The sequence below is a fragment of the Phyllobates terribilis genome, unplaced genomic scaffold (assembly GCF_046119375.1).
Source record: "Phyllobates terribilis strain yellow unplaced genomic scaffold, ASM4611937v1 Scaffold_5__5_contigs__length_657084704, whole genome shotgun sequence".
NCBI lineage: Eukaryota > Metazoa > Chordata > Amphibia > Anura > Dendrobatidae > Phyllobates > Phyllobates terribilis.
The window spans coordinates 162,154,422-162,291,544 of record NW_027362765.1 but is presented as its reverse complement, the minus strand read 5'-3'; the positions used below and the strand labels follow the sequence as shown (position 1 = coordinate 162,291,544).

General features: G+C 44.5%; 1 protein-coding gene and 1 long non-coding RNA gene across 4 annotated transcripts; one reads left to right on the top strand and one right to left on the bottom strand.

Annotated features, from left to right (window-relative positions):
• The first annotated feature begins 24,120 nt into the window (after positions 1 to 24,120).
• On the top strand, positions 24,121 to 26,488 carry LOC141272507 (uncharacterized). The gene is made up of 3 exons (XR_012322018.1): positions 24,121 to 24,208; positions 24,784 to 24,873; positions 25,865 to 26,488. It is a non-coding gene; the product is annotated as an uncharacterized lncRNA (long non-coding RNA).
• A 3,114-nt stretch (positions 26,489 to 29,602) lies between these two features.
• On the bottom strand, positions 29,603 to 115,974 carry HAP1 (huntingtin associated protein 1). Of its 3 annotated transcripts, XM_073683311.1 has the most exons (18): positions 115,852 to 115,972; positions 106,311 to 106,588; positions 97,449 to 97,643; positions 40,336 to 40,412; positions 38,147 to 38,263; positions 37,933 to 38,030; positions 37,736 to 37,844; positions 37,432 to 37,510; positions 36,905 to 37,035; positions 36,480 to 36,554; positions 35,784 to 35,921; positions 35,635 to 35,699; positions 35,216 to 35,425; positions 34,831 to 35,129; positions 34,531 to 34,746; positions 33,486 to 33,588; positions 32,741 to 32,832; positions 30,722 to 30,858 (listed from the first exon to the last, which is right to left on the bottom strand). In XM_073683311.1, the coding sequence occupies exons 1-17, from the start codon at positions 115,869 to 115,871 to the stop codon at positions 32,784 to 32,786; spliced, it is 2,259 nt and encodes a 752-aa protein (XP_073539412.1). In that variant the 5' UTR covers positions 115,872 to 115,972; the 3' UTR covers positions 30,722 to 30,858; positions 32,741 to 32,783. The 3 variants fall into 3 exon arrangements, with proteins under 3 accessions (XP_073539409.1, XP_073539410.1, XP_073539412.1); XM_073683308.1 differs by lacking the exon at positions 32,741 to 32,832 and having other exon boundaries at positions 29,603 to 30,858; positions 115,852 to 115,974; XM_073683309.1 differs by lacking the exons at positions 32,741 to 32,832; positions 97,449 to 97,643; positions 106,311 to 106,588; positions 115,852 to 115,972 and adding an exon at positions 42,490 to 42,866 and having other exon boundaries at positions 29,603 to 30,858.
• Positions 115,975 to 137,123: the final 21,149 nt, after the last annotated feature.

Here is a 137,123-nt window from a genome sequence, read left to right as displayed (position 1 = left end):
ATGGCTGCTTTTTTTTTTTACTGTGGACTGGCTCCAGCAATCTATAAGATAGCAATCTATAAGATTCCTTCACTGGCTCCCTATTGCCCAGCGTATTCAGTTCAAACTACTAACACTGACGTACACAGCCATTCATAACCTTTCTTCTCCGTACATCTCTGAACTGATCTTCCGATATATTCCCTTACGTAATCTCCGGTCCTCCCAAGACCTCCTTCTCTCTTCCACACTTATTTGTTCCTCACCCAATCGCCTCCAAGACTTCTACCAAATGTCCCCAATCATCTGGAATTCTGTGCCTCAACAAGTCCGATTAGCCACCACATTCGGATCCTTCAGACAGAACCTGAAAACCCATCTCTTCAAGACAGCCTACAGCCTGCCATTGCCTCGCTGCCACCTCAACACCACCGGAGCTAATGCAACTCCACAATCTACTGTCTCCTTCCCCACCATCCTGTAGAATGTAAGGCCGCAAGTGCAGGGTCTATAAGACTTAAGATGCAATATGGCACCTATGGCACATAACTGGAACAACCCAGTTATGTTCTCCCTCTGATATCTAACAATAACAAACAGGTCATGCTGGAGAAACTTGCACCTACTGCCACTCAGTGTCTTCAGCTCCTTTGTGGGAAACTAATGTTTGGGTAGCCAGTCTACCAAATAAAATTCCTGAGGTACGGAAATTGTGAATGGCTTAATTTCTGGTACTGGGTGCTAATATCAAACCGTGGCGTGCCATTCACTGGATATTCCTGACTGGTTGGAGACAAGCTCATTCCCACAGAAAAGTACCAGCAAGCTAAGGAGATGGTGGCCTCTATCATCATGAAGGAGTTTTCTCGTTATATAGTAGTCTGGTTTTTATACTAATGATCCCGCTCATTTTTATAGTTTTAAGTGAGCACACAGAGACCATGGTTTCTGCAGCAGCGCATCCAGGCCGGGATAGTGGCAGAGAAATTGCTGTACCATCAGGTTGAGGATGTGAGCCATGCAAGGCACATGTCTGAGGTTGCGCCGGCGTAGAGCCGCCACCAAGTTTGCACTGTTATTGCACACGGCCTTCCCTTGCTCCAGGTTCAGTGGAGACAGCCATTGCTCAAACTTGGCCAGGAGAGCTGTCCACAACTCTTCAGCTGTATAACTGCAATCTCCAAGGCATATTAATACAAGGCATATTAATTTTAACACTGCCTGATTGCGGTGAGCCTTGGCTGTGCAGTACGGAGGTGGGAGGGATTCTCTCTGTACTGTTGGAATGTGTGTCTCATTAAGGCAGAGGTTGAGGGTACTGGTGGAGGCCCTAGAGCAGGGGTGGCGAACCTATGGCAACACGTGCCACAAACTGCAAATGATATTAAAGGTTTAAAATCCTGCAGTGCCCGCAAGGTCCCTCTGCTCAAGAAGACACATGTGCAGGCCCGTCTGAAATTTGCCAACGAACACCTGGATGATTCTGTGAGTTATTGGGAGAAGGTGCTGTGGTCAGATGAGACAAAAATTGAGCTCTTTGGCACTAACTCAACTCGCCATGTTTGAAGGAAGAGAAGTGCTGCCTATGACCCAAAGAACACCATCCCCACTGTCAAGCATGTGTGTCACCCCAGGCCTGGATGCCACAAATATTAAAGGCTGTGTCTGAGAGCAGGAGGGAGGTTCCCTGGTCAGGGACAATTAGCATACAGCACCTCCTGTCCCAGGCCAGTAGGGGGAGCAGGCTGCCCCTATAAAAGCTGAAACTGAGGGCAGGGTTAGTGAGAACTGGACGACCTAGCTCAGGACTGAGACTAGTCCCAGAGGAGGAGGGACAGTTCAGCTGTAGCCAAGGAGTCCGTGAGGCAGAGGAGAAGCTGCGAGCCAGGGACAGAGGCGACGAGAGCCGGTCCTGGCTGAGAGAATCACCACCGGACATTGGGGTCCGAGGCTGGCAGGGTTGCAAGCCCTGCAGCAGATAACCAACCCGCAAGGGATTTCAGGTTCCTTGGCCTAGGAAGCCTGGAGGCTCCGCCACACAGAGGGACCGGTACAGCACGGAAAAGCGAAAGGTACCTAAGGCCCGAGTCGCAAGCCATACAGGCAAAGTACACGGCCAGCTCAGGGACGTGGGCTATTACACCACGAAAAGGGGGATAGTCAGCAAGTGCAGAGAGCAGAGAGAGAACGGTAGGCCTTCACACTCACCCTGACCAGTGGGGCTTGCCCGAATGCCCTCAGACACCCAGGCCCATTCCTGCCCGGTACTCCTGTTGGGTCATTAGTAATACCAACAATAAAGACCCTGGACTGTTTGAAGAGGACTCTGCACTCTTATTACTGCGGCCTGCACTATCACCCCCAGCATTCACATACGCTGCCCTGAGGCTACACTCTTCCCGTGGGGAGTTATCCTACCCCTGTGCTGCACACCAACATCAGCCCCAGCGGGAAGTGAAATCATGGTCAGATGAGGAGAAAAGGACTGTAAAGGACATTCTGAGCCGGCTGCGGAGTACCTTTGATACCCGTACCTCAGCAGAAATCAAAATGCGGTTCTATGGCTGTAAGCAGCGAGCCCAAGATAGTATCAGAGACTATGCCTTGAACCTGCAAGAAGCTCTGGGAGCAATTAAACAAGCTGACCCTGGCAGCGTGCAGGACACCGATAAACTGTTGACTGACCAGTTCATAGAAGGTCTGCTGTCCAGCGCCCACAGAACCCAGCTGCGCCTCATGGCCCTACAGAACCCCGATTTGACTTTTGCGCAGTTCAAGGATAGGGCCATCCGGGTGCTCCGAGAACCCGCACCAGGTGGCGCTGTAGCTTCCCGGTGCCCTGCCATCACTTACCACCAGGGGGCGGCGCCCTACCCTGCAGACCTTATGGGGGCTGATGCACAGGCCCTAAATCCATCCCAGCCTGCAAACCTGCACCATCAGGTCCAAGAACTAACAAAGAGTGTGGCTGCACTGACCAGGACCGTACAGTCGTTGCAGATGGGACCGTCAAGACCAATCAAGCTGGCTTCCAGTCCGGAGGATGTCCCGTGGCATCGACAGAGGAGGATCCCGTCGTTCAGAGGGAGGCCCGCCGACCGTTACATGGAGGATGGACAGCCGATTTGCCGCCGTTGCAGCCAGCCAGGACACATAGCCAGGTACTGTACTTTAAATGGGTCTGACCTGGGGCAGAGGGCCAACCCCCAGGCATAAGGTCATCAAGCCTGTCTAATTGGCGCGATAAGTACGTGGGGGGACGCCCGGTCTTACCCGTAGTGCTGGACGGTATCCCCATGAGTGCACTGCTGGACACCGGGTCTCAAGTGACTACCATCCCCTACATACTTTTCAAGCGGTACTGGAGTGACGCTGACATAACCCGCTATCCAGACGATGACTTAAGCATCATCGCCAGCAATGGCCAACCCGTGCCGCAGGTGGGGTTCAGAGAGATGACCATCAAGATTGGTAAGGTTGAACTGCCAGAACAGGGAGTGACCATTGTGGACATTGACCGTCGTGAAAGTCACCCTAAAATAACCTTGGGTACTAATGTGATTGAAAACTGTCTTTCAGAAGTAATTGTGATTTTGCAGCAGGTGGCGATGAATGCGAGCTCCAGCCAACAGAGGGTCCTCCAGAAAGAGATAAGAGCCCTGATGAGACGGCAACAGGTAGAACTGTCTGGTGGTGAGATCGGTAGCGTAAGGATGAGCGACCCGTTCCCCATTGCCATGCCTCCCAAAAGCGAAATGATGATCTGATGTCGGACTGCAATCGGGTTAAGAGGGAGAGACTACCAAGCCATGGTAGAACCCGTGTACTCAGACAGCAGGCCCACCATTTTGACAGCCCGGGAGGTGGTTGATGTCCGCCATGGAAGGGTGCCCGTCCGGATCTTAAACATCGGGGAAAGGGAAGTACACTTGCCCCGGTACGCTACACTAGCCAAATTGTTTGCCGTCGAACACAATGCTCTCAGGGTCGTGGAACCCTTGCCTCCATCTCCCCCGGTGGAGGATAATGGCTCCCAGAAAAATAAGGAGGACTGGTGCCAGAAACTCCACGTGGGTGCTGACTCCACTCCCTCGCACCAAAAACAAGGAGTCTACCGGGTGGTTCAGGAGTACGAGAGAATCTTTAGTAAGCACCCACTAGACTTCGGCAGGGTGAAAGGGGTAGAACACCACATCCCCATGGGAAGCCACCCACCAATAAAAGAGAGATACAGACCTGTACCCCTGCACATTATCAGAACCCAAAGGGCATACTGAGAGAAATGAAAGAAGCCGGGGTCATTAGAGACAGCTGTAGCCCCTGGGCAGCTCCCTTAGTTTTGGTAAAAAAGAAAGACGGTACCATGAGAATGTGCGTGGACTATAGAGAAATCAATCGTATCACCCATAAAGACGCGTACCCGTTACCTAGGATAGAGGAGTCTTTATCAGCTCTAAAATCAGCTAATTTCTTCTCTACTTTTGACCTTACTAGCGGGTACTGGCAGGTTCCTGTGGCAGAGGCTGACAAGGAGAAGACCGCCTTCACCACCCTGATGGGATTGAGTGAATTCAACTGTATGCCATTCGGGCTCTGCAATGCACCCGGGACCTTCCAGAGGCTGATGGAATGCTGTCTAGGGCACCGAAACTTCGAGACGGTCCTACTTTACCTGGACGACGTGATCGTCTATTCGAAGACCTGCGAGGACCATCTAAAACACCTGGCAGAGGTGTTCGAAGCCCTGGCAGGCTATGGCATGAAAGTGAAACCCTCCAAGTGCCATCTGTTAAAGCCGAAGGTACAGTACCTGGGGCACGTGGTGAGTGCAGAAGGAGTAGCCCCCGACCCGACAAGGTCACAGTAATCAACAGCTGGCCAAGCCCCTCAAACATCAAAGAAGTGAGGCAGTTCCTCGGGTTGGTAGGCTACTACCGAAGGTTCATCCCCGGGTTCACAAAGATGGCAGCTCCAATGCAGGACCTCCTGATAGGTCAGTCTAAGACCAGAAGCCAAAAGCCACCCTTCAAGTGGGACAAGCCGGAAGAGGAGTCCTTCCGCCAGTTGAAGATGGCACTCACGGGGGATGAGATCCTGGCCTACCCCGATTATGGCCAGCCTTTCATCCTCCACACAGACGCCAGCAATGTGGGGCTGGGAGCCGTACTGTCACAGAACCAACAGGGCCGAGAAAGGGTGATCGCGTACGCCAGCCGGAAGCTGAGGCCCACTGAAAGAAACCCGGAGAATTACAGCTCCTTCAAGCTAGAATTCTTGGCAGTGGTGTGGGCCGTCACAAAACGGTTTAAGCATTACCTGGCCTCCGCAAAGTTCACTGTGTACACGGACAGCAACCCGCTGACACACCTGGACAATGCAAGACTAGGTGCCCTAGAACAGCGGTGGATAGCCCGGCTATCAAATTATGACTTCACAATCAAATACCGGGCAGGCAGGACCAACGCCAACGCAGACGCCCTATCAAGAATGCCTCACCTACCCGAGGGAGAAGAAGACTCGGAAGAGCTGGAGGAAGTAGAGCTCCCTGCGTTCCACCGGTATGGGGCCACTCAGTATTCTCACCGGGTAAGAGACAAAGACCTAACCACCGTCATGTTCAACCCCTTACCCCACCACGGCTGGGCTGAAACGCAAGATAGTGACCCTGCAGTTCGCCTGGTAAAAGACCTGTTAACCCATGAAGACGCTAGCCCTGGCCCGGACGCTCCAGAGGAAGCCAAGCAGTTATGGAAGGAGAAAAGCAGGCTATTCCTCTACGAGGGTAAGCTGTGCAGAAGGCTTGTCAACCACCGGACGCACGAGCTGACCTGGCAGGTAGTGGTCCCAAGGCGAGATGCAGCAATGGTCCTGGATGCCTACCATGACAGAGCGGGACACTTCAGGTGGAAGAAACTGGAGTTCCTACTGAGAGAACGGTTCTACTGGATCGGTATGAGAGGGGCCATAGAGAAGTGGAGCAGGGACTGCGGCCCATGCCACCTCAGAAGGAAGGACCGTACCAGCCAGAAGACACCCTTGAGGCCCATCGTCACCAGGCAGCCTCTTGAGCTATGAGAACTGGTGTTAATCTCTCTGAAGTTGACTAAAAGCTAAGCTACCTTCCCTTGTTTGTTCCTCCTTGTTGTCTTTAGTGGTCAGTGGGGATCGACTAGCGCTCATCCCCCATCCTCCCTTCCCTAGCCGGGGCCCAACGCCAAGGAAAGACAGGGCGAGGTTCGCGTGCGGCGATTGGTGAAGAGACAATACAGGGACGTTAGTCGAGACAGAATCATATTAGATCAGCCTAGGTCTCCACTCCCCCCTTTCCGTCTTCCCTTTGTGTTGCACGAAGTCTTTCCCACACCTTGCGTGACAGGTATCATTGGTGTTGGTATAGTTGATTGTGTTGTGTATGGCGGTCATTTGTTCTCGCTGATATTAACTAGGAGAAGATTTTTTCCATTAGGCCACAGCCCCACTATCAGTATTTGGTCAGTATTTTTTCTTAGGAGTGGGAGCAAAAACCAGGAGTGGGTGATAAATGCAGAATTGGTGACTTGTTTCTATTGTACCTTTTCTCTGATTGTTCCTCACCTGGTTTTGGCTCCCACTACTGAGAAAAAATACTGACCAAATACTGATAGTGCGGCCGTGGCCTCAGAGATTAAATACTTGGAACACAGCAGCAGAGGTGCACTTACAGGGGTTCTCCGGTGAAAACAAGTAATCACCTCTCCACAGGATCAGTGATAAGTTATTGATTAGTGGGGGTCTGCTGGGACCCCATCGGCAGAATGTGTGGAGCTTTTATCCCCATTAGACTGGAGCTCATGTGCAACTCGACCACTGATCCATTCACTCCCTCAGTGGCTGCTCTTTTTTTTTTTGGAAGCTCCCAAGAGAATGAATGAGGCTGTGGTCAGATGTCCCACCTGCAGCTCCATTTTAAAATGGGGAAAAAAGTGCATTTTCCAATGGTCGGACCCAAACAATCAATAAGTTACCACTGATCCTGTAGAGCCCATGGATCGGTGATAACTTGTTTTAACCAAAGAACCCTTTAATGCAAATTAGCATAATTGTGCACAGTAGATGTGCAGGAGTCGCCTGTGTTTTACAGTCAACGCTCCATTATAACAGGGATAACGGCTAATGGGTATTTGGATATCGCTGTAGGGTGGGCCCCTAGGGTCAATTCCCCCTGTGTGCCCCAGACATCCCAGTCCGACCCTGAGTGTGACTCCTAGTCTGGTAAAGCCTATGCACTAAGTGCAAGGACTGAAAAACATTTACCCCTGGGAGATACATATATATATGTAAGAGAATTGTGGCGGTAGGCCTCATACACATCCTGTAAAAATGATGAACGAGGGCATCATACAAACTCTGGAAAAATTAAGAGCGAGGGTCGTATGATGACCCTCCAAAAATTTTGAGTGAGGGCCGAATGATGACCCTACATTTGAATTATCTTTATGTTCCGCTGCTGTCATCCGGTGGGGTTGAGAAGTCTGGGCCAATGCAGGCCTTGTTAATTTTGAGCGAGGGCAGCCTGATGACCCTATAAAGATTTTGAGTGAGGACCACCTGATGACCTGATAAAGATTTTGAGTGAGGGCTGCCTGATGACCCTGTTGATATGGTAGAGGAGGAGGACAAGAGAAAGAAGAAACCATGAACGGTATACCCTTTTTTGGATGGGAAGAGGTGCATGAGAATACACCAGAAAAAAAAGGAACACTTGAATTGGCTTTATGTTCCGCTGCTCTCATCCGGTAGGGTTGAGAATTCTGGGCTAATCCAGGCCTTGTTCATTTTGATAAGAGTCAGCCTGTCAGTATTTTCAGTTGACAGGCAGATGCGCCTATCAGTTATTATGCCCCCGGCGGCACTAACATCCCGCTGTGACAAAACGCTAGCGGCAGGGCAGGCCAGCACCTCTAAAGTGTAGAGGGAAAGTTCATGCCACATGTCCAGCTTGCATACTCAATAGTTGTATGGCACAAAGACTCACAGAGGACGCTGGTATGGTCGGCTAGGTACTCCTTCACATCTTCAAAACTTTTCCCTCCTTGTCAGACTACCCCACGCATCAGGGCTTGGGCGCTGGGAGGGTCTAATAAAACTGTCCCAGACCTTTGATAGTGTTGCTCTGCCTCTATTGGACCTGGTGTGTGTCTCCTTCATCTCGCCTTCTTGGTTGCCCAAGTATCTATGACCTCTGCCGCCAGTGGTTTCAGATGGGAATTTTTTTACTAATTGTTCGACGAGGGCCTTTTGGTATTGCACCATTTTACTAGTGCTCTCTGCCGCAGGAAGGAGAGATGGAAAGTTCTTCTTGTAGCATGAGTCGAGAAGGGTGAATAGCCAGTAATCAGTGTTGGCCAAAATGCGTATAACGCGAGGGTCACGGGAAAGTCAGCCATGTGTGTCAGACTCCCAACAGGCAAGACCTCCTTCTCCTCTTTTCTCTCCTTCTTCAACCCCTCCTCTTCAGTCTATCCACGATGAACAGACGGGAAGAAGCTCATGTGGGTACTATCCTCTGAAGCGCATGCAACCATCTCCTATTCCTCCTTCTCCCCATTATCACCCAATCCGTGCTGAGAAGATAAGTTGAGGCTGGGCTAGGTAGTATCACATTGTGTACTTTTTTTCTCCATCTTCACCTGATCCACATGCAAAGCTTCCTCTTTAGTTGTGAGCAGCGAGCAATTGAGTAGACACAGAAGCGGAATGGTTACTCTGATTATGGCGTCACTCACCTTCTTGGTTAATTCCTCAAAGTTTTGGAGAACCTAACAGATGTTAGACATCAATGCCCACTTGTCAGTTGTTATGTGCGTAGGGTGACCGAAATACAGATGGGCACGTTGTAGCTGGTAATCAACTAATGTGCTCTGCTGCTCACAAAGCCTTGCCAACATACTGTATGTAATGTGGAGTTCCAGCGTGTGGTCATTGTGCACACCAGTTGGTGAGCTGGCACTTACAAGCGCTGCTGCAGCACTGCCAGACCGGTGGCAGCTGTAGCTGACTTGCGGAAATGGGCACACACACGGTGTACCTTCACAAGTAGTTCAGGCAAATCTGGGTTAATTTTCAGAAACCGCAAAACCACTAAGTTGAGCACATGGGCTAGGCCTGGTACATGTGCGAGCTTGCCAAGCTACAGCGGCCCCACCAGATTACTGTCAATATCACACACGACCATGCCTGGTTGTAGGTTCAGCAGCAAAAGCCACAGATCTGTCTGGTCTGTTATACCTTTCAACAACTCTGCGTCAGTGTGCTGTTTGTCACCTAAACAAATTAGTTTCAGAAGATCCTGTTGCTGCTTCACCAAGGCAGTGCTGCAATGTTTCCAGCTTGCGACTGATATGGACGATGTGCTCAGCGTTGGCAGCATGTGTGCCGTCCCAGGTTGTGACTCAGATCTGGCCTCCACTAGGTTCACCCAGTGTGCCGTCAGGGAAATGTAGCGTCCCTGGACACAAGCACTTGTCCTCATGCCGGTCGTTAAGTGGACCATCCCAGTAACTGCATTGGTCAGGCATGGGTGATGTTTTAGGACAAGTGCTGGTGTAAAGCGGGGACAGCACACCAGGAAAAATAGTGGCTGCCATGAAGTGGCGGAAAGCCTCTGTGTCCACAAGACTAAACGGCAACATTTCCAGGGCAGGCAGTCTGGAAATGTGCCCGTTTAGTGTTTGGACTTGTGGATGGTGGCTGGGTATTTACGCTTGCATTCCAAGGCCTGTGGTAGGGACAACTGAAAGATGCACTGGAACAAGGAATTGGATGTGGTTGCTGATGGTGCTTGTGATTGTGCAACAACATGTGCAGGGCGGGGGGCATCTGCACCTGCATCATGAATAGGGGATTTGTAAGAATGCAGCACAGCGGAAGAGGCAGTGGTGTCACCTGCAGATACTGATTGTGGACCCAGGCGTTTGGCCCACCTTGTCGGGTGCTTTGATGACACGTGCCTGAGCATGCTGGTAGTGGTCAAGCTGGTACTGGTCAGGCCTCTGTTGATCTTGGTAAGGCACAGTATGCAAATGACCATTCTTTTATCATCCGCACTTTCTTTAAAAAAGCGCCAGACTAGGGAACACCTAACACTTGGTCTGGGAACTTTGTTAGAACCCTCCTATTTGTTTTTTCCATCTTGTGTTTTGCGGTCACATGACCATCTGCCTTTATATTCCAGCTCCGCCCTTTTGGCTGTGCTGGACTTCAGTGTTTGACTGTTTCTCTAGCTAGGTGCTTCGGTGCCTTTCTCTGTCAGTTCGCTTAGTCCTTCTGGGACCTCTAGTACCTTTTTGTCAGTTTATCTTTTGTGTTCTGCAACAACTTCTCTGTTTAGGAGGTGTCCCATTTTTGTCCCAGTCCTTAGTTCTTTTAGGGACCCCTCCCTTTATGCTATAGGTCTTCGTTCAGACTAGCCGAGGACTAAGGCGGGTCTGTTCGCTAGGAACAGTCAGCCCGCTACATCGTAGGGATTCAGCTTAGCCTTACTGTAGGTACAGCTTTCCCCTATCTTTCCTTAGTACTTGTTGCAGATCATAACAGTAAGTCCAGCCCAAAAAACTAAAAGGAAAGAAATTCGGGGATCAGTATGGTTTCCGTTCAGGATTTGGCTCAACGGTTGCAGGGATTGTCTCTGGAGGTGGCCAAGCTACAGCAAGACGTGAGTAGCTGTTCTGGAGCGCATTTTGTGGAACCCAAGGTAGGACTGCCTGATGGTTTTTATGGTAAACAGCAAGATTTTTTTTCCTTTAAAAATGCTTGTTTGTTATATTTTCGTTTGAGACCAAGATCCTCTGGGAATGAATCACAGCGCATTGGTTTTATTATGTTACTTTTGCGCAATGAACCACAGGGGTAGGCCTTTTCTCTCCAACCTAATGATCTGTGTTTAAGGTCTGTAAAATAATTTTTTTCTGCTATGGGGCTAATATTTGACGATCCTGATAGAATCTCATCTGCTGAGGCAGAACTCAGGCGTTTGAATCAGGGGTCAGGTGATGTTGAAAATTATTGCACACACTTCAGGAGATGGGTTTCAGAAGTCAAATGGAACGATCCTGCGCTGAAATGTTTATTTCTTGCTGGTCTGAGTGAAAGGGTTAAGGATCTGCTAATTGCATTTCCCGCACCTGAGACTCTGCAGGATGCCATGCAATTAGCTGTTCATGTGGACAGGATACTGAGGTCCAGGGTGAATGAGGTAGACTCCTGTAATGTCAGGTCCTAGTCCCCAGAAAATCTGCTCTGACGGCGGTGAACCGATGGAGGTTGGGGCGATGTCACTCCGCTCTCAGGAAAGAGACCAGAGGTTTGCCGAGGGATTGTGTCTTTATTGTGGTAAAGCTGACCATTTGATTAAGTATTGTGAGCTTCATTTAAGTAAAGGACAAAAAAAAAAGTCAGTTACGCCCGTATAGCTTGTTTACACTCTGCAGGAGTATTTATTTCTGGGAGTACTATTTTGCAGGAAAATTTGATTGAATTTCAGGTATTTGTGGATTGATAAAAGGTTTTTGGAAAACTTTAAATTGAAATCCAAACCTTTGTCATCACCTATTTCTGTGATTGCAATTGATAACACTCCCTTGAAATGTATTACTCAAAAAGTTGCTGCATTTCCCCTCACTATCAATGGAGTTCACCAAGAAATTTTGGACTTGGTTGTATTAGATAATTTACCCTCTCCGGTCGTTTCAGGTTTGCCTTGGTTAAAACTGCACAATCCTTTGCTGGACTGGTATACTAATGTGATTAAGTCCTGGAGTCCGAAGTGCTATGATAAATGTTGTAATGGTCGCATTGCGGCTGTGGAAAAAAGGGAATTACCTGTACCTATTCAAGATTTTTGGAGGGTTTTTTCAGAGGAGGAGTCGCAAGTTTTACCTCCTCATAGGGATTATGATTGCGCCATTGAGTTTGTTCCTGGAGCTACTCTTCCCAAGAGTCGCTTGTTTAATCTGACTATTCCTGAAAGAAAGGCCTTGGAGGAGTACATACAGACTAGCCTGGCTGCTGGTCACATTAGACCTTCTAAGTCGCCTGTGGCAGTTGGATTTTTCTTTGTTAAAAAAAAGGACGGGTGTTTACGTCCATGTCTGGATTTTCGTGAAATTAATAAGATTACCGTACGCAATTCCTACCCATTGCCGTTAATTCCTGACTTGTTTAACCAGTTGGTGGGGACCAAGTGGTTCTCTAAAATTGATCTCCGGGGGGCATACAATTTGTTACGAGTGAAGGAGGGTGATGAATGGAAAACTGCTTTTAACACTCAGGTAGGTCATTTTGAGAATCTGGTGATGCCTTTTGGTCTTACCAATGCACCTGCAATTTTTCAAAACCTTATTAATGACATTCTGAGACCTTTGATTGGTAAGAATGTGGTTGTGTATTTGGATGACATTTTGATTTATTCACCAGATTTAGAGTCCCATTGGCAGAGTGTACGTGAAGTTTTGCAGTTATTGAGTGATAATTCACTCTTTGCTAAGCTGGAGAAATGTGAGTTCACTGTGCAAAAAATTAGTTTTTTGGGCTACATTGTCTCCAGCGAGGGCTTTGAGATGGACCCGGTGAAGGTTCAGGCTGTGCAGGAATGGCCTAGGCCTATTGGTTTGAAATCTATACAGAGATTTTTGGCTTTTGCCAATTATTACAGGAAATTCATTAAGAATTTTTCTATAATTGTTAAGCCTCTGACCGATCTCACCAGGAATGGTGCAAATACGGTCCAGTGAACCACTGAGGCCATTGAAGCGTTTGAGTATCTCAAAGAGAGGTTCAGTTCTGCCCCTATCCTTATGCAGCCTGATGAGACCAAGCCTTTTTTGGTCGAGATCGATGCTTCATCGGTGGGGGTCGGAGCAGTTTTGTCTCAGGAGAACAAGGATGGAGTACATCCTTGTGCCTTCTTTTCGAAAAAATTTTCGGAAACCGAACTGAATTATGATGTTGGAAATCGGGAGTTGCTGGCTATTAAACTCGCATTTGAACATTGGTGTCATTTTTTGTAAGGCGCTAGATTTCCTATTCAGGTTTTCACAGATCATAAGAATTTGATCTATCTGGATGCTGCCAAGCGCTTGAATGCCCGTCAAGCTAGGTGGGCACTTTTTTTTTCTCGGTTTCATTTTTCTGTTACCTATATCCCTGGTACTAAGAATGTTAAAGCCGATGCTTTATCTCGCAGCTTCTCTCCTACGGTCGGTGCCGAGGAGGAGGAGAGCATTTTACAGAAAGGAGTTGTGGTGGCGGCTTTGGACTCCGTTTTGGAGAATGGGATTCTGAAAGCTCAAGATGATGCTCCATCTAACACTCCCCATGGGAGGTTGTTCGTGCCTAGAACCTTTAGGAGAGATTTGTTTGTGGAGTGTCATGAGTCTCGGTTGGCAGGTCATCCAGGAATTTCGGAGACTAAGAGACTTATCAGTCGCAGTTTTGGTGGCCTGGATGGCAGAAGGAAGTCATCAAGTGGGTGCGTCAATGTACTGTGTGTGCTAGGTCAAAGGCTTCACATACTCCTGCTGCGGGGTTGCTTTGCCCTCTGGAGGTTCCTAGTGCGCCTTGGACGCATCTCACAATAGATTTTATTACTGATCTTTCTGTGTCCGAGGGTTTTACTGTCATCTGGGTGGTCGTGGACCGTTTTAGTAAGATGTGTCATTTGGTTCCATTCATTAAGTTGCCCTGCGCCAAGACACTCGCTAAGGCGTTTGTTAAGGAGATTGTCAAGCTCCATGGCGTTCCCACGGATATTGTTTCTGATAGAGTACCTCAGTTTGTGGCTCGCTTTTGGCGTGCTTTTTGTGACAGGTTGGGAGTCCATTTGTCATTTTCGTCTGGTTATCATCCTGAGTCTAATGGACAGACTGAAAGAAAGAACCAGGATGTTGAACAGTTTTTGCGTTGTTTTGTGGCAGACAATCAAGAGGTGTGGTCTGAGTTTCTGCCTCTCGCAGAATTTGCTCTTAACAATCATGCATCCTCCTCTGCTGGGTGTTCTCCTTTTTTTTGTTGTACTGGGAGACATACGTATTTTGGTTTGTTCTCCAAATTGGGGTCGGCGGGCCGGAGGAGGAGAATTTTTCCGGTGATTTGGAGAGAGTTTGGACTAATGTACGTTGCAACCTTCAAGAGGCTAACAAGAAGGCCAAGAAGTATTTTGACAGGAAACGTAAGCAGGTTTTGTTTACTGTGGGTGACATGGTTTGGTTGTCCTCAAAGAACCTACGGTTGAGGATTCCCTTTAAAAAACTGGGTCCTAAGTTTGTGGGTCCATTTAAAGTGCATCAGGTTGTTAACCCGTCTGCTGTTAGGTTGGATGTCCCTACTTCCTGGAAGATTAATCCTGTGTTTCATGTTTCCTTGTTGAAAAAGGCTGATGTATAAATAGGGACACCACTGTCACAGTTCCGCCTGTGGTGGAAGACGGCGAATATGAAATTTCTCGTATCTTGAATTCTAGATGGCATAGAGGGAGATTACAGTATCTTGTCTCCTGGAAGGGTTTCGGTCCCGAAGACAACTCCTGGGTAAGGACGGATGATGTCTCTGCTCCTAGGCTTGTTAAAGCTTTCCACAAGAGGTTTCCGGATAGGCCTAGACCTGGAGGATCCTCATAAAAGAGGGGGTACTATTAGAACCCTCCTGTTTGTTTTTTCCATCTTGTGTTTTGCTGTCACGTGACCATCTGCCTTTATATTCCAGCTCCGCCCTTTTGGCTGTGCTGGACTTCAGTGTTTGACTGTTTCTCTAGCTTGGTGCTTCGGTGCCTTTCTCTGTCAGTTCGCTTAGTCCTTCTGGGACCTCTAGTACCTTTTTGTCAGTTTGTCTTTTTGTGTTCTGCAACAACTTCTCTGTTTAGGAGGTGTCCCATTTTTGTCCCAGTCCTTGGTTCTTTTAGGGACCCCTCCTTTTATGCTATAGGTCTTCGTTCAGACTAGCCGAGGACTAAGGTGGGTCTGTTCGCTAGGAACAGTCAGCCCGCTACATCATAGGGATTCAGCTTAGTCTTACTGTAGGGACAGCTTTCCCCTATCTTTCCTTAGTACTTGTTGCAGATCATAACAAACTTGACGCGTGTGAGTGTTCTGGGGAACAGTTGCCCGCCTTCTCCCTTTGGCCAGACCACTGCTTCTTCCAGCGCTGCAAATCCCTCCCCCTCTACATTGCTGTCCTCGCTCTGAATAGCACCTTCTCAGGTTGGGTTAGTGACTTCATTATCCACCACCTTGTCTTCCACTTCCGCACTCTGGTCCTCTTGATTTGCTGATTTAGCATTACTTGTTGGCAACTGTGTGTTATCATCTCTTGAGACACTAATTGCCGTTCCCCACCATCGTCTTCTTCTGACCGTGACTGCTCAAATATTTGGGCATCATTACACACAAGCTCCTCATGTCTCTCTTGAAACGTGCAGGGTGAGAGACCAGAATCAATAAATGGAAGTGTAAAGAGCTCCTCAAAGTGTCCGAGTGTGGGAACATTTGTCTCCTGGGACTCGCCATGGTGGCAGGAAGGAGGATCAGGGTGAGGATTATGTAGTCCAGCCTCTTGGCTAGTGAGACTGAACTGTGTGGAAGACAGGGTGGTGCTGGTAAAAATGCTAGAAGCATTATCTGCCATCTAACTGACCACCTTTTCGCGCTGTTCTGGATTCAACAGTGGTGTTTTGCGCCCCCCTGCAAAGTGGGACAGGAAGCTAGGTCTCGTGGGCGAGCTTGTTTGTTGTGCTCCCGCAGCAGGCACAGTTTCACCTGGCCCATGGCCTCAGCCTCAGCGTGCACCATCAGCAGCACGTCCACTTCCCCGTACCTTACCGCACACCTTGCTCATTTTAAATTAGGTATATATGCCTGAAAACTTTCCAGTAATAATAGGGAAAAAAATATTTAGTCCTGAGAAGGACTGTTGTTTTAATGGTGCAGGACCAGTATACAAGTACTGAAATAGTAATATTAAACCCTGCCTAGGTGCCTCTAATCCTAAACTTTCCCTCCATTGAATGCAGGTAACAGTGGTTTTACTACAGAAAGGAAAATGTTTAGCCCTGAAAAGGACTATTGTTTTAATGGTGCAGGAGCAGTATATAAGTACTGCATTAGTGGTATTATGACACCCTGACTATATCCCTGCTCTAAACTACACTCTCCCTCCTAATACAACTCTCCTTGGACTGCTTCCAGAGCACAGTGTCCCGAGCATCGCGTTATCTCGTCTTATACAAGACCCCATGACGCGATGTGGCCGGCCAATCACAGTAATGGCAGTATCCAACATGACTACGACATTCCCGTGTATGGCGGGCAATTCCCCCATGTTCATTGGCTAACAGGCGCCAAACATGCGGGGTGGGGATTTGAGCATGGCGCACGAACATCCACGATACTCGATCAACTATCGAGCAGTGGCGAGTCCAGTTTCACACTTCTGACATTCACTGTCCATGTACAGACTACAGTGTTTGGACCGGTCGTGGGTCTTCTGATCCAAACTCAACAGCTTCAAATTTGCCTACAAGTTCCATGCTCAAGTTCCATGGTTCCAAGGTCAGAAGTTCCATGGCTGGTGCGTAGATTGCAGTCTGTACTTAAACTGTAAACGTTGAAAGTGTGACATACAACCTTAGATGGAAACCATGAGTCTTCATCTTCCTACCCCATACACTACAATTTTAATAATGTAGGCAAATTGTCTTCATTTTAGATTACTAACAACCCTCTTTCGGTGCCAAACTGTAGAATGAGGTTTGTATTGTGCTTTGCTTATATAGCGCCATCATATTCCGCAGCTCTTTATGGACATTATCATCACAATCTAAATTCCCTATCAGTATGTGTTTGGCGTGCGGGAGGAAATCGGAGAACCTGGAGGAAATCCACACAAACACAGGGAGAACATACAAATTCCTTGAAGATGTTGTCCCTGGTGGGATTAGAAGCCAGGACCCCAGTGCTGCAAAGCAACAGTGCTAACCACTGAGCCACCTTGCTGCCCATATATAATAATAATAATAATAGTTTATTTTTTTTATAGCGCCAACATATTCCGCAGCACTTTACAAATTTTAGGGGGGACTTATACAGACAATACAGAATAAGCATATCTCATATCGAACGGAGTGAGGGCCCTGCTCGCGAGCTTACAGTCTATGAGGAAGTGGGGGAGACACAAAAGGTAAAAAGTACATATATTGTATAATGCAGCCTTGATATACTGAATAGGATAAATAATAATACATGGACTGGTCGCCAGCCAGTATGTGTGCAGTCCTGACAGAGGCTTTTATGTGCATGGTTGGTTTGAACCCGAAGTTGAAGAAGATTTTAATATGGGGGAAAGCTGGGATGGACAGAGTGTGTTTAGGTGATACGCCAGTCTAAAGAAATGTGTTTTTAGGGTTCGCTTGAAACTGTGGGTATTGGGAATTAATTGAACTGTCCTGGGTAGTGCATTCCAGAGAATTGGCGCAGCACGCGAGAAATCTTGGAGACGGGAGTGGGAAGTTCGGATTATGGAGGATTTTAGTTTCAAGTCATTTGCAGAACGGAGGGCACGTGTAGGGTGGTAGACTGAGACAAGGGAGGAGATGTAGGGGGGTACTGAAGCATGGAGCGCTTTGTGGGTAAGCGTGATAAGTTTAAAACGAACTCTATATTGGATGGGCAACCAATGCAATGACTGGCACAGGGAAGAGGCATCTGAGTAGCGGTTGGCGAGGAATATGATCCTGGCTGCTGCGTTCAGGACGGATTGGAGAGGGGAGAGTTTAGTAAGAGGGAGACCGATTAGTAGAGCGTTGCAATAGTCAAGACGAGAATGAATAAGAGCGACAGTAAGAGTTTTTGCCGAGTCAAAGGTGAGAAAAGTCCTGATTCTTGAGATGTTTTTGAGGTGTAGATGACATGAACGAGCGAGTGATTTGATGTGAGGAGTGAAAGAAAGATCTGAATCAAGGCTGGGGAGTAATGGTTGAGCCACAAACGGAGATGGCAATATCGGGCACAGGTAGATTAATGGAGGGAGGAAAGACGAGTAGTTCAGTTTTTGACAGATTCAGTTTTAGGTAGAGGGAGGACATAATGTTAGACACAGCAGAAAGACAATCACTGGTCTTTTGTAGTAATGCAGGGGTGATGTCCGGAGCAGAGGTGTATAATTGGGTGTCATCAGCATAGAGATGGTACTGAAAACCGAATCTACTGATTGTTTGTCCAATAGGAGCGGTGTATAAGGAGAAAAGAAGGGGGCCTAGGACTGATCCTTGAGGAACCCCGACAGTAAGAGGAAGTAGGGAGGAGGAGGAGCCGGCAAAAGACACAGAGAAGGAGCGGTCAGAGAGATAAGAGGAGAACCAGGAGAGAACCGTGTCCTTGAGGCCAATAGTGCGGAGCATAGTGAGGAGGAGCTGATGATCCACAGTGTCGAATGCTGCAGAGAGATCCAGGAGAATCAGCAGGGAGTAGTGACCATTAGATTTAGCTGTTAGTAGATCATTAGAGACTTTAGTGAGGGCAGTTTCAGTAGAATGTAAAGAGCGGAAACCAGATTGTAAAGGGTCAAGAAGAGAGTTGTCTGAGAGATAGCGGATTAGACGGGAGTGGACCAGGCGTTCCAGGAGTTTAGAGATAAAGGGAAGATTGGAAACAGGTCTGTAGTTGGCCGTGCAGTTCTGGTCGAGGGATGGTTTTTTAAGTAATGGATGTATGCTGGCGTGTTTAAAAGAAGAGGGAAAGATACCAGATGAGAGGGAAAGGTTGAAAATTTTAGTTAGGTGAGAGGTGACAGCTGGAGCAAGGGACTGAAGGAGATGTGAGGGAATAGGGTCGCTGGTGCAGGTGGTAGGGCGAGAAGATGCAAGGAGCCTGATCACTTCATCTTCCGTGACTGGTTCGAAGTCAGAAAATGAGCAAGATACAATGTGGCGGGGGGGAGCATGCATAACATTTGGGGATTGGGAGAAAATTTCCTGTCGGATATGGTCAATTTTTTCTTTGAAATAGTTAGCCAGATCGTCAGCGCTGAGGTCGGTGGTCGGGGCCTGCGCTGTTTGATTGAGGAGAGAATGAAACGTGTCAAAGAGTCGTTTAGGATTATTGGAAAGTGAGATGATGAGGTTGTTAAAGTAGGTTTGTTTGGAGAGGTGAAGGGCAGAGTTATATGTTTTCAGCATAAATTTATAGTGGAGGAAATCTTCGGGCAGATTTGATTTTCTCCACAGCCGTTCAGCGCACCTGGAGTACCTCTGGAGAAGACGTGTTTGAGGCGTGTGCCAGGGTTGTCGCCGTCTATGCCGAATTGTTCTTTGTGTAGGAGGTGCGGCTTCATCCAGGGCGCATAGCATTATTTTGTTATAATGCTTCAATGCAGAGTCGGGACATGAGAGGGAGGAGATTGGGGCCAATGATGATTGCAACCTTTTTATAAATTTCTGGGTGTTAATGGCGCGTAAATTTCTATAAGTGTGGACGGTGGGAGTGTCTTGAGTAGAGTCACAGTTCTTGACAGAGAATGAAAGAAGATTATGGTCAGAGAGTGGAAGGGGAGAGTTAGTAAAGTCATGTACTGAGCAAAGCCGGGAGAAGATCAGGTCCAATGTGTTCCCGTCCTCATGTGTAGGAGAATTAGCAAGCTGTGAAAGGCCGAAGGAGGAGGTTAATGATAAAAGATGCGTGGCAGATGGGGAAAGAGGATCGCCAATTGGGATGTTAAAGTCTCCCATGATTATCGTGGGGATGTCGCAGGATAGAAAATTTGTAAGCCAGGCAGCAAAGTGATCCAGGAATTGACGGGGGGGACCTGGGGGGCGATAGACAACCGCCACTCGCAGGGAGAAGGGCCGGTAGAGTCTGACTGTGTGGGCCTCAAAGGACGGGAAGATAAGGGAGGGTACAGGGGGGATAACCTGAAAAGTACATTTTGTTGAAAGAAGCAGACCAACACCTCCACCTGATCTGTTGTCATATATAAGATATGTATGCCGTTGTGGTACAGAGCTAAATGGTAACCCTGGTGGAATCCACTTGAGCATCATAGTTTTTTGTCTAAGTGTTAATTATCTATATGGAAGTACCTGCTAATAAAGCGGACAATCACAGAGAGATAAGAGCCCTCCATCAAGGGGTATACATTCTATTTCCAAGAACAGTAAGGCTTTAATCTTAGACAAAACAACATGTTTTAACTATAACCTTAATGTGCAGCCAGTAAAAACACTTGTGAGAATGCTCATGAGGGACATGTTGGCTGCAGGTAGCAAAGCAATTTTGTAAATTAGGGCTCGTGATATACTGAGTGAATGAGCAATCTGCTCGCTCTGGGCTTACTGTTCTCATTGATGGTCGCTATGCAGAGACAACTTGACACAGAACGTAATCATTTAGGATAGTAGACAGTGCAGCCCTGGAAAACAGGGAGCCTTGAATGCAAACAGACATAAAAGGGCAAAACTGGGCAAGTTATGATCTATTCATATAATAGGTAATAAATCGATCGCTGGGGATCCAACCATTGGGACCCCAGCTGATCCCAATTGGGCTCTGTCTACTGGACTGCTGGAGATGGTTGAGTATAGAGCTTGTCATTAGACGGTGATGGATTAGTGGCATGTATGCACGCCTTCCACAACATTGTAATGGAGAATTTTACAGTCCCATTCTCAGGATCAATAGGGGTCCCAGCTATTCGACTCCCAATGATCAGTATGTTCTAATATCTACCATGTGAATTAAATGTGAATATTATACACTGCTCAACATTGAAATTGAAACATCAAGGAGACAAAGTCATAGAATTATAAAAATCACACAAGATGGATAGACATAGGTAAATGATGAAAAATGGAAACAAAAATGTTAAAACATCTTGATTTATTCAGTATTTGGAATGTTATCAGTGAGGTTATTAATAGTTGTCTGAGAAATGTTCTGCCATGCATTATGCACTTCGGCACATAAACCATCAAGATCAGCTGCTGGCAGCTTCTATTGCAATTGTCAACCAATGATGTTCCAGATGTGCGCGATGGGAGACAAGTCTGGAGACACTGCAGGCCATGGTAGTACATTTAAGCCACACAGGCTGCTCACATTAGTGCGAGTAACATGCGACCTGGTGTGTTCTAAACAGTCTCCTACAAAACTTTGGGGAAATTGCCATACCAATGGGAACATTACTGTTCTAGCCAGCCAGTCACTGAGCTCAGCATTAAGTCCTCTCAAAAGCTGCACCATCACTTATCTCAGTAAGTGTTTAGAATGGTGACACACCCTTTGACATGACGTCACTGCCCTAGTCACAACCACAGCAGCAAAAAGCCATCACTGAATCCAAGGAGGTAAAGTACCTGATGAATTTGTTTTTTTATGTACTTTACACACTTTGGGAACCCCTTTACTAAGAGTAGACAATCATCTTACTATGATAAACAGTGGGTGAAATAAGTATTGAACACATCACCAATTTTCAAAGTAAATATATTTCTAAAGATGCTATTGACATGAAATTCTCACCAGATGTCGGTAACAACCCATCCAATCCACCCAGGCAAAGAAATCAAACTGTAGATGTCCATAAATTAAGTTGTGTGTAATAATGAGAAATGACACAGGAAAAAGTATAGAACACGCTTACTGAAATGTATTTAATACTTCATACAAAAGCCTTTGTTGGTGATGACAGCTTCCTCCTGTATGGAGAAACTAGTCGCATGCATTGCTGATGTGTGATTTTGGCCCATTCTTTCACGCAAACACCCTTCAACTCCTGAAGGCTCTGTGGGCTCCTTCTATGAACTCTGAGCTTTAGCTCCTTCCATAAATTTTCTATTGGATTCAGGTCAGGTGATTGGCTGGACCATTCTAGCAGCTTTGTTTTCTTTCTCTGAAGCCAACCAAGAGTTTCCTTGGTTGTGTGTTTGGCATCACTGTATTGCTGAAATGTCCATCCTCATCTCATCTTCATCATCCTCTGTAGTTGTTCAATAATAAAATTAATCTTCAAAAGTACAAGTTGCCTAATAATTCTGCACAGTGTATATAGAATCAGACGGTGAATACTTGGGCCCACAAGAAGAAACTATTCTTAGGGTCCTGGACCCAGTGACAAGTGTGATACACTGAATCTTTGGGGTCATTTCGAGGATCCTCTAATATTATGGTGGGACAGTCAAACCATACCTATATGAACCTCTAAGTACACAAGTATCTTGATGATGCCCACTGCCTGGTGGCCATGTTATTAAGGTTAAGGCTGTGAAGATACCAAAAGTCCTTGTAAATATTTCAAGTCAGACCTGAACTATATACCAACGATATATACAATTACATACAACATTAACCACCAAAAAGCTTTGGCAGGAATTAGATTTTTTTTCTAAAAATCTCTGATGACATTACAGTGCACCATTATTGGCACCCCTTCATTTTTTTCATAAACTGGTACATTTCCATTTATTTCTGAAGATATTGTACAAAGTTATATCCTCAGGATTTTTTTAATTAGTAGCCCAAAGTAATACAACAATAAAACATTGTTTTTAAACTTCCATGTTGCAATTTCAAAGAAGAAACAGAATAAACAGCATGTACAGCAAAAAAGGCACCCCTAATTAATACTTGGCTGCACACCCTCTGACGTTGCTGACAGCCTCGAAACGTTTCTTGTAGCCATCTAAAAGCTTTTTCTCAGCTGGAATTTTCTCCCACTCTTCCTTTGCAGTTTGTTCAAACTTGAACGTTTGCAGGGTTCTTTTTCCCAATTGCAGATTTCAGCTCATCCCAAAGATTTTAAATGGGATTGAGGTCAGGACTCATTTCTGGGCATTTTAAAACAGTCCATTTTTTCTTTCTTAACCATTCCTGTGTATTTTTGGATGTGTGCTTTGGGTCATTATCTTGCTGTAGGACCCATGATCTTCCACTAAAACAAAGTTTCCTCCACCATGCTTAACTGTTGGTAAGGTGTTCTTTTCCTTATTCGCTTTATTGCGCCATCAGTAAACAAACTGTTGCTTTTCATTGCCAAAAGCTCTATTTTTGTTTCATCTGTCCATAGAACATTTTCCCAGAAGAATTGTGGTTTGTCAAGGTACTCTTTGGCAAAGATCAGTTGTTCCTTTTTATGTCTTTTCTTCAGCAATGGTTTCTTCCTTGGCCTTCATCCATAAAGCTCTGCTTGGTTTAGTGTGCAGTGTCAGGTACTTGTTGAAACCATGACCCCAGACTGTTCCAGGTTGGCCTTCAGGTCTTTGGATGTTTGACGTGTTTTTTCAACCATTTGCACCAACCTTCGAAGACATCTGTAGTCAGTTTTCCTCTTCCCTCCACATCCAGGGAGGTTCTTGACGATTCCATTCTTGGCACACTTCTTCATAACTTTGCTCACTGTTGAAACTGGATACTGAGGTCTTTGGAGATGGACATATACCTTTTGGAAGTCTTGTGTTTGCTAATAACAGTTCTGATGTCCTCAGACAGCTCCTTTGTCTTCACCATTGTGACAAAGGAACAGGGCCTATTATGTATTTTTTTAAATACTGAAGTCATCATTCATTGGCTAATTTATGTCACATGGGCACCGACAATTAATCAGGTGAATCTCTTTTGTGATTTACCACATGCGAGTCAAAATGTGTTTCCATACTAAATTAATATAAAGGGTGCCGATACTAGTGACACAGCAAGCTTAGGTTTTTCTATTTTTCTCTCCCATTGTTTTTGGTTTTAAATTATTGTTTATCATTTGCTCTTTTGTATTGAACACAAAAAAATGTTTCACTTGATTCATTTTTTTCAAGCGATATTCCACATCATGTACTTAAACTTCATGGGTGCCAATAACGAAGAGCAGGACTCTATAGAATTTTGTAGAAGGTCCATTTCCAGATAGATGAACATTTTCCATGAATTTGAACCTCTGCTCTGCTGTGTGTCAGGCAGCGTCATTACGATGATTTCTTTGGCTATATTTGCCCATCTTTCATTATGTTGAATGATCCTCTTGACAAATAGTTGATCTTCATCAATCCTAGGGCAGTGTGTACATTGACATCAGGAGCAGAAGTGTGAGATAATAAGGAGGGTTGAAAAGTGACTGACTGATACAATAGGAGGGGACAGCCTACAATGCCCTCAATAAAAACCTGCAGAAAGCCAGAGACATCTCCTGCACTACCGTCCAGGCTCCGATACAAGATCAGGTGAGTTACATATGATCAGCAGGGGGCAATAGACGAAGGGACAGGCTAGGTTACGCTACTTATTTTAATAATTTCAAGTAGCTTCAATATTCTCAGGATGGAGCAATATTTTCTGTTTGTGGTTATATTACTGAGAACAAGTCTCACGTCAAGAGTCAAAGCCACCTGAATTGGGTCTCTAAAAAGTTAGTAAAGCTCAGTTAGCTAACCATAATTGACTATTGGGGTCTCTGAATGGGGGATCCTTTGTCATCAAGTATTTAGAAGAAGGTATCCTATAGGGCTGCTCACTTTAATGTCAATTAATTAATTACTGCATAACTGAAAACTGGGAATCCCTTAAATAATCCTAGAACCAACGAACTGGTAATGGCACTAGATCTATAGAATAAGTAGGAATAGACTGGTCATGAAGGTAAATCTGATACGTATATAGGGTCACTCACACTTCTGAGACAAATTTTATACAAAGAGGTATTAATTTTATTTGTAATTATTCTGCTTGATCCATGCACTTTTATGTACACTAGGTGGCAGCAGAAACCACATACTGATCTGATGTTTTTGTATTGCAGAAATGGACAGGAGAGTTTGTGTTACTATTCTGTTAGCCGTACTGGCAACGGTTGCCCTCTGTAGGCCAATGACAGAACAGCAAACAGCAGGTAAATGATTGACAGACGGGGACAAAATACCATTCCCATACCCAATATTCGCAGCGACACTTCTAATCCTTCTGCATTGCAGCACACTAAGGCCTCGATCCATCAAGACTAATGTTTTGTACACCCTTCTTTATTAAGGGTGCACTGGAGTAAAATGTGCTAAATTAAAAGTTGTGCTCCTTTTAATGAATTTGGCGCATCTTTCAGCTGATGTGCGTCACAGCAAGAAATATGCTCCAATCAGGGTCAGTAGGGCATTTGTGGCATAAATGATGAGGAGTTTGTTGGCTGCACATGACCACACCCACTACTTCCCAGTCAGTGACTCATCGCTGGAATCAGGGTCTCTGCCCCCACATTATGCAGCTCTCAGATGGGGTAACAAAAATCAGGTGGAAGGCTCCCTTTCATGATTTAGGGCCAAAGTCTCTACGGAACAGATCTGTCAAATCACCTGAATTTACACATTTAGGGGTCATCTGGTTTTACCGCCAGGAGTCTTAGTGACAGGAGGAGCAACATAAGAAAGTTGCATGTGACAGCAGGAAAGCTAATGACAGGAGTCACTTGATATGTGACTACATACCCAGATAAGGAACACATCTGTAAATTTTAGATCTAGAAGTAACACCCCCCTCGAAAACCCCACTTTCATTTTTGTAGACACCCTGCTCAATTGTAACCCTTTAAAAGGCTCTCCCAGATTGACATCTCTGAGGGTGCACAGAGGGTGAGTGGGCTAGTGCACCTGACACCAGGTGAAGGGAAGCCTAAAACTATATGCTTAGGTGCATTTACGAAACTCATTTTCAATCACATGGTCAAAAACTATCTATCTATGTTTGTGATGCATTTTTTTTTAAATATTGTTATACAGGTGAAACATTAATTTTATGTTTGACATGTAAAAACTGCATGGCCAAAAGCCACTGCAAAACCCTCGCTGCTGGCTTTTGATGCAGTTCCTAACTCTATTGACTTTACTCCCTAGACACCTCTAGTGCTGAAGATGAGCCCAGAAGTGCAGAAGAAGATCAAGATGCTGAAGACAACTCTCACTCCATACAAGAGAGGCAATATGGCTGGATGGACTCCGGGAGCAGAAGTGCAGAAGATCAGGATGCTGAAGACGACTCTCACTCCATACAAGAGAGGCAATATGGCTGGATGGACTCCGGGAGCAGAAGTGCAGAAGATCAGGATGCTGAAGACGACTCTCACTCCATACAAGAGAGGCAATATGGCTGGATGGACTTCGGGCGCAGAAGATCAGGATGCTGAAGACGACTCTCACTCCATACAAGAGAGGCAATATGGCTGGATGGACTCCGGGAGCAGAAGTGCAGAAGGTCAGGATGCTGAAGACGACTCTCATGTCATACAAGAGAGGCAATATGGCTGGATGGACTTCGGGCACAGAAGATCAGGATGCTGAAGACGACTCTCACTCCATACAAGAGAGGCAATATGGCTGGACGGACTACGGGAGCAGAAGTGCAGATTAGGATCTATAGTCATAAACCCACAGTGTTGTGAACGTCTCCGTAGGGATAGCTATATTATCATTTAAGTATTGATATACTGTCCTGGTTTCTGACGAGAAGTGTATGGTAATGTGGGCGACGCATAAAAAAACTGAAAATAAACAAGGAATTTATCCCAACCTCTGTTTATGTCCATTTCTCAACCAGACGTTCTTGTGCCACAGCATTTTATACTCTGCAATGGATGCGGTGTGTATGATCTAGAAAGTCTCTCTTATTGCTGGAAAATGCCCCACAGTAGGTCACGATTAATCTGACACCACAATAGGTCCATCATGTAAAGTGTGGATGTAATAGTTTCTTGTATGCTCCTCTGCACCCTCCTGCAAAAAAATGATCATGGCAAAACTACCAATAACTGTTTCAGAGTACAAACTTCACATTTTTAAGTAGAATTCTTAGTCCTGATGGATATGGTGCACTTACTTTGAAAATCCATATCAGAATTGTTTTATAATCCTGATATTAAGAAGTGAGTGATGTAGTTGACATAACTTCTACAGACCTCGGTCAATTCACATGCGCGAATGGCAGGTATCTCACACCTGTCTGTAGAATTTAGTAGAATTGTACAAGTGCATGATACCTGCTGCTCTCGCACGCTAGGTGGAGGATATCTGTATACGTGATGTCACCAGCCTTCTTTCCATGCATCAGTGGAGCCGGAGTAACCCTTTTTTAACCCCTTTACCTCCCAAGCCTGTTTTCACCTTCATGACCAGGCCAAATTTTACAATTCTGACCAGTGTCCCTTTATGAGGTAATAACTCTTGAACGTTTCAACGAATCCCAGTGATTCTGAGAATCTTTTTTTCGTGACACATTGTACTTCATGTTAGTGATAAATTTAGGCCAATATTTTTTTGCGTTTATTTCTGAAAATATCGGAATTTTGAAAAAATTTAGAAAATTTTGCAATTTGCAGGCTTTTAATTTTTATGCCCTTAAATCAGAGAGATATGTCACACAAAATAGTTAATAAATAACATTTCCCACATGTCTACTTTACATCAGCATAATTTTGGAAACATTTTTTTTGTTTTTTGTTAGGAAGTTAGAAGGGTTTAGCAATCACATCACATTTGAAGTGACTTTGAGTGGCCTATATGACAGAGAATACCCGAAAGGGACTCCATTCTAAAAACTGCACCCCTCAAAGTGGTCAAAACCATATTCAAGAAGTTTATTAACCCTTCAGGTGCTTCACAGGAATTAAAGCAATGTGGAAGGAAAAAAGGAAAATTTTACTTTTTCCCACAAAAATGTTGATTTAGCCCTAAAGTTTGCATTTTCACAAGGGTAACAGGAGAAAATGGACAATAGAATTTGTTGTGCAATTTCTCCTGAGTAAACAGATACCCCATATGTGGGAGAAAACTATTGTTTGGGGGGCACAGCAGGGCTCAGAAGGGAAGGGAATTTGAAGTTTGGAAAGCAAAATTGTCTGGAATCAATAGTGGATGCCATGTCGCGTTTGGAGAGCCCCTGATGTGCCTAAACAGTGACCCTAATTTGGAAACTACACCCCTCAACTTATCTAGATGTGTGGTGAGCACCTTGATCCCACAGGTGCTTCATAAAATTTTATAACATTGAGCCGTAAAAATTAAAAATATATTTTTCCGGCAAAACTGTTGGGTTTTGTCCCAAATTTTTCATTTACAGGAGGGTAACGGGTGAAAATTGACTGTACAATTTGTTTTGCAATTTCTCCTGAGTACACCAATCCCCCATATGTGTTGGAAAATTACTGTTTGGGCGCACAGCAGGGCTCGGTAAGAGAAGGAGCGTCAACTGAATTTAGAGCTCAATTTTAACTGGAATATATTGCGGATGTCATGACACATTTGAAGGGTCTCATTTGTTGTGTAATTTCTCCTGATTGCGCAAATACCCTTCATGTAATCGAGAAATACTTTTCAGGCACAGTGGAAAGCTCAGAAGGGAAAGAGCACCATATTATAGTGTACATTTTACTGTTAAGGTTTGTGGGTGCTATGACCGACTGGAAGAGCTCGTGAGGTCCAAGAACAACAGAACCCCCCATAAGAGACTCCATTTTACAAACTACACATGTCAGTGAATTCATCTAGGGGTGTAATGATCATATAGATAACAAGGGTGTCACAGAATTTTATACCATTAGGCAGTGAAGAAAAAAAGGACATTTTTACCACAAAAATGTAGTTTTAACCTCAAATTTTACATTTGAGCAATGTGAATGAGCAAAAGTGGCACCAACATTTGTCACACAATTTCTTCTGAACATGGCAATACCCCATATGTGGCTGTACAGGACTGCTTAGCCACAAGGCGATACTCAGGAGGGAAGGAGAGCCATTTAGAAGGTTAAATGGCCCGGGGCGGTGCGGGCCATTGCAGTCATAGCCGATGCTTGGCTGTAACTTACGCAGAGCTCCCGGTGTTGATGGTGTGGGCACAACTTCCTGACCATGATGTAAACTTACATCAAATATCGTGAAGGGATTAAAAAGGTAAACAAAATATGTAGTCGTCTGCATATAATTTGTGGACTGAGTGGTCTGCGCAAAATTGTGGAAACATGTCTGATATTGATTCGAACAAATTCGGCAATGTAAGACTATAGATTTGTGAAAAAAATGGATGACCTATCTCACTGATAAAACCAGGTGTTTTTTTTTTTGCACATCTAAAAATTGACGTATGAATGAGGCCTTAGGCATCATTTAAACCTCAATATTTTCCACGTATGGACTGATTTTTTTTTTTACCAGACTATGATTAGCGTTTGATCTGAGTGTCATCAATTTTTGTTGTATGTGGGAAAAAAAAAAATTCTCTACCTTCTCCAATCTGACAAATCGTGAAAATCAGACCACACTCTGATGTAATCCCAACGCGGATAGACTTGCTTTGCCGATTCTGATCAGATACTCGGATCAAAATGGAACACGTCTCAGTCAGCAAAAAATCATGGACATGTAAATGGTCCCATAGACTGTCATAGGTACGAGGGCTAACCATGAAAACCATGGACAGCACTCGTACGAGAACAACAGATGTCTAAATGAGGCCTTATATAGTGTATCTGACGCACATGGAGGTGTAGGATGCATCTTTTATGCTCGCCAAGAATTAGGGGTGCAGAACCTTCTTCTTTTGCCTTCCAGATAGACACCATCACTGTATATCATAACAACCAATGATATATTTACTTTGTCAATTTATTATAGTCACATAGAATCAGTGCAGAGGAGTATTCCATCATCAGAACGTTAAAGTCTCGGCCTGTTCAGCACATTTCACCAGCCCTGGGCAGACCGGGCACAGACCTGGTGTATGGTACTACAACCATTTATCAGGAGTCTTATAACATTAAATGAATCCCAGACCCAGCTCCAGTCTTCTAGCATTTGCAGTACCTAGGCTCACTGGTAGGTGGAGGTAGAGAGCAATGTGGTTGGCATTTGCCACTGGTAATAATACATTTCTTTATGTATATAAAAATATAAGCTTTGTCCTGTGCAACCAGGATATAGCAAAACATGAAAAAACATGGAATTGGACCCGTTACTTGTACCATTAAAAGTAAATAGCCCATATATAAGCAATGCACTGACATTTAAAAGACTTAAGCTGAGCCTCATTCATTTCGCAGCTTACACTAAAAGGACATTAAAAGTTCTTCTGCAATTGCATATTGGCCAGGAGCATTGCATTACTAGATTGGTAGCTACATGCCCCCTGTTTCCTTTTGTGATGGATACAAGCTGTCTCTTGTAATATGGTGGAGGTTGCACAGCCATGATGTGGCCATTTCTAAAATCCCGGCTTCCACCACCATATCCTACTAGCAGAACATGCAAGCTAACAAGGTATGAAGAAGGCTGTGTAGTCTCCTCATGCCCCCATCATTAGTGAAGTCAGTGCAAAGTGAAGTCTTCAGTGTTTCACTGCCTTTCTGGTCAGTCACATGATACAGATTCAGCTTGAAGGCTTCTTGGCTTCAGTTGTCCTTTGGAAAGAAACAATACTCCTCTCCACCACCCGGTTTAAGCCAAGTCTCCGTAACTGTTCTACTAGGTTTATACTAAAGATGCTTTTTTGTGCAGTGCCAGAATTTGGTGTCACGTTCGCTGTAGCGCTGTCCATAATGGATCTTCCAAAGCCTAGACCTCTTAAAGTCCTACCCCAACCTAACTGGAAGATAGGTGGGTATGCAAGGGGGGCAGGTGGCTGAACTCCAGCTTCTGCTGAGGTTTTGCTGCTGGGGTCTGTAGAGGCAGATATACCATGCTCTTTAAGTAGGGTAACTAATCCCAAGGGTGTATTACGTCCAGAGTCAGGCTGGTCATTCCTTAGGGGGACATAGGTTGCTACTGGATCTTCTTTGTGAGGTTCAAGGTTTAAGGAACTCAAGCTCTCAAAGCTTCCACATGAGGAACGCACTGTACGAAGACTGGAGGAAGACAAGAGGAAACCATGATGAGGAACATAGGAAGTCTACATTGATTGATTATATTACAAGTGCCTTCACATGGTGACACCTATATGGTCTTCTCTAACCATTAACAATTAAGACAGAACTTCTAATGCAATACTATAAAAGTGCTGGCCATTTTGGCCCCAGAAATAAATGAAAACATGAACGTGCTTACAGTAAGAGGCATAAGCCACCATGGTGGACTATCACGTGACATTATCACACCGGGACAAGCCCTTGTCTTTGATTCACTGGTTTTCGATTTCCATCTGCCGTTCTGGCACAATGTTGCAGGTAATGTATGTGGCCTACAATGAGCCTTCACCATTCAAGTAATGTAAAAAAGTGCCCTTTTCCCCCAGCTAACAGCTAAAGATTAAAAGAACCCAGACCAGTGAATAAACACAAGGCTTTTCTCTTCCTCCAAAAGGAGAAAAAGTGGTTAATGAAGACAGGTGCAAGGGTTAGCGCATGCAAAAACAACAAGGAAACAGTTAAGGGTTAAAGAGAGAAAACCTTTTCTGACACTCCGACTCAGGGTTCTACTATTAAAGGAGCAGCCCAGGAAAAAACGATACCTGGTATTACAGCTAGTGCAGGGACTGAGGGGGCAGAGTATGACGCAAGGATCTGAAGAACACAGGACGACCTCGATCATGCTTAGCCCTCCAAACCTAGCACTCGGAATCCCACAGGTTATCTGTTTTACCCCGAATGTTCCTTTTCCTACCACAGACTAGTGATCCTCTCACTATTAACGAAAAAAAAAAAAAATCACCAGTAAATGTGTCTGAGCTTTCAGCGAGTTTCTTCATTTTATCAGTTTTTGGTGTGAAATGCATTGTGGAGGAGAAATGGCTACTCTGCAGTAAATATAGGATTTTAATGCCATTGGATGTACTGATACACCTATGGGTCAGAAAGCACATACTACCCAACAGTCCTGTTTGGGCCAGTCCACAAAGAGATGTGGTATACACTATCCTGTATTTTAATAGGCGGCATTTGTTAGTTTTAGGAACATTCCTGGGTGAAAACTGGGGTGACACATTAATAAGCCCAACATTTGGGATTCATTGGCAAGTATACATACGGTCTATCCGGTGAGGATCATTTCAATAAATGACAGCATGGCTAGGGTTTAGCCAATCAAAATACGAAGTCATCTGTGTAGTCAGATTTGTTAGTTGGCCGACAACTCCAATGGCACCACCAACCTTCCCCTCCCAGTCCACCATATACCCGTGAAGCCCTATAAGACTCTGGTTACACTGGGCCTTATACATTAATCGGTGGCATTCCTCACCCATGAGGTCCCAATATATAATACCTAATGTATAGGTTTTTTATTAGCATGGTCTATTATGCCATTCCATGCCTTTTATTTCCAGTATATTGAAACATGATGGACAATGAAGGCAAAAAGGGCTCTTTTTCAGCCTCCATCAGACTAATGTATCCCCTAACACAAAGTTGGGTCCATGCTGACTTTTGTGATGGGCCCTATAATTTCTGAAGATACACAACTTTTTATCAGTCTAAAACAAAATGAACCCTGAGAAGGAGTCATACAATTTGCAGTAACCTAGTTCAAGATAACTCAGTGACCAGAAGTGTCCCCAGCTGCTATAAATTATTTCCTTGGTACCTATAGGTGAACGAGGTCCTGCGGGTGCTGGTGATATCCATTCTAGGAGTTTCAGCACTACTAGATGTTATATGCAAAGCATCCTCTAGGTGGCGCCAATTCAGAATGTTAATACTGGACTGTACAGGACAAGGACCGTGCACTACGCCAGCTCTGTCTGGTCACTGAGTCATCCTTAAGAGACCAGAAGGTCACTGCCAACTGGGCTACCTGATGCTTTGCTGCTTTGTCTGACCCTGCACTCAGACGCCTCTCAGAAAGTCAAGCAATGGAAAAGGCGCTTCCACCAGGACTTGAAGTGCCTAGAACCGTGAGGATGGAAAAGGAACAAGAGTGAGGGACAGGGAGGAAACCGTGAGTGGTGCAGGAAGAAGTTCAGCAGATGGCAATGTGGCACCCATTCACCGGCAGCTGCAAAGGAACAAGTTAACCGTGCAAAACATGGTAAAGAGAGGGGACATTTCTCCAACTTGGCACAAATCTGCAATGAATGGTTAAAAAAAGAATTGTAATTGGATTACAAAGCGATTGGATAACGTTATGTCACTAGAGGACACAGCGTCACAGAGGCCTAATCCAAAAATGTCTTGAGGCCAGTGATGGCACAATACAGGAAGAGAACTTTTAAGTAAATTTTAAAAGGATCAGAATTTTTTTTTTTCTTGTTATTTATTTTATTTTGAAGATTTTTGCCTCTAAGTTGAAATGCTTACATGTACGACACCTCCTACTAGACAGAAGTTAAGAAGCATAATGGGTAAAGTGATGGGAATGAGCTGGAACCCAGTCCCAGGCATGGATGTGCAGATCTTCTCTCATCCATACAAGCACTTTTATAGAACGCCTATGCCACCATACTAAGGTCTTTATAACTGCAGCACGTACGTATAGGGAAAGGAGATATGAATGTAGTGACGAGACAAGGACAGACAAGTGTAAACCATGGAAAACCCACCTGGATGTGACCTGCGTAATGTCCTGCAGAGGGTGCGACATGCGACATGTGGTTATGGTGAAGGTAGACGGAGTCTGGGGGAGGTTGTTAGCAGAACGGAACACTGAAACATACAAGTCATCTACGTAAGACAGACGTGCAAGATGGGCATCGCATCCAAGGGCAGCACTACTTCTATGGAGACATCTGGAGGGGACGGAGGCGACAGCTCAACTTTGCTATGGACTTTGTATAATTCATAATGTAGCTGGCCATTTTTGGCTCATTCATATAGTAGTAATGCAGGATGCAATAATGCGCCATCATTACGTTTGTCTGAATGAGCCCTAAGAGCAACTTTTGTAGGAAATGATCCAGAGCGCAGCATGAAATAGCACTGCTCACTCATTAGTAATGAGAATTTTTTAGTTTTCAGAAATCAATTTGCTTTACTCACCCTCCCCTGGTTCAACACTGAGTCTTCACCACTGCTGCCGGTGTCTTTTATTGTCTGCAGCGCTGAAGTCATTTTAAGAATGCTGCAAAAAATCACTGAGCTCAGCAGCTCATGCCAACAATTCTAGTAAAGCCATGGAGCTCACTGATTGGCAGTATCGTTTTTGACGCGACGTCAACGCTGCAGTCAATAACAGACAAAAGAAACAGCAGCGCTGGACCTGGGGAGTGTGAGTAATGTTCAGCTTGTCTTTTTTAAAAATAAACTGCCTAGGGACGGAGGTCTTTCTGAAACCGTTCAATGCCTTTAACCTTATAAAAATCAGTTCCTTCTATGTGGCACCTTCCCATGGAGTCTAAGCTATGTATTAGACAAGGGGGAGCCATATAGATCCCTGTAGGAAACATAAGAGGTCTCTAGTAATGGCAGAGGGAGCGGGTGTCTGACCAGTGATAAGGGTGGTGATAAGCCTGGTACAAGAAATTCAAAGTTTGCCACATATATGACTCTCTCCATTCTGACCTACTGGGAGTTAAAGAAATTCTCAGACATTTTTGTCCGGTTTCTGTACATTTCCATAGTAAGGAAAAAAACTCTATTAATACTCACTGTTATTTGGTTTGCTTTTGGTTGGAGTGGATGTAGCAATGGCTTCAAAAGTTATAGGCTCCAGGTCATCCTCCTCAAAGTCATTGAGGTTGTAGACATCTTCTACGTCAATGTCTAATTCCTGGAAGTCTTTGGTTAGCACACCGGGACGAGGATCCAGAATGCCACCTAAATTGGGCTTAGCCAACTTCTGCCAGTGCAGCAGGGTCGCTGAGCCTAGACATAAAGCATACAGTAAATCATACACGACATTGTTCCATAGTGTTATGATAAGACACTTTGTCTCAAGCGTCTGCTCACCTTCTATAGGCTTGACGATCTGCAACTTCTCCGGAAGGTAGGACCTTGAACCCAAGGAGAAGCTTGAGCTGCCGCTGGCCTCAGAGATACCAGAGTAATTGGTGCCAGTAGACAGGACACTCTCATTGGGGGTGAGGAACCCACTTGATGTCTCGCCATGTCGTTGCAACTTGTGTTCCCTCTGTTCGAAAAGGCTGTCAGGGGTGTGAGAGTCCTGTTGAGCGCTGAGTATCTGAAGAGCTGCAGCCAGGTCCTGGCCTCCAGGTGTACCAGGGGTGCCCAACTTCTTCCCTCCAACACTGTAAATGAATCCATTTAGATGAAGGGTTAGTAATGGACCTAGTAACTTCTTGATTTCTTAGAGATTTATGGAACTGTAACTTACACAGAAGATTCAGGGTCTACCGGTAGTAGGGTCTGCTCCTCTTCTAGCACCATGCTGGCACCCTCTGACTCACAGAAGCTCATTGGTGGAGTACCAACACGACTGGGGGCAGCTGATGGTCTCCGAGATGGAGCTCGAGAGCCTGGTACAGATCTGATCCTCACCACTTGGTTGGCAGCTTTGACCGTCTCAAACACTCGCTTGTAGCTCCTGTGTGGGTGAAGAGGTTAGAGGGCAATAATCAGAAACTCAGACTTTACTGTAATGTAGAAATACAATGACATACAATTAGGGGTTTTCTAGGTATTTCTAGTAGTGGTGCTGCAATGTAAGCGGGGGGGGGGGGGGGGGGATGTATCACAGCATATTTTGGACACTGTTCTTAGAAGCCCCACTTATTGAATGAGTCGGGTACGTACTTGAGCTCGGAAGAGGCATCAATGCCTTTTCTCATGGTTCCTTCAATCTCTGCAGCCAAGGAATCCTGTGGAGAAGAAACACATACTAAGACTTTGGGATTAAAGTCCTGAATACCTGAAAGTTGCAGATGGTTACACCTGCTGCTTACCAGGGGAAAGATGTTCAAGGTGCTGTATCTGCTGATGGTACTGTTAGGAAGACTTCGGTTTCGCTGGTTCTTTAACTCTTCCTGGGCTTCATGTAACATGTCCTGGCATTCTTTATGTTTCTCCTGCAAATCCTGAAGCTGCAAGAAAAGAATAATTTTGGAATCACAATCCCATAATTAAAGAGGCGCTGGCACATCTTCTGACATATCTTATGAAATAATTATAGAGCAACTTTCATAGGACTCTACTTTGTAAGGTTACTATGTGATTCCTCCTGGAAAAGTATCAACCAATTGAAAATTGGACATTTTTACTTTTCTTGTCAATAGCTAGTGTGTGCATCTACACAATCTGATACCGTCCATCTAGGACTGATTGTGTGGTAGGGACATTATCAGTCAGCTGATATTTTTTGGGGGGGATAGGCCATTCTAATCACTTGGGACAACTTCCTAACTATACCAAATACACAGTCAAATGATCAAAGTCATATCATAAAGTGGCAGTTGGGCACTTGCGCATTTGTCATGGGTGCCAGGAGGACTTAGTGACTACACTGCATTAGTACACTGGGTTATGGATAGTATGGGGCGTGTGGGGGCGATGCAAGACCCCCTCCGTCCCTGAATGGTATAGGTTTTCTTGGAATAGTCCGTACACCATTGGCCTGATTTCATGCATCCAGCTACAATTACCTCGGTTTTTAGCAGACGTTCTCGTTCCTTCACAGCGGCCAGGTGTTGCTGCAGTTCTTCATTCTCTGCAGAGATCTTAAAAAATCAGATAGAAGAATAAATTAATCAGCTAATCACTTACAACAAGGGGTGCATATTATATGAATTGGGGTATTCCCACCATTAGGAGGCATATTGCCAGAACTAGCGATAAGTTACTGATTGGTGGGCTCCAGTCTCTTGGCAAGGGAGGGGAAGGAAGTGGCAATCTGTGCAGGAGCCTGAAGATTGTCCCCCTTCCCAACACCAGCTCTTATTGGGAAGTAATGGCTTATTTTATAGTTCATCACTTATCATGGAGAGTACACCCCTTTATAGAACGGTACTCCAGAATACAGTCACCCATTATTCCTGTGTCTACAGACCAAGAAGTAGATCGCACTCACATTGCGGCACTTTTGCTGTAGATTTACGATCTGTGCCAGGAGCTGGCTGATCTCCTCCTGCTGCCGGGCTGCATCTTCTCCTCTTCGTGCCAACTCTTCTGCCAGCAATGCCACTTGTCTGCTGGCTTCAGCTAAACATAGATCAGAAGGGTTTTATACTGCAGCCAAAATAAGCAAATGCCTTCCTCCAGATCCAACGCATTTCAAAGGAATTAAGTGAAAATCCATGCTGGCCAGGCACATCTCCCCTTACCCCACAAGGAAAAATTCCCCAATGAAATGCTTCCAGCAATGGGTCTTAGCCCAGGCAGCTGGCAGTGACGGAACTAGTGACACGTGGGAATAGATGCTACACTGAGTGTGGGGGACACCACAAGAACAAGGATATTTGCCAATGTCACCAGTCGGCCATGTTGTCATCGATATTGTAGACACAGGTCATAAATGTAGATTAAAACTTAACATAAATGGCAAATCGACATAAGACAGATGACTGGGATGTCCTAAAATGTTTTATGGAAACTTACAGAATTGTTCAACACAGTCCAGCATCAAGGACCCCTCCTGATCCTCATAATCACTGGTGGCTTCAAGTATATGATCGGCCTGAGAAAGGAAACAAAGCAATTGTGAGACATCACCTACAGGTCGCAGATTTTCTACATAGCACCTCCGTGTGGCTGACACTATGCACAGCACCTTCAGGCTTCAGACACCATGCAACAAGAGCTCCTCTAGCCAACTGGCACCGTGCTCCGATTAGGGACCAAGTATCCAGAAATGCTGCCCAACCCCACATAGCACCAACAGGGCCCCAGCCATACAACTCACCTGACTGCGCATCTTCTGGTTCTCGTCTTCCAGGCTCTTCAGCTTCTGCTCCAAGGTATCCAGCTGAATGCTTTGTTGAAGGCAAAAGGAAGACTGATTCCTCCGCAACCTATCAAGAAAAGAGAAGAGACCGATGAAGACACGGATATGCGGGATGGCGCTCGTGTCTGGAACATGTATAAATGAACAATCCTTACGGAGTAGCAGTGGCAGACACCGGTTCACTGTCCGAGTTGCTGGTATACAGGTGAAGAAGATCTTCCCGCATTGAGATGTCATGTCGCAGCTGAAAGACCTGAAACCGCGCCAACATACGAGAGATCAGGAAAACATGGCTGCTTTTTATCAGAGGCAGCTCCACTCTGCCTGGCATCATCTGTTATACCCGACTGTCATTTTTTTTCCCTTTACCTCTTCTTTGGCACCCTCCAGCTGTTCCTCCAGAAAATCATTCCTTGTGGTCAGTTCTCGGTTCTGTTTCAAAAGAGACTGCCCAATGCGGGCGGCCAGCTCCAGATCTCGCTCTTTCTAAAAAAAAAAACTGGTAAATTTAATAAGTTCCTAAAACGAGAAAATACAGTTCCCAGTAGCTGCCACTAGGGGACAGAGTGTGACAACTCCTATTGATTTGTTAGCACTGGTATAATGCTGTATGTATTGAGCTATCCCTAGTGGTGACTGCATATAACCTGAATTTCATCACTGAACTCCAACACAGAGGCAGGAAAGGAAAGGTAAAGGAAAGGTAAAGGAAAGGTAAAGGAAAGGTAAAGGAAAGGTAAAGGAAAGGTAAAGGAAAGGTAAAGGAAAGGAAAGAAAAGGGAAGGAAGAAAAGGAAAGGAAGAAAAAGGAAGGGAGGGAAAGGAAGGATGGAGAGAAGGAAGGAAGGAAGGATGGAGAGAAGGAAGGAAGGATGGAGAGAAGGAAGGAAGGATGGAGAGAAGGAAGGAAGGATGGAGAGAAGGAAGGAAGGATGGAGAGAAGGAAGGAAGGATGGAGAGAAGGAAGGAAGGATGGAGAGAAGGAAGGAAGGATGGAGAGAAGGAAGGAAGGATGGAGAGAAGGAAGGAAGGATGGAGAGAAGGAAGGAGGGAGAGAAAGAAGGAAGGAGGGAGAGAAAGAATGAAGGAGGGAGAGAAGGAAGGAAGGATGGAGAGAAGGAAGGAAGGATGGAGAGAAGGAAGGAAGGATGGAGAGAAGGAAGGAAGGATGGAGAGAAGGAAGGAAGGATGGAGAGAAGGAAGGAAGGATGGAGAGAAGGAAGGAAGGATAGAGAAGGAAGGAAGGATGGAGAGAAGGAAGGATGGAGAGAAGGAAGGAGGGAGAGAAAGAATGAAGGAGGGAGAGAAAGAATGAAGGAGGGAGAGAAGGAAGGAAGGATGGAGAGAAGGAAGGAAGGATGGAGAGAAGGAAGGAAGGATGGAGAGAAGGAAGGAAGGATGGAGAGAAGGAAGGAAGGATGGAGAGAAGGAAGGAAGGAAGGATGGAGAGAAGGAAGGAAGGATGGATGGAGAGAAGGAAGGAAGGATGGAGAGAAGGAAGGAAGGATGGAGAGAAGGAAGGAAGGATGGAGAGAAGGAAGGAAGGATGGAGAGAAGGAAGGAAGGATGGAGAGAAGGAAGGAAGGATGGAGAGAAGGAAGGAAGGATAGAGAAGGAAGGAAGGATGGAGAGAAGGAAGGATGGAGAGAAGGAAGGAGGGAGAGAAAGAAGGAAGGAGGGAGAGAAAGAAGGAAGGAGGGAGAGAAAGAAGGAAGGATGAAGAGAAGGAAGGAAGGATGGAGAGAAGGAAGGAAGGATGGAGAGAAGGAAGGAAGGATGGAGAGAAGGAAGGAAGGATGGAGAGAAGGAAGGAGGGAGAGAAAGAAGGAAGGAGGGAGAGAAAGAAGTAAGGATGGAGAGAAGGAAGAAAGGATGGAGAGAAGGAAGAAAGGATGGAGAGAAGGAAGGAAGGATGGAGAGAAGGAAGGAAGGATGGAGAGAAGGAAGGAAGGATGGAGAGAAGGAAGGAAGGATGGAGAGAAGGAAGGAAGGATGGAGAGAAGGAAGGAAGGATGGAGAGAAGGAAGGAAGGATGGAGAGAAGGAAGGAAGGAAGGATGGAGAGAAGGAAGGAAGGATGGATGGAGAGAAGGAAGGAAGGATGGAGAGAAGGAAGGAAGGATGGAGAGAAGGAAGGAAGGATGGAGAGAAGGAAGGAAGGATGGAGAGAAAGAAGGAAGGATGAAGAGAAGGAAGAAAGGATGAAGAGAAGGAAGGAAGCAGAGGAGTGTTGGAAACACAGCTCCGATCTCTGTAATGGTATATATAAAATTATGCTGTATTATACCTTCAGTGTAAGTGAAGTCACGCTCTTTGTGAGCCCTATTCCAAGTTTTGCTATGGAGTCCTTTAACTTTCTGTGTGCACCCCGGCTACTTTTACACCTACGTAACAGCCCAGTATTCTTCCACGTTTATTTTCTGGTACTATATATATGAAGACGAGTGAATGCCGGGCACAATCTGTTATAATTTGCTCTGATCTGGATTTCAGCGATCCTTCTGTAATCAGAGTCATGAACCTTCTGTGACGCATCTGCTGTTACCTCAGCATTACATACCTCCTCGAGCAGACTGGTCACAGCGTCTATGTCCCGATAGGTCTTGGTCACTCTGCCCACCCGCTCAGAACACAGAACTGCAAATTAAAAGGATGAAAAATGAAAAACATAGAATTAAAACATTTTTTTTCCATTATATCAAAGATAAAGCTAATACCATGAATATTATGTCTCCCTGTAAGTGGAACTCAAATAAAAGCACTTTCTCCAGGGTAGTCATCTTTTTAATTCAATATTAATTTAATTAATGTACCCCCCTCCATAATATTGGAATATCCCATTTCTGGATTAAGTCGCATGCTCACTGGGCACAACCATAACCTTAGATGGGGGGGCGGGGGGTCTTGTCATTGGCGTAGACACTAATTGTCAGTAATTGGGTCTTGCTGATGGTAAACACTAGCTGTGCATTCCTGTAATGGCGAGTATTGGGGTCAGCATTTCTTTAACCCTTTAAAAACTTGTCACCATCTTGTACAACGAGCTGAAAGAGTCTGCAGCGTATTATGGAGCTAGAATAGGGGTTATCTCGGCCAGTGATCTTAGAGTTCTCCAACAGCGATAACACTACAAATCCCAGCATTCCCATCCAGTCCTGCCAGTGGCTGGAAGTTGTAGTGTTCCGAAAGCTGGAGAGCGTCAGATTTCAGAGCGTTGATTTATGCAGCTGCTCAGGTGGAAATTCCTAGAGAAGAAGCATGGCCCGGGGCCACGCATAACCGGTCTGCCCAATGCATGTTAAACTATAGAAAGTGATAAGATAGGTACTAAAGGACAGCAATTAAGAGGTGCAAGGAGAAAGAGGCCTTGATTATATGTTATTAGGATACTAAGACAGGTCAGACAAGATGACCTCCTCCATCCCCCAGTATGGCAGACGCTCAACAGTTACCATTTCCATGTGGCAACGAGTTGTTATCTTCAATAAAAGTGGGGTTTATTCGTAAAGACTAAAAAAAAAAACAACAACACATTCCCTTTGGTCAAAACCATTAATTTCAGCACCGAAGACATGATAACTGATGACTATATCAAATCATTCATCGCCTAGAACAAGCATTAAAGTGAATCTCTACCTTTTTCTGTTTGGCATCTTTATCTTTAATCAGCTGATTAATCTCCATAAAAGATATATTAAAATCCTAATGCTTTGTTGTTTGTTATTAATGCTCCAAATCCACTGTCTACAAGTAGAGTTCAAAAGAGCTACCTGCAGCCCCCACTAGAAGGAGCTCCAGATACTGTGTTAATATGGTGTTCATTCTGTAAACTGTCAGCAGTGAGCTCTTATGCCCCCTCTAGTGGTGGCTGCAGGTGGCAGGAATTTTATTAGTTCTGCGTATGCAGAGGATTTGGAGCTTTCTATCAGAAATTCAGAAATTAAACCACTATATAAATATATTAAGAAATTAATCAGGACTATAGACAATAAGAATATTATCCTGAGTTAAGACAAAGGTTACAGAAGAAAAACCCCAAAATATCAGAACCCAAGTTGTCTTTAGTGATGATTTCCAGCCAGACGAGAATCAGTCATTGCATAGTGACTAATAATAATCTGGAGACTTTTAGTGAAATGTATTTTTGCCGTGACTTAATGATTTGATTGTGTCATTTAATTGATGACCTAACAGTTCATTATGTACTATGGGGTGGATACCGGGATACATTTTTGTTAATGATCTGTAATTTGACTACCTTGGATGTTAATGACTCTCCAGATCCTTTAGGATCTACACTTCTAACTTACTTTAAGTGCAAGCTGAGCCTTGTGGGTCCCCAAGTCTTGCATGTAAAGTGCATGAACACATCAGGAAGCCACAGGGACCTGCAATAAATCATCTGCGCTGGACAAATAGGACTTCCCAGGCCACAGATACACCAGGGATGGGTAGATAATATCTAAAGTGCCCAGACCACCAGCAGGCAAGGAGAGTAAACAACTGTGCTCACCCTGACACCTTACAGAGCTAGCAAAGCAACACCAGCAACCTCCAATGTCTCCAATCTCAAGACACCGCAACTATCTCCAGGAGCTTGCAATCACAAACATTTACAGATCATAGACACAAGAGCTGACAATCTAATTTACCAGGAAGGACACAATTATATACTAAGGAATGGCCTCGTCCATACTGGCGTGTTGGACCCTACCTTCCAGGTCATCTGTTATCGAGTCCTCATCAATTTCGAAAATAAGATTTCCATTGCATTCATTGTCGTTTGCACGGCGGAAGGAGTTTTCCCAGAACTCCATGGCTGCCGGAAGGCAAATGGTGGCAAGTACTAGCTCTCTCAATGAGGGACGTGAACCCCTACAGGAACTTTACTGGGAATTTTGGAGAACAGGCAGCTCCCAGCGCTGTGCCTGCTCATATCCTGACATCCACAGTCTGCAGACATCAGAGGAGGTGGCAGTGAGTGGCACTCTGTAATGTGCTGCGCCAGTGTGTGCAGTAGTGGAGCTTGCTGGGGTCTAGTCCTTTACTACCCTGGGTGTCTGTGTATATACACCTGGCTGGGCAGTCCTACTCCCAGGACAAGAGGGCGGGACAGGCTGGCAAAACAACATTCTCCACTCCCAATTAACATACAGGGCTCCTTTCAGATGGTAATAAGTAAGAGACCCACCCCCTTCATTCCATTGGGAAAAACATCTCTGAGATTGTTTTTCCTGCAGTCACACTATAAACTATGTGATGAGAACTCCCCTTTTCAGTTATGAGAAATGGTATGTTCCAAGCATTGACAATCTGACACCTGCTCTTATCTGTAAGCCATAAACATAGGAATGGACACAATAAAGTGTACAACCACACGCAAGATGCCACATATAGAAATAGGGGCAAAAAAGACACAATAAAATACTGCAACATAAGGACTTAGAATCTGTAGACCAATATGTCCAACAAGAGGAAAATGTATGCGCGTTGTTTGTGTGTATAAAGAAATGACACAGGGAAAAACTATTGAACACATGAAGAAAGAGCCATGGAAAGGCATGACACCAACTCAAATCTATCAGTAATTAAAAAGCTATCCTGCCAATTAGTGAAAAATAATATCAGCTGGTTCAACTGATGGCTTATAAAAAGGTGTCTCATTACCAAGGTGCCACACAAGAAACATCTCAAGATGGGTAAAACCAGTGAGCTGTCGCAAGACCTTTGCAACCGTATTGTTGCAAAAAAATACTAATGGCATTGGTTACAGAAGATTTTCTAAACTACTGAAGGTTCCAGTGAGCACTTTTGGGGCCATATCCCCTGCAAGATTTCAGACAGATGAGTGAAAAGTTATTAGAAGAGTTGTCCAAGCGCCAAATACCACCTGTGGAGAGCTACAGAAAGACCTGGAATCAGCAGGTACAATTGTTTCTAATAAAACTATAAGTAATGCACTCAACCTCCATGACCTGTATGCATGCTCACCACGCAAGACTCCATCGTTGAAAAAAAAGCATGTTCAAGCACGATTAAAGTTTAATCAACAACATTTAGACAAGCTTGTGAGATACTGGGAGAATATAGTCTTGTCAGAGGAGACCAAAATTTAACTCTTTGGATGCCATAATACACATGTTTGGAGGCCAAAAGGTACTGCATATCACCAGTGGCGTAACTAAAGTCTGATGGTCCCCAATGTAAGATTTGGACAGGGCACACCCCATCCTGAATAAATTAAATATATATGCGCCCTCCATCCTTTTATATATGTCTCTCATCCTGGTATATATGTCCCTCATCCTGGCCCCATCCTGGTATATATATTCTCATCTTGGTATATGTCCCCTGCTCTGCTGCTGTTCTTTAAAGTATAGCAAAAAAAATAAACTATTATACTCACCAGGGGGGGTATATAGAAGTCATGGGGCTCCATACCAGAAGTATAATGCACCCCCCCCATAGTCCTCCATATAGTATAATGCATCCCATAGTCCTCCATATAATATACTGCACAGACCATAGTGCTCCATATAGTATAATGCACAGCCCATAGTCATCCATAAAGTATAATGCACAGCCCATAGTCAACCATGTAGTATAATGCACAGCCCATATCCTTCATATTATATAATGCACAGCCCAGTCATCCATAAAATATAATGCACAGTCCATAGTTCTCCATATAGTATAATGCACAGCCCTTAGTGCTCCATATAGTATAATGCACAACCCATAGTCCTCCATAAAGTGTAATGCACAGCCCATAGTCATCCATGAAGTATAATGCACAGCTCAAAGTCAACCATGTAGTATAATGAACAGCCCATATCCTTCATATTATATAATGCACAGCCCATAGTCCTCCACAAAGTGTAATGCACAGCCCATAGTCCTCCATAAAATATAATGCACAGCTCATAGTCCTCCATATAGTATAATGCACAGCCCTTAGTGCTCCATATAGTATAATGCACAGCCCATAGTCATCCATAAAGTATAATGCACATCCCATAGTCCTCCATAAAGTAAAATGCACATCCCATAGTCATCCATAAAGTATAATGCACAGCCCATAGTCATCCATAAAGCATAATGCACAGCCCATAGTCCTCCATAAGGTATAATGCATATCCCATAGTCCTCCATAGAGTATAATACACACCCATAGTCCTCCATAAAGTATAATGCACATCCCATATTCATCCATAAGGTATACTGCATATCCCATAGTCCTTCATAAAGTATAATGCACAGCCCATAGTCATCCATAAAGCATAATGCACAGCCCATAGTCATCCATAAAGTGTAATGCACAGCCCATAGTCATCCATAAAGCATAATGCACAGCCCATAGTCCTCCATAAGGTATAATGCATATCCCATAGTCCTCCATAAAGTATAATGAACCTAAGTCATCCATAAAGTATAATGCACATCCCGTAGTCATCCATAAAGTATAATGCACAGCCCATAGTCATCCATAAGGTATAATGCACATCCCATAATCATCCATATGGTATAATGCATCCCCCAAAGTCATCCATGTAGTAGTATGGCAACGGATTTTTGTTTTTTAAAAAAACTAAATACTTACCTTCCCTTCACTCCCAAGCCACGCGGTGTCCTCTTGTGAAGCCAGCAGCCGATTTTGGCGTGTGACGGTGGCGTATGACGTCACTGCCTGCATGCACCCCGTCACGTGCACGCAGATGTTAGTTGCTGTCCTCTAATTGTCCGGCAGCGTGTATTGTCGCGCATTTACCCGATGGGTCTGTGCGCCACAATACACTTAAACTGGATGTGGGGTGAGGTGACCTCGGTTGTTACACCCCTGTATATCACCCCAAAAAACACTGTACCAACAGTGAAGTTTTGAAATGGGAACATCATGGTGTGGGACTGATTTTCAGCATATGCCATTGGAAGGATGAATGGACAAATGTACAGAGACATTCTTGATAAAAATCAGCCATCTTCCAGGATGATTAAAATGAAACGAGGGAAGACATTTCAGCAAGACAATGATCCCAAACACACAGCCAAGGAAACTCTCAATTGGTTTCAGAGACAGAAAATAAAGCTGCTACAATGTCTCAGTCAATCACCTGACCTGAATCCAAATCCTGAATATCCAAATTCATGGAAGGAACCAAAGCTCAGAGTTCATAGAAAGAGCTCATGAGACCTTCAGGATTTGAAGAGTGTTTGTGTGGAAGCATGGGCCAAAATCACACCTGAGCAATGCAAGCGACTAGTTTCTCCACACAGGAGACATCTTGAAGCTGTTATCACTAACAAAGCCTTTTGTACAAACAATGAAATAAATTTCAGTAAGCGTGTTCAATACTTTTTCCCTGTGTCATTTCTCATTATTACATTTAGAAATATATTTACTTACAAAATTGGTGACATGTTCAATACTTATTTCACCCGCTGTATATATACACACATATATAAACGTCAAAGAGGCAAAAGCTAAAAAAGCACAACTAAACAATGTAAACACAATACAAATAAACAACACTACTACTTCCAGCAGCAGGAAGGTTCACTGCCATAGACACATAGTAGCACTGCAGAAACTGATGCACACAACGGTACAGATCTCTCCCACCACTGATACGTGATAGTATAAAAAGGGGAAAACCACTTAGAATTCAATAAACAGTCATTTTATATGTATAAACCAACAAATCACACGACTAAAATCAATTCTGCAGATCAAAGGAACAAATTATTGGGTATATTTCAGGGGTTGTCAGGCGAAAACAAGGTGACAACTTGCTGATTGGTAGGGATCCAACCGCTTGCCCCGCAGAACTTTATTCCCGAAGGGGAACTTTTGTCCCCATTAGAAAACGATGTGGCAGGTTGGACGTCCGAACCTTACTTCATTCATTCTCTATAGGGCTCCTAAGAAAAGCAGAGCGCAGCACTTGGCAGCCCCAAAAGGAATTAATGGAGCAGCGGTTGAGCATGAGGCACACTGCCGATCCATTCTAGTGGGGTTAAAAGTTCCCTGTTCTGACAATCTGTGCAGGTGCCATCAATCAAGTAGTTTCCACTAGACAGACCCTATAAAATACAACAGCATGAGTGAGCATTGTTTCCCTGGAGTATTAATGACCGGTCTCACTGGAGTACGATGCATCTTATTCATTTATAGGCACACGCCACTTAAAGAATTAAATGCTACTCCAATCAGGAACTGGAATAAGTTACACCACTTGCTGTAAGTTTTCATCAATTTGACAAGTGGACGTAGCTACGCCCCACCCATGCTCCACCACATTAGCATAGCCAGCCAGGACTAGCGAAATAAATCTAAAAGCTCCGAATTGCGCTAAAATATTGCGATGTAAAAGCCTTCAAGAATCGCCCCATAGAATCTGAAATATGTGGGATGAAGAGGTAGCAGTTGCACACAGGCCCTAGTGCCAGATGAGAAAACTGTGTGTAGCTCCAGCCTCACCAGCACTGAAGAAATAAGACCTTAAACAGGACCTATACAGATAAGAATCAGCTGTAAACTCAGATTAGAAGTGTGCCCAAGGGTTAAGAAGTGTTAAAGGGAAACTTGCTCAAATGGTGTAAAATTTGATGTCATCTGGGAAAAAACTAGGTTTGTTTTAAGGCTGTGCATAAGCCAGGGGGATGAATTCCATAATCCTAATAAGTGGCTATAAGGTAGAGAATATGTAAACACACTAAAGTTGCAATACTCCTGAAATTTCTAGGTCTTCCAGTCATAATTACGGGTACGTTTATAAGGGTTCTTTATTGCTAGGCCCATTGGTGCAGCCATTATGGTGCCTCCATGAGGCACTGTACACCCCCCAAGAAGCCATATATACAGAAAGCGTGGACAAGTCTGTCTCTACTTCTGCTCCCCAGTCTGTCAAACTATATACAGGCATAACAGATCAGACGGCTTTCAGTTCACAGCAAGTTAGAAAAATAAATCTGAAGACAGTAGCGTTGCTACCGGGATGGTGGGGAGGGGTAGAAAAGGGTGGTCTATGATCAGACGTCCTGATCATGCAGGGGCATGATCAGGACGTCAGACGGCGCTCGGTGACATCACCACATTGCTCCACCGGCACTAGGATGCTGAACTTGCCAGGATCCGGCGTTAGGTTAGTGGATATGTTTTTTTAAATTTTCTGACACACTTTTACTTTTTTTGTGGGAGACCTCAAGCAGCATTATTTGTTTACACGGGGGGACACCTATTAATATACTTTGTCTTGTGGGGGAGGCTGAATATTACCGTTTGTGGGGGCATTATAATTATACGTGCAGGAACTCAGGAGGGCATTTTTACAACACATGGGGTGATTTGGGGCATAATTTCTACACATTGGGAGATCAGGAAGCATTACAAAGCATGGGGGGGGGTCATTACTACTGCATGTGAGTAGATTTAAGGCAATATAATTATATGTGCAGGAACTAAGGGGGACATTATTTCTATTTGTCTTTGTTGTAAACTCTGCAGATTAGTCGTGGCTGGAAGAAGTGGTCATGTCGGTCTGGGCCAGATGGGAAGAGTGAACAACTCCATCGGAAAGAACATCACCTGTAAGCCAATATCTATAACTGCTGCAATCTCTTATATGCTTTGAAGGACAGGTATCTAACACTATATGTCACCATATGGTAGTAATATCGGTATCACTCTTTGTATAGTTTTTTTTTTCAGTAACAGAATTGTCTTGCTGAAGTTCCCTTATACTCACTATGTTTGGGGAGCAGCACCATACATGTTTAGATTAGAGACCCACTGAAGTCTTGTTTTGCTCCCTCTGTGCTGAACCCTTAGCTACACCTCTGGAAGAGCAAAGGAAAGATGTCAGGCAAGGCTTAAAGATGATGTCCACTACTTGGACAACCCCTTCTCAGTCCTCATGTCTCCCCTTTTTAAAATAATCACATTCAGATGAATCACATACATCCGCAGGAACTGAGACAGCTTCAGCTCTGATTTCTTCTGGATGCACGTGATTTGTCTGAAGGCAAATAAAGTTAAATGGCCACTGATTGGCCCCAGGGATCACATGACATAACAATGTTACACGATCCCCGGGAGAGACAGTGCTGAGACTGCTAGAACGATGCCGGCACTGGAGGGGAATATAGGTGTTATTATTTTGCAAGGGGGAGACATGAGGATTGAGAAGGTGTTGTCTGAGTAGTGGAGAACCCCTTTAAGATTCCAGATGACAGTTTCTGGACATATTAGACTGATATGTACACCAAAAGCAGTTTTAAACTTGGGGATGAGAGCAGCAAGACCGTGCATTCACTCTGGTTATAGGGTAAATGACAAGTATGCTCTGTGCAACAAAAGGTGCCAAGATCCCTGGTTAAGACATGTTTATACCAAGCACCATCTGTACCTCCTATTCCATGCGAACATCCAGCACCTTATGTACTATGGTAATAAAGTCTAAATGCGAGCGCTCACATGAGGTTTCGTCCTAAGTTCGTATCTAATTGGCCAAAACAAAGAGATATTGTTCTTATGAATAACTTTGTAATATTAAATCCATCATATACGGGTGGTTAGCTCCTCACAATATGATTAATTGGTACATGTTTAGAAGGACAGGGTTGAATCACCATTGCCTCCAAAGTTAAAGGACTTTTAGGCTTTAGGACTCATAGCCCATATACATGACTATTTTACTACAAGCCAAAAGTATCTGATCTTACCTGCATGTGATACATGACGACAATAGATGTAATGTCATACATCCAGAGTACATTTAGGAAAATCTGGCTAATTATGCAGCAATGCTATCTCTAAAACCTATGTTCAAGGGGTATCATAAGGCTCATTGGCATCAATGCAAAAATCTTTAACAGGACCTCCACAGATCATGTGACATTTATGATACTGGTGTCTTTCTATGCGGTACTGGGTCCTTTATGCCCATCACACACTAGGTCCCGAGACAAATGCTGCCTATGCGTGACCTATAGCTCAGCCTGACCCCTATAATAGTGGCCACTGAAGTTTCTTCATAGCATAAATCGCTTAGAAATGGCGAACAGAGGAGTACATTGGAGATTCATTTACCACGAAGTTTGGGGACGTCATCTGAAAGACTGATTGGCCATTCAAATCAAGAGAAAAAAAAAATCACAAAAAGGTCCACATTGCTGCTAACAGCGAAAAGGCTTTTGTGACTATTATGCTCAGGTAGTTTCCTTGGTAAACCATATCTGATCCCATCAATAACAACACTGATTATAGGGCAGGGCATTATGGAGAACACACCTGTTGGATCACTGGAGCATGGGTTGGATAGCTGCCCTGACTTCTGTGGAAGTGGTTTAATATGTGTGAGTGATAAAGCTCTGTGTACCAAGTCTCCACCAAGCTGTTGTCCTGGCCCAGTCATGTATGTTTAGTTATGTACTAAGGTCTCAAAGTCTCCACCAAGTAACTGTTTGGGCCAACAATGTGTTTTGGTGGGTACTATAGTGTGGTGAGGTGCTTTTTGGAGCAGCGCATTAGCATAGCGGACGCAAAATTCTTGCCTTGCCCCAGGTGCTGGGAACCCATGATGCACCACTGTGTACCCATTCATTACTCATCATGAGTCGGTTATGTCTGCCAATTCAGTCCTTTAGGTGTCACATCACTGGCAGTAACACTAGGAGTGCAGAGGTGGCAGTCACACATGGGTCCTGATGTCCCAGGGTTCACCCAACGGCCCTCTGCAGCATTACTTAAAGTGCACCTGTCAGCAGGATTGTGCTCAGTAAACTACATACACTGTCAGGTGGGCACCGGTACACTGATTAAAATGATACCTTGGTTGATGAAATCCATCCTGTGGTTCTTGTATAATCTTTCCTTCCAGTTTGGAGATAATGAATGTATGTAGTTTACTGAGCACAATCCTGTTGACAGGTGCACTTTAATATTACACACAATGGGGAAAATAAGTGCTTGATACACTTCCGATTTTACAAGTTTTCCCACCTACAAAGAATGGTGAGGTCTGTAATTTTTATCGTAGACACACTTCAACTGTGAGAGACAGAATCTAAAAAAAAATCCAGAAAATCACATTGCATGATTTTTAAATAATTAAATTGCATTTTATTGCATGAAATAAGTATTGATCACCTAAAAACCAGCAAGAATTCTGGCTCTCACAGACCTGTTAGTTTTTATTTACGAAGCCCTCCTACTCTGAACTCATTACCTGTATAAAATACACCTGTCCACACACTCAATCACACTCAAACCTCTGCACCATGTCCAAGACCAAAGAGCTGTCTAAGGACACCAGGGACAAAATTGTAGACCTGCACAAGGCTGGGATGGGCTACAGGACAATAGGCAAGCAGCTTGGTTAAAAGGCAACAACTGTTGGCACAATTATTAGAAAATGGAAGAAACACAAGATGACTGTCAATCTTCCTCGGTCTGGGGCTCCATGCAAGATCTCACTTCGTGGGGTAAGGATGCATCTGAGAAAGGTCAGGAATCAGACCATAACTTCACGGGAGGACCTGGTCAATGACCTGAAGAGAGCTGGGACCACAGTCTCAAACATTACCATTAGTAACACACTACACCATCATGGATTAAAATCCTGCAGGACACGCAAAGTCCCCCTGGTCACACCAGCACATGTTTGAAGTTCACCAATGACCATTTGGATGATCCAGTAGAGGCATAGGAGAAGGTCATGTGGTCAGATGAGACCAAAATAGAACTGTTTGCTATCAACTCCACATACCGTGGATTTTTAAAGATTTTGTTACTCACAGTTGAAGTGTTCCTACAATAAAAATTACAGACCTATCTATTCTTTGTAGGTGGGAAAACTTGTAAAATCGGAAGGGTATCAAATACTTATTTTCCCCACTGTATAATAGACCAGGGGCCTGTAGTAAAAATTCTTGCACTAAACACAAAAAAAGATGTACACCGTCCAAACATATAACCCCTGAACACTACAGCCTGGCAATAAAATCCCATGAATTTGGGTTGAAAAGGTAATTTTTGATTATCAAGTGCAGTGAAAGTCCTTTAATGCAAAAAATCCAGAAATTCTGATAACCCTGAGAAAATCTGCAATATGACATGGAGGCAGAAGCCGGGGCACATCAGTGGGCATTAGCTGCCATGGGTCGGATTATAAATGATGAGAGAACAGGACAATACAACCCAATGTTTTCAGATGCAAACTGCAATATATGAATTTCTCCCATGATGCAAAGGGTCAGGGAGCAGCCCCATTGTGTTCTTAATCAAAACATTGTGGGAAGACGCTGGGAGGTCCCAGAGAGGAAGAAAATGGGGAAAAGAAATGAGGATGAGGCCACATTAATATGCAAGTTGAATACACCAAGCGCTCCACAGATCCAACTACAGATATTCCACAACATGTAGACTAGTGTACCCCAGCCTGTGACTCTCCAGGTTATGTCTGTCGGTGAGAGCATGATAGGAGTTGTAGTTTTGCAGCATCTGGAGACTGGTTAGTATATCTATATTCCCATAACATGCTTGCAGCTGCCTTAGGTGTTCTCAAAGAACAGAAATAAGGAATTTTTCCAATAGCAATGTAGCTTAAAAAAATAATTTTCCCTTCCCATGGTAAAAAAATGAATAAATAAATAAAAAAAAGTACAAAAATAAAAAGAATAAAAAAAAATTAAATATCTTAATATATCAATCCCTCACTTACTATGCCCTCTCAACATATTTAGACTGGTCTCCACGCTAAATTCAAGCAGCTTTCAGCAAGAGGAAAAAAGGGGAGAAGCATATTAGAACGTTTAATATTTTTATGAAGTTCTGGCTCCTGGGAGAATTGCTCCACTAATATAAATATACACACATACACCCACACAGCGTATGTGGCCAAAAGTGTTGGCACTCGTGACGTTGTTCCAGAAAAAGAAGCATTTCTCCAAGGAAATTATTGCAATTACATAAGTTTTGTTATACACGTTTATTTTTTTTATGTGTGTATTGGAACAACACAAAAAAGAACAGAAAAAAAAGGCAAAGTGGCCATAGTTTCACAAAAAAAAAACAAAAATGGGCCAGACTAAATTGTTAGCACCCTCAACTTAATATTTGGTTGCACACCCTTTGGAATAAATAACTGCAATCAGTCGCTTCCTATAACCATCAACAAGCTTCTTACACCTCTCAGCTAGAATTTTGGACCACTCTTCTTTTGCAAACTGCTCCAGGTCTCTCATATTTGGAGGGTAACTTCTCCCAGCAGCAATTTTAAAATCTCTCCACTTCAGAACTCTCCAGCGCTTCGTTTCCATCCATTTTTGGGTGCATCTTGAAGTAAGTTTGGGGTCATTGTCCTGCTGGAAGACCCATGGCCTAGGACGCAAACCTAGCATTCTGACACTGGGCACTATATTGCAACCCCAAATCCTTTGGTAATCTTCAGATTTCATGATGCCTTGCACAGTCAAGGCACCTAGTACCAAAGGCAGCAAAACAACCCCAAACATCTTTGAACCTCCACCATATTTGACTGTAGGTACTGTGTTCTTTTCCCTGTAGGCCTCATTCCATTTTTGGTAAACAGTAGAATGATGTGCTTCACCAAAAAGCTCTATCTGTCCACAAGACTCTTTCCCAGAAGGATTTTGGCTTATGTACATTTTGGAAAACTGCGGTCTAGCTTTTTTATGTCTCTGTGTCAGCAGTGGGGTCATCCTGGGTCTCCTGCCATAGCGTTTCATTCAAATGTCTACGGATATTTCGCGCTGACACTGATGCATCCTGAGCCAGCAGGACAGCTTGAATTTCTTTGGAACTCGATTGGGGCTGCTTATCCAGTATCCAGACTATCCTGTGTTGCAACCTTTCATCAATTTTTCTCTGCCATCCACGTCCAGGGAGATTAGCTACACTGCCATGGGTTATAAATGTCTTGATTATATTGGGCACCGTAGACAAAGGAACATCAAGATCTCTGGAGATTTTTCAACAATTTTGGTTCTCAAGTCCTCAGACAGTTCTTCTCTCTTTTCCATGCTTAGTATGGTACACACAGAGACACAATGCAAAGATTGAGTCAACTGCTCCCCTTTTTATCTGGTTTCAGATGTGATTTTCATATTGCTCACACCGGTTACTTGCCACAGGTGAGTTTGAGCGAGCACCATGGACTTCTATTAACAGGAGGACTTTCTGTTTAGCCGTGAGTTGCTGACATAAAAGTTGTTTATGTTGGACTTGCTTGGGTCACTGCCTCAGTTACTGCACGGTGTGAACACTGCCCCCTTACAACTTGGTGGAGAATACGGGCATTGTGACTGAGGCATTCCCCACCGGCAGCTGCATGATCACAATCCGGCCTGCCACCTTTCAGCCCCACCCTGTGGACAAAATGGAGGAGCTGTTAAAGCAACTGGTACTTACCCATCAGCAGCAAATGCAGCCCCAGTGGCAATAGCAGGAGCAGCACCAGAGTCTCCAATGGCAACTGCAGGAGAGGGAGCAGCAGTACAATCAGCAGCAGCTGCAGTCTCAGCGGCAACAGCAGGAGCGGGAGCAGCAGCACAATCAGCAGCAGTTACTGTACCAGCAGCAACAAAAAACAAATGAACTGTTGCTGCAACAGATCGCTGCCCTGCGGGAAACAGCCACAACACAGATTCCGGAATGTCGAGAGGCCTGGAACAATGTTCGCTCTGCGTTAAGGAAGATGGGACCGGAGAAAGACGTGGAAGCCTTCCTGATCATTTATGAGAGCACAACAGAGCGGGAAAACCTACCAGCCGGCCAGTGGGCAGAAGTGGTGGCTCAGTTTCTGGTCGGCGATGCCCAAAAGGCTTACTTCGACCTCAGTTGGGAGGATGCCCAGGACTACCAGAGGCTCAAAGGGGAGATCCTTGCCCGACTGGGGGTCAATACATACGTGAGGGCTCAGCGCATATTTTCATGGGCCTATGTGAAGACCCGACCCGCCCGGTCTCAGGCTTATGACCTTTTGCAGCTGGTAAAGAGGTGGCTCCAGCCTGAGTCTTTGACTCCAGCCCAGATGGTGGAGAGGGTGGTGGTCGACCGCCTGGTGAGGACTCTGCCGGCCGCTATCCAACGTTGGGTGGGGCAAGGGGATCCCGGCACCCTTGACCAGGTGGTCAGCCTGATCGAGCGCTACTCGGCCACTCAGGACTTCGTCCTAGACTCCGCCCCCTCGCGGCTGTCACGCTGATCCCTGCCAACCCAGGAACCGGGAAAGGGGGTCGCGTTCCTCTGCTGAGGACAGTCAGCACCGGAGGCAAGCCATCACGACTGAGGTAAAACAGATGCTCCAGTTAGGCGTCATCGATGAATCACAGAGTGAGTGGGCTAGCCCCATCGTACTGATTCCGAAACCAGATGGTTACGCTTCTGTAACGATTTCCGAAAACTAAATGAAGTGTCGAAGTTTGACCTTTATCCAATGCCCAGGGTGGATGAGCTGATTGAGAGACTGGGACAGGCCCAGTACTTTACCACGCTCGATCTCACCAAGGGTTACTGGCAGGTACCTCTCATGAAATCGGCAAAGGAAAAGACCGCCTTCATAACTCCGGAGGGTCTATATCACTATGTGGTCTTACCTTTTGGGTTACATGGGGCCCCGGATACATTCCAGAGGTTGATGGACATAGTGCTCAAGCCTCATTAGGAGTACGCGTCCGCGTATCTAGATGATATTATCATCTTTAGCACCGACTGGCATACGCACCTATCCCAGGTACAAGCGGTGCTGGATTCTCTCAAAGCTGCGGGGTTAATGGCAAACCCCAAAAAATGTGCGATAGGGCTAGAGGAAGCCCGATATTTGGAGTATGTGATTGGCCGAGGCGTTATCACATACCCCAAATATCGGGCTTCCTCTAGCCCTATCGCACATTTTTTGGGGTTTGCCATTAACCCAAGCCCCAAATCAATAAAGATGAGGCCATAAAAAACTGGCCTAAACCGTCAAGTACAAAGCAGATGAGGGCGTTCCTTGGGTATTACCGCCGGTTTATACCTAATTTTGCTGGGAGAACGGCGGCCCTGACCGATCTCTTGAAAGGAAAAAACAAAAAAAAAATCGGTAATGGTTCCGTGGAACCCTCAGGAAGAAGAAGCCTTTCAGTCCATGAAGTTGGCTCTGTGTGGACAGCCGGTCCTCATCAGCCCCAACTTCAAGGAAACCTGCATTGTACAGACAGATGCCTCAGAGGTAGGCCTCGGGGCGGTATTATCACAAAAAGTCGTATACGAGGGATGTTATATATCCCCCAAAATGTGTACAATGGAGTGCATTGCAGTCACAAACTCACCTGCGGCTGCGATGCAGGAATGAAGGTGAGCATTGACCTGGTCAGGCTATCTGGCTAAGGCAGATTAAGTAAAACCCGGCAGGGCCTTCATTTCTTGGGGGAGGCTACAGAAAGACAGTGGGGCGGCCTCCTCCCTTCAACCCGGGTTTTCCAGTGGCTCAAGCCACAGGTCCTTTAAAAACCCTGCACTATGGATTAGTGTTGTTCAGTGTTGGGACCTGCTAGGAGCATAGCAGGAAAGCTTGGCAGGACCGTGTATAGCTGAACCCATGCCTGGGAAGGCTCTGCACCCGTCAGGCTCTGAGCGGCCCGGCATGGCCGTTGCCCACGGCAACCGTTGTATATGGACTTCTGTTAACCCGGATGTGAACCGGAGGACTTTTTGTTTACCCATCAGTTGCAGAAATAAAAGCTGTTTATGTTGGACTTGCATGGGTCACTGCCTCAGTTACTGCACGGTGTGAACACAGACACCTTCTAGGGGGTACCATGCATACCAGGATAGGGATGAGGGGGTACAATGCATACCAGGATAAGGATGAGGGGGGTACCATGCATACCAGGATAAGGATGAGGGGGGTACCATGCATACCAGGATAAGGATGAGGGGGGTACCATGCATACCAAAATAGGGATGAGGGGGGTACCATGCATACCAGAATAGGGATAAGGGGTACCATGCATACCAGGATAGGGATGAGGGGTACGATGATTACCAGAATAGGGATGAGGGGTACCATGCATACCAGAATAGGGATGAGGTGTGCCATGCATACCAGAATAGGGATGAGGGGGTACCATGCATACCAAAATAGGGATGAGGGGGTACCATGCATACCAGAATAGAGATGAGGGATACCATACATACCAGGATAGGGATGAGGGGGTACCATGCATACCAGGATAGGGATGAGGGGTACCATGCATACCAGGATTGGGGGCGAGGGAGCCATGCATACCAGGATAGGGATGAGGGGGTACCATGCATACCAGGATAGGGATGAGGGGTGCCATGCATACCAGCATAGGGATGAGGGGTGCTATGCATACCAGCATAGGGATGAGGGATACCATGCATACCAGGATAGAGATGAGAGGTACCATGCATACCAGGATTGGGGATGAGGGGGCCATGCATACCGGGATAGGATGGGGGCCGCATATAATAAGAATGGTGGGGGCATATATACCAGGATGGGGGACATCTATAATATAAATCAGGGATGTGTCCTTCTGTCCAAAGCCTCTATAGACTGAGCATGCGCGATGCTCCTGCGCAGTCTGGCTCCAGACAGAAGAACATATCCAGCCGTTACAGGTAAGAAGAGTGTATAGTGCCGGAGATTGCGGTATGCATAGACACTGAACGAATACCGCGTTCTCCGGCACCATAAGTACATACTTGACCGGGAAGAGTTCTGCCGCGGCGCCTCTGTTCGGCCCGGGGGAGGAGTGCGGCGCTGGAATTGGCACATGGCCATAGAGCGCTGTCCGGCGCCAATTTAGTGAAGACACATTTGCAGTATGTCTTCATCAAAATGGCGCCAGACAGCGTGTTATGAGCACGTGCGTACTCCGGTGCCACACTCCTCCCCTGGCCTCTGGATGGGGGAGCAGGATGTGGGCAGCACAAAAGAGAATGGAGCGCAGCACAAAAGAGGATGGGGGAACCATATAGCAATAAAAATGCTCGCCACCCGGGCATAGAACAGGTTCAATAGCTAATTTTTTTTATAATATATATATAAATATTTATTACACATACATACATAAATATACATATATATATATATGCATACACACACAAACACACTGGCACAAATATATACATGCACGCACACATTATATACATACATACAGTGCTGGCCAAAAGTATTGGCACCCCTGCAATTCTGTCAGATAATACTCAGTTTCTTCCTGAAAATGATTGCAATCACAAATTCTTTGGTATTATTCTCTTCATTTAATTTGTCTTCAATGAAAAAAACACAAAAAGAATTGTCCTAAAGCCAAATTGGATATAATTCCACACCAAACCTAAAAAAGGGGGTGGACAAAAGTATTGGCACCCTTTGAAAAATCATGTGATGCTTCTCTAATTCGTGTAATTAACAGTACCTGTAACTTACCTGTGGCACCTAACAGGTGTTGGCAATAACTAAATCACACTTGCAGCCAGTTAACATGGATTAAAGTTGACTCAACCTCTGTCCTGTGTCCTTGTGTGTACCATATTGAGCATGGAGAAAGAAAGAAGACCAAAGAACTGTCTGAGGACTTGAGAAACCAAATTGTGAGGAAGCATGAGCAATCTCAAGGCTACAAGTCCATCTCCAAAGACCTGAATGTTCCTGTGTCTTCCGTGCGCAGTGTCATCAAGAAGTTTAAAGCCCATGGCACTGTGGCTAACCTCCCTAGATGTGGACGGAAAAGAAAAATTGACGAGAGATTTCAACGCAAGATTGTGCGGTTGGTGGATAAAGAACCTCGACTAACATCCAAACAAGTTCAAGCTGCCCTGCAGTCCGAGGGTACAACAGTGTCAACCCGTACTATCCGTCGGCGTCTGAATGAAAAGGGACTGTATGGTAGGAAACCCAGGAAGACCCCACTTCTTACCCCGAGACATAAAAAAGCCAGGCTGGAGTTTGCCAAAACTTACCTGAGAAAGCCTAAAACGTTTTGGGAGAAAGTTCTCTGGTCAGATGAGACAAAAGTAGAGCTTTTTGGGAAAAAGCATCAACATAGAGTATACAGGAAAAAAAAAAGAGGCATTCAAAGAAAAGAACACGGTCCCTACAGTCAAACATGGCGGAGGTTCCCTGATGTTTTGGGGTTGCTTTGCTGCCTCCGGCACTGGACTGCTTGACCGTGTGCATGGCATTATGAAGTCTGAAGACTACCAACAAATTTTGCAGCATAATGTAGGGCCCAGTGTGAGAAAGCTGGGTCTCCTTCAGAGGTCATGGGTCTTCCAGTAGGACAATGACCCAAAACACACTTCCAAAAGCACTATAAAATAGTTTTAGAGAAAGCACTGGAGACTTCTAAGGTGGCCAGCAATGAGTCCAGACCTGAATCCCATAGAACACCTGTGGAGAGATCTCAAAATGGCAGTTTGGAGAAGGCACCCTTCAAATATTAGGGACCTGGAGCAGTTTGCCAAAGAAGAATGGTCTACAATTCCAGCAGAGCATTGTGAGAAACTCATTGATGGTTACCGGAAGCGGTTGTTCGCAGTTAATTTGGCTAAAGGTTGTGCAACCAAGTATTAGGCTGAGGGTGCCAATACTTTTGTCCGGCCCTTTTTTGGAGTTTTGTGTGAAATGATCAATGATTTGATTTTTGCTTCATTCTCTTTTGTGTTTTTTCCTTGTAAGCAAATTAAATGAAGAGAATAATACCAAAGAATTTGTGATTGCAATCATTTTCAGGAAGAAACTGAGTATTATCTGACAGAATTGCAGGGGTGCCAATACTTTTGGCTAGCACTGTATATATTACATGCATACACACACACATTACCGTAATTCCTGTTGTAATTCTTTAATTCCGGTCACATTGAGGAGACTGTGATACAAAGTTATTCTTTCTAGTCTGCAGCTGGGTATGAGCGGTTGCCTCCACATTGTGATAGATAACATGTTAGGATGTTCAGAAGTGTCTGCTATCTAGTACAAGGCAGGCTTGCCTCCCGCTGATCAGGGCAGCTGCTGCTATCTGCCATGTGTCATTAGCATGATTGCCATGTTTACCAGGCTGGGTGATGAGGGTACTAGTCCTTGAGGGATAGAATGAAGTACTGGGCTGAGATAAACAATGTGAGCCAGTGTTGATGGACAGATGCATGGCCGAAACCTTAGCTTCCATCTGTAGTAATATTCGAGGATTCAGCTTATCCCTGACCTCATTTTATAAGTGGCACAGATTGTAGGTATCAAGCGCATCAATACATTTCTTGATGTCTTCATTCTGAGCTTCAATGTAAAACATTGGCCAGGCCAAAACATATATACACACAAGTAACATAGACCAAACATTCATATACGACATTGGCCAACATATATACACATCTCACACATAAACATCTCACACTGAACACAACAATGATAAACATATACATATACCACACATATAATAATGGCCAAACATACACACATCACACAAATAACACTCACCAAACCTACATCCATATACAACACAAGCAAAACATACACATAAACCACTGAACACACACACATATATTGTATATACCACAATGACTGAACATACACATATACCACTAAACATACATAATACTGCTACTGGCATGAGGTTTTCCACACAGGCAAAGAAATCAAACCACAGATATTCATAAATTAAGTTAAGTCATGTGTGATAATGAGAAATGACACCAGGGAAAAAGTATTGAATACGCTTACTGAAATTTATTTAAAAAGGGGTTGTCCCATGAACAGAAGTTCATTTTAAATCAATAGATCTTGGAATAATAATAACTTCCACAATTGGATGTGTTTAAATAAAATGTTCCTGTTCTGAGATAATCTTATAAATGTGCCCCTGTTGTGTACTGTGTAATGGCTGTGTCTGACTGTGTATGGAACATGGTCTGATCATACCACAGCTCCTGGGCAGGGGAGGAAGCAAAAGAGTATACAGACAGGACTGCACGGGATCACAGCGGATTCTTTTTGTGAGGTAAAAAGTTTCACTGCCTGTTTTTAAAAAATGCTTTACTTAAAAAAAAACAATCAGCTGCGATTCCCTGCTGTAATGTCTGTATACTCTTTTGCTTCCTCCCCTGCCCAGGAGCTGTGGTATGATCAGACCGTATCCCTGTACTCTCAGACACAGCCATTACACAGTACACAGCAGGGGCACATTTATAAGATTATCTCAGCACAGGCACATTTTATTTAAACACATCCAATTGTGGAAGTTATTATTCCAAGATCTATTGATTAAAATAAACTTTTGTTCATGGGAAAACCCCTTTAACCCCTTTACCCCCGAGGGTGGTTTGCACGTTAATGACCGGGCCAATTTTTACAATTCTGACCACTGTCACTTTATGAGGTAATTACTCTGGAACGCTTCAACGGATTCCGCTGATTCTGAGATTGTTTTTTTCGTGACATATTGTACTTCATGATAGTGGTAAAATTTCTTCGATATCACATGCGTTTATTTGTGAAAAAAACAGAAATTTGGCGAAAATTTTGAAAATTTTGCAATTTTCAAAATTTTATTTTTTCTGCCCTTAAATCAGAGAGATATGTCACACAAAAGAGTTAATAAATAACATTTCCCACATGTCTACTTTACATCAGCACAATTTTGGAACCAAATTTATTTTTTGTTAGGGAGCTATAAGGGTTAAAAGTTGACCAGCGATTTCTCATTTTTCCAACAAAATTTACAAAACCATTTTTTTAGGGACCACATCACATTTGAAGTCACTTTGAGAGGTCTTTATGACAGAAAATACCCAAAAGTGACACCATTCTAAAAACTGCACCCCTCAAGGTGCTCAAAACCACATTCAAGAACTTTATTAACCCTTCAGGTGCTTCACAGGAATTTTTGGAATGTGGAAGAAAAAAATGAACATTTAACTTTTTTCACAAAAATGTTACTTTAGACCCAATTTTTTTTATTTTCACAGGGGTAACAAGAAAAAATGGACCCCAAAATTTGTTGTGCAATTTCCCCTGGGCACGCAGATACCCCATATGTGGGGAAAAAACACTGTTTGGACGCACGGCAGGGCTCGGAAGGGAAGGAGCGCCATTTGACTTTGAGTGTAAAATTTGCTTGAATAATTAGCGGACGCCATGTTGCGTTTGGAGAGCCCCTGTGTGTCCAAACATTGGAGCTCCCCCACAAGTGACCCCATTTTGGAAACTAGACCCCCCAAGGCACCTATCTAGATGCATAGTGAGCACTTGGAACCCCCAGGTGCTTCACAAATTGATTCGAAAAATGAAAAAGTGAAAAAAAAAACACTTTTTCATTTTTAAAAATCAATTTGTGAAGCACCTGGGGGTTCCAAGTGCTCACTATGCATCTAGATAGGTGCCTTGGGGGATCTAGTTTCCAAAAGGGGGTCACTTGTGGGGGAGCTCCAATATTTCGGCACACAGGGACTCTCCAAATGCAACATGGTATCCGCTAACAAATTGAATGGAAAATCGGCTCAAATTGTTAGAGGACATAATGTTGCGTTTGGAGAGCCCCTGTGTGCCCAAACATTGGAGCTCCCCCACAACTGACCCCATTTTGGAAACTAGACCCCCCAAGGCACCTATCTAGATGCATAGTGAGCACTTGGAACCCCCAGGTGCTTCACAAATTGATTCGTAAAAATGAAAAAGTGTTTTTTTTTTCACTTTTTCATTTTTACGAATCAATTTGTGAAGCACCTAGGGGTTCCAAGTGCTCACTATGCATCTAGATAGGTGCCTTGGGGGGTCTAGTTTCCAAAATGGGGTCACTTGTGGGGGAGCTCCAATGTTTGGGCACACAGGGACTCTTCAAATGCAACATGGTATCCGCTAACAAATTGTCGGCTCAAATTGTTAGCGGACACCATGTTGCGTTTGGAGAGCCCCTGTGTGCCCAAACAGTGGAGCTCCCCCACAAGTGACCTCATTTTGGAAACTATACCCCTCAAGGATTTTATTAAGGTGTATAGTGAACATTTTGAACCCAGAGGTACGACACAGAATTTGATAACATTAGGTCATCATATTGAATAAGTTGTCATTAGTCTTGAGCGCAAGTGCTCGCTACTTGAGTTTGCATCAGGTACTCAGGTATGCACCATGTACAGCGTGTGCTCGAGTGACATGCTCGAGTCCCTGCTCCGCATGTTTCACGGTTATTAGACACCCAAAAAAAACATGCGGGGATCGGTCGTGCATGGCAGGCAATCCCCGCAAAGTTTTTTTGGCCGCGAAGCATATGGGGCGGAGACTCGAGCATGTCACTCAAATACCCACGATACTCAACGCATACCAGAGCACCCGATGCAAACTCAAGTAGCGAGCACTTGCGCTCAACACTAGTCGCCATATCGTCATCTTTTTTTTTACTTTTGAAAAAAATCCCAACCCCATCACAACCCTAACCCCAAACCCAGTCCTAACCCTAGCCCAACCCTAACCTGAGAGTTTATTTTTTACGCCGTTCCTCATGCGGTATAAGTGATTAGACGACTTTATTCTTCGGGTCGGTGTGATTACAGCAATACCAGAATCATATGGGATTTTTATGACTGACAGCTGTCACACACTAAAAGATGCATTTTTTGTAAAATCGAGTTTTTGCATCGCCATATTTTGAGAGCTATAATTTTTCCAGATTTTGGCAGACAGTCATGTGACGGCTCGTTTTTTGCGGGATGAGTTGACGTTGTTATTGGTGCCATTTTCAGGCACGTGACATTTTTTGATCGCTTTCTATTCCGATTTTTGGGAGGCAGAATAAACAAAAACCAACAATTCAGGAATTTTTTTTTTTTTTCTTTTATTCTGTTCCGCGTGTGGTAAAATTGATAAGGCAGCTTTATTCTTCGGGTCAGTACGTTTACAGCGGTACCACATTTATATCGTTTTTCTATGTTTTGCACTTTTACATAATAAAAGCAATTTTATAGAAAAAATTATTTTTTATAATAGCTTTATTCTGAGAGCTATAACTTTTTTATTTTTCGGCTGATGGAGCTGTATGGCGGCTTGTTTTTTGCGGGACGAGATGACGTTTCAGCTGTACCATTTTTATTTATATTTGTCTTTTTGATCGCGTGTTATTCCATTTTTTGTTTGGCGGTATGGTGATAAAGCATTGTTTTTTGCTTCGTTTTTTTTTTTTACCGTGTTCACTGAAGGGGTTAACTAGTGGGACAGTTTTATAGGTCAGGTTGTTCCGCACGCGGCGATACCAAATATGTGCACTTTTATTGTTTTTTTTTCGTTTTTTTATAATAATATTTATTGATGGGTACATTATATTTTTATTTTTGGTGGATTATATTTTTTATTTTTATTTTAATATTTTTGCAATTTATTTATTTATTTATTTTTTCACTTTCTGATAGTTTTTATACTTTATTACTTTGTCCCACTATGGGACTTTTACTTTTTTTTCTCTGATCGCCTGCATGGCACAGGAATGCAGCACCATCCCTGTGCCATGCAGGCTGTCAGCGCTAGACAGGGAGAAGATTGTTTGGAGATGCACTGCGCATGTCCAAAAAATCTTCCTGCTGTCTGGTGACCCGGATGTTGTCATGACGACATCGGGTCGTCATGACAACATCCTGGAAGCCGCGGCAGACATCGCTGGAGGCCGGAAGAGGAGGTGAGTATCGGCGATCACCTCCCCTAGCCACCGCAATGCTGCGATAGACTTCGATCGCAGCATTGCGGGGGTTAATGTGCTGGGATCGGTGCAGGACCGCTCCCTGCACATAGCCCTGGGTGTCAACTGTGACAATCAGCTGACACCCGGCGGCGATCGCGCCCGCACAGCCTGTGTGCGGGCGAAATCGCCAGGGCGTACTAATACGTATCAGGTCCATAAGGCCCAGGGCACAGATACGTACTAATACGCCCTTGGTCGTAAAGGGGTTAATACTTTATACAAAAGGCTTTGCTGGTGATGACAGCTTCAAGACGACTTCTGTATGGAGAAACTAGTCGCATACATTGCTCAGGTGTGATTTTGGCCCATTATTCCACACAAAGACTCTTCAAATCCTGAAGCTTCCGTGGGCTTCTTCTATGAAGCTTTAGCTCCTTCCATAAACTTTCTACTGGATTCAGGTCAGGTGATTAGCTGGGCAATTCAAGCAGCTTTATTTTCTTTCATTGAAACCAACTGAGTTTCCTTTCCTTGGCTGCGTGTTTGGGATCATTGTCTTGCTGAAATGTCCATCCTCGTTTCATCATCATTCTGTTAGAAGGCAGCAGATTTTTCTCAAGAATGTCTTGGGTACATTTGTTCATTTATCCTTGTTTCAAATCACATGAAATTTACCAGTGCTATATGCTGAAAAACAGCCCCACACCATGATGTTCCCATCTCCAAACTTCATTGTTGGTAAGGTGTTTTTGAGGTGGTATGCAGTGCCTTTTGGCCTCCAAATATAGTGTGCATTAAGGCATCCAAAGAGTTCAATTTTGGTCTCATCTGACAAGACTATATTCTCCCAGTATTTCACAGGCTTGTGTAAATGTTCTTAAGCAAACTTTGATCGCGTTTGACCATGCTTTTTGTTCAGCAATGGAGTCTTGTGTGGTGAGCAGGCATGCAGACCATGGAGGTTGAGGTGATTCTTGGCTGTTGGAAAACTCTTCTGATAATTCTTTTCACTCCTCTGTCTGAAATCTTGTGGAGTGCACCTAGTTGTGGCCGGTTTATGGTGAAATTATGTTGTTTCCATTTCCAGATTATGGTCCCAACAGTGCTCACTGGAACCATCAGCAGTTGAGAAATTCTTCTGTCAATGCCATCAGTATGTTTTGCAACAATAAGGATGCGAAGGTCTTGAGACAGGTCACTGGTTTTACCTATCATGAGATGTTTCTTGGTAATGAGGCACCTTTTTATAGACCATCAATTGAACCAGCTGATACAGTTAGGTCCATATATATTTGGACAGAGACAACATTTTTCTAATTTTGGTTCTAGACATTACCACAATGAATTTTAAACAAAACAATTCAGATGCAGTTGAAGTTCAGAATTTCAGCTTTCATTTAAGGGTATCCACAATAAAATTGGATGAAGGGTTTAGGAGTTTCAGCTCCTTAACATGTGCCACCCTGTTTTTAAAGGGACCAAAAGTAATTGGACAATTAACTCCAAGGCTATTTCATGGACAGGTATGGGCAATCCCTTTGTTATGTCATTCTCAATTAAGCAGATAAAAGTCCTGGAGTTGATTTGAGGTGTGGTGATTGCATTTGGAAGGTTTTGGTGTGAAGTAAACATGTGGTCAAAGGAGCTCTCCATGCAGGTGAAACAAGCCATCCTTAAGCTGCAAAAACAGAAAAAACGCATCCGAGAAATTGCTACAATATTAGGAGGGGCAAAATCTACAGTTTGGCACATCCTGAGAAAGAAAGAAAGCACTGGTGAACTCATCAATGCAAAAAGATCTGGGCGCCCACGGAAGACAACAGTGGTGGATGATGGTAGAATAATCTCCATGGTGAAGAGAAACCCCTTCACAACAGCCAACCAAGTGAACAACACTCTCCAGGAGGTAGGCGTATCAATATCCAAATCTACCATAAAGAGAAGACTGCATGAAAGTAAATACAGAGGGTTCACTGCACGGTGCAAGCCACTCATAAGCATCAAGATTAAAAAGGCTAGACTGGACTTTGCTAAAAAACGTCTAAAAAAGCCAGCACAGTTCTGGAAGAACATTCTTTGGACAGATGAAACCAAGATCAACCTCTACCAGAATGATGGAAAGAGAAAAGTATGGCGAAGGCGTGGTACAGCTCATGATCCAAAGCACACCACATCATTTGTAAAACACGGCGGAGGCAGTGTGATGGCTTGGGCATGCATGGCTGCCAGTGGCACTGGGTCACTAGTGTTTATTGATGATGTGACACAGGACAGAAGCAGCCGAATGAATTCTGATGTATTCAGAGCCATACTGTGTGCTCAGATCCAGCCAAATGCAGCCAAACTGATTGGTCGTCATTTCATATTACAGATGGACAATGACCCAAAACATAAAGCCAAAGCAACCCAGGAGTTTATTAAAGCAAAGAAGTGGAATATTCTTGAATGGCCAAGTCAGTCACCTGATCTCAACCCAATTGAGCATGCATTTCACTGGTTAAAGACTAAACTTCAGACAGAAAGGCCCACAAACAAACAGCAACTGAAAACCACCACAGTGAAGGCCTGGCAGAGCATCAAAAAGGAGGAAACACAGCGTCTGGTGATGTCCATGAGTTCAAGACTTCAGGCAGTCATTGCCAACAAAGGGTTTTCAACCAAGTACGAGAAAAGAACATTTTATTTACAATTATTTAATCTGTCCAATTACTTTTGGTCCCTTTAAAAACAGGGTAGCACATGTTAAGGAGCTGAAACTCCTAAACCCTTCATCCAATTTTAATGTGGATACCCTCAAATGAAAGCTGAAAGTCTGAACCTCAACTGCATCTGAATTGTTTTGTTTAAAATTCATTGTGGTAATGTCTAGAACCAAAATTAGAAAAATGTTGTCTCTGTCCAAATATATATGGACCTAACTGTCTTTTTCACTAAGTGGCAGAAATGCTTTCTAATTACTGATATATTTCAGTCATGCCTTTTTGCACCTCCTTTTCTTCATGTGTTCAATATTTTTTCCTGTGTCATTTCTCCTTATTACACAACTTAATTTATGGACATCCATGGTTTGATTTCTGTGTGTGGATTGGATGGGTTGATACCGACATGTGGTGAGAATTTAATATCAATTGCACTTTGAAAAATTTATTTACTTAGAAAATTGGTGACGTTTTCAATACTTATTTCACGGGCTGCGTGTGTAATATATATTGTACACATATATACATACAGTACATACACATTAATAGTGGCATGTAAAAGTTTGGGCACCCCTGGTCAAAATTACTGTCATTGTGAACAGTTAAGCAAGTTGGAGATAAAACTATCTCTAAAAGGCCTAAAGTTATATTTATTTATTTTTTTTTACCAAGGTTTCAGACTTTAGCCTGTTAGGGTTATGGCTTGTTCACCATCATAGTCAGGAAAGGCCAGGTGATGCAAATTTCCCAACTTTATAAAAACTCTGCCTCCTCTAACCTTGTGCCAAAAAACATCAGGTTCTTCCAATCACTCTGAAAATGAGAATGGTGGAGGCCCACAAAAAAGGAGAAGGCTATAAGAAGATGGTAAAACATTTTCAAGTTGCCCCTTCCTCAGTTTGAAATGTAATGAAGAAATGGCAGCTAACAGGAACAGTGGAGGTCAAGATAAGGTCTGTAAGACCAAGCAAAATTTCAGTGAGAGCTGCTCATAGGATTGCTAGAGAGACAAAACAGAACCCTTGCTTAACTGCAAAAGACCTTCAGAAAGATTTAGCAGACACTGGAGTTGTGGTACATTGTTTTACTGTTCAGACACACCTGCAGAAATATGGCCTTCATGGAAGAGTCATCAGAAGAAAACATCTCCTGCATCCTCACTATAAAATTCAGAGTCAGAAGTATGCAAAAGAACATCTAAACAAGTCTGATGCATTTTGGAAACAAGTCCTGTGAACCGATGAGGTTAAAATAGAACTCTTGGCCACAATGATCAAATGTATGTGTGGAGAAAAAAAGGCACAGAATTTCAGGAAAAGAACATTTCGCTAACCATTAAGCATGGGGGTGGATCAATCATGCTTTTGGGTTGTGTTGCAGCCAATGGCAAGGGGAACATTTCACGAGTAGAGGGAAGAATGTATTCAATGAAATTTCAATAAATTCTTGATGCAAACATAACACCATCTGTAAAAAAGCTGAAGTTGAAAAGAGAATGGCTTCTACAAATGAATAATGATCCTAAACACAAGTCAAAATCCACAATAGACTACCTCAAAAGGCAGAAGCTGAAGGTTTTACAATGGCCCTCACCAGGGATGTGGAGTCGGAGTCGTGGAGTCTGAGCCCATTTTGGTGGAGTCGGAGTCAGTATAAAATAGATCGACTCAGACTCCTAAAATGTATAATAAATTGGGTACAGTAATTCAATGCAGTTTGCGTGGAATATTTTTTCATAAGAATTTGGGAAAGTTATGAAATGTCCTATTCCTGATCTAAGGGTCTAGACTTTTAGCTGAGATTAATCTGTGCTACAGTAAATTTATCACTTAAACATGAGTCATGTATAAAGGAATCGTGGAGTCGGAGTCATGGAAATTGAGGAGTCGGAGGTTTGGCTTACCACTCCACAGCCCTGGCCCTCACAGTCCGCTGATCTGAACATCATTGACAATCTGTGGCTAGACCTTAAAATAGCAGTGCATGCAAGTTGACCCAATAATCTCACAGAACTGGAAGAATTTTCCAAGGAAGAATGAATGAAAATCCATCAAATAAGAATTGAAAGACTCTTGGCTGGCTAGAAAAAGCAGTTACAAGCTGTGATACTTTCAAAAGGGGATGCTACTAGATACGAACCATGCAGGGAGCCCAAACTTTTGCATTGGCCCATTTTCCTTTTTGTAATTTTTTAAAATGTTGAAGATGAAAATATACAGTGGATACGGAAAGTATTCAGACCCCTTTACATTTTTCACTCATCACAAAGTCCTGATCTCAATTCTATTGAAAATTTATGGACAAAGCTGAAAAGGCAGGTGCGAGCAAGGCGACCTACAAACCTGGATCAGTTACACCAGTTTTACAGGAGGATTGGGCCCAAATTCCAACCAACTATTGTGAGAAGCTTGTAGAAGGATATCCCAAGCGTTTGACCCAAGTCATTCAGTTTAAGGGCAATGGTACCAAATACTAATGAAATGTACAGTATGTAAACTTTTGACTTTGCAGTAAGTAATAAAAATACCTTAAAGCATTCTCTCGCTCTCATTATTCTGGTGTTTGGCAAATATTAAAAATGATGGTAATCCTAAATGACCTAAAACGGGAAAGGTTTATTCTGCATATGTGTCTTTTTATATAGTATATGTAAACTTCTGGTTTCGACTGCATAATACATTATATATCTATCTATCTATAGATATATATATATACACACAGTACAGACCAAAAGTTTGGACACACCTTCTCATTTAAAGATTTTTCTGTATTTTCATGACTATGAAAATTGTACATTCACACTGAAGGCATCAAAACTATGAATTAACACATGTGGAATTATATACTTAAAAAAGTGTGAAACAACTGAAAATATGTCTTTTATTCTAGGTTCTTCAAAGTAGCCACCTTTTGCTTTGATGACTGCTTTGCACACTCTTGGCATTTTCTTGATGAGCTTCATGAGGTAGTCACCGGAAATGGTTTTCACTTCACAGGTGTGCCCTGTCAGGTTTAGTAAGTGGGATTTCTTGCCTTATAAAAGGGGTTGGGACCATCAGTTGTGTTTTGCAGAAGTCAGGTGGATACACAGAGGATAGTCCTACTGAATAGACTGTTAGAATTTGTATTATGGCAAGAAAAAAGCAGCTAAGTAAAGAAAAACGAGTGGCCATCATTACTTTAAGAAATGAATGTCAGTCAGTCCAAAAAATTGGGCAAACTTTGAAAATGTTCCCAAGTGCAGTAGCAAAAACCATCAAGTGCTACAAAGAAACTGGCTCACATGAGGACCGCCCCAGGAAAGGAAGACCAAGAGTCACCTCTGCTTCTAAGGATAAGTTTATCCGAGTCACCAGCCTCAGAAATTGCAGGTTAACAGCAGCTCATATTAGAGACCAGGTCAATGCCACACAGAGTTCTAGCAGCAGACACATCTCTACAACAACTGTTAAGAGGAGACTTTGTGCAGCAGGCCTTCATGGTAAAATAGCTGCTAGGAAACCACTGCTAAGGACAGGCAACAAGCAGAAGAGACTTGTTTGGGCTAAAGAACACAAGGAATGGACATTAGACCAGTGGAAATCTGTGGTTTGGTCTCATGAGTCCAAATTTGAGATCTTTGGTTCCAACCACTGTGTCTTTGTGCGACGCAGAAAAGGTGAACGGATGGACTCTACATGCCTGGTTCCCACCGTGAAGCATGGAGGAGGAGGTGTGATGGTGTGGGGGTGCTTTGCTGGTGACACTGTTGGGGATTTATTCTAAATTGAAGGCATACTGAACCAGCATGCCTACCACAGCATCTTGCAGCGGCATGCTATCCCATCTGGTTTGCGTTTAGTTGGACCATCATTTATTTTTCAACAGGACAATGACCCCAAACACACCTCCAGGCTGTGTAAGGGCTATTTGACCAAGAAGGAGAGTGATGGGGTGCTACGTCAGATGACCTGGCCTCCACAGTCACCAGACCTGAACCCAATCGAGATGGTTTGGGGTGAGCTGGACCGCAGGGTGAAGGCAAAAGGGTCAACAAGTGCTAAGCATCTCTGGGAACGCCTTCAAGATTGTTGGAAGACCATTTCCGGTGACTACCTCTTGAAGCTCATCAAGAGAATGCCAAGAGTGTGCAAAGCAGTCATCAAAGCAAAAGGTGGCTACTTTGAAGAACCTAGAATATAAGACATATTTCCAGTTGTTTCACACTTTTTTGTTAAGTATATAATTCCACATGTGTTAATTCATAATTTTGATGCCTTCAGTGTGAATGTACAATTTTCATAGTCAAGGAAACACAGAAAAATCTTTCAATGAGAAGGTGTGTCCAAACTTTTGGTCTGTAATATATATATATATATATATATATATCTTCAAATAACCTGTGGTATGTTCTTTACATGAACTGATGCCAACCCTCAAAAAAGGTAGCAAAACACGAATAATGTCAAGGGGGTGGGTGAATACTTTCGCAAGGCACTGTACGAGTTAAAATGTCTCACACGGTCCATAGGTGGGAAAATAAAGTTGTTATGCGCCTCAGAATATGGTGATATAAGCCTTTTTTCCTGTATAAAATTGCCTTTTTTTTCACCGCTAAAATTTAAAAAGAATATATGCAGATTTATTATCACCGTAATCATACGCACATGGAGAATTATGTCGTCGGGTCATTTTTACCATGCAATCAATACCATGAAAACTAAACCCAAAAATCAAATGTCAGAAATGTTTTTTTCACTGCGAGTTTATATTACACTATGGGGAAGGCCGCCATTTCAATTTTCACCTCAGGCAGAAGGCAAGCTAGAATAGCCCTGAACATACAAAAACACTGATTAAACATACATACACAACACCAGCCAAAGAGACACATAAAACACTGTTCATACAATGCACATATACCAGACATATAATACTGGCCAAATGTACACATAAAACACTGAGATATGACGCCGACCAGCCATACAAACGACACTCAGGTAACACTGCCCACCATTACGCCAGCCATCCAGTGCAGGCCAGGAGGGCGGTCACGCAGTTTTCCTACAGCCCTGAATGACATGTCACCCTGTCAGACACGAGCAGCGGCCTAATCACTGTACATCTAGATGTCTGCAGGGTGAAGAAGAAGACCATAGTATAATAATAGAGTCTTAATTCACAGATAATCTGGGGTACGAGCTGCTTAATCTCCACAGATCCTAGTTGCATCTGAAAAGCTCTTTCCAGACTAATAATCTCCTTAATGAGTCCTGGCAGCAGCACATCACAGAGTCGTATGGCTTGTGTGACGACACCATGCGGCCATTTCTATTTCCATCTTTTGCCTGTCCACCTGAGTATGGTGGAAGGAACAGTTATGGGATCATCCATGAAAATAAAGACGGCAAAAGGAGCCATTAGTGGCACACCACTAGTGCAGTCTCATTAGAAAGCATCATGCCAATATGTCTTTCATCGGCTTTCTGTTTTTTTCCCAGATGCCCATTAGACTGACCTAATATAGTCAACGACAAACGATATAGGGTCCAAAGGATAGAGCACAAAAAAAACAAAAATAAATAATGTTTCTCAGCCACCTGATGCTAGCAGGGTTCAAAACAGTCATCAGTGACACTTGTACATTAGGGAATTGCACTATAAGAAATTTATGAGCAGTTGCCGGCCATGCGGTATTCAAGACCCAAAGCACCACGGCCATCAACTGCCTCTTGTGATATGGTAGGGGTCACATTGGTTGGACCCCCACTGAGCAGGCATTAGTGTAACCGTCATGTATCAGACAATTGCTTATATTACAATTCCCTGGTATATATCCTTGCTTTCTTTATGAACAGAAGCTATATGGAGCGCCTCCAGCTCTGCTGGTAAGGTTTGGTGGTAATTTAATGGGCACATGTTAGGCAATTGCTATTAATGCAATTCCATAACATGGAATTTCCCTTTGATATGGTGCACTACTTACAGGAACGAGGTCCAGGTTACACAACTGCATTGGGTAGTCCCGGTATCATAGCAGATAGAGCAATTCCAGAAGAAGTTATTTTCCTATGGCTTCAGTTGACTGCACCTGTAGGGAGGTTACTTTTGTCGACAACTTTTTCTGAGTCTAGCTTCTTACTCAGAAGCTTTTTAGTAATTAATTAGTTTGGAGCTGGTTAGGGCAAATCCCCTTCAATGAGATACAAGACAAGTGCAGGCGAGTAAGGGGCTGTGTAAGGAAGGATCCCATCATCCCTCACTTCTTGCCTCGTGGCTACACAGACTTTTGTCATGAAGAATGTGAGGGATGAGATCTGAGAACAAGCCCTAATCCCTCCTCTCTCCTTTGGTCGTCCTCCATTGATGATGTGCTGCCTGTCACATCCACAGCTCATAACCGGCGAGGCAGGAGCAGGAAAGCCCGGCTGTCACTCAGGAATCCAGACAAACATCTCAGCACAATGGAGAACATAGGCTGCAGTGCCACATGTCTAGACCCCTATACAGCAGGACCTGGAGGGTCTACAGGTCCAGAAGGCACCTTGAGTGATGCAGTGTTGTAGATCCGTAATCTCAGGTGTCCATCAACATAATGGGTGGCAGTCAAAAATGTAGCAGCTCAACTAGTGCTTGAAGGACCTTTCCCACGAGCTGACGCAGACAGTATGAGGTTCGAATGATCGCTAATAGGAATGTTGGGCCCCCAAACAGTTTTTCTATTGCCCGCAGCACAACGCAAGGGCATATGTGATTTTTAGGCTTCACAAACAATCCAATCAGCTTATTAACAAATATATGGCTGGATGGGGGCATGTTGACATACAGTACAGACCAAAAGTTTGGACACACCTTCTCATTTAAAGATTTTTCTGTATTTTCATGACTATGAAAATTGTGCATTCACACTGAAGGCATCAGAACTATGATTTAACACATGTGGAATTATTTACTTAACAAAAAAGTGTGAAACAACTGAAAATATGTCTTATATTCTAGGTTCTTCAAAATAGCCACCTTTTGCTTTGATGACTGCTTTGCACACTCTTGGCATTCTCTTGATGAGCTTCAAGAGGTCGTCACCGGAAATGGTTTTCACTTCACAGGTGTGCCCTGTCAGGTTTAATAAGTGGGATTTCTTGCCTTATAAATGGAGTTGGGACCATCAGTTGTGTTGTGCAGAAGGCTGGTGGATACACAGCTGATAGTCCTACTGAATAGACTGTTAGAATTTGTATTATGGCAAGAAAAAAGCAGCTAAGTAAAGAAAAACGAGTGCCCATCATTACTTTAAGAAATGAAGGTCAGTCAGTGCGAAAAATTGGGAAAACTTTGAAAGTGTCCCCAAGTGCAGTTGCAAAAACCATCAAGCGCTACAAAGAAACTGTCTCACATGAGGACTGCCCCAGGAAAGGAAGACCAAGAGTCACCTCTGCTTCTGAGGATAAGTTTATCCGAGTAACCAGCGTCAGAAATCGCAGGTTAACAGCTGCTCAGATTAGAGACCAGGTCAATGCCACACAGAGTTCTAGCAGCAGACACATCTCTTCAACAACTGTTAAGAGGAGACTTTGTGCAGCAGGCCTGCATGGTAAAATAGCTGCTAGGAAACTACTGCTAAGGACAAGCAACAAGCAGAAGAGACTTGTTTGGGCTAAAGAACACAAGGAATGGACATTAGACCAGTGGAAATCTGTGCTTTGGTCTGATGAGTCCAAATTTGAGATCTTTGGTTCCAACCACCGTGTCTTTGTGCGACGCAGAAAAGGTGAACGGATGGACTCTACATGCCTGGTTCCCACCATGAAGCATGGAGGAGGAGGTGTGATGGTGTGGGGGTGCTTTTCTGGTGACACTCTTGGGGATTTATTCAAAATTGAAGGCATACTGAACCAGCATGGCTACCACAGCATCTTGCAGCGGTATGCTATTCCATCCGGTTTGCGTTTAGTTGGACCATCATTTATTTTTCAACAGGTCAATGACCCCAAGCACACCTCTAGGCTGTGTAAGGGCTATTTGACCAAGAAGGAGAGTGATGGGGTGCTACGCCTGATGACCTGGCCTCCACAGTCACCAGACCTGAACCCAATCGAGATGGTTTGGGGTGAGCTGGACCGCAGAGTGAAGGCAAAAAGGCCATCAAGTGCTAAGCATCTCTGGGAACTCCTTCAAGATTGTTGGAAGACCATTTCCGGTGACTACCTCTTGAAGCTCATCAAGAGAATGCCAAGAGTGTGCAAAGCAGTCATCAAAGCAAAAGGTAGGTACTTTGAAGAACCTAGAATATGACATATTTTCAGTTGTTTCACACTTTTTTGTTAAGTATATAATTCCATATGTGTTAATTCATAGTTTTGATGCCTTCAGTGTGAATGTACAATTTTCATAGTCATGAAAATACAGAAAAATCTTTAAATGAGAAGGTGTGTCCAAACTTTTGGTCTGTACTGTAAATCAATTAAAAACACACTGCTCAAAGCCAAAAAATCTTAAAAGGGTTGTTTCATCCTCTGGTCATGTGCCATTTAGGTCCAGTAATACATGAATGGGTAAAGGTCTGCCAGAAAGGTTACTGAAATGCCTTTATGGCTCATAGATGGAGAAACCCGTTGGTGGACCCTCTGCTATAAATGGCCATATATCTTAATAGAACTCCTCTTGTATTTTTCTCAAAAGAAAGTTAAAAGAGCTGGTTGGTCTCTCGGTCGCTCACCTTAAAGGGACTCTGCTTGAACAGTCATTCTGTGCTGACTACGGTAAGCAACGCTGCTCAGTGCTTCATAGCCCTGCCCCCACTTCTTTTACTGACGGGCAGAGATAGAGGGAAACCAAGCAGGTGGAAAGGTGTATATAAATGTTCGGCCCCGCCATGAAGCACCAAACAGCGGGACTCCGAACAGTCATTCTGTGCTCATAGAGTCCCTTTAATAACATCACCCAGGACGCTCCTCCTGATGTTGTGTGCGCACAGGGTAAAGTACCACCAGTTATATGTGTGTACATACACACTTTATAATGATAAATTGCAGTAAGCTGACACTTTTCTGACATGTTTATCACAGCACACCTTAAAAAGGAGCTGGACATTTATTTCAATCCTGCTCATCTATTAACCCATTAAGGCATGTGCAATTTTTATATTATTTTTTTCCGCTACCTTTCTTCCAAGACCCATAACTTTTTATTTTTTGTCAACATATATCTGTATAAAGGGGCTCCTTTTAGGCAAAATGAGTTGTAGTTTTGAATGACCAAGTTACCATGTAACGTACTGAAAAATGTGAAACAAAATTCCAGGTAGGATGAAATGATAAAAAGTGTAATTAAAATTATATTAAGTTTTGCCTTTACAGGATTCATTGTGTAGTAAAAATGATCTGGTAATATGATTTTATATGTTATATGCCATTTTCTGAGACCCACGATTTATTTATTTTTCTGTCGTTAGAGTGATGGGAGGGCTTGTTTTTATTGATACCATTGTGCACTACATACGACATTATGTTTGCTTTTTATTGAATTTTATGTCTTCATTGCAGAAATCAACTTTGGCGTTTTAGTTTCATTAAGATATTAAACTTTTAAATAATTTTAGATCTTGATAGATTGCTCTGTTATGGACCTGATGGCATCAAAGGTATCTATTTTTTATTCCCTCATGTCTGAACTGGAAAGGGGGTTGATTCAAGCTTTTACACATTTTTTTTATTAGTCCCAGCAATCTGTATCTGCAATCGTTTGTATATACTGTAATACTACTTGTATTGTAGTTTATAGCAAAACTGACGGGTCTTCTATGAAGCGCAGCCACAGACTGGACCTCATATGGGGACCAAGATGATAGCAAGCGTGGCTTTCGGGGTAAAGAAGGAAAGGGGAAGCAGAGCTCCCTCTCCCTAAAATAAGGAGAGGTATTGAAGTATTATCAAGCACCAGACTGTCCTGTTATAATCACGGTATGGTGACAAATCAATGCAATTAATGGCCCCATTTTATTTTTGTTGGGGGCTTTACTTTCCTAGGGGGCTCTGAGAAAGCTGCATCAAGTTATTATTTAACATTCCTAAACTTCTTAGCGTTGGGGCAAAATTAAAATTTATCAGCTATCTATAGTGTGGGGGTCTGACCACAAAAGATCCCCAGTGAATGGGGGTTCCAGTGTCCTTTGAGTGAATAGAGCAAAGGACTGATGGACAAAGCCGAGTACAGTGACAGTCACATGGACAATGAATACAAGCAATGTGCATGTAAGTTTCGTGCTCCACTGACACAAAGGGCTTTGGAACCACTGTTCTCATTATCCAAGAGGGTCCCAGCCATCAGAAAATTATGATAGGTATAAAAATGTTATTTTGGGACAATCCTTTTAATGCCTAGTCCACAATTCTGGGAATACTGGATTAGAACCTCGCCTGTAAGAGTTATAATGGCGGCCATGATGGCTGTCACCCTTACAGATTGACAGCAGATTAAGCCTTTGTGACATTTTTACAGAGTTGAACTGGCCAAGCAGAATACTGAGAATCCTCCGATGGGCCCCACCCGGCTTGGACACAATAATGGCTCTTTTCCTGCAGAAGACAACTCCATTTAGAGGGGCACTTAACGTCAACCACTTGCCACTGGGGTCTATTTCTTATGGCATGAATGACAGACGCAATGAAAACATGTGGAAACCAGCACTGCAGACATCAAGCTTCCATGTTATGTCGCCACTTCATATCTAATCTGGTATTTACCTTCCCATGTACAGAGAGCTCACACCCCGCACCCAATGCAAGGTCTCTTTGTATCTCCGCTGACAACAAGTGCAAAGTTCACTCATCTGAGGAGCCTTTAACACCTCCCTATAGTGATAAGGAACAAGGAGTGTGGACTTCTCATGCTACAGCCATAACCTCTCACTGACTGTAAACACCTGGGCAACCCATCCCCCACAACTCCGCGCCACACAGCAGCCACTCCTCTAACTGGGATATAACATATGAAGACTTTAGTGATGGTCACTAGATCATGTATTATACACGTATAGGATATTTGCGGTATGTATATGCAGGCTACTAGTGACCATATTGTGTACATGGAAACTGCGTTCCTTAAAGAGGTAGTCCCATCCTAGGATTATTTATGGCTTATCTTCAGGATGTGTTTTCATGTATGATTAGTACAGGTCCCAGAGGTGAGCACCACATCTGTCTCCAGAAAGGGGGTCGTCCAACTACCATACAGTCTATTCTGCCAGCCCACGTAAGAGAGATGGCCACACATGTGCATGGTTCTGTCCAATCACTTAGGCCGGTTCCTCAAGTCCAAGTTTTACGGCCTGAAATTTCTCCTCCAGCCGCAGGTCTCCTTACCCAAACTCAACCGCCTGATATGTATGCCTGTGACACTGTTGTGTTTGGGTCAAGAGACTTGCAGCCGATCTGGAAATCATAATCAGTACACGGACCATGAAACACGGATGTGTGAAACCAGCCTTCCATGGGAGTTACGGAAACGGACTGTGTCCATCAAGGCTCCGGAGTCAGGCTCAGCTTTGGGCCAGAGTTGAAGTCAAAGGGCGAATAAGACGTAGTTACTTACCGGTAACGGGATTTCTCAGAGCCCATGAAGGCACCACGGAGAGAGGGGATCCGCCCTTCAAGGACAGGAAACCTACAGATAAAAGGGCGGTACCTCTCTCCGGCATCTGTTGTTTACAGAGCATGAGAGGACCATCAGGTTAGTAACACAAAAGTTTACATTTTAAGAACTTGTCAGAAACACCATGTGACTACAAACAGGCAACTAATAAGTGTGCACACCCACACGTGAAGGAAGGGAATGTATGGGTGCAGTCATGGGCTCTTAGAATTCCCGTTACCGGTAAGTAACTACATCTTTCTCCTTCCCCCATGACGGCACCACGGAGAGAATTACAGAGAAGTGACTCATTAGGGGGGGGGACCACAGCTTCCAGAACCCTTCTCCCGAAAGTAAGGTCTGAAGAAGAGGTTAAGTTTAGCCGGTAGTGATTGAAGAAGGTAGAGGGGGAAGACCAGGTTGCCGCTCTACATATCTGCTCTATGGTAGCACCGGCCTTCTCCGCCCAGGAGGCTGCCACCACTGTTGTAGAGTGGGCCTTCAGTGTGTCCGGGGCAGCTTCCCCACGTGAGGAGTGTGATAGTGTGATTGGCTTCCCTTATCCATCTGGCCAGCGTGCCCTTCGAAGCTTTTTTCCCCTTACGAGGGCCCTGAAAGCAAACAAAAAGATAACTATCCTCCCTACACTCTTGTGTCACCTCTAGGTAACGGATTAGGCACCTTCTGACGTCTAGTGTATGCAAGTCTTTCTCTTTCATGTTCCTAGGGTTGGGGCAGAAAGAAGGGAGGGTGATTTCCTGAGACCTGTGGAATCTTGACGCCACTTTTGGCAGGTAGGCAGGGTCTGTTCTCAGAGTAACCCTATCCTCCCAAGATTTGTGTGAAGGGGGGGCCTGCAGATAGGGCCTGAATATCACTAACCCTACATGCGGATGTGAGAGCTACTAAAAGTGCTGTTTTTTTAGGGATAGAATTTTTACAGAAGCTCCTGACAGAGGTTCAAAAGGGGCCTTCGTTAAAGCTGAAAGGACCAAGTTTAAATCCTAAGGTGCAGTATTTCGGGAGGGGATGGGTCGGGATCTGGATGATGCTTTAATGAACCTAGATACCCATATATCCCTAGCCAGATCGAAATTGTAGAGGGCTCCCAGGCCCGCAACTTGGACTTTTAAGGTACTTGTGGCCAGACCCTGTTCCAAACCCCTCTGTAAAAATTCCAAGATAGCGGTTAATGGAACCTCCCCCTCCTAGCCTGGAACCTGAGACTGAAAGGAATTTCCTCCAAGTTTTCCCGTAAAGTTTGGTGGTCACGGGTTTCCTACTTTGAAGTAGTGTGGTGATAAGATTTGGGGAAAAACCTTTGTCCTCCAGAAGAGCCCTCTCAAATTCCAGGCTGTCAAGTGTAAGTTTGATGCCTGAGGATGAAGTACCGGGCCCTGAGAAAGAAGGTTCGGAAGAACCCATGGGTCGGAGATTGACATCATCCTCAGCCAAGAAAACCACGCCCTCTTTGGCCAGAAGGGGGCTATCAAGATTACTCTCGCTTTCTCTTCCCTGATTTTCCTCAGAACAGCTGGAATCAGGGCGGTCGGATGAAAAGCGTAAGCTAGAGGGTGACTCAATGGGATCATGAAGGCATCTAAAGCTATGGGGTTTCCTTTGGGGTCTAGAGAGCAGAATGAGTGCGTTTTCTTGTTCCGATTGTTGGCGAACAGATCTATGGAAGGACGTCCCCACATTTGTACAATCTGACAAAAAATTGACTGATTTAACTCCCATTCGCCCTGCTTTAGCTGTGTCCGACTAAGGAAGTCTGCGGTGCGATTTTCTATCCCTTTTATGTGTAGGGCTGATAGGGATTGTAAGTTTTCCCCGGCTAAATTAAAGATGACCTCTGTCGCCTGCATCAGAGAATGGGGTGGTTCAGGTACGCCACTACTACTCGGTTGTCCGAGAACACCATCACGTGGTGTCCTTGTAGTGTGTGTATGAATTCCTCGAGTGCCCACTCTACTGCTAGAAGCCCTTTCCTGTTTGAGGAAACTAGCTTCAGATGTTCTGTCCAGACCCCCTGAGCTACAAGGTTGTTGAGGTGAGCCCCCCAGCCCCCGGGGCATGCATCTGTGGTCAGGATTTGAGGTGTACAGTCATGGCCAAAAGTTTTGAGAATGACACCAAAATTATATTTTCACATGATCTGCTGGCCTCTAGTTTTTATTAGTGTTTGTCTGATGTTTATATCACATACAGAAATATAATTGCAATCATATTATGAGTACCAATAGGTTATATTGACAGTTAGAATGAGTTAATGCAGCAAGTCAATATTTGCAGTGTTGCCCCTTCTTCTTCAAGACTTCTGTAATTCTCCCTGGCATGCTCTCAATCAACTTTTGGACCAAATCCTGACTGATAGCAATCCATTCTTGCATAATCAATGCTTGCATTTTGCCAGAATTTGTTGGTTTTTGTTTGTCCACCCGTCTCTTGATGATTGACCACAAGTTCTCAATGGGATTAAGATCTGGGGAGTTACCAGGCCATGGACCCAAAATCTCTATGTTTTGTTCCATGAGCCATTTAGTTATCACCTTTGCTTTATGGCAAGGTGCTCCATCATGCTGGAAAAGGCATTGTTGGGCGCCAAACTGCTCTTGGACGGTTGGGAGAAGTTGCTCTTGGAGGACATTCTGGTACCATTCTTTATTCATGGCTGTGTTTTTAGGCAAGACTGTGAGTGAGCCGATTCCCTTGGCTGAGAAGCAACCCCACACATGAATGGTTTCAGGATGCTTTACAGTTGGCATGAGACAAGACTGGTGGTTGCGCTCACCTCTTCTTCTCCGAATAAGCTGTTTTCCAGATGTCCCAAACAATCGAAAAGGGGATTCATCAGAGAAAATGACTTTGCCCCAGTCCTCAGCAGTCCACTCCCTGTACCTTTTGCAGAATATCAGTCGGTCCCTGATGTTTTTTCTGGAGAGAAGTGGCTTCTTTGCTGCCCTCCTTGAAACCAGCCCTTGCTCAAAGAGTCTCCGCCTCACAGTGCGTGCAGAAGCACTCACACCAGCCTGCTGCCATTCCTGAGCAAGCTCGGCACTGCTGGTAGTCCGATCCCGCAGCTGAAACAGTTTTAACCCCTTCCCGACCCGTGTCACACCGTTTGTGACATGGAAAACAGTTCGTTCCCGACCCATGTCACAGCGTCTGTGACATGGAGGGAAAGACCCCCTGCAGCGCCTGCGAGCGGGGTCGCTCAGGTGTCACAGTTGCTACTGCAACTGGACATCCTGAAGTCGACCCCCCGGGGGGTGGATTAACCCCCCCGTGCCTGGGACCCCTCCGATTGGCTGTTTCATTTTCACTTTTAATGAAACTGCCAATCGGTATGAATTAAATATTTCACCAATGAAAATTGGTGTAATATTTAAATCTGGGCATGGCCTGATGCTTACAGCATCAGCCATTGGCTGGGGGGAGTGTCACCTCTGTCCCCCCCTCCCCCCAGATCTGATTGGGGGGCTAGCGTCACATGGATACTAGCCCCAATCAGATGTGGAGGGAGTTTTTAATGATGGCCGCAACTGCCCGTCCATGGATCGGGTGCCGGCCGTTGTGGACCCTCTGCTGCTGCCTCCTGTGGACCCTCTGCTGCTGCCCCCCCGTGGACCCTCTGCAGCTGCCCCCCCGTGGACCCTCTGCAGCTGCCCCCCCGTGGATCGCCTGCTGCCGCCGCTGATCGCCTGCTGCCGCCGCTGATCTGCATCAGGTAGTATTGCCCCCGCTCCCCCCCGACCCCCCCTCCACTCCACCCTGCCCCCCCCTCCACCCCCGACCCCCCCTCCACTTTCATACCTGCACCCCGACCTCCGCTCCCTCTGCTCCCTCTCCCACGTCTTCATCCACCGGCTGCTGCTCTCCTTCTGACAGCCGGTGGACTGTGATCACAGCAGCAGCAGGCTCAGTGTAAATGCCCTGCTCCTGTGATCAAACCCACCATCCCCCAGTCCCAGTGATATCACCCCCCACCTCCCAATAATCACCCCTCCCCCAGTGTTCACCCCCCCTGTCCCCAGTGTTCACCCCCCCTGTCCCCAGTGTTCACCCCCCCTGTCCCCAGTGTTCACCCCCCCTGACCCCAGTGTTCACCCCCCCTGTCCCCAGTGTTCACCCCCCCTGACCCCAGTGTTCACCCCCCCTGACCCCAGTGTTCACCCCCCCAGTGTTCACCCCCCCTGTCCCCAGTGTTCACCCCCCCTGTCTCCAGTGTTCACTCCCCATCCCAGTGATCATCCCCCCCCCCCGCAAACCCAGTGATCACCCCCCTTGCTGCTGCCGGCTCCTGCCCCAGTGATCACCCCCCTTGCTGCTGCCGGCTCCTGCCCCAGTGATCACCCCCCTTGCTACTGCCGGCTCCTGCCCCAGTGATCACCCCCCTTGCTGCAGCTGCTGGCTCCTCCATCTCTTCAGCCCCCCCCCTACGCCTGACAGCCCCGTACGCCTGACAGCCCCCGTACGCCTGACAGCCCCCCTACGCCTGACAGCCCCCCTACGCCTGACAGCCCCCCTACGCCTGACAGCCCCCCTACGCCTGACAGCCCCCCTACGCCTGACAGCCCCCACACGTGACTGCAGAAGGTTACACCAAGCACACACACACACACACGTACACTCACACTATAATAAAGTTTCGATTTTTTTTTTTTTTTTTTTACACACGCACACAGCACACAAAATGTCCCGCCCGTCCCACTCATCCCAGTCTAGGGCGTACTCAGCTTAGTAGGCTATGTCAGGTTGGTGTGTGTGTTGTAGTGTGTGTGTGTGTGTGTGTGTGGTGTATACACTACAATATACCACACCGCACACCAACCTGACATACACTACACAATGGTGTCCACTAACAAATTGTAACCATGTTGCGTTTGGAGAGTCCCTGTGTGCCCAAACATTGGAGCTCCCCAACAAGTGACCCCATTTTGGAAACTAGACCCCCCAAGGCACCTATCTAGATGCATAGTGAGCACTTGAAACCCCCAGGTGCTTCACAAATTGATTCATAAAAATGAAAAAGTGGAAAAAAAAACACTTTTTTATTTTTACGGATTAATTTGTGAAGGACCTGGGGGTTCCAAGTGCTCACTATGCATCTAGATAGGTGCCTTGGGGGGTCTAGTTTCCAAAATGGGGTCACTTGTGGGGGAGCTCCAATGTTTGGCCACACAGCGGCTCTCCAAACGCAACATGGTGTCTTCTAACAATTTGAGCCGACAATTTGTTAGCGGACACCATGTTGCTTTTGGAGAGCCGCTGTGTGCCCAAACATTGGAGCTCCCCAACAAGTGACCCCATTTTGGAAACTAGACCCCCCAAGGCACCTATCTAGATGCATAGTGAGCACTTGGAACCCCCAGGTGCTTCACAAATTGATTCATAAAAATGAAAAAGTGGAAAAAAAAACACTTTTATTTTTACGGATTAATTTGTGAAGGACCTGGGGGTTCCAAGTGCTCACTATGCATCTAGATAGGTGCCTTGGGGGGTCTAGTTTCCAAAATGGGGTCACTTGTGGGGGAGCTCCAATGTTTGGCCACACAGCGGCTCTCCAAACGCAACATGGTGTCTTCTAACAATTTGAGCCGACAATTTGTTAGCGGACACCATGTTGCTTTTGGAGAGCCGCTGTGTGCCCAAACATTGGAGCTCCCCCACAAGTGACCCCATTTTGGAAACTAGACCCCCCAAGGCACCTATCTAGATGCATAGTGAGCACTTGGAACCCCCAGGTGCTTCACAAATTGATTCATAAAAATGAAAAAGTGGAAAAAAAAACACTTTTTTATTTTTACGGATTAATTTGTGAATGACCTGGGGGTTCCAAGTGCTCACTGTGCATCTAGATAGGTGCCTTGGGGGGTCTAGTTTCCAAAATGGGGTCACTTGTGGGGGAGCTCCAATGTTTGGCCACACAGCGGCTCTCCAAACGCGACATGGTGTCCGCTAACAAATTGAATGGAAAATCGGCTCAAATTGTTAGCGGACACCATGTTGCGTTTGGAGAGCCCCTAATGTGCCTAAACAGTGGAGCTCCCCCACAAGTGACCCCACTTTGGAAACTAGACCCCCCAAGGCACCTATCTAGATGCATAGTGAGCACTTGGAACCCCCAGGTGCTTCACAAAATGATCTGTGAAAACAAAAAAGTACTTTTTTTTTCACAAAAATTTTCTTTTAGCCTAAATTTTTTAATTTTCACATGGGTAACAGGATAAAATGCATCCTAAAATGTATTGGTCAATTTCTCCTGAGTACACTGATACCTCATATGTGGTCGTAAACCACTGTTTGGGCACATGACAGGGCTCAGAAGAGAAGGAGCGCAATTTGACTTTTGGAGCTAATTTTCCATTCAAAAAGTAAAATGGCGCTCCTTCCCTTCTGAGCCCTGCCGTGTGCCCAAACAGTGGTTTATGACCACATATGAGGTATCAGTGTACTAAGGAGAAATTGACCAACAAATTTTAGGATGCATTTTATCCTGTTACCCATGTGAAAATTAAAAAATTTAGGCTAAAAGAAAATTTTTGTTAGAAAAATAAAAATGTTCATTTTTTTCTTCCATGTGGCTTTAGTTCCTGTGATGCACCTGAAGGGTTAATAATCTTCTTGAATGTAGTTTTGAGTAGCTTGAGGGGTGCAGTTTTTGGAATGGTGTCACTTTTGGGTGTTTTCTGTCATGTACACCCCTCAAAGGGACTTCAAATGTGATGTGGTCACTAAAAAAAATGGCTTTGCAAATTTTGCTGGAAAAAAGAAAATTTGCTGATGAACTTTGAACCCTTCTAACTTCCTACCAAAAATTTTTTTTTTTTCAAAAATTGTGCTGATGTAAAGTAGACATGTGGGAAATGTTATTTATTAACTATTTTGTGTCACATCACTCTCTAGTTTAGCAGAATAAAAATTCAAAATTTGAAAATTGCAAAATTTTCAAAATTTTTCCCATATTTTTGATTTTTTCACAAATAAACGCAAATATTATCGACCTAAATTTAATACTAACATGAAGCCCAATATGTCACGAAAAAACAATCTCAGAATCGCTAGGATCCGTTGAAGTGTTCCAGAGTTTTTACTTCGTAAAGGGACACTGGTCAGAATTGACAAAAATGCCAAGGTCTTTAGGGTCAAAATAGGCTGGGTCCTGAAGGGGTTAAGATACGGTCCTGGCACTTGCTGGTCTTTCTTGGGCGCCCTGGAGCCTTTTTGACAACAATGGAAGCTCTCTCCTTGAAGTTCTTGATGATGCGATAGATTGTTGACTGAGGTGCAATCTTTGTAGCTGGGATACTCTTCCCTGTTAGGCCATTTTTGTGCAGTGCATTGATGGCTGCACGTGTTTCTTTAGAGATAACCATGGTTAACTGAAGAGAAACAATGATACCAAGAACCAGCCTCCTTTTAAAGTGTCCAGTGATGTCATTCTTACTTAATCATGACTGATTGATCGCCAGCCCTGTCCTCATCAACACCCACACCTGTGTTAATGGATCAATCACTAAAACGATGTTAGCTGCTACTTTTAAGGCAGGACTGAAATGATGTTGAAATGTGTTTTGGGGGTTAAAGTTCATTTTCTGGGCAAATATTAACTTTGCAAGTACATTAATTGCTGTTAAGCTGATCACTCTAACATTCAGGAGTATATGCAAATTGCCATTACAAAAAATGAAGCAGTAAACTTTGGAAAAATTACTATTTGTCTCATTCTCAATACTTTTGGCCATGACTGTAGGGATTGTCCATCTTCCCCCACCACTCTAGGGAAAGTGTCGTTTTTGCAGATAGCGTTAGCTGTCCTTCTAAATGCCCTTTTAGGGATTTTTCTGCCCTTAGGATTTCCCACTGCAGGGCCCTGGTGTGTATTTGGGCCCATTGGACAGCCAGGAAACATGCAGTCAGGGAGCCTAGAAGGGACATGGCTTTCCGTAGGGACATAGATGGGTGGGTCTTTGCCCGCGATATTTGGTCTATGATTTTGTGAATTTTCCCTGTGGGGAGATGACAATGTTGTTTTTTTGAATCCAGTACGATGCCTAGGTCTTCCTGTATCTGGCATGGTTCTGTTTTGGATTTTTTCAGATTCAAAAGCCATCCTAAGTGTGTCAAGGAATCCATGACCTTTCCCAGATGGGTTTTGCAGTTTAAGAAGGAACTGCCTATTACCAGAAACTCATCCAGGTATGGTACAACTAGTGTGTTCTGTTCCCTTAGATGTGCCATCACCACCGCAATAACTTTGGTAAAAACCCTTCGTGCTATGGCGATGCCGAATGGGAGGGCCGTATATTGAAAGTGTTTGACCACTCCACATATGGAAACTGCTACTCTGAGGAACTTCTGGTAATCTTTGTGTATTGGGACGTGATAATAGGCGTCTTTTAAATCCAGAAAGGCCATGAAACAATCGGGAAACAGCATTTTTACTGATGATTTTATTGTCTCCATTTTGAAGGCTTCCACCTTCAAAAGTCTGTTCAGCTTTTTTAAGTTTATAATCGTCCTGTAAGTCCCATCTGTTTTTTTCCTTAGGAATAGCGGAGAATAGAAGCCTTCGCCTTCGTCCGCCCTTGGGACCTCCTGAAGGACCACCTTCCCTACCAGTCCCCAGATTTCCTGCTCTAAGGCCAGCTGCTCCTCATTTGAGGACCCTTTGGGGGTTAACCGGTTCCCGACCGCCCACTGTAGATAAACGTCGGCGCTTGCTGGGTTCTGTGCAGCGCCGACGTTTAAAAACAGTGGGTGGTCTCGCAGCGCTCAGGACCCCCAGGGTCCTGCAAGCGCTGCGATTCCGGTGCAGAGCGTTAGCTCTGACAGGGGACATCATCGGGACCTGATTGGATCAGGTCCCAGTGATGTTAACCCTTTGCTTTGTTCTATATGCCGCGATCTATAGTGATCGCGGCATATAGAAGATAAACAGAGGAGAGGGGGTCGTCTTACTTACCTCTCCGACGACCCCTGATACCTTCCAGGACCTGGGGTTGCTATGGCAGCTAGAGGTCACATGACCGCCTCCAGATCTGCCATATATGGTGTCCTGCCTGGCTCAGCCTGCAGCTGAAGCCAGGCAGGAGACTCTGACTGTGAAACAGTCAGCGAAGATCTCATGTAATGTAATACATGTCTATTACATTACATGAGATCAGTGATCAGAAAAATAAAAATTAATGTCCCATACAGGGACTAAGTAAAAAAAAATGTTTTTAAACTGTTAAAAAAAAAATCACAAAATAAATAAAAATAAATAAATAAAATATTAAACCAATAAATCCGTATATTTTTACAAAACCAAAAAAAGTACACATATTTGGTATCGCCGCGTCCGAAACAACCCGAGCTATAAAACTGTCACACTAATTAACTCCTTCTGTGCACACCTTAATAAAAATAAATAAAAAAATGAGCAAAAAAATATGCTTTTTCATCATATCGCCAAACAAAAAGTGGAAAAAAATGCGATCAAAAAGCAAAATAGAAATAAAAATGGTACCGCTGAAAACGTCATCTTGTTCCGCAAAAAAAAAAGCCGCCATACAGCTCCATCAGCCGAAAAATAAAAAAGTTATAGCGCTCAGAATAAAGCAATGCAAAAAAAATATTTTTTTCTATAAAATTGTTTTATTGTGTAAAAGCGCCAAAACATAAAAAAAAATACAGTACGTGTAGTATCGCTGTAAACGTACTGACCCAAAGAATAACGCTGCCTGATCACTTTTACCACACGCAGAACGGCATAAAAAAAAACCTCAAAAAACAATTCCTGAATTGTTGGTTTTTGTTAATTTTACCTCCCAAAAAACGGAATAGAAAATGATCAAAATATGTCACGTACCCAAAAATGGTACCAATAAAAATGTCAACTCGTCCCGCAAAAAACAAGCCATCACATGACTCTGTCGGCCGAAATCTGGAAAAATTATAGCTCTCAAAATATGGTGATGCAAAAACTAGATTTTGCAAAAAAAAGCGTCTTTTAGTGTGTGACAGCTGTCAGTCATAAAAACCCGATATAAATCTGATATCTCTGTAATCGCACCGACCCGAAGAATAAAGTAATCTCATCACTTATACCGCATGAGGAACGGCGTAAAAAATAAATAAAACCAATTCTTCACCTGCTACTGATTTGTTTATTATGTCTCCCAAAGATCGCAGTAAGGCTCTGCCCACATTTATCCTGCACTCTGCGCTGAGCGCTTACACCAGAGTTTCCGTGTAAATCTCTGAAATAAGTGATTCAGCCGGAACCCAAGACGGAAGATTCCCTGTAATGAGGCAGATATAGGCCACTGTGGACGCCGTCTAGCCTGGGATGCCACGGTGTCATTTGTTTTAGGCGTGCATAAAAGTGCGGTTGGCCACAGTTTTGTGCACTTCTGAAAAAAAGGACACCGCTAAACAGAGGCCAGACGGAGTCCAGAGTAACTCTGCTGCCTCATTACAGTAAATGGATCCGGCAGGGGTTTCATCTGAATTACATCACTTGGAAATTTAGATGGAAACCCCGATGTAAGCGCTCAGCCTAGAGCGCCGGATAAATGTTACGTAAAATGTTCCCAATAAAAGCTTCAACTCCGTCCTCAAAAAAAGCTAGTCCCCACTCAGGTCCATCATCTGTTAAAAATATAAGGGACTTCCAAGTTACTGGTAGCAGAAAGGCTCTGGAAAAGCGAAATGGCCCTTGCCCCCCAAAAGAAATTCAGAAAATTTTGTGCTCCCAAATCCAAATGCCTATTCTACAATAATTTGTTCTCCAATTGTCAAATAGCACTCCGATCTCGCCGTATGGCTGAGCGATACGATACAGCCACATATGGGGTATTGACACTTTTAGAAGAAATTGTGTGACACATTTCGGCACCATTTTTACCCATTGCCCTGTGTGAAAATGTAAAATCTGAGGGTAAAACATTTTTTTGTGGTAAAAATATAATTATGCTTTTTTCACTGCCCAATGGTATAAATTTAAAAATTAAAAAATACTCACTACTTCCCTAGATGAATTCCTTGAGAGGTGTAGTTTACAAAATGGGGTCACTTGTGGGGGTTTCTGCTGTTTTGGCATGTCAGTGACTCTTCAAATGTGACATGGTGTCTGCTGCCTATCCCAGCCAACATAGCGCTCCTTTCTCTTCCGAACCCTGCCGTACACCAAAGCAGTGGTTTTCCCCCACATATGGGGTATCGGCGTGTTCAGGAGAAATTGCACAACAAATTTCATGGTGCAATTTATCCTGTTACCCTTATGATAATGCAAAATTAGGGAATGAAAAACATTTTTTGTGGGAAACATGTGAACATTTTATTTTTACGGCTCGATATTATAAACTTCTGTGAAGCAGCTGGGGGTTCAAGGTGCTCACCACACATCTAGATAAGTTCCCTAAGGGGTCTAGTTTCCAAAATGGTGTCACTTGTGGGGGGTTTCCACTGTTTAGTCACATCAGGAGCTCTCCAAACGCAACATGGCGTCTGCTAATTATTCAGACAAATTTTACATTCAAAAAGTCTAATGGCTCTCCTTCCCTTCCGAACCCTGCAGTGCGCCCAAACAGTGGTTTTCCCTCACATATGGGGTATCAGCACGCTCAAGAGAAATTGCTCAAAAAAATTTGGGGTCCATTTTTTCCTGTTACCCCTGTGAAAATAAAAAAAATTGGGTCTAAAGTAACATTTTTGTGAAAAAAGTTAAATGTTAATTTTTTTCTTCCACATTCCAAAAATTCCTGTGAAGCACCTGAAGGGTTAATAAAGTTCTTGAATGTGGTTTTGAGCACCTTGAGGGGTGCAGTTTTTAGAATGGTGTCACTTTTGGGTATTTTCTGTCATAAAGACACCTCAAAGTGACTTCAAATATGATGTGGTCCCTAAAAAAATGCTTTTGTAAATTTTGTTGGAAAAATGAGAAATCGCTGGTCAACTTTTAACCCTTATAGCTCCCTAACAAAAAAAAATTTTGGTTCCAAAATTGTGCTGATGTAAAGTAGACATGTGGGAAATGTTATTAACTATTTTGTGTGACATATCTCTCTGATTTAAGGGCATGAAAATTCAAAGTTTGAAAATTGCAAAATTTTCAACATTTTCGCCAAATTTCCGATTTTTTCACAAATAAACGCAAGTTATATCGAAGAAATTTTACCACTATCATGAAGTACAATATTGTCATGAAAAAAATCTCAGAATCAGGGGAATACGTTGAAGCGTTCCAGAGTAATTACTTCATAAAGTGACAGTGGTCAGAATTGAAAAAATTGGCCCGGTCACGAAGGCAAAAACAGGCTCTGGTGCGAAGTGGTTAAAACAAAGTTTGGCTGCGGAAATGTGAGGAACTGGAATTTCAGGCCTGATTGTATTAGGCTCAGAATCCATGAGCTGTCGGATATTAATTCCCAGGCCGGGAGAAAATCTGATAGCCTTCCCCCCACCCGGGACAAATCCTCATTGGGCGGGCTTTCTGCTATCGTTGGGGGGGGGGGGGGGGGGGTTGTTGAATATGAACCCTTTGGTCTTCCTTCTCCTGTCCTCCCACCTATCCGGCTCTTTAGGGGGCTTTCTGCGGATAAACCTTTTACTCCGAAAAGGCTTCCTGTAAGCAGTGTTAGACATGATAGGGAACCACTTCTTATTGTCCCCCGCTTTCTCTAAGATGTCATCAAGGGTGGGCCCAAATAGAAATTCGCCCTCACAGGGGATGGAGCACAATCTCGATTTTGTTTGTAGATCCCCGGGCCAACACTTGAGCCAGAGGACTCGTCTGGCCGAGTTGGCGAGCCCTGTCACCCTAGCTCCTAATCTGACGGAGTCCGCCGAGGCGTCAGCTAGGAAGGCCGCTGCTCCTTTCATTACTGGGATGGTTTCTAGTATTGTGTCTCTAGATGTTTTCTGTCGCAGTTGTGTTTCAAGCTGGTCTAACCAGACCATTAATGACCTGGCCGTACATGTGGCAGCTACCGCAGGTTTTAACCCCCCCCCCAGCGGCTTCCCAGGAACCCTTTAGGAAGGTGTCTGCTTTTTTATCCATGGGGTCTCTTAAGACGCCCATGTCCTCAAATGGAAGGGAGAACTTCTTTGAGGCTTTGGCAAAGGCGACGTCCAGTTTTGGCGCTTTCTTCCATAAAGAACACGCAGGGTCATCAAACGGGTACTTCCGCTTCGGGAAAGGAGGCCCTTCCTCTCCGGTCTTTTCCACTCTTTTTTAATTAAAGAGTGAACTTGCTCATTAAGTGGAAAAGATCTCCTCTTTTTTTGTTCTAGACCGCTGAACATTACGTCCTGGATACACTTCTTGGGCCGGGAATCTGCTAACCCCATGGTGGACCTGACGGCCTTAATGAGGCTATCTGTTTCCTCGATAGGGAAACAGCTCCGTCCACCCCTATCTGTAGATGAGGAAGAGGATGATGAAGAGACGGACGTGTCCGAATCTCCGCCATTCTCAGAGCACCTAGACCAGGACTCGGGGTATATGTTTTTAGTTTTTTTTTAAGCTTTTTACCCCCCCCCCCCCTCCCCCCGAAGAGATTTAATGGTATCTTCAACCTGCGACTTTATCAGGTATCGAAGTTCTGAGGCAAATTTCGGGAATTCCTTGCATATGGTTTGCTCAATACAGGAGATGCAGAGTCTCTTATCCCAAGTAGTGGGTAAGACTTCCGAGCATAGTGCACAGGTCCTATTCTTTGTTTTTCCTGTACTCTTTCTTCCCTAGTAAGAGAAAAAAAGAGAGGGGGGGCCCTAGTTACAAAGAGGACTTTCACGAAGATCACTTACCAACCAGACAGAAGAGAGGGTACTGGTTCAGGAGGAGGAGCAATATTTGTAGACAGAGTCCTCCTGGAAGATGCTGAGGTGGAGTCTTTGTTGCGCTGCTACGATCTGCCGGAGCGCCCGCTTCCACTGTTACGATCCTGGTGTCCTGTCTCTTCCGGTTTCTTCTTGTGTTGAGTTGGTGGCGGCGGTGGCGACTGAGGATGCAGCTCTTGCTCTTCAAGTAGCTTCTGGTCACTCATATTTTCCCAGACAGAGTGCCAGAGCTTCAGAGAAGCATTCTACTGGTGCCTCCAGCTGTCTTTTAAGGCACTGGGAGTCCCTCCCATAGTGCCTGCGGTGATCCGGCGCACCCCTCCTCCCTCGCACCTGCGCAGACTGGTTTCCCAGTCATGCACTGCGGCGGCGCGCCATCAGGAGGCGCCTGGCGCGCTCGCGCATGCACGGCAGACCCGGAAGTCCTACCTGCCGCAACCAGGGGGGTCCAGCACAGCAAGCCTCGGCGGGCCCCGTCCTCTTCGTCTGGACACCCTAAAGGCCTCTGACCCCAGCGGTGGCGCTTCAGGGCACCGCACCAGCCGAGGCAAGGAACCCCCGCTGCCTGAATCGGACTGGCCGGGCCTGGCATCCCACGACGTTCATCTTCTGGCACCCCGCAGGTACTGCAGGTATGCCTCCTTTAGGAACTGTAGGATCCCGTCAAGGACAGGAAACCAACTGATGCGGGAGAGAGGTACCGCCCTTTTATCTGTATGTTTCCTGTCCTTGAAGGGCGGATCCCCTCTCTCCGTGGTGCCGTCATGGGGGAAGGAGAAAACAGAGGTTTGAGATGGTAAATTGTCTTATCAACTGCACAGCCTTGGTATCTGCAACTCCTACAAAAGGTGGGAGTACCCTCTTGGGATTTAGGTGGCTGTCAGGGGGAAGAATAGAGCCCCTTATGTCCATGGGTTGTGCCTGGTATTGCAGCTTAGTTCCATTTCAGTGCATGCGATATATCAGATACGACCAAGGACTATGGGCTTTATACTTGGCATTTTCCTCAGGCGCTTAAGATCTCGCCGTCACCCCCACACAAGCACCAGGGCACTTGGCAACTGCAGGATTCAGAAATTACTAGAGATCACTTATGCAGTAAAGGGGATTTCGGGTCTTGTAAACCCCATCTCATACTGCAGGACTCCAAGTATCAAGCCTCAGGTGCCCTGTGATCAGCTGTGAGATGAAATTCTGTGGATGCCAGCAGTATTGGGTATTGCAATAGAAGGGTACTGTAATACTGTTCAAAAAGGTGCAAAGGATTCACAAAATTGTTCTGTTTTATTTCCAAGAAACAGCGCCACACTTGTCTGTGGGATGTGTCTGGTATTGCAACTCAGCTCCGATAAAGTAAAATACTGCAGTAGACTATACGCAGATGATGTGCTGCTTTTTCTGGAAGACCTTTGCGGGCTGTGATGAGCATCCTTGGGAGATTTGGGGCTATGTCGGGCCTGGAAATTAATTGGGAGAAATCCCACATTCTAGATGTGGACGGTAGTGGTGAAGATCTTAGGATAGAAGCGGATGGTAGTAGGTTGGCGGTTGTGCGGCAGTTCAAGTACCTGGGCATTCAGGTATCGCTCCTGCTCTGAAGCTATATAGACCCGAATCTGGTCCCACAGCTGGGTAAGTTCAGAAGCAAAGTGGGGTCGTGGATTAGATTACATCTATCAATGGTGGGAAGGACAAATCTGATTAAAATGGTGCTGATGCCCCAGGTACTGTACGAGCTGCACAATGCCCCCATATGGTTACCTAAACAGTGGTTCCGTACAATCAATTCTATATTTAGGGATCTTGTATGGGGGAAAAAACAACCGAGGATTAGATTGGAAATATTACAGAGGCCCAAAGATGAGGGGGGGCTGGCACTCCCGAGCCCGTGGATGTACTATCTAGCAGCTCAGGGTCAACAGCTGAGGGGAAGGAGAGAGACAGAGGGCACGGGTTCGGTGTGACGGATATTGACTCGGATACTGGGGAGAGGTCCATTGGTTCAAGGACTGGAGGCCAGGTAGTTTTAGGAAACTGGGACTGTCATGCCCCACTCTGGCCCTGATACACAAGGTATGGGAAGAGAGTAAAAGGATTAGGGGGGAGTGGAGGCCCTGCCCAATTATTCCCCTATATTGCAAAATGAAAAACTGACGGGAGTTTGACAAAATGGGGGAATTTAAAAACTATACGAGGAAAGGAATTCAATACATGGCCCTATTACAAGACTCGCGAGGACTAGTGACTTTAGAGAAACTACAGGAGGAATATGAGTTATCTGAGATCAATAGATTCCAGTATAGACAGTTCTGTCACGCTTACATAGTGCAGGGTAAGACGGTTTCTATGACATATTGGTGGACTATGTGTGTAGTGATGGGGGAACAAAAGGAGTTATGTCAGGTATTTATAAGGACTTAATGCACACCTTTTTAATCAATTACCCGATTAAGGCTAAAGGAAAGTGGGAAGACGAACTGGGACCGATAGAAGAGGATAAGTGGGAGGCGATTATGGAATACATACCCCAATTGTCACTGAGTGAGCCAGGTAGACTCTCACAAATATATGTGCTCCATAGACTATACAGGACCCCTGAAAGGCTATATAGGGCAGGACTGAGACAGACTTCTGAATGCCCTTGTTGTCAGGCTGATGGGGCCGGGATCTTACATATGTTGTGGCAGTGCTCCAGACTGGACTCATACTGGACAGTGGTTATTAACACTTGTAATGCAGCGGCTTGCGGCATTACTGTAATGGTCCGAGGTGTGTTTTGGCTGACCATGTACCTCCCCCCAGGGGACTGGTCACATGACTGCGACATCAGCACAGGTCCTGTGTGCGCACTGGAGGATATATAAACCCTGGTAGATTTGAGACAGGGTGTGAAAGGCGTGAGGCCTGTTCCCGTGTGTGGGACACAGTTAGCCTGGAGAGGCTTAATGAGGCCTAGAGAGGCCTGGTGAAGCCTGAAAGGCAGAGGCTGGATCCTTGTGTGTAAGAGTTGCCAGTAGCCTTGGAGGGCCAGAGGATTGGAAGACAAGAGTCCTGAAAGGCAGAGGCTGGATCCTTGGGTGTGAGAGATGCCAGTAGCCTTGGAGGACAAAAGGGCTGGAGTCCACGTTTGGTAAGCCTTAGAGCCACAGCTGTGGCAGAACAAAGCTGACTGAAGCAGCTATGACCCGGCAAAGGTAAAAAAACTGCGTTATATGGACATTGATATAAGTGACTTTGCTGAAGGCTGTAACTGGAGCCAAGCGGGCCTGTCTGCCACTTGAAAGGCTCCTGGATGTTATGTTTGTAAACATGCCGGTGAGCCACCGAGATGGACTGTGTGATAAGCAGTTGTGAAGTGTAATAAACTGCTGGATTGTGAAATACTGGAAAACGTGGCTGGTGTGCTTTAATTGACCCGATGCAGTGAGTGTCCCCCAGCATGATGACTAGCGCTGCCTTACACACTATAGAGGGAGTGTACGACTGTAGAATTGAGAGGGATCCTGTGGTTTGTATTTTAGGTTATGTGGAGGAGATCCAGATTCAAAATCAGTTCAATGTTATACATTGCACATAAATTAATAGCCAGGCATTGGATAAATGAAGAACCGCCGACTTTTTTAGACAATCAGACTTTATTGCAAATATGGAAAAAGGTATTTATGGCAAAAGAAAAAGGGAAAAAACGTTCAATGCATTGTGGACACCGTGGGTGGAGAGATGATGATCCCGAAAGGAGGATGTACTTCTGAGTATGGGTTGTTGATGTTTTAATAAGGGAGGGGATGCGCTGTAATTGAAAATATGTGACCTTGCTGGACATTGTAATATCTGGACTCTGTTTCTTTGTTTGAATTTCGTTAATAAAAATTTATCGGATTAAAAAAAAAAAAAATAAATAAAAAATACTGTAATAGACAGGAAAGGAGCTGCATCAAGGAAAATCAATAACCCAGTAGCACAGGGTTAGGGGTGGCATGGCAAGGTTGCTCTAGGTGCAAATTATTAGGGGCACAAAAAATAAATGGTAGCAGTGGTGTCACTAGTTCTGAAGACCCCTAACCCAATTCCTCCGATCTCCAGGTTAGCGCCACGTTGACTGTATTGCCATCAAAAGAATGTCAACACAGTTGAGGTAGAGCAGGGAGCATAGGGCCCGGCTTTACCCCTCACAGTCCTGTAGGTAGAGAGGCCGGCCCAGGACTCACCAGACTAGTCCTTTATCTCCCTATAGACCCCGGCTTTTCATGTTATGTTTCCATTGTGCAATTGAGCAGTCAGTTCTGATTCATGCTGCCCTTGGTTTGGCCAGCATGCATAGAGTAATAGGTTCCTTTTAAGGGGCATTACTGTAGTCCAAAGGAGGTAATACATGCCATGTCTTGTGCACTGGCAACCCATGCTATGCCACTACCCTCACTTAAAGGGGTTGTCAATTGCTAGATTACCCCTGAGCCGAAAACCAGGTGAAAATGACAGTAGAGCGGGCTGGCACCAGAAGTGAGTATAAGCTGTTAATATTTTATATGGGGGAATATACAGCAGCAATTGAGAAGGGATTGTCCAAGTAGTGGACAACCCCTTTAAGGTGGATCATATGTTTGAAACTCGCACCATGCCTCTTGAGAAAGTGCCTACCTACCTTGATAAGCTGCCAGCACCACCCAACAACTACTTTGTAATGGGACGCACTAGCAGTACTGGCACGTTCTCCCGGGTAGGTTCTTGGCACGGGTTGCATTTTCTCCCTGTGCTTAAGTGGATTTATTCCCTTTCCCAAAACTATCCCGATCCTCTATGAAATTGGCCTCAGTGTATGCAGTGTACCCAAGAGGTAACTTACGGAAATATTTCAGGGTTTCTTCTATCTGCTCAGGGGTGAGGCGCAGAGGTAAATCTGCCGGGAGCAGAGGGGTGAGCAGCCAGTCGTCGTGCTCGTAGCCAAACATGGTGTCGGCGCGCAGTGTGTAGTGCGGGAGCCGCTCCTGCAGCAGGCTGATGATCTCCACTTCTGGGACATCCCCACTGGTGCACACATCTGGAGAGGGAAGAACGAAGATCCGCTGTAAGATTTAACTCTCTAATCATTGTCAGACACTAAATGATTCATTTATGGTTTTCAAGATCTCTGCTTGCTGCTACTGAATGGAAACCAGACTCCCTCTGCCTGTTAGAAGGAAGACACCTGTGATGTAATGAGGGATCATCACGCGACTTGGATGCTGTTTCAGCATTTAGATGTAATTAAAGGTGAATTCAATTCATTGGCAGCAAACAGAGAAAATTGAGGAACTAATGCGCAAAGTCACTTAGAAAACTTTTTTCCCGTTCAATTCGGTTTACAGTAAAGATTATTGGAAATCTTCCACATAACGGAAGCAATATTAAAAGATTTGCCATTCAGGATCTCGGAAAAGATGACTGACAACCCCAGTGGGAGCAGGAAGAGCTTATATTGCTGTGCACACTATTACACATCAGCTACAGGGCTATGAAGTCTGAAACACAACACTGCACTCTGCTGGTCACACAATGATATTGCAATAGGAAAAATCGGAAGAATCTGAAGGCAGGAAATTTATTTATAGCATCTAACAAAATAATACAATCATAAGTATATATAATCCATAACTCATGGAATATGACACAGCGCTGCCCTCTGCTGACACAGCATGACATTGCCACTGTAAGGGAACCTTGTTTGTCAGTGGAAAATGTAAGGAAAATATATCTTTTGTTTATTTACTTATATAACCCCATCATATTCTGCAGCGCTTTACAGACATTATCGACTCTGTCCCCATTGGGGCTCATAATCTACATTCCCTATCAGTATGTCTTTGGAGTGTGGGAGGAAACATGAGAACCTGGAGGAAACCACCACAAACACGGGGAGAACATACAAACTCCTTGTAGATGTTGTCCTTGGTGGGATGTCAACACAGCAGGTCTATCACCTCTACCACATTTCCCTTTAGTCATCCGGATTTTATACCCAATAATCACCCGATGACTACACTATACCTCAGGTCTGAGCCAGGACAGGTGGACTATTACAAATCACAGCCATCAGCCGCTGTGCTCTGCACATGTGCAATGCTGCCATCTACTGATTTAATGAGGTCTAAGGGGTAAGGTTTCTCCTTGTGGAAAGTGACAACCAGGCCTGGCATGTCAGAGTGAGGAGACTTGTAAGCCATGCATGCTCCTCTGGGAAATTAAACCCTGCTAGTCTTATTAACATTCAGTGCATGCCCTCTCCTATCGCTTTCCATTGTGCTCTCTGGAATGCTCTGTGTGTAACAAACTAACTTACATTCACGATTTTTTCCTCTCTAATTCCCTTAACTTTCTGGCTCTTACAGAAACCTGGATCCAGCATGCAGACACCACCGCCGCTGCTGCTCTCTCGTTTGGTGGGCGGAAATTTTCACATACCACCAGACCTGAGAACAGACAGGGTGGAGGTGTTGGTTTGCTCCTCTCATCACAATGTGCTTTCCAGGTCATCCCCCCGGTTCCTACACCTACGTTTCCTTCCTTTGACGTCCACACCGTCAGACTCTTTAAACCCTTTTCCCTGCGAGTGGCGGTTGTGTATCGCCCCCCAGGCTCCTCCCACCAGTTCCTGGATCACTTTGTCACCTGGCTTCCTCACTTTCTATCCTGTGACATCACCACCCTCATCATGGGAAACTTTAACATCCCCATCGATGATCCTCTCTCCCAATCTGCCTCTCACCTACTCTCTCTAACCTCCTCATTCGGTCTATCACACTTTACCAACTCTCCTACGCATGAAGACGGGAATACTCTGGACCTCTCCCGTCTCTGCTCGCTGCATAACTTTACTAACTCCGCTCTCCCGCTCTCAGACCACAATCTTCTTTCCTTCTCTGTCAAGAACTGTCTCCTCACCCGGGACACCCCCACTTTCCACACTTATAGGAATAAAAGTACCATTAATACACAGCAGCTTATGGACAATCTGTCAGTAGAGAAAATCACTTTTAGCAGAAGACTTCATCCACGATAAATTCATGCTCAAAACCTATAACTCTGCCCTTCATCTGGCCAAACAATCCTACTTCATCACCCTCATCACTGCACTATCCAACGATCCAAAACGACTTTTTGAAACCTTAAACTCCCTCCTGAAACCTAAAGCACAGACCCCCATCACCAACCTCAGCAGTGAGGATCTGGCCACTTATTTCCTAGAAAAAATCAGCCACATCCATCAGGACATCTCAGCCCAATCTCCCCAGTGCCTGCCGCACTTCAAGCTCACTTGCCTTCTTTGAGCCTGTTACAGAAGAAGAAGTTATCCAGCTCCTCACTTCTTCTCGAACTACAACCTGCAACAGTGACCCCATTCCCTCACATCTCCTGCAGTCCCTCTCACCGGTGGTCACCATTCATCTGACTAAAATATATAACCTCTCCCTTTCTTCAGGTATCTTTTCCTCCTCATTTAAATATGCCATCATAACCCCTTTACTTAAAAAGCCATCCCTGGACTAGCTAACCTTCCTTTCATCTCTAAACTCCTGGAATGCCTGGTCTATTCCCGTCTAATCCGCTATCTCTCAGATAACTCTCTTCTTGGCCCTTTACAATCTGGTTTCTGCTCTTTACATTCTACTGAAACTGCCCTCACTAAAGGCTCTAATGATCTACTAACAGATAAATCCAAAGGTCACTGCTCCCTGCTGATTCTCCTGGATCTCTCTGCAGCATTCGACACTGTGGATCACCAGCTCCTCCTCACTATGCTCCGCTCTATAGGCCTCAAGGACACAGTTCTCTCCTGGTTCTCCTCCTACCTCTCTGACCGCTCCTTCACTGTATCTTTTGCCGGCTCCTCTTTCTCTCCTCTTCCCCTTACTATCGGGGTTCCCCAGGGCTCAGTCCTAGGCCCCCTCCTCTTCTCTCTATACACTGCCCCTATTGGACAAACAATCAGCATATTTGGGTTCCAGTATCATCTCTATGCTGATGACACCCAACTATACACTTCCTCTCCTGAAATCACCCCTACCCTAATAAAAAATACCAAGGATTGTCTGTCTGCTGTGTCTAGCATCATGTCCTCCCTCTATCTCAAACTGAATCTCTCCAAAACGGAACTTCTTGTGTTTCTCCCCTCTACTAACCTAACCCTACCTAACATTGAAATTACCTTGGAGGGTTCAACCATAACTCCCAAGCAGCACGCTCGCTACCTTGGGGGTCATATTCGACACTAAACTTTCCTTTACTCCCTATATACAATCACTCACTCGCTCTTGTCATCTGCATCTTGAAAACATCTCCAGAATCCGACCTTTTCTCACCTTTGAAACTGCTAAAACTCTTACTGTCGGTCTTATTCACTCTCGTCTGGACTACTGCAACTCTCTTCTGATCGGTCTCCCTCTTACCAAACTTTCTCCTCTCCAATCCATCCTGAATGTGGCAGCCAGGGTCGTATTTCTGTCCAGCTGCTTCACCGATGCCTCCACCTTGTGCCAGTCATTACACTGGTTGCCTATTCGCTACAGGGTCCAATATAAACTCATCGCTCTCACCCACAAAGCTCTCTACAGTTCTGCACTGCCTTATATCTCCTCTCTCATCTCTGTCTATCGCCCTACACGTGCCCTCTGTTCTTCAAATGACCTAAGACTAACATCCCCCATAATCGGAACCTCGCACTTCGGTCTCCAAGACTTCTCTTGTGCTGCGCCAGTTCTCTGGGATGCACTACCCCAGATGATCCGACTGATACCTAGCCCCCACGTCTTCAAATGTGCTTTAAAAAGGTATCTCTTTAAACAAGCCTAAAGCTTCAACTCAATAAACTAACTTTCCCCTTCTAAATATTATTGAGAATCTGCACCCTACTATTCATCTGTCTCCACACCCTCCATGCACAAGTTAACTGTACTCGATACTTGATTATTGCACTTAAACATACGGGCTGATGACCGGATCATGCAGCTTTATATGAAAATCCCTACTTATAATTGCCAGACCTGAAATAACAAGCACTTTTCACCTATTGTGCCCCCCCATTTCCTTATAGAATGTAAGCTTGCAAGCAGGGACCTCAATCCTAATATAACTGTTTAATTATTACCTTGTACTGAATTTATTGTCTGTACATGTCCCCGCTTATGAATCTAATGCAATGTAAAGCTATGTAATGAGTGATTATGGAGTGAGTGAGTGTGTGTGTCTGCATGAAAAATTGTGCATGCACATAGTTAGGTGTGTGACTACCTAAATGTGTGAATTCTTGTGCTCATATGTGTAATATATGTCACGCAGTGTCAGACCAGGGTGCCAAGGGCCCACGAGCAACCAACTCCAGGGCCCCACTTTTCAGCTATATGCAAATGTGACATTATCCTCAATCACAAATTTCTATAATAATGAACTGGGTAGATTGTTAGATGAATAAGCAGCTGCCTTTGTCTGTAGATAGTGATTTAAGTACTGCTGCTATAAGAGGGTGGTGGCCCAGTCTTGCACAGGGGCCCACCGGAGGATTCTCCTGCTCTCCTGTGGGCCAGTCCAAGCCTGAATGTGTGTGACTTGTGCACAGATATGTACTATGTGTGCAACTAAGTGTATGACTTACTGTGCACATATATGTGGGTACATTGCCACACTACAGGAAGGGAAACTAGGGCACATGCCCTGGGATCTCCATTACCTAAGGAACTGTGCAGGCCCCCATCAAAATCTCTTCTTTTAGACCCATGAACGAAGTTTATAAATTAATTACATAAAGGAGGGGGAAAGTTTTTCCTTTTGGAGAGCAACAAATTAGCATATAGAGTCTAATAGGCCATGCATGCACCTCTGGTATTTTAAATATGCAAATAGCCTCTTCAGAGAGGGAGAGGACAGAAACTCTAGTGCCAACTATTGTGGTAGCAATCCTAAAAGTCAATATCGATTCTTAACTAGCCTTGCCTACATGACTTGCGATAAAAGAGAAACCAGACACTCCATCTGACATGCATTTTGGGGTTTTTGCCCCTCATCAATTCAAATCAAGAGAACTGAAGTGGCCTCTGACAGTCGTCTTGCTCTCTTAATAGGCTATTTGCATTATTTATATGGCTGACAAGTCCCTTGCTTTTTCAGGACTCCTCACTTGGCTTGTGACTGGGAATCAATTCGGGCTCGTGTTCGGGGTTCCAGCTTGTTCGCGCCAAAAAATCGGCTCCTCCCATGAACATCCCTGATTTACCACGCTGTCACGCAGATGTTATCTGCGTGACAGCGTGGCAAATCAGGAATGTTCGTGGGTGGAGCCGATATTTTGGCGCGAACAAGCCGGAACCCCGAACACGAACCCGAATTTGAAATGCCGAACAAATTCGCTCAGCACTACTTATCACCTATCCAGAAGATACGTGATAATGTGTGGGGGTCCGACTGCTGATTCTGTGATTGTACGGTTGTATTAGCTTGTTTGTATTCTCTATCAATGCAGTCACAGCAGCCTTCATTTTGCTTGGATGACGCTCATCAATTTTAAACCCTTGATGCATATGGCCATATGTAACCCAGCCAGCATCTGCCTAGAACGGCAGCGATTGGCACTAGCTCCAATTGCTGCTGCTTAACCATCAAGATGCCGCTGCCAATCAACGACAACAGCATTTCAAAGGAACAACTGTCAGTGTATTAGTGCGCGTGTGCAGAAGCGTGCTTTAGTTCCCCTGCGTTGCGATCCTGAGGTGCAAGTGTTACTAGGCTTCATAGGAGATCATCATTTAGACTATATACTGCATCACACGGTAAGGCCGGTTTCACACGCCCGTATATTACCAGTACCGGAGATATCAGTGTCCCGTGCAGCCAGTGTGCCGCATCAGGATCACACAGACCGGCGCCTGGGAAACAAGCGCTAGGTGCTGAACGCTGCCCTCATCATGGTTCCTGCCGGCGCTGCGATCAGCACCAGCAGGGACAATGATAAGGGTAGTATTGTCTGCTTCCACAGTGTCCATGTGTAAAAATAAGAATAAAATAATAAAATCCATATACTCACCTGTCCAGAGATGTCCTGCGCAGTAATCCTCTGACCGGTGACGCAGAGGAGCTGGGGAGAATGAGCCGCTCCAGCGAGCAGCTCTGGAGCTGCTCTAAGTTAGTGACAGGACACCGCTACTGAGCTCAGCTCCAGGCCCTGCTCGCTGGAGCGGCTCATTCTCCCCGGCTGCTCTGTGTCAGCGGTCAGAAGATTACGGCGCAGGACATCTCCAGACAAGTGAGTATAAGGATTTTATTATTTTATTCTTAATTTTTATACAGGGTCACTACTACCCTCATCACTGTCCCTGCTGGTGCTGATCACAGAGCCGACAGGGAACCATGATGAGGGCAGCGTTCAGCAAAGGGCGCTTGGGAACAGCGTTAACTGTACCGCTGATTCCCAGGCGCCGGTACGTGTCACACTGATGACACATGGATGTTATCCGTGTGTGTTCAACATGAGACACTTTGGCGGACCGTGCATCCATTAAAAAAACGGGACATGTCAGCGTGTGGAGCACATGGACACATGGTCCATGGAAATACACTGACATGTGCGCAGACGCGTAGATTTAAATGGGTCTGCGTGTGTCAATGTCTCCAGTACGTGTGAAAACTGTCACCACATGTACTGGAGACTATACACTGTTCAAAAAAAATAAAGGGAACACTTAAACAACAGAATATAACTCCAAGTAAATCAAACTTCTGTGAAATCAAACTGTCCACTTAGGAAGCAACACTGATTGACAATCAATTTCACATGCTGTTGTGCAAATGGAATAGACAATAGATGGAAATTATTGGCAATTATCAAGACACCCTCAATAAAGGAGTGGTTCTGCAGGTGGGGACCACAGACCGCATCTCAGTACCAATGCTTTCTGGCTGATGTATTGGTCACTTTTGAATGTTGGTTGTGCTTTCAAACTCGTGGTAGCATGAGACGGACTCTACAACCCACTGAAGTTGCTCAGGTAGTGCAGCTCATCCAGGATGGCACATCAATGCGAGCTGTGGCAAGAAGGCTTGCTGTGTCTGTCAGCATAGTGTCCAGAGGCTGGAGGCGCTACCAGGAGACAGGCCAGTACACCAGGAGACGTGGAGGGGGCCGTAGGAGGGCAACAACCCAGCAGCAGGACCGCTATCTTCACCTTTGTGCAAGGAGGAACAGGAGGAGCACTGCCAGAGCCCTGCAAAATGACCTCCAGCAGGCCACAAATGTGCATGTGTCTGCACAAACGGTTAGAAACCGACTCCATGAGGGTGGTATGAGGGTCCGACGTCCACAGATGGGGGTTGTGCTCACAGCCCAACACCGTGCAGGATGCCTGGCATGTGCAACAGAACACCAGGAATGGCAGAGTCGCCACTGGCGCCCTGTGCTCTTCACAGATGAAAGCAGGTTTACACAGAGCACATGTGACAGACGTGACAGAGTCTGGAGACGCCGTGGAGAGCGATCTGCTGCCTGCAACATCCTTCAGCATGACCGATTTGGCAGTGGGTCAGTAATGGTGTGGGGTGGCATTTCATTGGAGGACCGCACAGCCCTCCATGTGCTCGCCAGAGGTAGCCTGACTGTCATTAGGTACCGAGATGAGATCCTCAGACCCCTTGTGAGACCATATGCTGGTGCGGTTGGCCCTGGGTTCCTCCTAATGCAGGACAATTCCAGACCTCATGTGGCTGGAGTGTGTCAGCAGTTCCTGCAAGATGAAGACATTGAAGCTATAGACTGGCCCGCCCGTTCACCAGACCTGAATCCGATTGAGCACATGTGGGACATCATGTCTCGCTCCATCCACCAACGTCACGTTGCACCACAGACTGTCCAGGAGTTGGCGGATGCTTTAGTCCAGGTCTGGGAGGAGATCCCACAGAAGACCATCCGCAACCTCATCAGGAGCATGTCCAGGCGTTGTAGGGAGGTCATACAGGCACGTGGAGGCCACACACAATACTGAGACTCATTTTGACTTGTTTTAAGGACAATTACATCAAAGTTGGATCAGCCTGAAGTGTGTTTTTCCACTTTAATTTTGGGGGTGACTCCAAATCCAGGCCTCCATTGGTTAATAAATGTGATTTCCATTGATGATTTTTGTGTGATTTTGTTGTCAGCACATTCAACTTTGTACAGAACAAAGTATTCAATGAGAATATTTAATTCATTCAGATCTAGGATGTGTTATTTGAGTGTTCCCTTTATTTTTTTGAGCAGTGTACATCTTGGCGCACTGTGTGGGAAGTTGTATTTGCTGGGATAAAATGCCCCCCTCTGTGATAAGGAAGTTAAAATAAGGCTATTTTTAGCTTTCCATTGCTGTCAGGTGAATGACAATCCCCATATACATGCAGGCTCTGCTGGGTTCAGCATGCATGCGCTCTGAATGGGGAGAGGGGAGTAAGCCATTACGAGAACAAAAGATCATGGTATGTTGAAAAACTCAATAAGTCTGATCCCCCACCTCCAACAAAAGCCAAACATGTTACACATATTAGATGGGCGCCTGTATAGTCCCATATTAGATGGGCACCTGTGTAGTCCCCCTTTAATGACCACCATGACGACTCCCTGTAGCCCCCCCTAGCACCATGTTTTTAGAAATAGAAATAGTGAGATGGTGGATGGATGGTGGTGGCACCAGGTGACCATGTACCCGCTCACCTGTGATTGTAGAAGCATCTCTGACATGGCGGCCTGTCTCCGCTGATGCCGTGTGTTTGTCATCCTCCTGGGCTGTATGTTTGCAGTCAGGCACTGGGATCTCACTGGAGCACGCTGGTGGGTATCTGGCAGCCTCCTCACAGAATTCGGAGGGGTCCAGCTTGGCAGGAGTCAGCGGGAGATGCAAGCTGCCATTCACTGAAGGTTTTAGGAAGCCCTGCTCTGGTAGGCAAAACAGATAACCGGGCCTCTCCTGGGCCAGGCTACTGGTGATCGCCCTGTGTGAAGACAAACAAATGGGGTCAGGTCTGCAAATGAGCTGATAACAGAGAGCAAGAGCATTGCACAACATCACTGACATCAACAGAAAAATCACTAAAGTAGACTTATGTCTCAGAATTGGTAACATGGTGTTCAGTAATTTCCTGGCATCATCGGTTTGCGTGAAAGCTGGGCGCAGGGTTACTAGCCTTCCAGAAATTCCCGGACAGTCAGGAAAAATAGGTCACTTTTCCCCGTGCATGGAAAAAAAATGAATATGTCCGAGATTTTTCTGAAGCTGGGAGACTATTATGATAGGAATTTTCATCATTTTACTGTGGACAGTAAATAATGTCACTATGCTCATACTAATAATTAAGTCTGTATATATATAGGGGTATACATTGGATAGGGGATAACTTCCTGAACCCTGAGGGTCCAATCGCTGGGACTCCCTACCGATCCCAGGTGCTCTGCATAGTCTTGTGATAATCGAGGTCCATTACGCACATTGCCGCTTCATTCATTCCTAGTAGGACCGCTGGAGATGGCCGAGCACAGCACTCTGCTATCTAAGGCGATCCCATTACCAATGAATGGAGTGACAGTGCTCATGATCAACCTCCGCTCAATTCACTTTTCGGAGCCCAAGTTCTTCGGATTGGTGAGAGCCCCAGCATTCGGACTCCTAGCGATCGGGATGTTTTATCTATTGGCGAGTGAATAACTTTCAAACATGAGACTACTACTTCCATATTTCGATTTATTATGGTTTTCCATTGTGTTCGTAAAAATTTTTTTGTCAGTCCTTGATTGAAAAAAATATAAAAATAAGTTGGCTACCCTGGAGTCCGCTGTCATATCTACAGTTAGCGATGATACTAAGGAGTCCTAAACCAATAATCGATATAGTTATATGTGGTGATACAGCACTAGTTCTGATGGAAAAAAAAATGCATTATTGCAGAACTAGCAGATTTACAATTCAGGACTATGGGAATCTGTAATCCAGCTGTCCCAGAAACCACTGGACTCTGCTGCTGCTCACACATAGATGAGGGAGGAATTTTCTATTGTAACAATACGCCCTTGTAAAATCTTGCAATAACACCATTTTACCAGCAGAGAGCAGCAAATCAACACAGTTACTTTCCGTATTAAAGGGTTTGAACAGTCATTCTGTGCTGACAGAGTCCCTTTAACGGAGTGAGTTCTGTTCACTTGTTGGTTTAAAGGGGTTGTCCTCACCGGGTATAGCATGGTCTTAAAAATAAATTCATTAGAAAAAGAAAACACTCACCTAGTGATCATCTGCAGCTCCTCTGCAGTCGGGAGGGCAGGTAGACAAATATACATTTTGAGGGTAATATTTAAACCATGCGGAGCCCGGTTTCAGACAAATCCTTTATATCCAGGATATATTTCAAAGAATGACCCTGATTTGTGCTGTGGATGTGTTGCCGTTGTGCAGCAGTTCTGCATGAGGATTTGCTCCATTGTCATGTAAACATGCTAAGGTTGGTTTCACACATCTCGAGGTCTGGGTACAGACCATGATGCAAGGACTGGACACAGGTCTCCTAAAGGGACAGCTTCCTATGTGCCTATGGGACTGTCACAGAAGGGTCCATGCATCGCAGTTCATACCCAAACTGCGAAACACGTCTAATCCTTGGATTTTTCTTACAGAAAATGCGGAAATAATGATCATGCTACTTATTTGTTTAGCATTTTCCCATCAGCTTGAACAAAAATCTGGGTGTAAATTTTCTACAGCATAAGAACTGGGTTCTGAAAACCCCATTCTCATCATTATCATTATCAGATTTGATGAAGATTTGGGTACAGAATCCAAAGTGAAAGCCGTGTCAAATCAAACGTGTGTGAACAGACCCTTAAAAGGGCTGTCTGGGACTAACATTGATTTTGTTATCCATAAAATAGGTCATCATCAGGTCGTTGAGGATCAGACCTCCAGCACCCCCACCGATCAGCACATGTAATAAGCGTATATAGTCGGAATAGCTGTGTATGGCCTCTCCAGGGTCCAGCAATTTAGCTCCTATTCAAGTGGATGGTTTTGAACTGTAGTTCCTGTTACAATCATTGACAAGAGAGGCGCAGTGTTATAAAAACAGGCCATTTTTCCTGTTCTTATATGTTGGTAGTTCACCATTTAGCATTTCCTTCACAATCATAAGTCACATAGTTGTCACAAGGCGGCCTAAGCCTCTGTGGAAACAAAACATTTGACCTCCAATCTCAGGATTTTACTTATCTCCAACTAATTATCAATGGATTGACCAACCTGCTTACAAACCTGTAGATATATAGGGTGGCTATGTCCAGGGCTCAGAGGGCACATGAAGCCTTCTACACAAAGGAGGATCCCCCTTATCCCCCTTATCCTAAAGTCTATGTTTATCCAGAATAAACACAAAGAAATGGAGCCTTCAGCTCAACAACTTCACAAACTATTGTCCCAAGAGGATGTGCTGGACTGTTTACCCACATAATCCTCAGATGAAAGACCCCGCAGCCTTCAGAGCCGCCTGATGACTCTTCCATTAGTTACTGCCAAACTAAAAACACTTTTGTTCTTAATGTGAAAAAAATATTTCTGTCCAACGTTTTCTCAATTAGAATTTTTAGTCAAAAGTTTGCTGACAACCAACATGGCCGCCATTAAAGCTGCCAAAGGGTTTGTTTCCAGAGATGAGTAATTTGACTCTAGCGGCCGTGGTCCAGCATCAAGTACGGACCAAGGTGGCAGCCTGTCTTCACATCTAGGCTCGGCATCCTGGACATCTCTAGTGCTTACTAGGCCCTGCGACATCATGAAACGATGTCATAGAAGCTAGGCCACGCACAAAGTCATGATGTCAAGGGCAAGAGAGGCGGCTACGATGCCAGGCTGACATGGCGGAGTAGACTGGATGTCTGATAAAGCACAAATCAACTTGCCCATCTCTAGTTTTCCTACACTTGCAGCCTTCCTTACATGAGATGGGCAAAACAGGACAGATTAGCCATTCTGGAGTCTCAGGAACCAGGATGACCTCCCGTGCTGGACATGGAATATCACAATGGCTGTCATGAAGCTCCATTCTTAGGTCCAGATATAACTGGAAGCAGCTGCACAGACTTGATAATGGCTTGAGAAAAATGGGCGATTTATAGGGGCTGTCCAAGTTTTCTGGTATTGATGACCTATCCCCAGGATATATCATCAATATATATTAATGGCAGTCTGACAACCAGTCCCCTAGTGATCAGCTGCTTGATCAGCTCAGTGTAATGAATGTTCTTGGTTACTGCAGCTCAGATCTCATTCACATCAATAAGAGCTGACCTGCAGTACCTGAGGACAGCTGCGACACAGGTACACAGCGGTGTCTTTAGGCTCCCTTAAAGGTTTACATCCTTCTATAGCGAGAGCTGAAACAGCTGGATGGTGCCAGGTGTCAGATCACCACCGATTTGAGGTTGAAAAGAAGTCAAGAATATAACAATTCTGGACAACCCCTTTAAAGGTGTTTTGTGTTTAGATGGACTTGCCCTTTAAGTGTCTAAAACATAGCAGTACAGATGTGTCTGGGACTAACAAGAAGCTATGAATTTGATTTAAAAGGGAGTGAAAAATCACACCTATCTTAATGGTAAAACAAAGCTGATGGTGAAGACACATGGAAGCTAAGAAAACTTTGGTCACTGGGGAAGTGATTATCATCTAGGTGCGATAATGAAGTAGAAGGGTCTGGCACAGGAGGGCACTGTATTACAGTAATTACCTTATACTGACCATGAAATGAGTCGACAACTAATAGGATGCGTTTTATGTCTGTGGCAGAGAAGTGAGAAGGTTCTCATGGGTTCTCCAACCCACAAATGGCTCGGTACATTCCACTAATATCAATGACGGCTGTGACCCTGCACCTGGGTACATATCGCCCAACTCAACCCTGCTATGTACATTACAAATATTACCTTATTATCCTATCTTCAGTAATAGGAGCACGGATAGAAAATGGGAAATTTTCAAAACAGTCCTACATAGTCACTGTAGAAGGTACATACCTTATGGGAATAAAAGGGCTAGGAATAGGAGGAAGCCAATGTGGCTAAATAAGGAAGTCAAGAGGGCAATGAAAAACAAAAAAAGGGCTTTCGGTAAACTTAAAAAAGAAGGCAGAGAGGAAGCGCTAATAACTTATAGGGAAAAAAACAAAATCTGTAAGAAACAAATAAGAATAGCAAAAGAGGAGACAGAGAGACTAATTGCCAAGGAAAGTAAAACGAATCCCAAACTGTTCTTTAACTATATAAACAGTAAAAGGATTAAAACTGATGGAGTTGGCCCATTGAAAAATAACCTGGGTAAAATCATAGAGGGCGATGAGGGTAAAGCAAACCTACTCAATAGCTTCTTCTCCACTGTTTTCACAAAAGAAAACAATTTATCGGAGGAAATGCAGAGTGATAAAGTAAACCCTCCGCTAAATATCACCCACCTAACCCAGGAGGAAGTTCAGAAACGCCTAAATAATATCAAAATAGACAAGTCACCAGGCCCAGATGGCATACACCCCCGGGTACTAAAAGAATTAAGAAATGTGATAGACAGGCCGCTGTATCTTATATTCAAGCACTCTTTATGGACAGGGACTGTCCCACTAGACTGGCGCCAAGCAAATGTAGTACCAATATTCAAAAAGGGGTCTAAAAGTGACCCTGGGAACTATAGACCAGTCAGCTTAACGTCTGTTGTGGGTAAATTGTTGAAGGATTTCTTAGAGATGCTATTGTAGAATATCTTAATGATAATAACTGTCTAACTCCATATCAACATGGATTCATGAGGGATCGCTCCTGCCAAACAAACCTGATCGCCTTCTACGAGGGGGTGAGCTCACAGCTGGACCGGGGAGAGTCAGTGGATGTTGTATACCTTGACTTCTCCAAAGCGTTTGATACTGTGCCACACAAAAGGTTGGTATATAAAATGAGAATGCTTGGTCTGGGGCATAATGTGTGCAAGTGGGTAAATAGCTGGCTGAGTGATAGAAAGCAGAGGGTGGTTATCAATGAGTAAGCTCAGGGTGTGTCAGGGTTACTAGCGGGGTGCCTCAAGGGTCTGTCTTGGGCCCTATATTATTTAATATATTTATTAATAATCTAGTGGAAGGGTTGCATAGTAAAATAGCAATATTTGCAGATGATACTAAACTTTGTAAAGTAGTTAATACAGATGAGGATAGGGCACAGCTACAGGAGGATTTAGATAAATTGGGGAGTTGGGCCAAAAAATGGCAAATGGGGTTCAATGCCGATAAATGTAAGGTCATGCACATGGGAAAGAAAAACAGCAGTCACCCATACATATTAAATGGGAAACCGTTGGGGAAATCTGACATGGAGAAGGACCTGGGCGTCTTGGTTAATAGCAAATTAAATTGGAGTGCCCAGTGTCAGGCAGCAGCTGCGAAGGCAAATAGAGTCATGGCATGCATCAGAAGAGGAATAGGGGCATATGATGAGAACATTGTTCTTCCTCTGTATAAAGCGCTGGTAAGGCCGCACTTAGAATATTGTGCACAGTTCTGGGCTCCGGTGCTCAGGAAAGACATATTGGAGCTAGAGAGGGTACAAAGGAGGGCGACTAAGGTAATAAAGGGAATGGAGGGACTAGAATACCCAGAGAGGTTGTCAAAATTAGGCCTATTTACGTTGGAAAAGAGAAGGCTTAGGGGAGACCTCATAAACATGTATAAATACATCAGGGGGGGACGAGGGGGCACACTATGCATCTGGAGGAAAGGAGGTTCCTGCACCAGCATAGAAGGGGATTCTTTACGGTCAGAGACGTGAGACTCTGGAACTCTCTGGGAGAGGAAGTGGTGATGTCCAACTCACTTAATGAGTTCAAGAGAGGCCTGGGCGCCTTTCTTGAGAACAATAAAATTACATCTTTTGCTTAGAGATAGTTAATTAATCCAGGGATTTAATCTGACTGCCAGATTGGAGTCGGGAAGTGAATTTTTCCTCAATGATGTAAATTGGCCTATACCGCATGGCGTTTTTTTGCCTTCCCCTGGATCAACGCTGCAGAATAGCTGCAGTGCACAAGAAATATCCTGAACTGGATGGACGCTTGTCTTTTTTCGGCCTTATAAACTATGTAACCCCTAAGGCAGACACCTATCAAAAACAGTTTGACTAGGTTATAGGCAAACAACTTTCAGTAGGAGGCAAATGTCAAGATCTTAGAATAATGATCCTGGATTACGGGGTTTTTTGTTTTATGAGAATTCATCATGGGCCATTCTGATTCATCCCTAACATCAGATATTGGGGGGGGAAGGATGGGGTATATTGAGTTTCAACATGCCTACTCCTATATTCCCACAAGAGAGAAGGCAGCAGCATATGTCCCTCTCCCCGCTGAATTCATGTTTTGCTGAGCCAAAAACAATTTCCACCCAAGCAGACATCCCGCTGACAGCTCAATAAGAACATTTTACAGCTGGCAAGAGACTTTATAGCTAGACAGCGGTCATCCCGCAGTTATCTCATGCCTTCTTTAAATGGAATCTATCAGGACAAAGTGACTGTTCATAGGCAACACAGGCGCTCGGTGTACCCATGGCCGTGCAGTTCAGTGCGACTTCCCACCTACTTGTTTTTCATCCATCTCCATATTCCTGTTCCTTGATTGACAGCTCTCACTTTCCAGAAGCCAGAGAAGGGCGGAGATAGATGAAAAACCAGTAAGTAGGAAAATGCACTGAACTGTTCGGCCACACCAAGGGTGCACAGAGCCTGTGCTTGGTTTGAACAGTCATTTTGTCACAAGAGACTCTCTTTGAATCTGGTACAGCTGAACAGTTTTTTCAACCCTTTGAAAGGAAGCATGTCAGTTCCAACTTTTACTAAATATCTTGGAGGAACCAAAGAATAAGCTGAAAAAAAATCCCTAGACATTATTGAGTGGAACATATCCAGACATAAAGCTGAAGTCTGTGGCTAAATATAATAATTATCAGCGTGTTCTACTTGTCCGCTCATTGCATTCATCATTCATTAGTCTAGGAAGACCCATCGAGAAGAGGTTACCTTCACCCAGGGACAAGTACATTTGCTAGGTATCCACTGTAGCACGGAGTGTGCTCTGACCGGTGTGGAAAGAGCGTCCTGTAGCCCATGGACTGTTTACCAGGTGGTGAATATTTCAGGAAGCTAGCAATGATGAATGGACAGGGTGGTTGCCACCATGATTTTGGCGGTATCATAGTTGGCCATGTCAGAGCTGACATTTGATGTCTAGGCATTAACGTTGTGGATTCTGTAGTGTCAAACAATGGACAATAGCCATTCTGATGTAAATGATTACACACTAGGGTTTGGTACCACTGGTACAAGGTTCTGGACCAAGGTTAGTGGGGCCCCTACGTGAAAAAAATTGGTGGATATCCAATCTCTACTCTTGGATCCAGACCCCACATGATCCCCTAAGGAGCAACATATAATAGTGGTGGCCGTGCATGCAGAGGCTCCTCTCCATTGAAGCCTATGGGACTAATAAAGACCGACAGTCTCTTAAACTTTAAACGATAAAGCCACTTGAACATATTACCACATTTTTAGATAGGATTGTCACCAGGGAGCTTACCCCATACTGTTGTAAATGGTTATCCCATCTTTACAAGCTATCCCCCCATCAATTGGATAGGTACTAATTTAATGATTGTGGGGGTCCAACCGCTGGGACCCCACTGATCCCAATAATGGGGCTCCGAAATGCCTAATATAAATGGAGCAGTGGCTGGCCATGCTAACATCTAAAGATGGGAACAAACGTTTAATATTGAATTCACTGTACAAACTTGTATAAACAGTATGCAGTACATTACTTTAGCGCCCACTAGTGGTGTCTGCAGGCAGCTAGAATATTACCATTACATTTTTCAAGCTGAACATAAATTAATTTTTGTAGTCACTATTACACTTATAGAGGACTATGTGGAGCGCATTACACTATATGGAAGACTATGGGGGGGGCGCCAAAAATGAAAATAAACAGCGTGCAGGAAACAGCTTCTCCCCTAAGTTTTAGATTTGCATGGGGGTCTCAGTAAAATAACTCCCGCTCATCAAAACTTCTGGCATGTCACTCACTATGTATGACACGTCAGAGGGTGGGTAAAATAGACAGGTACTCTCTGAAGCACTGTAGGGGATGTGGAGCTCTGTATCAGACCACTATAACGATATATTAAGGGATTAAATAACACAGAATCTACATATACTTAAAGATCTGTCACATAATATGGCATCTAATAGACACCATTCTCATTACACACCAGGAGCCGGCAGTAACCTAAATCTCCGTAACCTCATGACACTATGGGGCATTAAAGTTCACCATGAGGTAATAGGAGGGTCTAATCGTTAACTCATTAACTACCACTGATGAGGGGGCCACCTATAATGCTTCTCTTCTGGCCTGGTCTCTAGATAAAGAGCTTAGCTGGCAAATATGGACTTTGTCCCCCATGTATCAGAAGCGCCGCCCGTCCACCACCACCTCACAGCTAGTGTGGGCCCACCTAGACCTATCACTAACGTTTAATGACCCTCAGGTAAAAAAAAAATATATATATTATATATATATATATATATATATATATATATATATATATATATATATATATATATATATATATATATATATACACCCACACATAATATATATAATTTTCCATGAGAAATGAACAATATCTGTCAAATAAAAGTAAAAAAAAAAAAATTGACCTTAAGTAGTGACAATGCACATGAGAGAGCGCCCCCCACAGGTTTTACGCATTTACATATGTTAACAGTTGTACAGCATCGGCCACGTGTTGAAATCTATCATACTTTCCATTGCTCAGACACCTCGGTGGCACAATCTGATGGAAGCGATTTTCAGGACTATAGAATGTGACAGTAATTTATTAATTAGGCCTACAAATAAGATGGAGATGTTTAGGTGAAGGTGGTAATAAACAAAATTGGACCCTTATATGTGCCAGTGAAATGCAGAACAATATAAAAAGTCCCAATATGGTCCATCAGCGCAGTTATACTATAGATGCCATTGTTATTGTGAAACTACAACTCTCAGCATCCCCAGTCAGTGGAAGTTTGAGTTATAGAGCCGCAGGTATTTGACCATAAATACAGAGAGAGAGAGAAAATAAAAGGACGAAGAGAAAGGGAAAAGAGCTGAGCTGGTACTAACCTCACAAGCTTGTAGCGCATGCTGGCTGGAGGAGAGGACTTCTGGAGAGGGAGCTGGCTTTATTTGGCCCTCACATGTTGGCAGTGGAGGAGCAGAGATAACCTGGAGGCTGAGCACAGTGACTGGAAGGACTAAAGAGCCGGCTGCTATGTAAGCGTGAGAGGAGGAGGAGGAGGAGCGGAGACTGGGCGCACAATGGGAGTCATCCTGCACACAACCAGGGGGTTAGACACTAAATCCTGCCGTCTTGTAGGAATAGTTCACAAAATCAATTGACAGAAATTATCTTCTGCTTAGACGACAGAAGTTTGGTGGAAAATAGAACAACGAGATCTTCCAAAGATACTACACAACAAATGGCGGAAAATACCTTTTGTGGGGTTAAGCTAACTTTCCATACTTTCAACGTTTTCAAGGTTGGACTTAAGTCCATCGAGTTCAACCTATAGCCTAACATGTTGATCCAGAAGAAGGCAAAAACCCCAGGGGGCAGACAATAATAACTCCATATTAGGTGAAAAACTCCTTCCCGACTCTACATACAGCAATCAGACTAGTTCCTTAGGTCAACGTCCCATCACAGAATATCGTACTCATACCCTGTAATATTATATTTTTCAAGAAAGGAATCCAGGCCCGTCTTGAATTTTAGTAATGAAGTTTCACAAAGTATGAGATTCTTTTCCTGGAGGAAAAGGGAAGGAGAAAATGAAGATAGAGATGGGAACGGTCTGCATGGGATCACACACCCAACTCGATTTATAGACTTACCTTACCTATCCATCAAAATTGAGCATAAGTTGAAGAGGTGGAACAATCTGCCATTGTCTCTATTTGGGAAAAATCATATTCTCAAAATTATGTTTTTTTAAAACTCTTATGTTCCCTGCAGCTCAGCTCCCAAGAGGAACAAAAGCTTATTCTGCCCAAGTACATAAAGCTAAAGCAAAGGTAAAACTGGGGAGACAAAAAGTGCAAAATAGGGTCTTAACTAGTAACAAAGTGGTGAAAATTATCATAGGTAAACTCACCTGATAGGGTTGTGAATGTCACAACTCCTATAGAAGCATGTAAGGGCTGCTGCAGGACCACTAATGAGATAAGAGGTACAAAAGTACAATCATACACAGAGGTGAAGCATGAATGCGGTTTATTATGTCAATGCGTTTCAAGGTTTTCAAACCTCTTCATCAGGACCAAACCACAATGATCACTCAATCCTTATGATATCCAAGAAGTGCCTCCTTAGGGCTTGCTCACACGAGCATATGACACGGCTGAGTGTTAGCCAATGTTTTATCAGATAGCACTCGGCCCAATGTTATTCTATGGGGCAGTGCATGCTGTGAGTGGCTCTTGAATTCGAATCACGTGCACCCATACAAGTCTATGTCATCCGAGTGCAGTCCAACATCAGCGGACTCAAGACAATGGAGAAGATGGAGAAATTAAAGTTCTCCATCTTCTCCACACCTGTGCGGAGATTCTCTCATGCAAGAGAATCGGATCACACCAAGATGATACTTGGCTCAATCTCTGACAAAGTTTGAGCCAAGTGTCATTAGCATAGTCGGCCGATTCTCTCGCATGACAGAGTCAGTGTCACCCCAGCCTTAGACAGTGGCTGAACTCATAATGACATCTAAACAAAGGATACTTCAACACTCAATCATCTTATCAATGTAGAAAAGATTGGAGGTAGAACAGAATAAAGACAGAATCAGTTTCTTTAAAAAAAAATGGAGGGTATTTATTGTAAAATATTACAATGATCTAGCAATGGTACAAGTCTTTCACCTTGGTATCATCTGAAGGATTTGAAGGGGAATTTATTTTGCCTATAACATCAATTAATATGATTTGAGAGTTAAAATATTGAGGTCCGCCAGAAGAGGGTTGTGATATGGGGAGTGGTTGTTAATTTTGCTTTATTTGTACATGTTTAAAAATTAATAAAAAAATTATATGATTAAAAAAAAAAAAAACAGTGATGTCTGTTTTGTGTTTTATGCTAATCTAAAAGTCAGTGTAAAAGTACAGATTTTACAACTGTGTACATATTTGTTTTATTTTTTTATTTAAAAAAAAATGGAAAAACACAATTTTTTTGCCAAGAATAAAAGAAAAATGAAAAAGAAATAGCTATGCTGGTTATGATGTCTGTGATGTTCTTTACATTTTGTAAGGGTTGAAAAGTAGCTGTCCATCTAAGTTTTCAACATACAGTACAGACCAAAAATTTGGACACACCTTCTCATTTAAAGATTTTTCTGTATTTTCATGACTATGAAAATTGTACATTCACACTGAAGGCATCAAAACTATGAATTAACACATGTGGAATTATATACTTCACAAAAAAGTGTGAAACAACTGAAAATATGTCTTATATTCTAGGTTCTTCAAAGTAGCCACCTTTTGCTTTGATGACTGCTTTGCACACTCTTGGCATTTTCTTGATGAGCTTCAAGAGGTAGTCACCGGAAATGGTCTTCCAACAATCTTGAAGGAGTTCCCAGAGATACTTAGCACTTGTTGGCCCTTTTGCCTTCACTTTGCAGTCCAGCTCACACCAAATCTCGATTGGGTTCAGGTCTGGTGACTGTGGAGGCCAGGTCATCTGGCGTAGCACCCCATCACTCTCCTTCTTGGTCAAATAGCCCTTACACAGCCTGTAGGTGTGTTTGGTGTCATTGTCCTGTTGAAAAATAAATGATGGTCCAACTAAACGCAAACCGGATGGAATAGCATGCCGCTGCAAGATGCTGTGGTAGCCATGCTGGTTCAGTATGCCTTCAATTTTGAATAAATCCCCAACAGTGTCACCAGCAAAGCACCCCCACACCATCACGCCTCCTCCTCCATGCTTCACTGTGGGAACCAGGCATGTAGAGTCCATCCGTTCACCTTTTCTGGGTCGCACAAAGACACGGTGGTTGGAACCAAAGATCTCAAATTTGGACTCATGAGACCAAACCACAGATTTCCACTGGTCTAATGTCCATTTCTTGTGTTCTTTAGCCCAAACAAGTCTCTTCTGCTTGCTGCCTGTCCTTAGCAGTGGTTTCCTAGCAGCTATTTTACCATGAAGGCCTGCTGCACAAAGTCTCCTCTTAACAGTTGTTGTAGAGATGTGTCTTCTGCTAGAACTCTGTGTGGAATTGACCTGGTCTCTAATCTGAGCTGCTGTTAACCTGCGATTTCTGAGGCTGGTGACTCGGATAAACTTATCCTCAGGGGCGGTCCTCATGTGAACCACTTTCTTTGTAGCGCTTGATGGTTTTTGCAACTGCACTTGGGGACACTTTCAAAGTTTGCCCAATTTTTCGCACTGACTGACCTTCATTTCTTAAAGTAATAATGGCCACTCGTTTTTCTTTACTTAGCTGCTTGTTTCTTGCCATAATACAAATTCTAACAGTCTATTCAGTAGGACTATCAGCTGTGTATCCACCTGACTTCTGCACAACACAACTGATGGTCCCAACCCCATTTATAAGGCAAGAAATCCCACTTATTAAACCTGACAGGGAACACCTGTGAAGTGAAAACCATTTCCGGTGACTACGTCTTGAAGCTCATCAAGAGAATACCAAGAGTGTGCAAAGCAGTCATCAAAGCAAAAGGTGCCTACTTTGAAGAACCTAGAATATAAGACATATTTTCAGTTGTTTCACACTTTTTTGTTAAGTATATAATTCCACATGTGTTAATTCATAGTTTTGATGCCTTCAGTGTGAATGTACAATTTTCATAGTTATGAAAATACAGAAAAATCTTTAAATGAGAAGGTGTGTCCAAACTTTTGGTCTGTACTGTACATGTACACAAAAAAATACATCTATGACTAGGAGAAATAGCTGCATAGTCCTAATGATGTGGGTGCAATGCTTCCTCAAGCAACCAGCCAAAAAGAGAGAGAGAGGTATATATATATTTTTGTTGTTTTTTTGCTACGTTATGCTTTACAACCAGTGCCAGACCCTCACTTGGGAACTGTCTGAAGTGAGAGTGTACATGACTTCTGTGGCACAAAGGTTTGGGGTGTGTGACTGATGAGGTGAGAACGGCAGCAGACAGTGAACGGGATGATAAGTGGTGAACAGTGTGCACCACAGAGGTAGGGTTAAGTCTGATGAAGAGTTAAGGAGAGTCAGAATTTCCTCCATTTCCCTGGATAAGAAGGATTGAATGCCAAAGTGTGACCAGAAACTTCCATTAACCAGACTGGTAAACATCTGCCCCAACACTGCGACTACTGCATGGAGCCCACAGTAAGGATATAAGTAGTGCCGGCTTCAGGAGGGGAACCAGGAAGACGGGGCCATAACGAGATAGGAGACAGAATAGGGTAAGGCCATCCTTAGACCGAGTAGTTGGGTGGGTGCCAGGTCGGTAACACTGGCCGCTGAAGAATGGGTGTGAGAATTGGGCTGGACTGAACAATGTGAGAGCCGTCAAATTCTGAGCGAATCAGGGTGCAGAGGCACAAGTCTAGGCGTACAGAAATCCATTACTGGATAGAGAAAGTGGTATCAGATGATAATGTGGTTTTCTGTTGAAGTTCTGCCATATTAATAAGCTTTTCTGCCTCAATATTGAAAGATTTGTAAACAAAACTTAAACAGTTTCTAAGAATTTGATGTCTGTCAGTGTCTCGTTGGGGAGCAAGTTACCCCTTCATCCAGCAAGGGGTGATAGAAAGATCCCACAGGTTTGTGACTTGTTTAAAGCAAATACGCTTTCCTATGTAATACACAATGTACCAGGACCTATTCCATTATCCTACTGATACAGAGGTACTGGAGTGTTTTGGTGCCATTCAATGGGTACGAGACCACATTGTGGCAAAAGAGCCTGCCTAAAGTATCCAGGCAAGGAAGGCCTAAGCACACATACTGGAGAGTATACACATGGGCTGCAGGCAAAAGAAAAGCAAGTGACTGAAAACCTGAGTGGAGCTGTGCAGTGGGACCCTGAGTAGGCACCATCACAGTACAGGGACATAGATATCCAAAAGCACCCAAGAAGTGATGTGCAGTTTGGGAACCATTGATGAGTCAGTGTGCCATTCCAGGGATGAAAAGTGACCAGTATCGGACCAACTCCTCTCATGCTACAATTACCTGAAACACTTCACCTCCCTTGTTACCAGGCACCAGGACCTCCATGCTTCCCGTACTACTAGTACAGAGGTACTAGAACTTCTATGTCTCACCTCCCCTAATACACAGGATTCTTACATTCAAACACACAAGAACTAGGAACTGTACTACTCAATTTCTCCTACTTTTCGCCATCACAGAACCGGAGAAACATACAGAAATGAAGGACACGCATCTCCTCCATCATCTACTTGTAATTAAACATCACTCCTCTGCTCAGGGAATAAAAGCTCTGCACCTTCATGTATTCCCTCACGTGATACCTAGAAGAATACGTTCATTGTCTGCTCCTATTACACTGCCATTGAGAAGGACCCACTGGAAAAAAGTATCAAGTACTTGGGACCCAGGGGTATAGCTATTCAGAGTATGAGACTCGAGAGCGAGACAGAGAGCAAGACTGCAAGGCAGTAAAGAGGGAGATCTACCAACTTTAGAAAGTGTAAGAGCAACCAGGGCATTAAAGACAGTCTCAACGAGGGCGTAGAAAGTAAAACCTACCAATCATGTGTAATGTGGTTAGGAACGGTAGCCTGACACGTTACATGAAGGTGGGGGTCCTGGCTGGTTGTGTGGACTTGTACTATGGGGGCGCTAATCCCTTGCAGGCGGCATGGGGCCAGGTGTTGCAAAGTTCAAAGATGGAGACCACCAATCAGCAAACAGTCTTTTACTAAATGGCAGCTTGGTGGGAACTATGTACAGTAGATAGCGGGTGTAATACTGCACAAACATTTCCTTTAACACAGAGCATCTTCACGTACATTCTTCCCATCCTTCCCAGAATAATTCGGTTCTGCTTCACTCAGTCCTATATCTTTACCACTACCCAGCCCGATGCTACAGTCCAGTAAGTGAGAGTCCAATTATCAACCGCTGTTCCACATCCTGTTAAAGGAACTAGTTTGCCAATATGACCGGTACTTAGCTTCTCTGCTTCTGATGCCTTGGAACTCCCACCAGGGGCACTCTCTTCATCTCATGTTCTCTGCTCCATCCTGGCCCGTTACCTGTCTGAGTTATCAACTTGGAGTTGTGCTGCTAGGCATCCTGTACCAGGGCCCGTCTCCAGTTGATCACTCTGTCCTTCGGTCACTTCTCTCTCTCACTGTACTCCGGATCACGCTATCCACCACCTCAGTCTCCACTCACATCAGGGACACCCACATCATGCAGCTCTGCTCACTAGTCAGACCATAGGTCCGCTCTTACTGCACGCTGGGCCCAATCTGTCTTCCTAATAGGAAACTGTTTCTGTCTCTTCACTTTATCCCCTCCACTCTGGGCTAGTCCCAAATATTAACCCCAACTCTCCCTACTGTCAAAATACAATCTATCACATTTACAACTATACATGTGTCTTCAAGGGGGAACATTGGCAGTATGTCCATCTCCTTATACATGTAGAGACATAAAAAAAATTTTGGGAGACAAACCTAAACTGTACAGCATCCACAACAGTAGATGTTGGAAATTATTCCTACTTGGATCAGCCTTGCTAGGTACTGTAGAAAAAGACGTCCAACAAAGCCACATAAAGTGAGAGCTATCCAAATGCAACACAGAGCGAGAACGACCAAGTCTATGGAGAGTGAGATATGCCAGTAACTACATTAACCAAATCCCTAGGAGACAAGATCTACAAATATTGTAGAGAAAGAAAGGCTAAATCCCCCACATGCATTGGATTACAGCTAATCAAAATTAATTATTTCAACCAAAACCATCACCACCATTGTTCAGGTCAAAACTTAAAGTCGGCCTTGACCAAAATTCGGCCATACTCAATACTTTTCGGCCAGAATACTCGTTGAAAGAGTATTCCCAGAAAGATCGTCCTTTTGTTGCCCGTTGTCACTGAACATGTATGTCCTGGATGCATAACTAGAAAATGTGTATGGCTGTATCAGTAACATGATGGTTTAACAAGCTATCGTACAACCAGTAGATCATGCAATCATGTCCATCTAGGACAATTAGGATGACACACTGTTCTTGTGCATATGTTTCCAAGAACATTTACCAGGACATGGGCGACAATTGATCCAATGCAGTGGTTGATGGCAGTTTTCACAGTCCATATTATTTTCAAGTAAAAAGTGCTGTTTCATGAATTTGATGACGTAGGTGCTATTTGTACCTGCTATGATAGGCTGGAGCATCTTCTCAAACAAATGTTGATCCATTTTAATTTGAGGGCAACAAATAGTGGCAACACTGCTGTGTACGTGCTATACAACAGAACCAGATAACGGGGGAGATTTAGTGGTCTTATAGTAAGAATGTCCTTTGTTGCCCACAGCAAGTAGAGCTCATTAATACATGAAAGTTCAATAAATGTCTCGGAGGAAGCAGGGGGACATAGTCTTCACTTGTCCAGTCAATGGGACACGAACGTCACTTGATCTCAACAAGAAATATATTTAAATCTAATGTGTATGGGGGCCTTTAGGCCGTAGAGAGTGAAATCTAAAGATAAAGCTAAATAAAATTAATGTTTGGTGTAACCGCCCTTTGCTGCATCAAAACACTGATTCTCCTAGGTACACTTGCATGACATTTTTGAAGGAACACGGCAATGAGATTATTCCAAACATCTTAGAGAACCACAGATCTTCTGTGGATATAGGTTTATTGCAAATCCTTCTGTCTCTTCATGTAATCAGACAGACTCCATGATGTTGAGATCAGGGCTCTTTGAGGGCCTTATTACTCTCAAGAAACTTTGTTCTTCTTTACTCTGAAGATCATTCTAAATGACAATGCCTGTATTTTGGGGGTCATTACCCTGCTGCAGAATAAGTTTGGAACCTATCGGACTCCCTGATGGTATTGCATGATGGCTAAGTATCTGCCAGAATTTCTCAGCATTTAGGACATCATTAATCCTGACCAAAGTTCCAACTCCATCTGCTGAAATGCTGCCCAGAACAGGCAAGGAACCTCCACCATGCTTCTTTATTGCCTGTAGAGACTCATTATTGTACCTCTCTCCAGCCCTTCGGTGAACAAAATTGCATTACAGCCAAATATTTCACATTTTGACTCATCAGTAAGGAGTACTTGCGGCTATTTTTCTGCACCACAGTTTCTATATTTTCATGCAAAGTACAGTCACTTGGCCTTGTTTCCATGTTGAAGGGATAGCTTTTTGGCTACAACTTCCAGCCAGACATCTCTGAAGAGTAGATGGGTGTAGCTGGGTTGCACCGATTACCGAAAATTACGAAAATAAACTATTAACACACATATTTTTTAAAGCATTCCAACTTTGCAATAAGTTTTTCACACCTGCATAACATTTAATAGCTGTCGGCTTACAGCTATCTCCACTTACCAACGCCTCCATACACAGGGACACACGGCTTGGCTAAGTGCACCTCTGTTTTTTATGAGAAAGCTGCAGCCAGACCCCCCCTATAGACAGACCGCATAAACATTAGATTATAGGATGATCCTCCCGATATCAGCACGCTTGGCCAACTTTAGCCTAATGTGAATGGTGGCCTTAACTAGTAAAAGACATCAACTCTGGTGAACGACATCCAACAGACTCTAGAAAAGCAGAGTGATCGACACCATGGAGTGTGAGATAACTAATGCATGGCAATATGTTCACTATTTTGCAAACGTTAAGCCTGAATTGTACCAGTACACTATTGCTACTTTAGACGTGTGATAAATACAGTAGCTATAAACCAGAATAACACACATGATAAAAAAATTGAAAAAAGGAAAAATGTCAACACAGAAAGCTATTCTACAATGAAGACCAAAGTAGTAATGTCATAAAATTACATTCATTGCAATAGTTTGCAACAAAAAGATAGCTCTAAAGGATAGAAGAATCGAATATCTGTGAAAAGCAGTACATTGCTCATGGGGGAATTCAATCTCTATCAAGTCTGATAGTTTGTCAAATGGGTGCCAGGTTACACGTAGTACCATACAAGAAGGCAGGAAAATGCCAAGTGGCTAATTGAAAAAGCGTAGAACAACAGAAAAAACAAGATAAGTAATCCTAGAAAAGCTGAAGGGTGCCAAGTTGCACACAGTCCCATGCAATATATCAGGAGAAAAAAAAATGTAAAAAAAGAATCGCAATCTGATAGACTGCTGATATGATATAAAAAATAGTATCCTATGGAGCAACGAACCTAAAAAGAGATAAAAGAATCAAATACAAAGCAACAGTAAATGCAAAGGTGTAGGGGATGGCAAAATAGGCAAAGACCTGTAGTGAAGAAGAGCCAAGAAAACACCCCAACTAGAGTAACTTCTTCCAAGGAGGGAGTTCAGACTGGGGATATGTAGATCTGGCACCAAAACCCTGACCACCACCACTTAGAATAGGTTCTATGGTACATAACCCACTTTTCCTTACATCACATTCACCGTCTACTCCATAAACATGTTCAATAGACACATGCAGTTGTGTGAAAAAGTGTTTGCCCCCTTCCCGATTTCTTATTCTTTTGCATGTTTGTCACACTTAAATGTTCCAGATAACAAAAACAAATTTAAATATTAGACAAAGATGACACAAGTAAACACACAATGCAGTCTTTAAATTAAAGTCTTTATTAGTAAGGGAAAAAGAAATCCAAACATACAAGGTCCTGTGTGAAAAAGTGATTGCCCCCCTCCCTCCTTAAACCATGAATTAACTGTGGTTTATCACATCTTTGGGAAGTGGAGTTCAATTCCCCTAGCCACACACCGGCCTGATTACTGCCACACCTGTTCTCAATCAAGAAATCACTTAAATAGGACTTGCATGACAAAGTGAAGTAGGCAAAAAGATCCTCAAAAGCTAGACATCATGCTGCAATCCAAAGAAATTCAGGAACAAATGAGAAACAAAGTAATTGAGATGTATCAGTCTGGAAAAGGTTATGAAGCCATTTCTAAAGCTTTGGGACTCTAGTGAATCACAGTGAGAGCCATTATCCGCATGTGTCAAACATGGAACAGTGGTTAACCTTCCCAGGAGTGGCCTGCCGACCAAAATTACCCCAAGAGCGCAGCGACGACTCATCCAAGAGGTCACAAAAGACTCCACAACAACATACAAAGAACTGCAGGCCTCACTTGCCTCAGTTATGGTCAGTGTTCATGACTCCAACATAAGAAAGAGACTTGGCAAAAATGGCATATATGGCAGAGTTCCAAACAAAAACCACTGCTGAGCAAAAAGAACATAAAAGGCTTGTCTCAGTCTTGCCAAAAAAAAAACATCTTGATGATCGCCAAGACTTTTGGGAGAATACTCTGTGAACTGACATGACAAAACTTTTGGAAGGTGTATGTCCCATTACATCTGGCATAGAAGTAACATAGCATTTCAGAAAAGGAACATCATACCAACAGTAAAATATGGTGGTGGCAGTGTGATGGTCTGGGTCTGTTTTGCTGATTCAGGATCTGGAAGACTTGCTGAGGTAAATGGAACCATGAATTCTGCTGTCTACCAAAAAATCCTGAAGGAGAATCTCCGGCCATCCGTTCGTGACCTGAAGCTGAAGTGCACTTGGGTTATGCCGCAGGACAATGATCTAAAACACACTAGCAAGTCCACCTCTGAATGGTTTAAAAAAACAAAATTAAGACTTTGGAGTGGCCTAAACAAAGTCCTGACATTAATCTGATTGAGATGCTGTGGCATGACCTTAAAAAGGCAGTTCATGCTTGGAAACCCTCCAATGTGGCTGAATAACAACAATTTTGCAAAGATGAGTGGGCCAAAATTCCTCCAGAGCATTGTAAAAGACTCATTGGCAGTTATCGCAAACACTTGATTGCAGTTGTTGCTGGTAAGGGTGGCCCAACCAGTTATTAGGTTTAGGGGGAAATCACTTTTTCACACAGGGCTCTGTAGGTTTGGATTTCTTTTTCCCTTAATAATAAACACCTTCATTTAAAAACTGCATTTTGTGTTCTCTTGTGTAATCTTTGTCTAATATTTAAATTTGTTTTATGATCTGAAAGATTTAAGTGTGAGAAACATGCAAAAGAATAAGAAATCAGGAAGGGGGCAAACACTTTTTCACACTACTGTATATAAATCAATATCTACATCCCATAACAGCATTATTAGTAACTCTGAAATATAAATAAATGTCATCTCCGCTATGGTCATGGACCGCATCATTCTCCCCTAGAATGCAGGATGCATTCATGCTTTGACAAGTTCCCCGCAGGCACTTTGTCGAATGTAACGTGGATTAAAGGGTTATTCCCATTTTCATAGATAGAAATTGCTTGTAAAAACAAGCACTTTAGCAATTTACTAGTTAGTAAAATTTGCTGCAGTTCTTGAGATATTAACACTTGTCTTTTGTTTACATCTTGTTACCTAGAAAACTGACCACCACTGTTGTCTAGCTTTTAAGCCCTGCACTGAAGCTAGCTGGGGTGGGTGTTAACAGTGGGCGGCAGCGATACAGGCAAGCTTGGAAACCGTGCTTACAAGCTCAATACAGACGAGCTTGTAAGCATTGCGCATGGTTGGCTGTTTAGCAGCAATGGTCGGTCTCCAAGGCAACAAACTATAATGAGAAGAAAAGTGTTACTATCTCGAGAATGAATAAAAGTTTTAATAAACAGTAAATTGCAAAACTACTTGTACTAACAAGTGCCATCTGACAATATCCATTTCTGAAGATGGGAAGAACTTTTACATGTAGTAAATCAGTAATAACCGATTCTTTATTTTGACTGTGAGATTATTGAGCATAAATTCTCCATCCTGTTCCCTTCCTTTACTGATTACATGACACAATGACATGGCGCTGACAACGTGCCGCAGCAGCTACTGTGTCACTGGCAGAGAAATGTCATTCTCCATGTGATATTTGCCCAGTAAACACATGGATGGAAACTGTGCATCTGTGGCTTTTGTGTTGCCATGAAGCCAGTGAGTGGATGCTCTGTCCTCCCTTTCCCCCTTTTATCTCAAAGGCCTCTGGTTGCCCAGAGCAAGTTGTCTCCGTGCCGCCTCACACGTATGTTATGTGCACCAGCCAGGCTGAAAGACAGGGGAAAAGTCCTTGTAGTTTATACTGTATTGTTATGTCCTGGGGTAATGTTGTGCCACAGCAATAAATAGCCGAAGCCTGTCACTCTCATTGTAATGCCTCCAAAGGCAGCGACCTTAGGGACTTTCTGCATACAACCAAGCAGATGCGTGACCTTGTCTACAGCAGAGGTGGGCTAACACAGGCAGATTTACACTGGTAACAAGCACCAAAGGACTTCTTATACTGACAGATGCAAGCAGTATTATCATTAATACCATTGTTTGGTCTCCATACAGTTTGCATATTGTCGGCAGCACATCCCCTGTGTAGGCAAAGATGAGCTGTCAAAAATGAGGACTTTTAGGCATCAGTCGTCCATTGGGAAAAGCACAGATTGCTGCCCTGTATACACAAGGGTCAGGAAGTGGAGTTCTTATGATCACTTGTTTGGCCAAATATCGGCTTGTGTAAAAGGGATCTTAACTAAATTGAGAGTCTGGGATATACAGTCATGGCCGAAAGTATTAGCACCCTTGAAATTGTTCCAGAAAGAAAAAGTATTTCTCCCAAAAAATTATTGCAATTACACAAGTTTCTTTCCTTAGTATGTACTGGAACAACACAAAAAAAAAGAGAAAAAAGGCAAATTGGACATAATTTCACACAAAACTCCAACAATGGGCAGGACAAAATTGTTGGCACCTTTCCAAAATTGGGGATAAACAACTTTGAACAAGCATCACATACCTGAAACCAGATAAAAAGGGGAGAAGTTGACTCAATCTAATGTGGGGCCTATTATATTATATGGAAGGCTATGTGGGGGCCATTATATTATATGGAAGGCTATGTGGGGGCCATTATACTATATGGAAGGCTATGTGGGGGCCATTATACTATATGGAAGGCTATGTGGGGGCCATTATATTATATGGAAGGCTATGTGGGGGCCATTATACTATATGGAAGGCTATGTGGGGGCCATTATACTATATGGAAGGCTATGTGGAGGCTACTATACTATATGGAGGGATATGTGGGAGCCAGTATACTGTTTGGAGGGCTATGTGGGAGCCATTATACTGTATGTGAGCAGCTTTACAGAGTGAAGGACTGTCGGGATTCCATCATACTGTGTGGAGGGCTGTGTGAGGGCCATTATGCTATTTGTATGGCTGTGTGGGGGACATTATACAGTGTGGAGGGTTGTGTTGGGGCCATCATACTGTGTTGAGGATTGTGGGGGCCAATATACTGAATGGAGGGCTATGTGTGGGTCACAGTTGGGGCATCAAACTGTGTTGGGATCACGTTGCTGGGGGGGGGGGGGTTTAAGGGGTGGAGTAAAGTAGGGTTACCATACTGTGTGTGGAGGGTACTGTGGGGGTATCATACTGTGTTTGGTGGGCACTTTTGTTGGCATCAAACTTTACGGGGGCAATGAATGGGGAATCTAGGGTCTTCAATAAGAGGAAAATGACTTTGTAAGGGCTGCAAAGTTGTGAAATATGCTGTTCTGTGACCCTGACGAATTTTATTATTTCTTTGTTTGGGGGGGGGCGCAGGGGGGCAATGAAAAGTTTTGCTATGGGGCTCCATGATTTCTACGTACGCCCCTAGCTTGAATGTTTCTAACCCTTTCTTTCCCCTTTTCCACAAGTTTATAACTTCTTGTATTTAAATGGATATTCGGAAACAGCGTAGCGCAGAAGGCTATGTCAAATTTGTACCTCGGGAATTACAGCAACAGGGTAACGTACTGTTAATTTTGTAACTTCCATTCACAGCACATTGCGCCGCTGTGGAATACCCTTTAAGCATCAATAATAAAATTTGGTTTGCTATATTTTGCCAGGTAGCTGGAGGGATTTATTTAAAGAATACCAAACAGCGAGTTCCTGCGTCATGATCTTACCTTACAGAGGAATCCTCTATTATCTACTAATACAGCACATCAGCTAGTGGAGATCATGAGCCAACAGCTGTCACTTCACAGGAATCCATTCTTTTGTGTGAGTATAAAATTGTCTCACTAGTGATTTACATTTTGGAGATGGAGTGTGACACCTTTCCCCTCCTCTTATTACTACCTTTAGTTTCTAGGCTGGGGCATCTTTTATACAGGATTCTCCGGCCTATCATTCGCTCATCAGAGCATAAAAGATCATTGAGGGCTAAGTAAAGTCTTCAGCCATAATTGGAGAGGAAAAAGGGGGAGCATCCTGCAGACTGGGGAACAAAGGAGGGATTAGGAAAGAATAATGAACCCCTTTGTGCCACAGCTTAAAGAGAGCTACAAACCCTGGTTCAATAAGGACTTCTCAAAATCCAGATCTCTGGCATAATGTGTATACACAAGTGGGTGAAAACCGGATTTACTGGCTATTTGGGTCTTACTTTTGGAACCAAATTTACAGTCTATTGCAATAAATCATTCCCAATTAGGAACAACATGGATACAACTGTATATACCCAGATTCTATGCATTATTGTTACATATATATGGGATTTTACCTATATACAACTCAGCACACCATCCAGGGGTAAAGCAGGAGGACAATGTCAGAACAGCCTGATTGTTGTATGCTGGTCATCCAGCACAGCATCCCGGGATAAAGCGGGAGGACAATGTCAGAACAGCCTGACTGTTGTATGCTGGTCATCCAGCACAGCATCCAGGAGTAAAGCGGGTGGACAATGTCAGAACAGCCTGACTGTTGTATGCTGGTCATCCAGCACAGCATCCAGGGGTAAAGCGGGTGGACAATGTCAGAAAAGCCTGACTGTTGTATGCTGGTCATCCAGCACACCATCCAGGGGTAAAGCGGGTGGACAATGTCAGAACAGCCTGACTGTTGTATGCTTGTCATCCAGCACACCATCCAGGGGTAAAGCGGCAGGACAATGTCAGAACAGCCTGACTGTTGTATGCTGGTCATCCAGCACACCATCCAGGAGTAAAGAGGGAGGACAATGTCAGAACAGCCTGACTGTTGTATGCTGGTCATCCAGCACAGCATCCAGGAGTAAAGCAGGTGGACAATGTCAGAACAGCCTGACTGTTGTATGCTGGTCATCCAGCACACCATCCAGGGGTAAAGCGAGTGTACAATGTCAGAAAAGCCTGACTGTTGTATGCTGGTCATCCAGCACACCATCCAGGGGTAAAGCGAGTGTACAATGTCAGAAAAGCCTGACTGTTGTATGTTGGTCATCCAGCACAGCATCCAGGGGTAAAGCGGGTGGACAATGTTAGAAAAGCCTGAGTGTTGTATGCTGGTCATCCAGCACAGCATCCAGGAGTAAAGCAGGAGGACAATGTCAGAAAAGCCTGACTGATGTATGCTGGTCATCCAGCACAGCATCCAGGAGTAAAGCAGGTGGACAATGTCAGAACAGCCTGACTGTTGTATGCTGGTCATCCAGCACACCATCCAGGGGTAAAGCGGGTGGACAATGTCAGAACAGCCTGACTGTTGTATGCTGGTCATCCAGCACACCATCCAGGGGTAAAGCAGGAGGACAATGTCAGAACAGCCTGACTGTTGTATGCTGGTCATCCAGCACAGCATCCAGGAGTAAAGCGAGTGTACAATGTCAGAAAAGCCTGACTGTTGTATGCTGGTCATCCAGCACACCATCCAGGGGTAAAGCGAGTGTACAATGTCAGAAAAGCCTGACTGTTGTATGTTGGTCATCCAGCACAGCATCCAGGGGTAAAGCGGGTGGACAATGTTAGAAAAGCCTGAGTGTTGTATGCTGGTCATCCAGCACACCATCCAGGGGTAAAGCAGGAGGACAATGTCAGAAAAGCCTGACTGATGTATGCTGGTCATCCAGCACACCATCCAGGGGTAAAGCGAGTGTACAATGTCAGAAAAGCCTGACTGTTGTATGCTGGTCATCCAGCACACCATCCAGGGGTAAAGCGGGAGGACAATGTCAGAACAGCCTGACTCTTGTATGCTGGTCATCCAGCACACCATCCAGGGGTAAAGCGGGAGGACAATGTCAGAAAAGCCTGACTGTTGTATGCTGGTCATCCAGCACAGCATCCAGGAGTAAAGAGGGAGGACAATGTCAGAAAAGCCTGACTGTTGTATGCTAGTCATCCAGCACAGCATCCAGGGGTAAAGCAGGTGGACAATGTCAGAAAAGCCTGACTGTTGTATGCTGGTCATCCAGCACACCATCCAGGGGTAAAGCGAGTGTACAATGTCAGAAAAGCCTGACTGTTGTATGCTGGTCATCCAGCACACCATCCAGGGGTAAAGCGGGAGGACAATGTCAGAACAGCCTGACTGTTGTATGCTGGTCATCCAGCACACCATCCAGGGGTAAAGCGGCAGGACAATGTCAGAACAGCCTGACTGTTGTATGCTGGTCATCCAGCACACCATCCAGGGGTAAAGCGGGAGGACAATGTCAGAACAGCCTGACTGTTGTATGCTGGTCATCCAGCACACCATCCAGGGGTAAAGCGGCAGGACAATGTCAGAACAGCCTGACTGTTGTATGCTGGTCATCCAGCACACCATCCAGGGGTAAAGCGGGAGGACAATGTCAGAACAGCCTGACTGTTGTATGCTGGTCATCCAGCACAGCATCCGGGGGTAAAGCGGGAGGACAATGTCAGAACAGCCTGACTGTTGTATGCTGGTCATCCAGCACACCATCCAGGGGTAAAGCGGGAGGACAATGTCAGAACAGCCTGACTGTTGTATGCTGGTCATCCAGCACACCATCTAGGGGTAAAGCGGGAGGACAATGTCAGAACAGCCTGACTGTTGTATGCTGGTCATCCAGCACAGCATCCGGGGGTAAAGCAGGAGGATAATGTCAGAACAGCCTGACTGTTGTATGCTGGTCATCCAGCACAGCATCCGGGGGTAAAGCGGGAGGACAATGTCAGAACAGCCTGACTGTTGTATGCTGGTCATCCAGCACAGCATCCAGGAGTAAAGCGGGTGGACAATGTCAGAACAGCCTGACTGTTGTATGCAGGTCATCCAGCACAGCATCCCGGGGTAAAGCGGGAGGACAATGTCAGAACAGCCTGACTGTTGTATGCAGGTCATCCAGCACAGCATCCCGGGGTAAAGCGGCAGGACAATGTCAGAACAGCCTGACTGTTGTATGCTGGTCATCCAGCACAGCATCCAGGAGTAAAGCGGGTGGACAATGTCAGAACAGCCTGACTGTTGTATGCTGGTCATCCAGCACACCATCCAGGGGTAAAGCGGGTGGACAATGTCAGAAAAGCCTGACTGTTGTATGCTGGTCATCCAGCACAGCATCCAGGAGTAAAGCGGGTGGACAATGTCAGAACAGCCTGACTGTTGTATGCTGGTCATCCAGCACAGCATCCAGGGGTAAAGCGGGTGGACAATGTCAGAAAAGCCTGACTGTTGTATGCTGGTCATCCAGCACACCATCCAGGGGTAAAGCGGGTGGACAATGTCAGAACAGCCTGACTGTTGTATGCTGGTCATCCAGCACACCATCCAGGGGTAAAGCGGCAGGACAATGTCAGAACAGCTTGACTGTTGTATGCTTGTCATCCAGCACACCATCCAGGGGTAAAGCGGCAGGACAATGTCAGAACAGCCTGACTGTTGTATGCTGGTCATCAAGCACACCATCCAGGAGTAAAGAGGGAGGAGAATGTCAGAACAGCCTGACTGTTGTATGCTGGTCATCCAGCACAGCATCCAGGAGTAAAGCAGGTGGACAATGTCAGAACAGCCTGACTGTTTTATGCTGGTCATCCAGCACACCATCCAGGGGTAAAGCGAGTGTACAATGTCAGAAAAGCCTGACTGTTGTATGCTGGTCATCCAGCACACCATCCAGGGGTAAAGCGAGTGTACAATGTCAGAAAAGCCTGACTGTTGTATGTTGGTCATCCAGCACAGCATCCAGGGGTAAAGCGGGTGGACAATGTTAGAAAAGCCTGAGTGTTGTATGCTGGTCATCCAGCACAGCATCCAGGAGTAAAGCAGGAGGACAATGTCAGAAAAGCCTGACTGATGTATGCTGGTCATCCAGCACAGCATCCAGGAGTAAAGCAGGTGGACAATGTCAGAACAGCCTGACTGTTGTATGCTGGTCATCCAGCACACCATCCAGGGGTAAAGCGGGTGGACAATGTCAGAACAGCCTGACTGTTGTATGCTGGTCATCCAGCACACCATCCAGGGGTAAAGCAGGAGGACAATGTCAGAACAGCCTGACTGTTGTATGCTGGTCATCCAGCACAGCATCCGGGGGTAAAGCGGGAGGACAATGTCAGAACAGCCTGACTGTTGTATGCTGGTCATCCAGCACACCATCCAGGGGTAAAGCGGGAGGACAATGTCAGAACAGCCTGACTGTTGTATGCTGGTCATCCAGCACAGCATCCAGGGGTAAAACGGGAGGACAATGTCAGAACAGCCTGACTGTTGTATGCTGGTCATCTTTCATAAGCAGAAACAGAGTTCAAACAAGCGGAACTAAACCAGTTCTATTGACACCAGCACATTGAACGGTAACAGATGTATCTGGCAGCCACTGATAATACTCAGTCTACTCTATAGTAATAAATTGGTTCATCAGAAAAACTGGAAAGAAGACTGCTTGAAGCAGTTAACTAGCGGGTTGTCCATCATAAAAGACCCTCATCTATTATTAAATGGGTGACTTGAAGCTCTAATCCCCAATGCAGCATCTATAATAATCCCTTCCTCCTACAATGTACCGTTTGGGGTCTTATGTGGTGGTGCAGGGGGGGGCTTTTGTGCATCTTTAGGTACCTCTGCACCCCCTATAACTGCAACCTTGTCATTATCCAGTGCATAGTTCTGCAAGATCAAATACGCCCATTACAATAACTGCCTTTTAATTTTAATAGAAATTGCATGTTTGATGTCACCTGTGGTGCAAGGGAAATTAAAACACTGCTGCCAGCTTTCCCCACAGACTACAACTGATCACCAGGCATCTCAGCAGCAGGATACTCCATGACCAATGTATCCTATCCTCCAATGTTTATTTCCAGCTTTCTCCTGTTGGCCTGTAGTCTGATATGGGGTCTAATGGGTTCAGTTCTCTTCCTCCATTCATGCAAATAAAAGATGGTAGCAGCATGGCTTTCCCTCAGCCACCATGAGCCACGTAGTGGGAACAGCAGGAAAACACTGTAGCCATCATCTTAGAATTCCACCATATGGAGTGATTAGCAAGGACCACTCCATTTCTGCGATCATTGTGATTACACATTGAACACCTTCTTTGGGTAGGTGATAAATTTCCTTGGTGAGAATTCTAAAATCTACTACAAATTTTTAACTATTGGGAGCCGATTATTTCCTGGTGCGCCCCAAGTGAGTATGGAAGAAAAGCCCAGCTGACAAACCAGTTGCCAGTTTCAGCCCATAACCTTTATCCTTGCCATGAAGCTATATCATGATGTAATGCAGTGGATTGCTCTGTTACCCCTTGCCCTACACAGACCAAACCGATAATCAGCAAACAATGTGTCACGCTGTCTCTGTATACTGGAGGTAGGAGGCCTAAGCTGACCCTAAGCTGGGGCCCTGACTAATCCCTCAACCTGGAGGTACTGTTAAAGGTACAGAGGTCCAGGCCGCCAGCGTAACCCCTACCTCCTGAAGATCCCTGCACCTCAGTAATCTAGTCCTGAGAAGGACCCCGATCACAACCAAAGGGAACAAGAAATAATATGCCCAAACACAGTATTTAGACGAACGAGACAGTACAAGGGAAAAACCAAAACCACCTTGCATACAAACAACTTCTCAACTACAACAGAGGGAAAACCAACGGGAAAGGAGATAAATGATAAAGCGAGGAAAGGGAAAAAACACTTCCAAATACACTTATCTCAGCAACTCCAAACACCACGATCCGCTCTGTCAGTCTGAATGAAATGCTTTCACCGACACCTCCCAAACAGACCAGCAGGTATATGAAGGAGTCTAACTACAGAAGTATTGATTGCAGCTGGGCGAGGCTGGACCTCATCTAGCCCAGAGAGAGAGAGAGAATTAACTCCCTCACTGCCGAGAAACACAAAGCACCAACAAGTCAGCTGCGAGAAGTCAGGCTGTGTACTCGTGACGATCTTCGTGGCAACACACCCGTGACAGTACCCCCCCTTCTACGAGGGGCCTCCGGACCCTCAGGGCCAGGTTTATCCGGGTGAGTCGTGTGGAAGGCCCGAACTAATCGGTCAGCGTTAATATCCGACGCAGGAACCCACATCCTCTCCTCAGGACCATACCCCTTCCAATGAACCAGGTACTGAAGGGACCGGCGATTAAAGCGTGAATCAATGACCCTCGATACCTGGAACTCCAAGTTACCATTGACAACCACTGGAGGGGGATGTAAAAGTGACGGTACCACCGGCGCCACATACCTCTTAAGTAATGATCTGTGAAACACGTTGTGAATTTTAAACGTAGGGGGGAGGTCAAGACGGAATGCCACCGGATTAATAATAGAACTGATTCTGTACGGCCCGATGAACCTGGGACCCAGTTTCCAGGAGGGAACCTTAAGTTTTATATTCCTGGTAGACAACCATACCCGATCGTTCACACTTAGGTCCGGACCAGACACTCTCCTCCTATCAGCCATACGTTTGTATCGGTTCCCCATAGTATTCAGACTCTTCAGCACCCCTCTCCATACTGAAGCGAGTGATGAGGAAAATCGTTCCTCCTCAGGAACCCCCGAAGAGCCCCCCCCCACTAAAAGTACAAAACTGGGGGTGAAAACCATATGCCCCAAAAAACGGGGACTTACCAGTGGACTCGCTCCGCCTATTATTAAGAGCAAACTCTGCCAGAGGTAAGAAAGAAGCCCAGTCCTCCTGGTTCTCTGACACAAAACACCGGAGATATGTCTCCAAGCTCTGGTTCATACGTTCCGTCTGACCATTGGTCTGAGGATGAAAAGCCGATGAGAATGACAACTGCATCCCCCGCCGTGCACAAAACGCCTTCCAGAACTTAGACACAAACTGAGACCCCCGATCAGACACCACCTCGGAGGGTACCCCGTGAAGCCTCACAATCTCCCC

Coding starts and splice junctions, on each gene's coding strand:
- HAP1 (XM_073683308.1), bottom strand. CDS start 115,871: ATGCGCTACAAGCTTGTGAG. Junction 40,413..97,448: donor AGAAACCCTGAAATATTTCC/GTAAGTTACCTC, acceptor TTTAATTTGCAG/TTCTGTGTTCTGAGCGGGTG. Junction 35,700..35,783: donor CCTTGAACATCTTTCCCCTG/GTAAGCAGCAGG, acceptor TCTTCTCCACAG/GATTCCTTGGCTGCAGAGAT.